General features: G+C 39.4%; 1 protein-coding gene across 1 annotated transcript; it reads left to right on the top strand.

Moving 5' to 3' along the window:
* Positions 1-45,665: 45,665 nt before the first annotated feature.
* On the top strand, positions 45,666-132,609 carry LOC114510257 (ubiquitin carboxyl-terminal hydrolase isozyme L5-like). The gene is given in 6 exon segments (XM_036013664.1): positions 45,666-45,695; positions 46,926-47,114; positions 58,511-58,728; positions 130,976-131,067; positions 131,182-131,855; positions 131,858-132,609. Coding segments are annotated over 6 exon segments (1,521 nt in total). The 3' UTR covers positions 132,176-132,609.
* Positions 132,610-144,179: the final 11,570 nt, after the last annotated feature.

Genomic DNA, 144,179 nt, shown 5'->3' with positions numbered 1-144,179 from the left:
AGTCCTTGCTTTTCATTACTGTGCATATTTTTTGCCTATCATTTCTGGCCTGAAATGTTTCTGTTGAGAAACCACCTGACAGTCTCATGGGAGCTCCGTAGTAAGTAACTGTCTTTCTCTTGCTCCTTTTGAGATGCTCTCTTTGTCTTTAACCTTTGCCATTTTAAGAAAATATGTCTAGATATGGCCTTCTTTGTGCTCATTTTCTTTGGGACTCTCTGCTCTTCTTGGACTTGTGTGCCTTTTCCCTTCTCCAGTTTAGGGAAATTTCAGTCATTATTTCTTCAAACAGATTCTCAAGCATTTGCTCTCTTTCTTTTCTCCTTTTGGTACCCCTATAATGCAGATCTTGTTTCACTTTATGTTGTCCCAAAGGCCCCTTAAACTATCCTCATTTTTTAAATTATTTTTTCTTTTTGCTGCTCTGATTAGATTTTTTTTGCTATCTTGTATTCCAAATCACTGCTTTGATCTTCTGCTTCATCCAACCTCCTGTTTATTTCTTCTAGTGTATTCTTCATATCACACATTGTATTTTTCATTTATGACTATTTTCATGGTTTTTATATTCTTAATCATGCTGTTATAGTTTTCACTAATTTCCTTGTAGTTTTCACTAAGTTCCCTATGCATCCTATCCATTTTTGAACTCTGTATCTGGTAAACTGTTTGCCTCTATTTCACTTAGGGGTTTTTTTTGAGGGGAGGGATTTCTCCTGTTCTTTCATTTAGTGCGTGTTTCTTTATCTCCCTATTCTGGCTGCCTCTTTGTGTTTGTTTATAAGTATTAGGTAGATATGTTATGGACTTCCAGTATTGGTATGGTAGCCTTATGTAGTAAGTGTCATGTTGAGGTCCAGTAGCATGCTATCCTTGATCACCTGATCTTGGTGCTCCAGGACTGCTCCTTGTGTGGTTTATGTGAGCCCTCTTGTAATTGAGCCTTGATTGCTATTGGCCTTCTAGGCATGGGTTTGACCCTCAGGCTGGCTGACTTTGAGGATCCACTCCAGCTGCAGTGTATAAGTTGTTGTGTAGGCCCTGGCCAAAATAAGCACAATTCACCTCAGCAGTGTCTTCTTCCTGTCAAGATTTTCCTTTGCATATGACATTTGTGAAACTGTTTTGTCCTGCTGTGATGTTGCTTGAAGCTGCCTGCTGTATGCATTTGTCCTGGACATTTTAGGAGGGACTTTGGTGCAAAACAATGTCAGATTCTGCCTGTTCCTGACTCTGGGCAGCCTGTTTGGAGCAAAAAGCAATCCACATTTTGTGGTTGTCTCTGCTAGGCTTGAGTGTATATGTGAATAACGAAGCTGTGCATTAAGGCCCACTTCCACCATCACTGAACCCAGAGGCACATCAGCAAAGGCCCAAAGTACCCAGAGACCATCTTTTCCTAGCTGTTCCTGCTAGCAACCTGGTAAGCTCAGTCACTGAAAAAGTCTCTTGTAGTACTTGAGTGAGTCACCAAGTAAAGGCAAGTGGTGTTCATTAGACTGAAACAGACCCAATTGCTGTTCTAGTGCTGGGTTTGAGGCCCCTCAGGAAAAATCCCAATGTATACAAAATTTAGCTGGCAACCCTTGAGTGCATGCAGGCATTTGTGATATAATTGGGGGTAAGTCTCAGGAAGTTGTCAGGGTGAGGGAAGAAGAATTTATCAGGCTGAAATAGACCAAGATTTGGCCATGTGAAAGGAGGCCTATATACAGATCAGGCATGTGAAAGAAGAATGGCCCCCATCCTAGAGACACACAACTCAGTCTGTCCCAGATTCTGCCCAGTTCCCAGGAGCCTAAGCTCAGCATAATGGGGCTGCCAGAGTAGGGATGTGTGGGGTGGATATCCCATGAGCAAGAGTGCCGTTTAGGTTTGAAGAAAAGAAGGAGGAGTGGTCCCTGCCTCAGAGCCACACAACTCAGTAAGTGACATCCCCTGAGACTTCCCAGACCTGTACATACCTGCTCAGACAGCTGATTCCTCAGCAGGATTAAACTTTGCCTGGTGACATGACAGGGAGTCTAGAGAGTGGGCCTATTGCATTTCCCCAGCCTGATACCATAAGGAGTGAAGTATTCCATCCAAGAAAGATGCAATCTTTACAGATTCAATATAATACCTATTAAAGTACCAATGGCATATTTCACTGACATAGAGCAAACATTTCAAAAATTTATATGGAACCATAAACGACCCCGAATAGCTGCTGCAATTTTGAGAAAGAAAAGCAAAGCAGGAGGGATCACAATACCTGATATCAAACTGTATTACAAGGCCACTGTAATCAAAACAGCCTGGTGCTGGCATAAAAACAGGCACATGGACCAATGGAACAGAACAGAGAGCCCAGAAATAAGCCCATGTCTCTATGGCCAATTAATATTTGACAAAGGGGGCAGAAACATAAAATGGAGTAAAAACAGTCTCTTCAACAAATGGTGTTGGGAGAACTGGACATCTAAGTGCAAAAAAATGAAACTCGAGCACCAACTTACATCATACACAAAAATAAATTCAAGGTGGATAAAAGACTTAAATATAAGCCATGCCACCATTAAAGTCCTAGAAGGGAACATACACAGGAAAATCTCGGATATTTCACACAGCAACATTTAACTGATACACCCCCCAGAGCAAGGGACATAAAGGAAAGAATAAACAAATGGGATCTCATCAAAATAAAAAGCTTCTGCACAGCTAAAGAAAACGGTATTAAAATAAAAAGAGAACCAACCGTATAGGAAAACATATTTGCCAATGATACCTCAGACAAGGGTTTAATCTCCAAAATATATGAAGAACTTACATGACTCCACTCTAAAAAGACAAGCAATCCAATTCAAAAATGGGCAAGGGACTTGAACAGACACTTCTCCAAGGAAGACATACAGAGGAGTCAGAGACACATGAAAAGATGCTCAATATCGCTAGCTATCAGAGAGATGCAAATTAAAACCACAGTGAGATACCACTTTACACCAGTCAGAATGGCCATCATAAACAAAGCAACAAACAAGTGTTGGAGAGGTTGTGGAGAAAAGGGGACCCTAGTGCACTGTTGGTGGGGTTGAAGACTGGTACAACCACTATGGAAAACAGTATGGAATTTTCTCAGAAAACTAAAAATGGATCTGCCTTTTGACCCACCAATTCCACTGCTAGGATTGTATGCTAAGAACCCTGAAACACCAATCAAAAAGAACCTATGCACCCCAATGTTCACAGTAGCACAATTTACAATAGCCAAGTGTTGGAAGCAACCTAGATGCCCATCAGTAAATGAATGGATCAAAAAACTATGGTACATTTACACAATGGAATTCTATGCAGCAGAAAGAAAGAAGGAGCTCCTACCCTTTGCAACAGCATGGATGCAACTGGAAAGCATTTTGCTAAGCAAAATAAGCCAGGCAGTGAAAGACAAATACCATATGATCTCACCTTTTACAGGAACCTAAGCAACAAAACAAAGAAACAAGCAAAATATAACCAAAGACACTGAAATAGAGAACAGTCTAACAGTGTTCAGAGGGGAGAGGAGAGGGAATTTCAGGGGAATTTCAGGGGAAAAGGGGAAGGGTTTACAGGAGGAAGTATAAAGGGCACATGGATAAAAACTAGGGGCGGGTGGAAATGGGAGGGAGGAGGGGAGGGCTGGGTGGGTAGGTTGGGATGAGAGTAAAAGATAGAAAATTGTACTGCAACAACAATTAAAATTTATATATATATATATATAAAGTTGCAATCTGTGATGTGGGGAAAGGACTCAGCACAAGAATCCTAGTGGCTGTCCCTTCAGCTTCGTCCCCAGAGCTACAAACTCCAGTCTCTTCACACAAGATTCTAGTGTACTCTTCCCTCTGTCTCCCAGGGACCAGGGTGACTGGCTTCAAAAAAATTTTTATGCACTGGCCCTTTAAGAAGACACTTATATCTCTAGCACACTCCCATTTGTTTCTGGCAGACAGAATCCATGCTGATTTTCACAACCAAGTGTTATGCGGGCACCTCTTCCCAGCTCTGGTGCTCTGGGATGGGAGGACTGGAAAGGGGTTGAGACTGCTACCCTTTATAGGGGGGATTTTGCAGCTGAGATATTCCTCCCAAATCTCAGTTGCCTCTTGTGGGAGTGAGGCCAGCCCCTTTTTGCATTTCCACCTTTCTTATCAGTTTCAATGTGGCTTCTTCTGTGATTCCTTGACTATGAGACATTTATTCAGCTAATCTTCAGTTGGTTATTCAGGTTGATTGTTCTATATTTTATCTGTAATTCCAGTTTGTTCCTGAGGGGTGTTAAGTGTACCTTACTTACACCTACTCTGCTGTCATCTTGGATCTGTAAACCTAATATATAAGTAACCAGAGTGGATTCTGCAGCCTGCCACTGTTACCTCCCTTTAGGACTTAGACACTCAGTATTTCAGCTACTAGGAGTAGTGATTTGTGCAATCTCACTGCTAAGTCCTTCTTGAAGAACTCCCCTTACCCAAAAGGAGTATTTTTACCTAAGGCTGTACTTATTCCCCAGGGAAACTCCATATAAATATCTGCAAAGATGCACAAATATCTAGCCCCTTTGTCTTAATCTAGGACAACTCAGAAGGTTGATGTCCAAGCTCCACATCTCCCCATAGGAATGTCTCAAACCTCTGTTAAAACTGCAATTCTGTTCAACTTCTCTTATGCTCTGTCTTCCTTCCCTCCCTACTTTACAGATGTTGCTTCTGAGAGTACTTCTCAATAAACTTCCTGTACACAAATTTCTATCTTAGAGTCTGTTCTCTCAGAACCTAATCTAACCAGGCAATATCAAGACTTGGCTAAATCCAGCTCTCACTTACGCCATGCCTGAACCATGGAACTGAAAATAGCTGGAAGAAAAAAACCAGCATGCCAACCAGTCTCATGTTACATTAATGTTCACTAAACCTCAAGTGGGTCCTTAACACTCCTAAGAAATCATTAGTTTCTTTCCTAATCTATTTTTTCATTCTCCAAGACAATGATTTTAGATTTTCTCCTCTAATTTTCAACAACTTCTTCTCCACCTCCATCTTCAGGTGCTTGAACTTATTTCCCACTGTAATGAAAGAGAATTTTCAAAAGCTCCAATATCAAATCTACCTATCTAACAGGATCAGAGTTAATATACTCTACTTTCTGTGTTATTATTGTGGGGAAACTTTCCATATTCCCAACAAGGCAAATCCCTCCACCTATGCACAAAATCTCAATTTTTCATTGCTTACTCAAAGACACTGCTGTTAAGTCTTCTCCCTTTCCTTATCTCTCCTGTATCATCAAACTTTCCCTTTCCATTACATCATTGCAACATCATAAAATATGCTGATATTTCTCTGATTTTAAGAAAAATATTCTTTCTCAATCTAATGTCCCTCTCTAACTACTGCCTTATTTTTCTCCTCTTACAGTATGACGTTTTGAAATAATTCTCTAGTAGGTCTTTCTAATATCTATCTTCTCATCTTCTTCTTTTTATAAATCTTTATTGAAATATAATTCACATACTATAAAGTTTATCCATTTAAAATATACAATTCAATGGTGTCAGCACTCACAATGTTGTGCAACAACTAGCACAATCTAATTTCAAAATATTTTTAATCACTCCAAAAAGCAACATCCTGGAAACTAGCAGTCATTCCCTATTCATCCCTGTCTCCTATCCTCCAGACCCAGGGAAACCATTAATCTACCTTGTGTCCCTATAGATTTAACTACTCCAGACTTTTTGTCTGACTTTAAACAGAAATCAATATTTGTCTTTTATGTGATCAGATTCTTTTACTTAACATGTTTTCAAGGTTCATCCACATTGTCATGTATGAGTAATTTGTTTTTTAGTTGCTAAAATAATGTCCCATTGAAAAGATGTACTACATTTTATGTATCCCCTCATCAGTTATGGTTATTTAGATTGCTTCCATTTTTTGACTATATGAATAATGCTGCTATATATATTTATATACAAGTTTTTGTGTGTGTGTATATATATATATATATATATATATATATATATATATATATATGCTTTATTTCTCTTGAGTACAAACTAGGAACAGAATTATTGGGTTATTTGGTAACACTTTTTTAACTTTTTGAGGAACTGCCAGACTGTTTCTCAAAGCACCAGCATCATTTTACATTCTCACCAGCACTATATGAGGGTTCAAAGTCTCTGAACCTTCTGCTTGCCAATTCATGTTATCTGTCTTTTTTACTGTAGCTTTCTTAATGGGTATACAGTGATGGATCATTGTGGTTTTAATGTACTTCCCTGATGACTAATGATACTGAGCACTGATTTTTATGTGCTTCCATTTTTTTCTGAAACACTTCAATAAAGTTTTTGTCCCCACTACTCCATTGAAAAATCTCTTCACAAGGCTACTGAATTACTTCCACATTGCTGTATCCAAAGGTCATTTTTCAGTCCTCATCTTTGTTTACTTATTAGTAGCTTTTTGTGTAAGTGAAAACTCCTTGAAACATGTCATATTCTTGCTTTCAGGACAACACAATATTCTGTGTATTACTGCTTCATTTCTGGCTGTACTTATGCATTTCTTTTTTCTGGTATGTCCTCATTTCTATGACTTCTAAACATTAGATTCCTTGAGGGGGAATATTCTAGAATGTCTTCTTTCTTATAATCTATACTTACTCCCTCTATAATTTCATGTATAATCTACATAATCTCTTCTAGATTTATGGCATCCAATATGGTACTGATGACTCTATATAGTTGGTGACTCTTAATATTGTATCTTTAGCCTGGACTCTCCCCACATATCCAAAATTGCCTATTGAACATCAAGAGTTGGATGTCCAAGAGGCAGCTCAGTTTAGTATGCCCAAAACTGAGCTCCTGTTGCTTTTCCCAGACCATTTCTTTTTTATCTCAATGTATGACAATTTTCTTAGCTTAAAAACTTGGAACTATTCTCCCGGCTGGCATAGCTCAGTGGATAGAGCGCGGGCTGTGAACCAAAGTGTCACAGGTTCGATTCCCAGTCAGGGTACATGCCTGGGTTGCAGGCCATGACCCCCAGCAACCACACATTGATGTTTCTCTCTCTCTATCTTCCTCCCTTCCCTCTCTAAAAATAAATAAATCAAATCTTAAAAAAATATATTTCTAAAAAAAAAAACCCAAAAAACCCTTGGAACTATTCTCAATTATGCCCTCTCTTACACCTCATATCCAAAGTACCATAAATTTCTGCGTCTCACTTTCATATTAAATCTAGAATTTGACCACTTTTTACCACCTCTATTGCCACCAATCTGGTTTCAGTCAATATCATGTCTCACCTGAATTATAAAATAGACTCTTAAGAGGTCCTCCTGAGTCTTTTCTTAACTCCTGAATTTATTACCAGCATAACAGCCAGAGTGGTTCTGTTAAAACCTATGTTAGTATGTATTTCTCCTCTGTTCACACTTCTCTAATGGCTCTTCATCCTGCTCAGAGTAAAAGCCAATGTCCTTATTGTGATCTACAAAGTACAAATAATCTGTGTTCTCCTTACCTCTCTGGTCTCACTTCTGACTAGTTCCCACTCAATCTTTTCATTCTTGTCATTCTGACTTACCTTCTATCTCTCAAAGTCTCCATGTCCATCCCTAGTTCAGATATTTACTCTTGCTTTTTATTCTTCTCAAAGCATTCTTATTCCTAATATCAATACAATTCATTTCCTTACTTCCTCAAACCTTTACTCATAATTCACTCTCTCAGAGAGGCTTTCTTCATCACCCCATGCAAAATACCAATCCTCTTTCCAATGTTGCATATCTCTCATGCCTGCTTTAGTCTTCTCTTCACCACTTCTGTAACTTACTCTATATTTTAATTATTAATCTTAATTACTTTCTGTCTCTTCAACTAGAATGTGAACTTCATGAGCATGAAATATTGTCTGTTCATTTACTGATATATCCTAGCAACTGAAAAAGAAGTTAGGCCATCATAGATGCCCAATAAGTAGTGGTTAAATGAATTTCTTTGCCACATCTTTCCTCCCTAGAATATTCTTTCTTCTCTTCTCTATCTGGAAAATATATTTACCCATTCACAGAAAGAAATAAAATATTACCTTCTTTCTTCAGCTTCCCCAATTTTTCTCACCTCTTTTCTCATCAAACTTAGTTGCTCTCACCTCTGTGTTCCAAGAGCATATTTTATTTAACCTCTGACATTGTACTCAAAATATTGTTTTGTGACTTTCAGTATGTTATTTTCCTGCAAGATAATGAGTTTCAGCAATATAGAATCATTAGATTATATTTCATCAGCCCTGATGTGTGACCCACAGTAAAATTCAATAAAAGTATGGAATGAATCACAATTCTCTTCTTTCTGTTCCTTCCCTCCCCTTTATACCACCTCTTACTACTGCCCAAAATGCCATTCCTCTGCTCCCAAATTACCCATCACTCCCATTTTGAACCAGACCTTACAGACAATTCCCATTTCTAATTCCCCAAATCTCCCACAGTACTGTTCTATCCCTGCTCAAATGGTCATTTTCTCAGGGTTTTGCTGAGTAAGATAATATGACAAACTAATTCGTATCAAGATTCCAGTAAGATTTAATGGATTGATATTGAATATTATATTTTAAAATTACCCCATATTTTCAATTCAGGCAACTACTCAACATGGTATTGTATAAAGAAAATCTGCAGGTAAGCTGCTTTTTTTTTTTTTTTTTGGCTGCCTGACTGTAATGCTTTTGAGGCTTTAGTCATTTACCCCTGTACTAATTAACTTATCAGGTTATTTCCTGAAAAAAGAAAAGTTATTTTTTCAGAAGAGAATAGAGAAAAAGATTAAGGCATGATGGATATGTGAGGAGAAAAGAGGGTAACTCCACCAGAGGAAGGAAATGGAAAGCTAGTGATGCTATCACCCAGCTAGACCTGGGTACATCTCTGGTTCCTGTTCAGTCACTCCATTTTGCTCAATCCCGGGGGGGAAACTATGGTCTGAAAAATTCAATATAGGAATGGCTCAATGAAAAATAGAGGAAGCACAAAATGAATCATGTGAACCTGCTTTGAAAACCAGAAATTATATTAATTTATCAACACATACTCATTGATCCCAGAAAGGTAAAATCATATCCAAATACATACTGGATATTGAGTGCTAGTTCTGTGAATGAATTATGCACAGAGTTATACAGGTGATGAAAACAAATCTGTAGTCTAAAGTAACTTAAAATCTAACAAAGAAAAATTTATTGTAAACTAGTAAGATAAGTACTGGACAATAGACATTAAAAAACACATATAGAGGTAACACTGAGTCCTGGTTAGGTAGCTCTAGTTAAATGAGAAACTATCACATAGAATACTTAAAGTGGGTCTTCTATGATAAATACAAGTTTTCTGAGCAAAAAAAGAGGGTGAGAGAAGAAACAGCATATAAAAGACATAAAATCATACAACAGCCTGGCTTAGGGGCAAAATATTACTAATATGATGGCTGGATCACAGGCTTTAGAAATTGTGTTGTGGTAGATGAAATTCAGGGATAGTAAGAGACTAGATTACAAAAGACTTTGAATGTCATACTAAGAAGTTTTGTAATTTTATCTTTTTAGACAATAATAAATAATTTAATATTCTTAAGCAAGGGACTCACATGTTCACAATTTCATTTTTGGAAGATGACAATGGACTAGAAAGTGAGGAAGACTCATAAAGGCCAATTTGTTGACAAAAAATTAAGATGGATGAGAGTCTGAGTTAGGCAATCAATGTAGAGGTGATAAGATACAAGATATATGTAGAAGATAGTCAAAAAGCTTCATGCCTAATTGGCTATAATGGCAAGGAGTTATGAACAGCATGGCCAATTGTTTTAAGTGATCTTTTAAATTTGCTGATATGGGCAATACAGAATATAGATAAATGTTTTCATGGTACCATCATATATTTGTGTTGAGGCATATTAACTTTGATGTTCCTATAAAACAATAAGGTAGAGGTTTGGAAGGCAAATGGAATATGGACAATCGGGATATAGATCTGATCTGAAGATGTAAACTTTGAAATCACATCAATATGTGTGTTATATGGAGATTATGCATGTAGATAAATTGTGCCAAGAAAGTATGTTAAGAGACGACCAAGTATAGTATGCCCAAATGTGAAGATTGGTTGAAAAAGGGTATAAGATTATCTAGAGAGAAAAGAGGAAAATATAGAATGTCCATGAACAGAAGGGAGGAAAGTTTCAATGAAGGATTATTGAACACACGGAGAGGCAAAGAAAGAAATTTTTAAAACCTGAAACCTTTCATTGAATTGAACAGTATAGAGATCTTTGTCTTCATTGGTGAGAACACACTTGGTGAAGGGATAGGGACCAGCTGAGAAAAGTAAGGCACCCATGAAGCAAAATTTAAGATGTCACTCACTCTCAAAGTTGTGCAAGAGCAAGGTCACCCCTGAAAGTCAGCACCACCTCAACTTTTCCACTCCAGGGGCTTCACTGGCCTTACACTACCCCTGTCCATGATGAAAAGTAAATGAAAAGGAGTGAAGTAGACCCAGCAGTGTGATCTTACTGCACTGTGTCAGGCTCTCCACCTTTTCCCCACAAATCTCCCTGAAAAGATACGCTTAAGCTACAAGGTTTTGTCTTATATGAACCCCAACCTAGGCCACATTTTACTGGCTCATGAATGAACATCTGATTTAGGAGCAGCTAATTCTAAACTCTCAGTATCCTAGGCCAATCATTTTTCTTTCCCAAGACTTTAAGCAAGGAAATACCATGAGAATTTATTATTACATAGTAGAAGAAAACTTATCTCTTTGAAGCCAAAATAGCCCTAATGGGCCACATCTATGCCAGGTTTATAGGAAGACTGAGTTCAAAGTAAGTTAAGGAATCCCTTAATAGAGAAACAATGGAATCTAATAAAAGGGAGAGGTAGAGTCACTGCAGGAGACAGAAGGAATTGCAAGTGTCTGCAGCACCCTCAGCCCCAGAGAGCTTTTTGTTTCCTGGGCAAACATTTATATGAAGCTCCTCTGTCCCTCAAATTAATTGGAGTGTCCCTCTTCCTTGCATCCAGTACAGCCTAACTAAAGTTTCCTTTCCCCCCCTTTTTTAAGGAGCTGAACGAAAAAGTTAAGGCAATAGCAGAATAAAAATTAGTTAAAACAAGAGCTATTTGAGCTATATATAATGGAATGGACTGAAAAATGTTAATAAGCTATTTTTTTTTTATTTTAGATAAAGGAAGGGAGGGAGAGAGAAAGACAGAAAGACAGAGAAAGAGAGACAAACTGCTTTCTTCTTCCACTTATTTATGTATTCATTGGTTGCATTTTATATGTGCCCAGGCTGGAGATTGAACTGACAACCTTGGCATATCAGGATAATGCTTTAACCAACTGAGCTACCCAGTCAGAGCTGTTAACAAGCTTCTTTAATTAACTTGACCAGCTTGTTTATCTTATTGATTTGTTCCTAAAGCAGACTGCATTGGGACAAAAAGGGACTAATGCTTGCCCAAGTCATTCAATTATTTAATAAGTTGGGTCTTAGTTTTCTCACCTATAAAGTGGACACGTAAATATCTACCTACTCATCTCATAGGATAAGTGGTTATATTGAAAGATTAGGTATATAGTGAATTGTGAGAATGTCAGGCACTAATAATAATTATAAATTATATCAATTATAGGAGCAATTGTTTACATTTTATTTCGGTAAGATCAGCCTAAAATTTACTGAAGAGTACTACAACCACCCCCTCTCACTTATCTTCCACTTGTCTCTACCTCTCATATCGTGCTTGAGGCCCTTTGCCTGCTCTGCTGTTGCCATCTTTTACTTCTGACTGAGCTTTAGTAATATCCAAGAACTAAATAATGAACAAATCTTACCTGAAAAAACTTTAAATGCTTGTTCACCCGCAAAAACTTTTTCCAACTAAAGTGGGCAAGAAGGCACCTGAGAAAAGGTAAATGTGAGGTGATGGTGATCATAGTAGTGTTACTAGTAAGTGTTGGTAATAGCAGTAGTGGTTGTCACCACATGTCTACACTACAGAAAATAATAGTTGGCAACCTTACATTAAGTTTAACTCTTACATTTTACACCTTACAAAGAACCCTATATTGGCCGTTTACCTTAGTTTTTTTAACCTTATTTTTTAAAATCAGAGTTTCAATGCCATTATGTCAATTTCATTATAATTTGGGAGTATCAGAAATCTACTTACTGGCCTGCAAATAAAAACAGTCTTGTTGTAACACAGTCTCATGAGCTGCACAGTTCCTCCTCCCTGCCCATGCAGCCAAGAGCTGGTTCAGAAGGAGGCTTGGGGCACTATGAAACCTTTGTAGCAGCAGCAAAATTTTTGGAGTTTGTGTATTAGAATGATGGATACATTTTTCCACTTAATATGGAAATGCACTGCATTATTCAAAAACTGAGAGCATTTTTTGGAACCTACCACATAGGCAGCACTGAAAGTCCATTTGCTGCTTCATGTTACTTGATAACATAGTCTGTGAAGCTGGTCCCATGCAAGCCAGGGATCTTTCTCCCCCAAACATTTTACACCACCTCTTGCTCAGTGTTTTTTGTTTTACAGTTGTAAATAAGACTGGAAATACAAATGAAAACAGAAGTGAACAATGACTAGAATTTACATTTGGTGGAAACTGCCAAAAGCACATCCGTTCCCAGGAGAGGGCAACAGGAATCAAGCCCCTTAAGGCAAAGTGAGCCATGGAGAATGGGACAGGGGAGGCAAGAAACTGGGAGCCTTAGAAACACATTGTATTGGCTTCACTCTCTTCCCATCTCTCTGTCTGAAAGGCTTCTTTGGGGGAAGACCTGGTGCCCCGTGAGTTGGCAGTCCTGCACCACCCCTGACACAGCTACCCCTGGCTTCAGTGACAAGGTCCTTCAATGGCTTTTGATCCCTATCCCTCTAATATATTAGACCATAATGCTGCTTAGCACAGAGGGGTTGCCATGACAATGACATCCATATTTCTGTAAAAAGCCAGCACTGAGACCCGGGGGCTCAGCACATGGTGAAAGGACAGCTTGCAAGGAATAATAGAGAGAGCTGACTGCAGATTCTTTTCATGCCTAATTACCCACGAGCACATGGCACAATGGCTTATTTAACTCTGCCTTGGCTACAAATGGAGACAGCTTCTAATCCAGTTGGAACGAATTCCAGCCCTGGCCCTTGCCTCCACTTCAGGGAAGAGAAGGAGAAGAAGAAAAGTGAGTAACTGAAAAGCATGAACGTGTCTTCTTAATTATTTTGCATTTAGTCATCTCTTCTCATCTCTTATTTCAAGCCAGGATAATTGTCCCACCCAAGTTTAGCTGTGAGCTGAATGCTGACAGACAGTGTTGAGAGTGATGATTTCCCATTCCTAGCTAGGGAGAGGGATTTCATTCTTTCTCAGAATAGACCCAGCCAGTCAGAGGGTGGAATGACTTATTAAATCCTTAGGATGGATAAGGTAACCTTTCAGGTTTCCTTCTCACTGCTCCAGGAACCCTAGAATGAATTCAGGCTCACCCTATGGAATTCCACAAACTGAGGAGATGCTGCCTTGCCAAGACCAGTCTGCAAGAAAGGTGAGTCAAGCCAGAAGAGCAGAGAACAAAGATGGAGTGATAGAGAGCCTCCTCTCTGTGTAGCCAGCAGCCTCGGGACAATGCCTGCTCCTACCTGTGGTGAGCTCACCACTTGCACAAGTGCTTGTTACTCATCAAAGGTGGTGGGAGGGCAAATGAGTCTATTTCTTTACAGAAATTAGAAGAATAAGTGTTTTTCAGAGATTCATCCTGCTGGTGTTCTGCTGACTTCTCTGCCATGTCAGCCAAGTACAAGAGGTAACTGACTACCAAGACTGCATCCAAGGCAACTGGGATAATGTTGCTTTAACCCTCGGTTTGTCCCTGCTCCAGCTCTGACCCTTATCACTTTTTTCCAGTGTGATTTACTATTATTATCCAGATTAGATAATGACAGCAGAGGGTCAAAGGCTCTCCAACTATTTCCCTGGCTCAGCAAAATCCACGGTGCCCATCTGTACTCCCTCTGCAAAGTTCTGTCTTACTACTGAATATACTAGAAAATAAGATCTTAGAACCCATCACTCTGGGAGGGCCCAGAGCACAGTCTCCTCATTAAGGTAATAATAAATGCACTGCTAAGGGGACCCCTGGCATCTTTGAGAAGGTCAGTGATGGCTGTCCTCTGAAGAACAAAGTTAATAGAAAATGTAGTCATGAAATTTGAACTTCTTGATATTCAGTGGAATGTTAAATGGAATCAAGAGTAAGACAAGGCTCAGCTGTAGGCCCAGTCTGTTGTTCACACTGTATGCCACCTTTGCCTAGGTCCAATGGTAGTAGAGGCATTGAGGTGGATACAGACATTCTGCAGAATTGCCCGACTAGGATAATGAGAGCACAGACCTGTGAATGTGGAAGAAGAGCATGTCTTCTGCCACAGAAAGTTATTGCCATTTGAAAAGAAGCTCGTGAGCAAATGGATGACAAAGAGCTACTGTCGAATAGGACAAGGGTCTCAAGGTCTCGGCCATTCTTACTAAATGCTTTTTCTGGTAAATGTTAAAATGCACAGTATTTTGTAGAATAATTGTAAACAGAAACACAAATGGATAAATGTAGCCAACTGCAAAGAAGAAATCAGAGTGTAATTAACCAAATATTTAGTATATATAAGCAATGTCTAAGCCTCCCTTCAGAGACACAGAGCTTTGGATGTAAATCCCCCATTTCCTTTGCTTGCTGCAGGTAAATAAACCTATATTGTGACAACCACCTCTGTTCTTGCATAAAACACCTCAAATGGCAGACCCCTTGAGTTTGGTAATAATACCTAGTGACTAGGTGACTAGGCCTGCACACCAATAAGCTGCCTATTATCTGACCTCCTGCTTCACAAGAGCAGGTGAGTGAGAAATAATTCCTGTGCAATAGAAATTTCATATCAGGCCTTTAGAGATCCAGAAAGCACAAGTAAATAAAATAAGCAACTAGCCTGGCTTCCATGCATCTTCCCCTGATGCTCCCTCAACTCATACATATGATTAAGGAAAAGTAGTTTAGACCTAGTTTTAAAATGGGGCTACACATATTTGGTGTTAGCAGTGATGGACTGCTGATACATTACAGCCACACTCATGAGTGACGAAGTGAATGAGGGAAAGTTCTCCCAGAGGTCCGAACTTTAAGAAATACACTGGGCCATTTATTTCTTGAGGAGAAAAAGTATGAGATCTAGATTTACACATAAACTTCTGAGAAATGACAAATTACTTGGCTGAAAAAACAAAACTATAATATGTGTATATTAGTCTTCTATAGCTGCTCTAACAAATTACTACAAACTGGATGGCTGAAAACAACAGGCATTTATTTTCTTAGTCTAGAGGCTAAAACTCTAAAATCAGTATAACCAGATTGAAACCCAGATGCTGGAGGCTTGAAGAGACAATCTATCCCTTGCTTCTCCCTCCCAGCATCAGGTGGCTGCTGGCACCCCTTGGCTTATGGACACATCACTTCAATCTCTGCATTCTCACATTCCATTTTCCTCATTTTTTTGTCAAACTTCCCTTTGCTTCTCTCATAGAAACACTTGTAGTTTTATTTAGGGCCTACCCAGATAATCCTGGATAATCTCCTAATCTTAAAATCCCTAATCTAATCACATACACAAAGACTATTTTTAAAAATAAAATTTGAAGATTCCATGAATTATGGCATGATACCTTTAGAGGACATTATCAGTCTACCACAAGTTGAAACTAGTAGATTTTGGAAAGAAATTTCTGGGAGAATTTATGGAAATAGGCACAAAAAGTGTGAGGATTTTTGTATTCCATATTACTAGCTGACAAAGTCTACTCACCACAGAAAATATTCTCAGTCCCCAGGGAGACAGCATGACTTCTTGTAGATGTCAGTGAGCCTCTCATTGACTTAGCACTGGCTCAGGGTCCAGGAATTGACAGACTCTGGTGGCAAAGATGGAATATTTTCTGGCCACAACAAAAGGAGGTCCTTCTCAGTAAGCTCCTGTTGCTGCCCAACCTGCCAGCAGCAGAGACTGACTGTAATCACTTGATATAGTACCACTCCCTTAGGATAGTGCTTCTCAATCCATCTGTGGTGAGTAACCAGGTTTATTTGTTTTTTAACTTCTAAAAACCATAAAAATATTTTAAAATAATACAATAAAATAAAGTACTAGAAAAACTGTGAGATGTTTGAATACTACAACAATGTCAAATTGCTAAAAAATGAGAAATTTCTAGATCATTACTTTCAGTTTCCATACTTATCACAGATCAGTACATATGGGCATAGGTCCGGGGACCATGTTTTGAGTAATACTGCCCTCTAAAATTACCCAGAACCTGTTGGCAGATCAATTACATTAGATCCCTTCTATTTATCCAAGGTTATACCTATTCAGAAAATGGGTTTTCCCTCTCTGCTCCTGCCCATGTTGCTTTCACCAGAACCACAGTACAAATGCCAAACCTACTGACATGGTATGATACTCAGTGTTGCCTCAGACAAAGGCAAATATTACAGCCAAGGAGGTGCAACACTGGACATATGACCCTGGGATCTGTTGTGTTATTACATGCCCCATCATACATAGACAATTAGCCAAACAACATGATGGAATGGTCCATGTCACCAAAAGCTGAGGTACATGAATCTGAGAACAAAAGGACAGCAGTAAGATTGAGTCACTCCCAGTGACCTACTGGTGAAATGCATGCTTTTCTTTCTTGCATCACTAGACTGTACCAGGTTAAAGCTGCTGGCTCTTTGGAAAGAATGCTTCTACCAGGAGTTTACAGAATTGAAAACAGAGGCAGCCAGCTAGCCACTTTCCACCTCTCATCCCCATGGACCACACATCAAAGAATAGAATTGCTGCACTGGTGGCAATTGAACCTTCTTACTATAAAAGTTAGGATTTCTGCTCTACAATGAGAATGGGAAGTCTGGGGGATTCCCCAGAAGGCAGGAAACCACTGAAGCTTCTCTTTGTGATCCAGCTTCTGATAATAAGAGCAAATGAGTAGTTGCAGCAACCCTAACTCAAAAGTTGAAGATAACAAATTGGAAACCCCTTGTGTAAAATCTAGATTTCTGCATTAGGTAAAGAACTCAGGTGAGCTAAACTGTTGGCTCATGGAAAGGAAAATCTAAGATGTGTGGGAAGAGGAGTGATGATCATTGTCAAAGATAGCCTTGGGGCCAGTGGTTGTTTGTTTTCATGACCCTCTTGCTGTAAGTCTTACCCTAGATTGTGGCTGGCCACTATCCTGAAGGATTCTCTAGGATTGCTTAAAGTATTTCCTTCTCTATAAAGAAACAAGTGAGAGCATGTTGTTCTCACAAAAATAGAGGCATCATGTTGTAATGGTGAGCCAGACATAACAGAAGAACCCAAATGGACTTGAAAAGTGCAAGTGTCACTCTGTTAGATCCTTATTTTGTACCACCCCAGATCTCAGCTTCAAAAGTTTTGGGGATGCTTGGCCACTTGTTCCACCGTAGTTGCTACTGCAATAACATGCTTTCTGTGGGTAACAGTTCACTTAATTGCAAGCAGTGGACACCTTGATAACTGTCAGCATGGCACATTCTTTTCATCTGACTCCTCTTTTCCCTCACTCCAACTTCCAAGATGGGATCATATGCCTTAATGAAGCATTAGCTCGTAAGCTTTTGTCTCAGCCTCTGTTTTCCTGAAAGACCCAGGCTGAGATATTAGCCACAGGTACTCTGCCAGCTACTTACTTGCACAGTGTGTGCTATTACTGCTATCCACCTATGGGGAGTCAGCAGTTCTTTATACTAATAATAGTGCATGTTCTTCCTGCAAAAAGTGATTATTAAAAGTACCTGGAATAGTTAGGTATTTAGGACATTTCCTGTACCTTTTACAGTTGTCTTTACATACTTAATTCAAGACCAAATATCTAGTGACTCTATTTTACAAAGTCTTTTCAAAACATTCTACTTAGTTTTTATAGAAACATTTTCTGTATATAATAACATGTAAAACTGGGAGAAACATACTTGGGAACAAACACTACTGACTCTTGGGTACTCAATTTATGGAAAAGTAAGCTGGTTACACTGTTAGATTTGCATAGATTTCACACAGAATGCGTTACAGAAAGAAAGAGGAGCCTTAATTAATCTGCCTAGTCAGTAATATCTATTTTTTAAGAAAACATTGAAATTAAAAACAATCTCAGAGCAACCAGAGGGGAAGTGGGAGGGGATAATGGGGGGAAAGGTGGAAGGATTTTCAGGAATATCTATAAACAACACATGGACAAAGCCAAAGGGGGCTAGGATCAAGGGTGGGAAGTGGGGATGGCTGGGGCTGAGGGGAGTAGTGAGGGGAAAATGGAGACAACAGTATTTGAGCAACAATAAAAGTGTAAAAAAATAAAAAAATAGAACCTCAAAAAAAGAGGAAAGAAAATTACCAAACATATTAGATATAAAAATAAAAACACCAAATCAATGAGGAAAAAGACAATTTTTTTTGCTGGTTTGGCCAATAGTGAAACTTGTCATCCTTCAAACTAAGTATGGATTTAGTCATGGAATGAAAAGACTCAGGTTAAACTACATCATTCTGTTGTGGAACCAAAAACTCAGCATGTATCTTTACAGGGTGAGTGAAGACACATGCTGAGCATTATATCGGGTTAGCATTGGCTCAGCTGCCCCTCTGAGCCAATTTTTCTTCCTTATACAGCCAGATTCTTGGTCCTAAACCAGCAGAAAAACATCATTAGCACAAGGCTCAACCTGGTAGCACCAAGATTTTTTCTCTTGCCTGCCACCCCCTGTGCTTTGGAGTTAGCACAACTACAGAAATAAGACATCTGACTATTAACCAGTCCCTTGATGGGTGTGTAGAGGAAAAGGAAGAAAACCTAATGGGATTAGAAAAGTGAAAAAGTAGCCTGGAGTCAAAGATGACACCAGGCTTCTGGGGAGACTGGGTGTAGGGGGGGGGGGCTCTGCCCGCAGGGCCTCCCCGCAACCTTCACCCCCACCCTGCCAGCAGCCAAGGATGAGAATGAGTCTACCAAGACAAGATATGCTTGGGGAGGAAAGGTGGCCAATCTCTCAAAGGAGAAAGGCCAAGAGCCTTTTCTTCAATGGGCTTTTTACTGGGTTCGTTTGCACAAGAATACAGATAAAGCTCATTAATTATTGTCAGGCAGTAAGGATTAAACAATAGATAACAAAGAACTCTGAGGGCCCATTTTGAGTCAGGGTCAGATAGCTAAAGAGCAATAAAACTTTTGAGGAACAAACTCACTTCTGGCTTGGACCCTTATTTAATTGAGAGCATTCTAAACAAAGCAGATTTCACAAGATTTTACATATTCTTTCTTAGGCCTGATTGCCCAGGAAACCCGCCCTTTCCATCACAGGGCCGTACCACCCTATCATTGTTTCAGGCTTAAAGCATTGTCTCAGGCCTAAGTCAGGCAGGCATAGTAAGGCAGCCAAGAGATTAGGAGACTTCTTGCAGACAGAATGCGGACTCAAGCTTTGTCAAAGCCTAGGGTTAAGGGTCCCTCACCCCCTTTTGCTGTACCCCCCAAGTCCTTCCAAGTCCTCTCACATGATTGTGCCTGTCTTAGGTAATCCCCCACTTGGGAAATCTTACCCATCATTGGCTAACTGACCAAATATTGGGGGCCAGTTATGGATGAAGTAAAAGGAGCAGAAGCAGCATTCCTGCCAGGGAGATAAGCTTTGTCTCCTTAGTGTCTTATGGTCTGAAGGTCGCTCCCTCAGCCTTAGCTATGGGGAAGTTACAGCTTCTGAAACCAGGCAGGGCAGTTCCCAACAACTGGGAGATAAAGGGTATGTCTTGTAAGAAAGGATCTTCTCGATGCAGGCTACCTTGAGAAGATCCATCGAGCATTGTGCTGAGGTCTTTGGCAAAGACTGTATGTGAAATTGAAAGAATCCCTTTCCATTAAATTGCTTCTTCACATTATCATTTGAGGAAAAAGAAACCCAGAAATGAGATTTTGCCAACTAACTGTCTGATTATGCAGCAGATACAGTGTTACCTGTTTTTCTGAGTCTGGCAATATCCATTGTGCCCTGGTTAAGCCCATCAGCAACAACCTGGCCCAGAATGTCTGTAAGAGGGTAAATAGATCAAAGTCCTCTTCCATTCTGGATGCCTTTAAATAATTTTATGAGATTAAAGATCTTATAAAAAATGAAACTGAATTTATTGGGTTCTTCTTACTGTTTTTCTAAAGCAACACTGACTGAATAGATCCATAAGCCCTAGGACAGGGACACATCACTTAATCCTGATTGGAAGGAAAATTCTTTTTATATGACTATTTTATTCTGTTAAAATCTTTCATACTCACTTTATAGCTGTTCCTGAAAGTCTCAGAACCTGACCAACATACTTGCCCATCATGAATGAGGAAATGTGGAACCAAGAGAGACATGCGTGTGGTAGAAGAGGATGAAAGGGGCAAATGTAATGTAATAGATAGCGTATCCCTTTCCTCACAATCTGCTTCTATCAGAATCCACAAATCTACAACCTCCACCACAAGTCCCCCAGTACACAAAAACCAGGTGAGCATTGGCTCAGCTGCCTCTCTGCCAGGACTTTTCAAAGCTATTGAGGACTTTTCTGATGTCCTTTAGTAAATGTTCACAATTGTCCCTTCACTTGGATTCATGGGACGTTCCTGTTTTCTGTGCCTTGTTGCCTTGGGGCTGGGGGTCATGAATTACAATTTATTTCATACTCCAGTGATTTCCGAACTTTAAAATAACCAGTTAAACTTTCCCTGACAATAAGCATATAAAAAGATAAAGGGGACTTCTCTGTCTGAGGCAGGAGAAAGGCACAAAACTCCCACCAGTTTACATTTCCTAGAAGCCTTTGGGGACACTTTACTGAGGAACCTGCCTTCTTAGAACACAAGATGAAATCACCTGACAACAAACTGCTTGGCAGATGTGTTGATGGATGAGCATTACAGGGTCTCCTTCCCAGCTCCCAGGGCACAAATATTGTGAAAAATAGCCTTCTAGAGACAATTAGGGTCAGCAGCTCAACAACTATTTGAAAATGTACAAAAACCTTATTGTGTTTTCACCCCAGGAACAAAACTTATGTTCAAGGCACTGCTCTGGGTATCACTAGATAGGAGAACCAGTTTCTAGAAACTTCTGAATTACAAATGAATTTGACATAGGAAAAAAAGTGTGCTGTCTCCAGAGCCAAAACAAATACACTTATAATAATAATCTGGATCAGAGCTTCCTGTTGGATATTCTTGGTTTTTGAAGAGCAGAGATAATAGCTCTCCAAGTACAGAGTAAAAGCTCTCCAGCCTTTTCAACAGCAGGTGAAAAATAATACAGCTTCCATGGGTAAAGGCAGGTAAAACCCTTAGCAAAACTCAGCAGTTTAAAGCCAATTCCTGTTCTAACCCTTCCTCCATAACCCATTCCATTAAGGGGTTGGGTAGTAGAGTGTCAGCCTTGTCAGGAAGTAGTGAAGGTTAAAGGAAGACCAGGAAGAATAGCCAATGATTAACACAGAGAAATACACAGCCAAACTCAAATTTGCTGAAAATGTGTGTGAAAGTTATAAATGACACCGTATAAACCCAAACTGTCCTTTTTTTCCTTTCTTCTAGGCTCATCAGAATACATACTTTTTAGAAGTGCAAGAGTGAAAATAATAAAAAGGTATTCCTTATATAATTCTTCTAATTTTCAGTGGGAACAGTTATCTGATTGTAAGGCATGCTTGTTTGATAATTTTCCACCTGGAAGTGTTGGCAGAATCCATGCCTCTGTGTGTGGAGAGGGACAAGGGTGGGCTATAGGGGAAAGCAGAAGTCACCTCACCCTTATAAAAAAGAGCTGAATGACTTCTGACATCCAATCTGCAGGGTCAGCTTTGGCTGAGAATGGTGTCTTGCCTCCCTGAGACAGCACACAATGAGAATGGCAGACTCCCACAATGCCCCAGAGATTTTAGTCTGTCCTTGTTCTGTAGCTGGAAAGAGCATTAGGTTGAAGCTAAGGGAAATATTTTTCTCAGCTTTCAAAAACAAAAACTTTCAAAAAATACTTCTATAGAGTTTGAAATCTATAGAGTTTGACACCCAGAAGTCATATGAAGCAAGGTAATTTAACTACTTTACTGCTTTACCTTTTCCTGTGTCCCCTTTCCATCCTTGCCTTCCATATAGGTCCCATATAAAGAAGGTAACTGATCTCCTTAGACTATACTCTGGGGATCACACAATATGAAACTAACCTATAAAAAGCATGATGATAATCATATCATTTGTGGGGATGCCTATTTTTTATGTACTTGCCCTACAATAAAAGTAAGCAACTACGGGTCTCCAGTAACATGTTAGCTTTGGTTTTACTTTTCTAATTTAATTGTTTCCTATTGTCATTAAAGGCAAGCAGGTTATTTTCCTCTTCATTTATCCTTATTTTTTAAATGAGTGTTTTGTTTGAAAAGTAGAACCAGCCCCTGGCTGGCGTAGCTCAGTGGATTGAGCGTGGGCTGTGAATCAAAGTGCTGCAGGTTCGATTCCCAGTCAGGGCACATGCCTGGGTTGTAGGCCATGACCCCCAGCAACCACACATTGATGTTTCTCTCTCTCTCTCCCTCCCTTCCTTCCCTCTATAATAAAAAATAGAAAGAAAGAAAAGAAAAGTAGAACCAAAAAAGTATTAATAATTATTACAAAAGACTAGATTGACAACACTTTTAAGTAGATAGGGAGAAATATACACACTGTAATATACATTCACAAGTACATAAACTCAGCACAAAATCCCTTTATACATTTAAGCATTTTGTATGCACATTCTTAACTATTGCAGACATTTATTAATCTATTCCAGATTTTCCCCATATTTATGTGGTAATTATCAAATGCACCCAAAGATTAAGTGCTGATGAATCTAAACACAATGGCATCCTTAACAACCCTCTCTAATACTAGATAGGATAAAACTTCCTTTTATTTTTAATTTTTTAACTTCTTTTTTCATTGTTGTTCAAGTACAGTTGTCTCCATTCCCCCCCACACCGATCCCCCTCACCCCAGCCACCCCCACTACTCACCCTCAATCCTACTCCCCTTTGGCTTTGTCCATGTGTCCTTTACACATGTTCCTGACAACCCTTCCCATGTTTGCTCCCACTATCCCCTCCCACTTCACCTCCGGTTACTGTCAGTCTATCCTTAATTTCAATGTCTCTGGTTTATACCCTAAGAACCCTGAAACTCCAATTCAAAAGGACTTGTGCACCCCAATGTTCATAGCAGCACAATTTACAATAGCCAAGTGCTGGAATAAACCTAAGTGCCCATCAGGAAATGAATGGATCAAAATACTGTGATACATTTACACAACGGAATACTACACAGCAGCAAGAAAAAAGGAGGTCTTACCCTTTGCAACAGCATGGATTGATCTGGAGTGCATTATGTTAAGTGAAATAAGCCAAGTGGTAAAAGACAAATACCATATGATCTCACCTATAAGTGGAACCTAATCAACAAAACAAACAAGCAAACAAAATAGAACCAGAGACATTGAAATAAAGAATAAACTGACAGTAGCCAGGGGGGAGGTGAAAGGGGATAATGGGGGTAACAAGGGAAGGGTTGTCAGAAACATGTGTAAAGAACACATGGACAAAGCCAAAGCGGGGTTGGATTGAGGGTCAGTAGTGGGGATAGCTGGGGTGAGGGAGAATGGTGGTGAAAAAATGGAGACAACTGTACTGAACAATAAAAAATTTTTTTAAAGAAAAAAGCCTCAAGCAGAAATGTGAAGTTAACACATCAGGAAAATGCATGCCCTAGCTGGTATAGTTCAGTGGATTGAGCACGGTCCTGCAAACCAAAGAGTTGCTGGTTTGATTCCCAGTCAGGGCACATGCCTCAGTTGCAGGCCAGGTCTCCAGTGAGGGCCATGTGAGAGGCAACCACACATTGATGTTTCTCTCCCTTTCTTTCTCCTTCCCTTTTCCTCTAAAAATTAATAAATGAAAATCTAAAAAAAAGATAAATCTGCACAAACATATTTTAAAAATCCTTAAAAAAAAAAAGACATCAGAAGAATGCATAAGAAGAACAGTCTTCTTGGGATTTTCCCTTCACAAGTATGAAGCATTTGGGCAGAAAAGTGGACCTCTACTTTAATTTCCATGAAAGATAATTGATGACTTTTACACCATTACATGATTACAATATTATGTAATATTTCTTGCCAAATCACCAGTGGCCCAACATACACAAATTCCATTTAACTGCCTTAATAAAACTCAGATACCTTAACAGCACCATTTCTCTTGGGGTTGTGGGCAGGGCAGAGCTGCCCCATGTCATTCTGGCTGGCCAGGATGGTTACAACTCCCCAAAAGCTCAGATAGGACACTATGTATTTGAATAGATGACTTTTTGTGATTTTCTTTAACTTTCTTCTTTATTTTTTTCCAACTTGATCAATAGAAATTCACTCTGAGCAGTGAAAAAGGAGGAACTTTCAGAGGAAATGATTCCATCTTTCTTTAAAATTATATTTACCAATGGAAAGCATAGTGCAAAGCTGTTTTCTTTGTGTAAACAGAATGTCTTCCATACATTTAAATTTCCCAGGTGAAGCTCAGGATGAGCAAATGTGAATTCACGCACTATCCCAGGCTTCCAAGTATGCACACTGGCATCAACAAATTAGTCTTAAAAAGCTAGAAGAAAAGGAATCAAGCCCAAACTCTTCTCTCCTCCCATTCAGAATTCTCTTAAATGGTGTCTTTGGAATATCATTGATTTTCTTAAAATAATAATTAGAGTACATAATTTTGAACTATATTTTATAGAATGTTTGAAGAATTAGAACCTTTCTTAAAAAAAAAAAAACTATGGATGAGAAAGCCCCTGTGTAAAATAAGTGACATGAAGACATGCTCTTGTGGGTCGGAGATGGGTAGAGGTGGGGTAGGGCATTGTGTTCACTCTTGAATACCTGCACAGAACCTATAGCACAATATGAAGTGCTTGTCATAGGTCTATGTTCACCTTATCTTTTTATAACTTAAAGACCCAGAGAAGTTCTGTATGATCCCAAGATCACACAGCTAAGTCAACGGTATTACCAAGACTAGAACTGAGGACTTCTGAATCCCAGGTTAGGTGCCACAGACTCATTCCTGGTAAGTTTTGCACTGGCCACACTTAACCTTATTACACTGAGCAGGTGGCATAATGTGAAAGCGTTACAGGGTACAGCCAAGAGTGGGGGCCCAAAAAGGGATTTGGAATGGGGTCCAGAACTCAAGGTGTCCAAGAAATATTAGGATGTCCTCACCCTTCCCCTGCACATGTGTGGGTTGGGGGAAGGGACAAATGGAGCAGGGCCATTGAGAGCTGTTTTGTACAGCCACAGCTTTGCAGCTAACCTCTAGTGTGGTCATTTAACATATCAAACCTTTAACTGGTTGCATAGATATGTTAAATAGCTATGGCCCTGCTCTGAGCCAGGGGGATGGAAGTAACTTCCCCCCAAGATGTAACTGGGAGGCAACTCCCCCTAGTTACAGCACCTGCATGAGAGCTTGGAGATGATTGGCTCCATGACATGGGGCCACGCCTGCCCAGACTCACAATGGCAGCCCAGTAAAGCTGGAAGGATATGAGAGTAATGGCAAGTGTAGCCTTGTGGGAGGAGTCAGAAATGAGGCTGCAGAGGAAGATTGGCATGGGGATTTAAGCCCAGACACGGCAGGCATTGGAGGGAGAATCACGTGGCTTTGCCAGAGTGGGGACTCCCACGGCCATTGTGCAGGGAGGACCACACAGCTGTGGCAGAGCAGAGAGAGGACCACTCGGCTGTGGCAATAGAAGGGAGAACCATGTGGTTTTGCCAGAATGGGGACCCCCACAGCTTTAGAATGGGGAAGCACCACCCAATTTTAGCAGAGATCCCAGCAACACAGCTGATGATGCTGGGAACTGAGGGAGGCCTACCGGCTGAGATGGATTGCTGGGAAGAACTGGGGGATGCCTGAGCCATGGACTTCTATTTCTTTTCCTGAGATATGATACCCCAGACTGGGCAAAGGGGGAAGGAAGGACTGTGTGTGTTTGTGGGTGTTTTAAGGGACTTTGGGATTTTGATGAAGATATTAGGTCACTACTTTAAGTCTGTATAGCATTAAATAAACATTTCCTTTCCTTTTCATGAATCTCTGGCATTGAGAGATGTCTTTTCTATAAGGCAGTGGACATAATGAACCTGGGGGGTTCCTTTCGGTAATAGTATATTGCCCTTAGACAACCCCCCTTGTGTTCTGTAACAACAGCAGTATATCACATGGCAGAAGCAGCTGACCATAGTGATCCTGAGGCAGGCAGCCCATGTATGCAGCATAGCACCTTCAGCTAGCCTAGAGGACAAGCCCAGGCATCACCACCACATCAGCATCACTCAAAGACATTGCTCTCCTAATATGGCTCTGAGACAATTTATACCTTTTAGCTCTAAAGACTCACTTCATTCTTTTTTTCCAAAACCTCATCTTGCAGAGTCCAGACTCTGTATTTGATTGTGTCCCCTGCTCAATAATAATACTTTTCCTGCCAAATGCTAAATCTTTGCCCTTTTAGTATTTTATTTCTCTTTAACACCACCCTACACACTATCACCCACATTCCTATGAGGTATTCAAGAGTGAACACAATGCTCTAGCCCACCCCCACCCAACTTTCATCCTACAAGAGCACTTCTGCATGTCACCTACTTTACATAGGGGCCTTCATATTCAGAGCATTTTAAAAGAAATGTTCTAGTTCTTCAAACATTCTACAACACTACCCTGTGCAGTATCACCCACATTCAAATGGATGTGCACCCAGGCTAGCTAAACTGAAGCAAGCACTGATAAGAGACTCAGTGGTCTAATCAGGGTAGATGATTATGCTCAAAATACATACCTTTCTAAATCTTCATCAGTATCCTAAGTTTCTTAAATTAAAAAAGTTAATTTAGAAAATTGCCAGAAATTTATGTTTTGTGACACTGTAGATGGACCTGAGGATTTTTGTGCTAAGTGAAATAAGCCAGTCAGAGATAGACATGTACCATATGATCTTACTTACATGTGGACTCTAATGAACAAAATAAACTAACAAATGAAATAGAAACAGAGGCATGAACACATGGAGGAGACTGACAGCTGTAAGAGAGTCTGAGAGAGGGGAGGACTGGATGAAAGAAGGTGAAGCATTTAGCAAAAAACATATATGCATAATCTACAGACACAGCCAACAGTCTGGGGATGGCCAGAGGGAAGAAGGGTTGGGGCTGGGTGAAAGTGGGCAAAGTGGGGGAAAATGGGGACATCTGTAATAGTGTCAACAATAAAAATAAAGAACAAAAAAGATAAACAAAAGAAAATTGCCCATATTTTCAGTTCAAATTTCCCATAAAATAGATGACCTATATATTCTTAGTTATAATAAATGTTCATAAATGAAGGCATGCTGAATCTAAAAGTAGATCCAGAAGAGCTTTTTACAAAACTTGGGAAAATTGAAAAGATCTCTGTTGGAGAGCTATTGAAAGACATTGAAAATTGGACTCAAAGTGGTTACCATAAAAATCATTGATTTGGGAAAAGCTGAAGATGATATAGAAGACATTAAACAACAAGAAAGTTGAACAACAAGAAAAAGTCTAAAGGACCAGTACAGCCCCTTTCATAAGGATTTTGAGTTTCGTAAATGTGCTGATTTGGTAATGTATTCTGTAGCCTTTCTTGTTCCTGGGCTTTAGCTCACCTACTTCTTGTAGGTGTATGCACCCTGTAGTCAAACATTGTAGTCATGAGACATGTGAGGCCACTGTGTCTTTCTCAGCAGCAGCAGTCAGTGCTGGCAGTGAGGGGCAGGGTTGACAGCCAATCACTGCCAAGTGTCTTTAAAATCAAACTGTCAACTAGAAACATTTAAGCCTGTAGAGAATTTTTATGAGTTTATTTGAGCCAAACTGATGAAAATTTCCAGGAAGGAAAATCTCAAAAGATTGAGAAAGTGCTTCAGAGAATGGCAAATTTGAACCCTATTTTGTATGTTACAATCAAAAGGGGAAGTGGAAGTGGGTTACATGAAATACACTGGTGATAGATTAGGAAGGCAGGAGAAAGCAAAGTGGGAAAATCTCTTGGATTGGATAAAAAGTAATGATAGACACATACTTCTTTTATATTTATAGGCATAAGATAGATAGCAGTTAACAATTGATATGATAGCAATAGCAATGAGGGTTTTGTGGTCTCTACTCTGGTGCAGTGAGTAGTCCAGAAAAAAAGGAAATTACCCTGGTATTCCAAAGGTATGTTATCCTACATGCATAAAGACAACATACAGGATTAGTTAAGGTATATATTGATTTTTTCAGGGAAGACACCAGACTAGGTCATGACTACCCATCATGACTCACTTTTAGTTAGAAAGTTTTCATTTCAGATCATCCTATGTGTTTAAGTCTCTGAATTTGTAAGGCTGCCATGTAGTCCTCCCCTGAGCTTGTTGGGTTTAGTCTGTGGCCCTTTTTTCTGTCTACAAAATAAGAACAAACCCTGAAACATACATTTGGGATTATGATAAGGTAATTTAGAAAATAAAACCTCAAATATCCTGCTTTAAATTGTAATTCCCCTCCTGGGGAAATGGAGAATCACTCTGGTAAACCAGTGTAGAGATTCGTATGTAGTGTCATTTTTATAGAAATATTTTTGCTGTACAAAAGCAATCATTGTGTACAAACTGGCTAAGTGCTTCTGCAGATAAGGCCAGTGGAGGACATATCTGACAGGACCCCTTACCTTTATTACATGTATATTTTGAATTGTGTGACAGTGATTTGGGTTATATTTTGTATTTGCAGTGTTTGCCATTAATAATAGTTAATACCCCTCTTAAGGAATGCTCCTGGTTGTACCTCAACAAATCCAAATTTTCCTCATTTGCCCTGCAACATCTTTGGTACACTTACAAGTTGATTTACTTTTTCATTGATGGTACTCTACCTTAGTGTTTTTAACAGGACCATATCTTGACTTATGAAGCTCTAAATTACTATTTTAAGGTTTTCTCCAATGAAATGCTCTCATCTAGCATTCGTTTGGAATTGTGCCACTGTCAATTCTGACCAGCTGCACCATAATTTTCTGGTATGATCTGTTGCATCTTATAGTGAAATCTGCATATCATCATTCCCACCTAAAAAAGTCTTCATGTTTACATGAATACATTTTATAACACTTAAAAACCTGCTGCTCTCTGTACCTTGATTTCTGTAAAAGTGAAATGGAAAGGTTGCTTTAAGGGACATCCTATGTTATATAGTTGTTTTTTTATGTCTTGGTCTCTTAATTGCTAACCTAATTCTTGGCCCATTAGAACATACATTGTACTCACCGAAGATTTCCATCTCCAAGAGAGAATGAATTAACACCTGTTGATAATCTACTGGATATGGTCAAGCAGTTTCCCTTTCTATAGTTAGACAAGTACAGGGAGTAAAAATAACATATAATTCCTCCTGTTTTTAAAGCAAACACCACAATTTCCTGTGATTCAAGATGGTTCACTAATTGTAAAACAGTTGACTGATTCAGTAAAGCTGCTCCAAGGAGAGGTCCACAAACCCAGTTCATTAACTAGAACAAAGCTGATGACAACACAACCTTTATTGCTCTCAAGGAAAGTAGTAAATACTCAAAGCACCATAACTTTTCAGATACTTCTGCTTCAAAACTCTGTGAGACATCATCTGAAAAATAGGCAATCATACTTTCAGAGAGGTCTGAAATCTTAAAACCCAGTGTGTGTATTAAACTTTTAGCCTCACTCCTGGATGAGAGAGAATGTGAGCACACTGGCTGGTGCATTACCAGCTGGGCAAGAGGGTGAAAGAGGCTTCCTCCTGGAGGCCATGGGCCACATGACTGCTAAGGCCACCTGGCCCACAGAGAAAACAGGCAAGCCTACCATACTACGGCAGGTCATAAGCAAGCAAGCCATGAACAAGAGTATGTTTTGGTTGTTTTTGTTTCCCTGGGGTTATATTAGCTTGGGTGTGGGACAGACTAGGTGCTTTCTGACCAATGACCAATCAAACTGCTTTCTGACCAATGACCAATCAAACTGCTAAATTTTTGCATGCTTCATGTGGGTCCACTTTCCAAACAATCCCTTCTTTCCCCAGGCTAGACTGACAGGGATTTTTGTTCCAGCAAGTCCCCCTGCACCGTTTTCACTTCTATGACACATGTGCCTGTCTTTCTTTGATCCCATGCCAATCTGGTACAGGAAAAGATGGGTAGGACTTTTTTTCTATCCAATTATCTTGTTAGGTTCTTTTAGAAGTATATTTTATTGATTATGCTATCCCAATTGTCCCATTTTTAGCCTTCCCTTTATTCCCCTCCATCTTGCAAACCCCTCCCAAAAGCATTCCCCCACCTTAGTTCATGTCCAGGGATGGTACATATAACTTCTTTGGCTTCTCCATTTCCTATACTATTCTTAAGCTACCCCTGTCTATTTTCTACCTACCATTTATGTTTCTTATTCCCTGTACCTTTTTCCCCATTTTCCCCTCTTTCTCTCCCTCCTGATAACCCCCATGTGATCTCCATTTCTGTGATTTGTTCCTGTTCTAGTTGTTTGCTTAGTTTGTTTTTCTTTTTCTTTTTGTTTTATTTTTAGGTTCAGTTGTTAATAGTTGTGAGTTTGTTGTCATTTTACTGTTCATATTTTTTATCTTCTTTTTCTTAGATAGATCACTTTAATAATTCATATAATAAGGGCTTGGTGATGATGAACTCCTTTAACTTGACCTTATCTGGGAAGCACTTTATCTACCCTTCCATTCTAAATGATAGCTTTGCTACATAGAGTAATCTTGGGTATAGGTCCTTGCCTTTCATGGCTTGGAATAATTCTTTCCAGCCCCTTCTTGCCTGCAAGGATTCTTTTGAGATATCAGCTGATAGTCTTATGGGAGCTCCTTTGTAAGCAACCCTCTCCTTTTCTCTTGCTGCTTTTAAGATTCTCTCTTCTTTAATTATGATGTGCCTTTGTGTCCTTCCTTGGGCCCAACTTCTTTGGGACTCTCTGGGATTCCTGGACTTCCTGGAAGTCTATTCTTTCACCAGATTGGGGAAGTTTTCCTTCATTATGTTTGCAAATAAGTTTTCCATTTCTTACTCTTCCTCTTCTCTTTCTGGCACCCCTATGATTCGGATGTTGGTACGTTTAATGTTGTCCCAGAGGTTCCTAAGTCTCTTCTCATTTTTTTTGAACTCTTGTTTCTTCATTCTGTTCTGCTCGAATGTTTATTTCTTCCTTCTGCTCCAAATCATTGATTTGAATCCCAGTTTCCTTCCCTTCACTATTGGTTCCCCATATATTTTCCTTTATTTCACTTTTCATAGCCTTCATCTTTTCCTCTATTTTGTGACCACATTCAACCATTTCTGTGAGCATCCTGATTACCAGTGTTTTGAACTCTGCATGTAATAGGTTGGCTATCTCTTTGTCACTTAGTTCTTTTTCTGGGGTTTTGACCTGGTCTTTCATTTGGGCTATCTTTCTTTGTCTCGGTGCACCAGTCTGGATGAATATTTCTTCTTTAATTCCTTGGTGTAGGACTTTTATACAGTTCAATTTTCTGGCAGTTCGGGTTGTTTTTTGGTTTTAAATTTGTTGTTGCCCTGCTTTTGGTTGTGCAAGGAGGCAAAGTATATCTACCTATGCCTCCATCTTGGCCAGAAGTCCTCTATCTTGCTAGGTTTACATGCTCAGGTTCTATCCATTGATAGCTGTAGCTTTCTGTGTGCTCAGTGTGAGAACTTTCCCCTGCTGCTATATTGTCCAATGGGAGAGACTCTTCAGCACAGTAGACAATTTACCAGTAGCAATATGACATTTTCATAGGTGCTGCTCAAATGATCACCACTAGGTGAAATGAATTTCACAAGGTGAAATTCCAACCTTTGAGTGTGGGATAAACCTAGTAATTTGATTCTAAGAAATAGGATACTGCAAAAAAAAAAAAAAACCCAGAATGTCATTTTTATTGTCAGATTACAAAAGACTGCTTTCTGTATTGCTATATTTTGACTTCTCTTGATGAAGCAACCTGCCAGGTTGGAGAGATTCACATGGCAAGAAACTGAGGGATGGTTGCCTCTAAACAACATTGAGTGAGGAACTAAAGCCCTCAGTCCAACAGCCCCTGAAGAACTTAATCCTATCAAGAGCCACGTGAGCTTGGATGTAGAACTTCCACACTGAGGCTTAAGATGAATGCAGCCCAGCAAAAGTTGTTACTGTACCCTATGAGATATCCTGAAGGAGAGAACTAGCCAAGATGTGTCTGAATTCTTTACTCACAAAAACTGTAAGATAAGTAAATGTGTGTTGCTTTAAACCACTAACTTTTGGGACAATTTTTATACAGCAATAGATACCTAGTAAATTATCACAGACAACACATATGCACATGCACACAATTTCTTTGACAATCAGTCATAATCATCTATATATACTAAGATGTTACATGTAAACACTTGACACTGTATTTCTTGAGCAAAACTAGATTGAAGCACTATGTACATTAGGAATTTTATATCATTCTTTCCAAACTGAGTTGGTCAAAAACAGATTTCTCCATAAACCTGGCCTCTTTTATTTAGAGTGAGTCTCAGATATTAGATTTCATAGATTTTCCCTCCCCCTGACATGTTTGTATAATTTCTTTAATTTTTATTTTAAAATTTGTATTGAATTTATTGGGCTGACATTGGTTAATATAATTATTTCAGGTATAAAATTATACAATACATCATTAGTATATTGTATTGTGTATTTACCACCTGAAGTCAATTTTCCTCCCTTCATGATTTATCCCACCCTTTACTCTCTTTCACCTCCCCTCACCAACCTTGTCCTCTGGTAATCATCATACTGTTGTTTAAGTATCTGAGTTTTTATTTTTTATTCAGTCTCTTCCTCTTTGTTACCTAGCTGCCCAATCCTCCTCTCTTCTGATAGTTGTCAGTCTGTTCTCTGAATCTGTGAGTCTGTTTCTATTTTGATTGTAATTTTATTATTTCCATTAGAAATTTATTATTTCCAATAAGAGTGATGTCATACAGCACTTATTTTTCTCTGAATGGCTTATGCCATTTAACATAATGCGCTCCAAGTCTATACATGCTGTAGGTAAAATTTTCTTCATTTTTATAACTGAATAGTATTCCATTGTGTAAATGTCCCATAGTTATTTTATCCATTCACCTACTGATGGGCACTTGGGCTGTTTCCATATCTTGGCTATTGTATAATAAACAACACTACAATGGACATAGAGGTGCATATATTTTTTCAGGTGAGTGTTTCTGGTCTCTTTGGATATATTTTCAGAAGTGGAATTGCAGGGTCAAAAGGCAGTTTAATTTTTAATTTTTTTGCGATAACTCTGTATTACTTTTCACAGTTACTGCACCAATCAGCATTCCCACTAACAGTGCATGAGGGTTTCCTTTTCTCCACACCTTCTCCAATACTTCTTTTTTGTTGATTTATTAATGACAGCCATTATGATAGGTATGAGGTGATATCTCACTGTGGTTTTAATTTGCACTTATCTGAGGATTGAATACCTTTTCATGTCTAATGGCCATCTGCATTTCCCCTTGAGAGGAGTGTCTATTCAAATCTTTGTCCATTTTTTAATTGGAGTATTTGTTCTTTTGGTGTTGAGTATCATAAGTTTATTATACTTTTTTAGATATTAACCTTTTATCACATTCACCATTGGCAAATATGTTCTACCATTCATTTGGGTGTCTTTTCACTTTGCTGATGGCTTCGTTTGATAAAGGACTTTTGTTTGCTGGGAGTTTTCTTGATGGCTACTTTGATTTAATTAGCTATAATTGGTCTATTTAGATTTTCTGATTCTTTCTGATTCAGTTGTTGAAGATGTTATGTTTCTAAGAATTTATCCATTTTGTACTGATTGTCCAATGTGCTGGTATATATTTGTTTGTAATGTTTTTTCTTAAAATCCTTTATATTTCTTTTGTGTCAGCTGTCACCATATCTGATATCTTTCATATCTGATTTTATTTATTTGGGTCCTCTCTCTCTCTCCCTCTCTTTGATGAGTCTCATTAAACTTTCCCTAATCATGATTATCTTTTCAAAGAATAAGTTCTTAGTTTCACTGTTGTTTTATGCTTTTTAGACTCTATCTCATTTATTTCTGCTCTGATCTTTATTATTTCTTTTCTTCCACTCACTTTGAACTTTGTGGTTGTTTTCTAGTTCCGTAAGTGTAAAGTTACATTATTTTGTTGTGATTTTTCTTGTTTTTTTTTTTTTTTTTTTTTTTGAGGTAGGGCCTATAACGCTATGAATTTTCTTCTCAGAACTGCTTTGGCTGTGTCCCTTAGATTTTGGGTTATTGTATTCTCATTTTCATTTTTTTCAAGGTATCTTTTGATTTCTACCTTGATCTCATAGTTAACCCATTCATTGTTGAGTAATATATTGTTTAGTCTTCATGCGTTTGGATGTTTTTATTCTTTTTATTGTAATTAACCTGATTTCCTACCATTACTTTCAGAGTAAATGCTTGATGTGATTTTAATTTTCTTGAGCTTATTAAGACTTATTTTGTGTCCTAACATGTGGTCTCTCTTTCAGAATGTCCCATGTGCACTTGAGATATTCTGTTGCTTTGGGATGAAATGTTCTATAAATCACAATTAAATCCATTTGACCTAGTGTGTTGTTTAAGGTCACTATTGTTGCCGTATTGATTTTTTGGTTGGAACATCTATTCATTGATGTCAGTGAACTGCTAAAATCCCCTACTACAACTGTATTACCATTGATCTCTCCCTTAAAGTCTGCCAAGATTTCATTTATGTATTTATGTGCTCCTAATTTGAGTGCATATATATTTACAAGGATTATATTCTCTTTTTGGATCAATCCCTTTAATATTGTGTGGTACCTTCTTTGTTTCTTGTATAGCCCTTGTTTTACAGTCTATTTTCCCTGATACAAGTATTGCTACTCCGGCTTTTTTTCATTTCCATTTGCATGGATATTTTTTTTCCATCCCTCACTGTATGTATCTTTTTTTCTTTTTTGGATACGGGTCTCTTGTAGATAGCACATATATGGGTCATGTTTTCATATCCATTCAGTTACCCTTAGTGTTTTGATTAGAGCACTCACTTATTCCATTTACATTTAAAGTTATTTTTGATACTTATTTATTGGCATTTTATTCTTTATATGTATTTCCTTTCTTTGTATATATTTTTCTTCTTCTGAAAGCATACCCTTTAACATTTCTTGCACTACTAGTTTAATGGTAATGAACACTTTTAGCTTTCTTTTCTGGGAAGTTCTCTATTTCACTTTAAATTTTCAGTGATAGCCTTACTGCGTAGAAGTCCTCGCTTTTTATCACTCTGAATACTTCATGCCAATTCCTTCTGGCCTGAAGTGTTTCTGTTGAGAAATCAGCTGACCGTCTTTGGGACTTCTCTTGTAGGTAATATTCTCTCTCTTGCCACTTTTAAGATTCCCTTTTTGCCTTTAACATTTGCCATTTTAATTACAATGTTTTTTTTTTTTTTTGGTGTGAACCTCTTTGGCTTTATCTTGACTGAGACTCTATGCTTCCTGAACTTGTGTGACCAGGTTAGGGAAATTTTCAGTCATTATTTCTTCAAATAGTTTCTTGATCCCTTGCTCAACCGCTTCTTCTTCTAGTACACTTATGATACAGATTTTGTTACATCTCATGTTGTCTCAAATGTCCCTTTCACTTTTCTAATATTTTAAATTCTCTTTTCTTCTTTGGCATTCTGCTAGGGTGCTTACTCTTAACTTGTCCTCTAAATCCCTGATTCAATTTTCTGCTTCATATAAACTTCTGTTGATTTCTTCTAGTTTATCCTTCACTTCAGATATTATATTCTTTCTTTCTGACTTTTTTATGCTTACTATGTCTTTTTTAATGCTTACTATTTCTTTAAGTTCTCATTGAGATCATGTATTCTTCCCCTGAGTTCCCTGTGCATCCTTATAACAATTGTTTTAATACCTGCATCTGATATCTTGGTTGCTTCCATTTCATTTAAGTTTTTCTGAGATTTCTCCTGTTCTTTCATCTGAAGCATATTTCTTTGGTTTTACATTTTCCCTTGTATGTTAGGTAGATCTGCTATTACTATTAAACTTGTTATGGTGTCTTCATGATGCAGGTGTCTTGTTGGGCTAAGTGATACAATCTTCCAGATGACCTGAGCTCACTGCTCTAGTAATGTTTCTTGTGGGTTAAATGCATTCTTCGGTTGTAATTGAGTCTTGAATGAATACTGTTGGCCATTTCATGGTGAAGTTAACACTTCTAGCTGACTGACCATAACAGTAAACCTCCATCATCACATCTGAGTTGTTGTGCAGGGCCTAAGGGAGAGTTGTTCCCAGCAGGGTCTGGTTCCTGCCAAAAATCTCAATTTGGGTATGCCACTTACATGGCTAGTTGTGGTGAGCTCTGCTGTGGTATGAAGCCCACCACTGGTTGTGTTGGTTCTGGGCCCACTTTGACAGGGTTCAGATACCAGTCAATGCCAGACATTTTTTGTAACCAGCCTTGGGCTACCTGTGTGGAGCTTTCACACTGTTCACTGTTTGTGGCTGTGTCTGCTGGACCTAGTGGTTTATGAGAGAGGCTATTTTGTGTGAAAGTGTCAGCTTCCTTCAGCTGATATCTGGTGGAAAGTCTATAAAAGGCCCAAGGTTCCCTGAGGTCTGCTTCCACATGTCTGCTACTTGGCATCCCCTCAAGGTTGCTTAGTCTTCCTGTAGAGCCTTCTGAAGAAAAATGTAGAGTGTGCCCAGGCTAGCTGTGACCCACATACCCTTCCACTGGTTTAGAGCTCAGTAGGGCAGGGTGATCAGGGTGGGGAGGATGTGGTTAGTAGGTCTCTTATTTGTGATCCATACAGTCAGACACTCAGAGTGGAAAGCAACTTCTACTTCAGAGGCAAACCACTCATCCTCTTCCAGATCCCCAACACTAGCTCCCTCAGGAAGATCATGTCACAGGTTCAGGGAGTATGCAGCTAGTCATCCTCTCTGCAGAAGCCAGTTCAGCAGGGTAAGGCAACTGGGGCTCAGGAGGAAAAATCAGAGTCTTTCTTTGGGGGTGGTGCTGGCTGAGCCCATAGGAGGAGACAAAATGTTTTGTCTCAGTCCCAGACAATAGCCTTCAGGACTGACACACTCTGAATGTCATACTCTGAATAGCACTATTTTCCCTCCTCAGACCTGAGCTAAACAGGATGGAGCCACCGAGATTTGGCAGGGCAGATCCAAACAGACTCTGACTGGGGGTTATGCCCACAAGTCCATAGTTGCGGGGAGCAGTCACTCCTTTTGCTTCCAGAGAAAAAGCATCTGAGGGAGACATGCACCAAAGGTTCTGACTTTGATAAGCTCTCAGATCCCCCTGGAGGACTGAGCTCAGTAGGCCAGGGTTCCCACTGCCTGAAAGACAGGTCAAATGAGTCTCCTGTTGTTAGATTAGCACTAGCTGAGTGTTCAGGGAAGATAGGAGTGGCTGCCCTATGATAGCCATACAACCCAGCAACTGCCCATCTGACTCCTGGACAAAAAGCTCCCTGGGAGACTACCCTGAATGGCATTTGGGGGCCCTGTGAGACTGAACTCATCAGCCGTGTGGGGTCACAGGAAGTAGAAGGGCAGGCCAAGTGAGGAAAGAAGTTGGGGGGATGCTGGCTATGCACTCAAGGTGGGGAAGAATGGTCCCCTTTCCAAAGCTACACAGTATAATCACTGTATGAGCCTCTGCCAAGAGCTTCTTCAGAAAAAAAGTGCCCCTAAGTTACCTGGTGGGTGCAGCCAGAGGACACCTCTACAGGCCTTAAGTACAGTGGAGTAGTGTCGCCAGTCATTAGAAGTAGATCCTCACTTTTCATCACTTCAAGTACTCTATGTCATTTGCTTATGACCAGAAATGTTTCTGTTGAGAGATCAGCTGGAATTCTTTATAGGAGCTCCCTTATAAGTAACTGTCTTTCTTTTGCTGTTTTTAGGATTTTCTCTTTATCTGTAACTTTCCTATTTTAATTATGATGTGTGTTGGTGTGGGCCTGTTTTGGTTCATTTTATATGGGACTCTCTCTACTTCTTGGACTTTTGTATCTTTTACTTTCACCAGATTAGAGAGAATTTTGGCATTTTTTTCAAATAGGTTCTCAGTCCATTGTTCTCTCTCTTCTCCTTTTGGTGCTCCTATGATTTAATGTCATTGCAATTGATGTTGACCCAAGGTTCCCTTAATTTTTTTTTGTTGTTGTTTCATTGGGTGTTTCTTTCTACCTTGTCTTCCAAACTGCTGATTCAATCCTCTGCTTCACCTATACTATTTATTCCTCCTAGTATATTCTTCATTTCAGATATTTTATTTTTTAATTTCTAACTGGTCCTTTTTTTGGTATTGCTGTCATTTTCATGTTGTTGAGCATCCTTATAACCATTTTTTGAACTTCATATCTGATAAATCACTTGCCTCCATTTCATTTAGCTCTTTCTGCTGCCCCCCCCACCCCCCTGCCCCGGAGATTTCTCCTGCTCTTTCATTTGGGGCATGTTTCTTTGTCATTCTATTTTGGCTGTCTCTTTGTTTCTATGTATTACCTAGATATACCATGGCTCCCTGTCTTGTGGGGTGGCCATATGTAGTAGGTATCTTGTTGGGTCCAGTGGTGCAGTCGTTTTTATGATCTGAGCTGGGTGCTCCAGGAATGTCCCTTGTAACGATTATGTGAACTTTTCTGTTGTAATTGATTTTTGTTTACTATTGGCCCATTTGTGCATGGAATCAACCCTCAGATTGGCTGACTGTGAGGCTCAACCCCAGCCATGGCACACGAGCTGCTACTCAGGTATTGACCACACAAAGTGGAATTCACCTCAGGGGGGTCTAGTACTGTTACAGAAAAGACGACTCAGACGGCCACGGAGTTTGCGAAATGGGGCTTATTCATGCATGCAGACCCAGAGGAGATAAATTCCAAATTCTGGGCCCGAGCTTAAGCTGGAGTTTACTTATATTCTTGTTACAAGGCAAAAAGGGGAGGTGGGGGAAAACAACTGCTAAAATCAAGCATACAGAAGCAGGAAGCGAAGGTTAGTGTATGACCTTGAGATAACTGTTTATCTGGGAAAGGCTGCTGTCTGGGAACAGCTGCTGGTCAGCTCCTACCTAAGAGTGGCTACTTCCCAGCTATGTCTTGTCACAATCCCCCCTTTGATGCTATAAGGTGCTTTTATCCCTTTAGCATCACGGTACGCCTGGCTATGCAGCCGTCGTCATGGGGAAAGTTGTAACTGTTGATACTAGTATTGGTACCACTGGAGGGGTAACACCTTGGCGGCCACCTTCTGAGTCACCATGGCCTCCAGGTGTTGGACCAAGGTTCAGAGGATGCAGGGCCCCAGAGTTATACCTAGGGGAATTATGAGGATGGGGCCCAGAACAGGCAATATCCACCTTAGCCACGTCTGTGGATTGAATGCAAAATTCCAATCCTCTAGCTCTTGGGCCCGAATTCTAATGTTCTCCTTTAATTCTTTTACCTTTTTTGCTACTATACCAGATTGGTTGACAAAATAGCAACATTCTTCTCCTAGGAACATACATGTTCCACCTTTCTCTGCAGTAATGAGGTCTAAGGCTCTCCGATTCTGAAGGGTTACCTCAGCCAAGGAGTTTATCTGCTGCTGCAGCGTAGTCAGGGAATCGTCTATTTGTCCATATCTTTGCTCAGCTGAGCTGACAGCTTGTAGTAAGTGGATGCAGACAATTCCATTGCCCCGACTCTTGCCCCGACCCCCACTGCAAGACTTGCCCCTATAGCTATGGTGGCCCATACTCCTCTCTTACACCGGGAGGCTTCCTTTACTTTAGGTTGCGGTAGTTGTCTCATCTCATTAGGGGCCTGGATGCTGACACTAAGGGCTAGGAAAACTTCCATGCAGATCCCGGTCCAGTTCTGGGGCAGGCACTTATAAGCTGCCTTCCCACAGAGAAGGAAGATTCCAGGTTCAGTACAAAAGCTGCTGTTGTTGGGAATATTACGCTGACCAGAGAAGAGCTGGGTTTGAGTGTTCCCACATCGTTCCTCAGCTCTGCAGTCCGGTTTGCCACCAAACAGGTTAAGTTCATTCCCCTAGTATCTAGGAAGACAATGGTAGCTATGGGTCCTTGGATCACGGTAGGACCTGTGTCTATGGGCTTACGAGCCCTGTTCCAGCTCAGGGGTACTGGAACACCTAGAAACCCTTTTTCTTCTATAGGCAAACATACCCAGCATTCTTTTATGGAGTTAGTAACATTCTGGTATGCTGTATACATGGCATGGACCATGTACTGAACTTGGACTGCTGGGCTCACCCTCCGCCTGGCCTCCTGAAAGGCCGTGAGGTTAGCCCCTTTGTAGATGACTGCTTCTTGGGCCAACCAGTTTGCTATTTCTTTTGCAGCCTCTTTCTTAGCCTGTTCAAACTCTGGCTAATTGTACTCAGCTGGCGATTCCAACATACTTGTTGGCTGGGGTATCCATGTCCCTGGCACTTTTGGGACAGGTATTCTACAGTTCCTTCCATTATTTCAGTCTGGTATAATTTCCCTCCCCAAGTACAGAGGAATTAGGGCTGTGGCCGAATGCAACCCAATGGCATGGAGGTGGAGGAGGTGAAAGCTATGGCTGGAAGGGGATAAGTCATCACTCCACCACTGAGCCTAATCCTACATGCAGGGGCACTACATTTATAGACTGGGGCTGAGATAGACCTCACATTTGTCAAACAAAGGATACGATATATCCACTTACGGAGACTAAACAGAGATAAACTACTCCTAGAGCAATTTGTTCCCCGGGACTCCATTCTGCCGGGGTCACAGTCACTAGTCCAATTCCCAATACTCCTGAGAAGATGCCAATTATAGTCAGGAACCCTGCAGAGCAATGGCCCATCCCCCGGTGTCTTCTCCCCTGGTTGGTGTCTTCTGGAGCCTCAGCATGGGTAGCCTGGGTGCAGGCTTGGTCTTTGGGCCCTTAAGATCTGCTGCTACTTTGGCCCGGCTGTAGTGGTTCCAAGGGGTGATTCCTGTAACTTTAAGGGCAGTCAGGGTAGTTAGTAACACCAAATGTGGCCCAGTCCATACAGGTTGAAGTGGTTCTTTTTTCCAGCCCTTTACCCATACATAACTTCCCAGTTTAAAGGAGTGTGCTGGCCCCCCTCAGGGTAGGGGTCTCTGGCCCAAACTGGCCCCATTTATCTTCCCTAAAGTTTCCCCTAGCTTCTGGAGATATTTTGTCTGCCCTAATTCACCTTGCAACCAGAGTCCCCCCTTTCGTATGCTGAGAACTGGGGGAGGTCTCCCAAAAACTAGTTCATATGGAGTATATCCTGAAGGGTTAGGGGCGTTTCTAACCCTAAGCAAAGCTAGGGGTAGCAAGTCTGTCCAGGGCAGTCCGGTTTCCTGGTGAAATTTAGCTAAGGTTTCTTTAAGAGTCCAGTTCATCCGCTCTACTTTCCCAGAGCTCTGGGGTCAATAGGCGGTGTGCAGCTTCCACATGATGTTCAGAAGTTTGACTGTTTCTTGGATTACTTGTGAGACAAAGGCCGGCCCGTTATCCCTTCCAATGGTTAGAAGCAATCCATACCTTGGGATGATTTTCCTCAGTAGTGCTCAGGTGACTTCCCGGCTTTTCTTTGTTTTAGTGGGGAAAGCCTCAACCCATCCAGAGAAGGTGCACATGATTACCAGGAGGTATTTAAACCTTCAGCTCAGCTTGACTTCAGTGAAATCTATTTGTAGATCCTCAAAGGGTTGTCTGCCTGTGTGTTGTATTCCTGGCCTCATCCCTGGGTGCCTGGCAGCGTTATTCTGAGCACATGTTATGCATTGTGCTGAGGCAGAAGCACAAAATGCTGCCAGGTTGGGGAAATAAAAATACCTCTTCAGCAGATTTTCTAGGGAGGTCTTGCCCATGTGCGTGAGAGCATGGCACTGCCTTACTAGATTGCTAGCTTGCCCCTGTGGTATGTAAATTTTCCCATCCGGCAGCTTCCACTCCCCTCTGGGGGTCTTTTTACACCCCACCTGGTGCGCCCACTCTACTTCTGTAGGAACATAGTCCTCTGGGCTGACTTGAATGTCCAGGAGGGGGTCTTATAGCAGAGCAGTTATTTTGCCAGATCTGCCCCAAGCGCTGCCGCTTTGGCAGCCTGGTCTGCTTTCTGATTTCCCAGGGTGACTGCGGTATTAGGCTTAGAGTAGCCTTTGCAGTGCATGAGGGCCACCTCGGTGGGTGCCCATACCACTTCTAGTAGCCAGAGTATTTCTTGCTTATTCTTTATCTCTTTTCCTTCTGCTGTCAACAACCCTCACTCTCGGCATATAGCACCATGAATGTGGAGGGTGGCAAAGGCATATTTAGAGTCTGTGTAAATGTTGACTTTCCAGCCTTGGCTCAACTCCAAAGCCCTTATTAGCCCCCACAGTTCAGCCCTCTGTGCTGACCATCCTGCTGGCAGTGCTTGGCCTCTATTATCCTGCAGTCATCCACGACCACGCACCCAGCAACTCTCCTGCCCCCAACCATATAGCTGCTCCCATCTGAGAAGTAGGTGACATCAGGTTGGGCCAGGGGCTTGTCCCAGAAGTCTGGCAGGCTGGTGTGGACCTCTTCGGTTACTTCGAGACAGTCATGGTCCAGCTCTCCAAGCTCTGCTGGTAAGTAGGTAGCCAGATTGACTTACTTCACAGTCCTAACTTGTACCCTCTGGTTCCCCTGGAGAATGCCCTGGTACTGAGTCAATCGAGGATTTGACAGCCATTTATGTCCCTGCCCAGCAAGGAGACTGATCACTGCATGTGGTACCTGAAGACTGATTTCTTGACCTAGAGTTAACTTGTCTGCCTCTTGCAAGAGAGTCATGGCAGCAGTGACTGCCCTCAGACAAGGCGGCCAGCCAGTGGTGACATTGTCCAATTGCTTAGATGGATAAGCCACCAGGTGTTGCCATGGTCCTACAGGCTGGGTCAGAACCCCAAGGGCTACCTTGTCTCTCTCGTGAGGATACAGATTAAACGGCTGCCCCGGATCTGGCAGTCCTAGGGCAGGAACATCACTGAGGTGCCCCTTGATATCTTGGAAGGTTTTTCATCATTTTCTCCTCATTCTAGGGGCTTGGTATCCAGACCCTTCAGGGCCTGGTAGAGGGGCCTTGCCATAGTGGCGAATCCTGGCATCCATATTCGGCAAAATCCAGCCACCCCAAGAAATTCCCGCAATTCCCGTCAAGTGTATGTGTGTGTGGGGGGGGGGGGGGGCGGGGGGGGATTGGGATATGACAATCTTCCTCTCAGTGCTCAGGGCCCTCTTTCTTCATGAGATGAGGAACCCTAAGTATTTTACTTCTTTCTGGCAGACCTGTGCCTTCTTCCAGGACACCCCAATACCCTAATTCAGCCAGGCGCTTCAGCAGCGTGCATGTTCCCTCCCAGCACCATTCCCGGGATGGGGCTACCAGGAGGAGATCACATATTGCAGAATTGTCAGGTTCAGCTCCCCTTTGGCGAAAGGCTTCAGGTCTCTTGCTAGGGCCTCCCCAAATAAAGTTGGGGAGTTCTTAAACCCCTGAGGCAGTCTAGTCCAGGTCAATTGAATCTTGACTGCAGAGTCGGGTCCTCCCACTCAAAAGCAAAAATGGGTTGGCTGAAAGGTGCCACAGGAATGCAAAAAAAGGCATCCTTCAGATCAAGGCAGGTAAACCATGTTGCGATTGTGGGGGGCTGGCTCAGGAGGGTGTATGGATTCCGGATGACCGGGTGGAGGGTTTACAGCTGTGTCTCTGATGGCCCGCAGATCCTGGATGGGCCGGTACCCGCTCCTGTCTGGCTTCTTGACCGGCAGAAAAGGGGTGTTCCACTGGGACTGACAGGGGACTAGTATTCCATCCTGTAGGTGTCTGTGGATGACCTCGGAAATCCCCAGACGAGCCTCTCAGGACAGGGGTTACTGCTGCAGGTGCCGGGGCTTAATCCCCAGCTTGAGTTCTATGACTACGAGGGTCTGGGTTTTAGCTCGTCGGGGTGGGTTGCCTTCAGCCCAGACCTTAGGGTATTCTTCTCATAGTTGGGCCTTCAGTCCCAGCCCCAATTCCATCTCACTTGGGTTCCCTGCATCCTCCAAGCGAAGCCGGTACTTTTCCTCCCTCGGGAGGACTACAGCAAGGATACTAGGGGTCTGTACCTGCAGGTGGGCTTCCCCAGAAGACTGGAAGATGACCCGTGTTCCAAGCTTTGTGAGTAGATCGCGTCCCAATAACGGAACGGGGCACTCGGGTAGATAGCGAAATTCGTGCCTGGTGGTATGTCCCCCTAGCTTTTACAGTGAGGGCTTGGCAAAATCTTTTAGGGCTACTGGGGTGTCCAGTGGCCCCTATAATGGTGATTTCTCACCCCGATGGTGGAGCCACCAGGGTTGTTACAACTGAGTGTTCTGCGCTGGTATCTACCATGAACGGTAGGCTGTGGCCCCCCACTTTTATTTTGACCATAGGCTAGCGGGGGCCTAGATTCAGAGAGCCCGGTCTTACTCAGTCTGAGTCCAGCCCTGCCAAGTGGAGGACAGAGGGAGCTACTCCCTTTTCTTTTTGCTTGGGGAGTTTCTTCTTCTGATTCGGGTACTCCCTTTTCTAATTCCCTCTCTCCTCACAGTAAGCACACTGGTCTCGCTCTACTCTCCAGTGCCCTGCTCCCTCCCTTCTTCTTTCACCTTCCTTGTCCGGTGGAGGGCGCCCAAGGGCCGAGGGCCGTAGCCAGAAGGGCCGCCTTCTTTTCCATTCTCTTGTGTGTATCCCTCCGGAAACGTCGTCCCTATTGTTGTAAACCTTATTAGCAACCTCGACTAGCTGGCTTATATTCATCCCAGCAAAACCCTCAAGTTTCTGCAGTTTCTTTTGGATGTCTGAGGCTGACTGTGACACGTAGGCCGTATTGACCATCCTCTGGTTGTCGGGGCTCTCTGGATCAAAAGGAGTGTAGATGTGGCAGGCTTCATACAGCCACTCAAGAAAATCGCCTGAACACTCGTCCGGCCTTTGAGTGATGTTTGCCACCTTGGACATATTGGTGGGTCTCCAGTCCCCCAGCACAGATTCCACGGAGTAATGCATCACAGTAAGGGACCAGGGCCGCTCGTCCTTCCTCTGTGCTGTGGTCCCAGTCTGGCTGAGTCTCAGGGGCTGCTAGTTGGTCCCACTGGATAGGGTCTAGGGTCCCCACAGGGGCATTCGCCTCCAGGTAACGGTGTGCCTCTTCTATAATGCGTCGGCGCTCCTCCGTGTTGAACAGGGTAAGTAGGAGCTGCCGACAATCATACTAAGTTGGGCGGTGAGTCTGCATGATAGACTCCATAAGGTCAACCAGAGCCTGCGGTTTTTCGGAATAGGAGGGAGTATGATGTTTCCAATTAAGGAGATCAGTTGTGGTAAATGGCTGATAATAAACCACAGTTCGACCTGGTTGCTCCGCACCATCCAAGCCCATGTATGGCGGAGCCTGAGTCTCCCTGAGCGGTAGTTGCAGCCCCAGATGGCTGTGCAATCGATTGGCAACCAGAGAGGCTGAGGACACACCTGGTTCTGCCAGAGGCACTGAAGGAGGCAGGGTGTCTAAGGCTTGGGGGGGTTCCCGTGCTCGGAGAGCTTACAGGGGTGGAAGGGTCACTGGGACCTCTTCCTCCAGATCTCCCTTAAAAATAGGAAGTCAGTGTGCCTGGGTTCCGAGCACTCGGGCTGGGGTTGTGCTTTGAGAGCCTCGGGCACAGAGTGGCCCACCCGCCTGTCGTGGGTCTCCTGCGTTGCCAGATGCCTTGAGTGAATGCTTCACACAGCGCTGCAGACACCCTGGCATGTCCTGCGCTAATTCCTGCCAGCGGTTGATGTAAACAAATTTGTCGGGGTGACCTGGCCTGCTTGTAACTATGAGATGGACCGCCCGTATGATGCCTAGATTTAGGGTGCCTTCAGGGGCCCAGCCTACCCCAAAAGTTGGCCACTCAGATGAACAAAAAGTCTCTAATTGACCCGCATCCATGCTCAGGTCCTGGCCCCTAAACCAATCAAAATTCTGTAACATACAGTCCAGAACTGTGGAAGACCCCTCCTCCGCCCGCCCCAAGACGATTCCTCTGATCGGCGCTGACAGACAAGGGAAGGGACCCTCATGTCGCCTGCCTGGCCTCTCCCCTCTCGGGGTACTTAGGTCCATCGTAGCTAAGGCTGCCCGTATAGAATCTAGGTTAAACTCCCAGCCGTTATGCTGTAAGACAGACCGAGGAACCGCAGGTTAGGGCTCACTCTCGCTCCGTAGGCTTCCATCCGTGAAGCAACAAACACAGTCATTCACACAAACACATGAGTTCATTACGTTCCCACCTGCCCGAACTGTGGGAACCCTGCCTGGGCCTCCCGAAGTGTGGGAGCCCTGCCTGGGCCTTCCAGTCTGAGGGGTGATCAGTCCCTCCTTCCACTACAAGAGTGGGCCTGGTTTTCAAGCTCCTGGCCCCACTGGCACTTACCAGATTGGCACCTTCCCAGATTCCACCAGTTCACACCCCGCCAGCCCAGGTCAAAGAGTGGTCCGGGGGCCAAGCCTACAGAGCCCGGGATGTTCAAGACCTGAAATCACCAGGGTGCATGCCTCCTTATCACTGCCAGACCCCACCAGCCACCCCGAGGCCGCCTTCACTGGAGGCAATCAGCCTGCTCGCGTGAGTCGTTTCTGGTCAGGGAACCAAAATGTTACAGAAAAGATGACTCAGACGGCCTCGGAGTTTTTGAAGTGGGGCTTATTCACACATGCAGACCCAGAGGAGATAAATTCCAAATTCTGGGCCCTGAGCTTAAGCTGGAGTTTGCTTATATTCTTGTTACAAGGCAAAAAGTGTGGGGGAACAACTGCTAAAAGCAAGCATACAGAAGCAGAAAGCGAAGGTTAGTGTATGACCTTGAAATAACTGCTTATCTGGGAAAGGCTACTGTCTGGGAACAGCTGCTGGTCCGCTCCTACCTAAGAATGGCTACTGTTCAACTATGTCCTGTCATAGTACCTGCCAAGATCTCCCTTTGGATATGCCATTACTGAAGCTTATTGGATCCTTCACTGATGTAGGTTGAAACTGGCCATTGGGTATTTTGGTTCTGGGTCTTTTGGAAGGAAATCAAGTCTGCACTTGATTTCAGACAGTGTCTGAAAATCAATGTCAGCCACTGTCTGTGACTGGCCCTAGTCAACCTGTTTGGAGCTACAACTGCTTCACAGTCCATTACTGCCCATGCTGGGCCTGAGTACACATGGGAAGGATCAAGCTGTGCACCAAGGCCTGTTTTTCCAGCAGTGGGTGCAGGCACAGGTCAGCAAGTCTCAAGCAACTCTGAGGTTGATCTCCACCTGCCTCTATCTGCTGGCTGATTGCTAGGCTCAATCACTGAAAGAGCCTCTGGCAGTACACAACTTACATGAGGTAGCTTCTCAGCGGGTCACCTGGTAAGGGCAAGTGGTATTCACCATATTGATACAGTTCAAACTTGGTGCCAGTGCTGGGTCTGATGACACTCAGCAAATTTCCCCAGGTATACCAGGTATAGTTGCCATCCACTGGGTGTTCACACACCTTTGTGTTAGGGTGAGGCCATCAGAGTTTATCAGGCACAAATTAAGATTTGGCCATATGAATGGAGGACTCTGTTACACTTGGACATGCCAGGGGGAAATGGTCCTTATTCTAGAGCCATATAACTCAGTCTGTCCCAGATTCTGCTCAGAAAGAGATGGAGCTCAGCAGGGTGGGGCTGCCAGCAGTTGGGAGGATGGGGCTAGTGGGTCTCCCATGAGGGGAAGATGCTAGTCATGCTTCAAGGAAGGTGTTGGTGTAGCCCCTATTCCAGAGCCACACAACTCAGTCTTTCCGTATTTTTGCCCAGACCTCAGTAGGGTAAAGCCACTCAAGAGTCAGAAGTGTGGGGCCACAGGAGCCTGGAGTTTGGGTCTTCTGGAAGTCTGGAGGGTGGCTGCAACAGATCTCCTGTAAGGGGGAAGTGCCAGTCAGGTTCATGCAAAAGTGAGGGGAATGTCCCCTCTCCCAGAGTCACACAATTCAGTCATTGATACTCCCTTGAGTCTGCCTAGATCTGCACAGCGTGACCAAGGCAGCTGACCCTTCAACAGCTGGTCACTGGTTGTGCACTGGTTGGTGCAAGAGGGACTCCAGAGTGTAGGGTATTGCTTTTCCTGAGGCTAGTGCTTCATAGATGGTTGTGCTCCACCCAAGAAAGATGGCATCCACAGTATGGGAGAGGAACCCAGGAAAAAGATCCTGGCAGCTGTCCCTTCAGCTCTTCCCCTGGAACCACAAACCTTATACTCTCCTAATAGAACTCCAGTGTGTTTTGCCTTACCTCTGCTGGAGCCCAGAGTGAGTGGCTGTAAAGAAATTTTGTGCATTACCCTTAAAGAAGGCATCTGTATCTCTAATGTACTACTGCCTCTCCTTGACAGACTCCCTGCTGCTTTTCACAGACATGTTATGTGGGTGCCTCTTCTTGGTTCTGATGCTCTGTTCTATGGAGACCAGCTTGGGGTTAAGACCCCATATTTCTTAGGGAGATGCTCCCACAGCTGAGATATCCCTCCTGAACCTCAGCCTCTGCTTGTGGGTGTGGGGCTAGCCCTTTTTGTGTCTCCACCTTTTCTGCCAGTCTCAATGTGTCTTCCCCTGTAAGCTTTTGGTTATAAGTCTTCTCTTCAACTAGTCTTCAGTTGGTTATTCAAGATGATTGTTTTATAATTTAGTTGTAATTCCAGTTTGGTCCTAAGAGGAAGTGAGTTTAGCTTCTACCTACTCCACCACCATCTCAGATTCTTTGTATAATTTTTTAGATAATAATTCTTTACTACTTATCTAACACCCAAAATAGTGGAACACTCACACTAAACATTGACCACACTGCTATGCCTAATCTCTGCCTGTCCCTTCTCCAACGGAGCCAAAACGGACCTCTGCCCGCTGTGATACGACCTGCTCAAATCATACCTCAACCTACAATCAAAGGACTGCTAACCTATCTAATGTTCAGGATAGAAAAGAGTTTTTAAGTATGTTTTTTTTATTCTTGGAAGAAATTTTTTTATTATCTTGTTAATGTAAATAACATCCAAACCTGTAAGGAGTTTTTATGAGCTCATTTGAGCCAACCTGATGACAATTGCCAGGAAGCAAAATCTCAATGGATTGAGAAACTGCTCCTGAAAATGGCACTTCTGCCTCTTACTTTATACATCAGACCCAAAGGGGAAGATGTAAGGAAGTTACATGAAATTCATTGGTAATGGATTAGGGATGCAGGACAAAGCAAAGTAGTAAAATCTCTGTGAATGGATAAAAACTAAAATGGATAGACATATACTTTTATATTTGTGGGCATAGGAAAGGTAACAGCCGACAATTAACACAATAACAGTGAAGGGATTTGTGGTCTCCACTCTGGTGTCTGGTGGTGTGTTTGTGTCCTGAGGTGTCTAGAAAAAAAAAGGAAATTATCCTGAAATTCTAAGGGTATGTTATTCTAGATGCAAAAAGACAATAGATAATGTCAATGTAAGAAACATCCAAACCCGTAAAAATTTTTATGAGTTTATTTGAGCCAAACTGTCAATTGCCAGGAAGCAAAATTTCAACAGATTGAGAAAATGTTCCAGAGAATGGCAGTTTTGCAACTTATTTTATACATTACTATTAAAGGAGGAGACATAAGGGAGCCACATCAAATTTATTTGTGGTGGATTAGGGAGACAGGGGAAAGCAAAACATGAAATCTCTGGGAATGGATAAAAAGTAAGAGGAATAGATATTCCTTTCACATTTGTGGGTATAGGATAATTAACAATCAACAACTAACATAATAATAACAATGAGATTTGTGGTCTTTGGTGTAGTGGTTGTGTTTTGAGGGGTCTGAAAAAAAGGAAATTACTTTGATATTCGAAAGGTATGTTATCACAGATGCAAAGAAGACAACAGGAATTCTCATTAAGGTAATGATTGACCTTTGTTAGAAAAAAATACCAGCCTAGGACAGGACTATCTGCCATGACCTACTTTTACTTAGAAAATTTTAATTTCAGACCATCCTATGTGGTTGCTGTAGGTTTCTGAGCTTGTAAGTCCAACATGCAGGCCTCCTTTGAGCTTGTCAGATTTAATATGTGGCCTCTTTTTCATCCACAATACTAACCTTCCAAAAAACCACCAAAAAATTCTATGGATCAAGCAAAGTTAGGTTTATGGGGCTTCCTGAGGTAAAATAGAACAAAAGTGTCTGAAATGGAGTTATTAAGGGAAAATATTTACAGAGTTTACAAGCCTGAATTGCATGATTTTAAGACAGATTTTAGAAGGCATGAAACTGGCTGAAACTGAGCAAAGTTTATGACACAGTAGCTTTGGAGTGGTAGTCACAGCAAGTCAAAGGTTTTCAAGTGAGCTTGAAGAACAGCCTGTTAGTTTTGTTTTGGGAGTTTTTTTAGGTGAAATTCACATAACATTAATTGACCATTTTAAAATAAATAATCCTGTAGATATAGTCATAATATTGTACAATCACCACCTCTACTAATTCCAAAACAAAAAGAAAACCCACATTTGACTCTGGATTTAACTTTTCTGGCTAAATGGAATAATATATAGGAGCTAAATATATATATATATATATATATATATATATATATATATATTAATTTTGACAGTAGTGAGAATGGTATTAGGTGTTAGACTGGTGAAATCAGACTAGGCCTCAGTTCAGCAACCTTGGTACTTGAGCTCTGGCTGGGAAAGGATTTGAAGCCAAGACTCAAAACTATAAAAGAAAGTTTATTAAGAAAGTCACAGAGGTAGAAAAAGTGGTAGAAGAAATTGGCTAAGAAACAAGATACAGAGGCAAAAGATGGGCCCTCTGGAGCTTAGAAAAGAGAAAGATGAGGTAATGCACCTTCGGGGAGAGGGTGTGGTTGGGAAGAAGAAACGCAGGCAGGGTGTGCTTCTGGTTAGAAGACTGCATTGGGTCCACTGTCCTATGGGCTTTGAAGAGTGGAGATTATAGGGGAGAGGTCCCAAAGGAGGATCTCAATAGAGTATAATGTAATTTTACACTCTCTTGAGAGTACAAAGGGCTGAATGTAATTTTAGGACTGTATAAATGTAACTACTCCTTAACTAGGGGCAAGGAGCTCTACATTCAGCTCTTTGAAGGCAACCTCAAGGCTGATGTGGAACCTTGGTGAAAATGAGTTTGACCTCCCTCCAATAGATGATGCATTGCTTTCCAGGTGTGTCCTTTCAGGGTTGTGGCCTCTACTGGTTGGTCAGCACTAGGACAAGTGTTCATTAGTCAAAGCAGCTGTTCCTGAGGTCACCTGTGGCATCGCTGATCTGGTTTTGCTGATTTTCTGGGCTTGGAGCTGAAATGCAACTGAGGCCCAGATGTATTTAATGCAGGTCAGAACCCCATTGTCCTGCAGGCTTAATGCTTAGTGCCCTCTTGTTTGTCCCCCTGTAAGGAGTTCTAACCTGCATGACTAGTATCATGTCAGGGAAAGAAAGGTCAGAGGAGGGTTCAAACAACATGACCATCAATAGGAAAGGTCAGAGGGTCTGAGCCAAATGACCAACAATACACTAGGGTAGGAAAGGTCTCCCTTGGGGTGAGGTCCTTGTTTTCTTAGTTTTGCTCATTCCTAGGCCTCTGGGGCTTTCTACCCTGGTGACATTCTGTGCCTGCCCCATCCTCATTGCTCTGCTCAAGCCAGTCTAACTGCCTACCATATTAACTCACTTCCTCTCACCTTCTAGGTTCCTCTGGCTGGGTTAATAATAGAAACAGATAAATAGGAGAAAGTCAAAGTTTAATATATGCACGTGGGGAATTCACATGGACATAATAAATCCATAAAAATTTTCAAAGACAGTGAGGCAACATTAGGTATATGAGACATATTGTACAAAGGAGGAACAGGGGTAATAAGGTACTAGATTTCAGAAGAATGGGCAATGTGTAGGTAGTTGAGAAAGAGGGGAACACATGGCAGTAAAGTCCTGACCAGGTGACTCAGAAACAGTGGACACAGTGAGGCTTCCCAAGGCTTCATGGACTTATCTTGAGCCCACCCTCTAACCAATCCATTTCCTAGATTTTCCAGGATTTTATGTGCCTTACCCAATCAAATCCTTTTTCCAGGTCAGACTGACAGACCTCTATGGTTACGATCTTGGCTGCTACTACACATGTGCTCACCTTTCCCTTTACTGTTCTATCCCCTCCCTGCAGTGATCTGTGGGGAACAGACCAGTGGCTCCCTGGGGATGTAACAGGGTGCAGCCAAGAGGGGGGCCCCAAATAGGTATTTGGAATGGGGTCCAGAACTCAAGGTGTTCAGGAAATATTAGAAAGATATATAGGATGTCCTCACCCCTTCCCCCCACAGGTGTGAGTTGGGGGAAGGGATACATGGGGCAGGAACAAGCAGAGCTGTTTTGCATAGCAACAGTTTCCCCGCCCCCCACCTCTGGCATGGTTGTTTAACATATCTATAACCTTTAACTGGTTGCAAAAATATGTTAAATAGCTGTGGCCATGCTTTGAGGCAGGGGGATGGAAGTGACTTCCACCTAAGATGTAACTGGGGGGCAGGTCCCCCTGGTTACAGTGCCTGAATGAGAGCTTGGAGAAGATTGGCTCCATGACATGGGAACACACCTGCCAAGGCTCATGATGGCTACCCAGTAAACTTGGAATAATACAGGAATGCTGGGAGGTGTAACTGATTGTAGGAGGAGTCAGAAATGGGGGTACAGAGGTAGATTGGCATGGGGATTTAAAACCCAGATATGAGAGCCATGTGAGGGAGAACCACAGGGTTTGGGCAGAGTTGGGATCCTCGTGTGGCAGAAAAAGAAAACCTCCATGATAAGCTTCTGTGCTCTGCAGCTCCCATAATAAGCTTCTGTGCTCTGTAGCTTCTGCAAATTCCTCCTGCATTTTGTTCCTTTGTTTCCCATATAAGGTAGCTAGACCTAACTTCCGCATTTAGCTTCTGTAACCTCACTTCACCATGTAGGTAGGAAGCCCAGGGTTATTTAAACCCCGGGAGGTCAAAGTTCAGGGCTCAGAATTTGGGGTTTCTCCTCTGGGCCCGCGTGCATAAAAGGATTGTGCTTCGCCATCTGTCCGGCGTGTGAGTTATTTTCCACAACACTCGCAGCTTTGCCAAGAGAACCGTGCAGCTTTGGCCAGAGCGGGGACCCCTGCAGCTATGTAAGGGAGAATCACCACTCGGCTTTAGCAGAGAACTGCCACGCAGCAGCTTTGGTAGAAGAGAACCACACAGCTTTGGCCAGAGTGGGGACCTCCACAGCTTTTCAAGAATGAGGACAACGTGGCTTTGGGGTGCTCCCTTTGGCCATGTGGCTTATGAAACAGGAGAGACTTTACCTGGAAGAAAACCGGTGAGAGGACTTTTGTTGGTGGGCCATGAGAAGGTGCCAAATTGTTACAGGGTGCAGCCAAGAGGGGGGACCCCAAATGGGCATTTGAAATGGGGTCCAGAACTTAAGGTGTGCAGGAGATTTTTGGATGTCCTCACTCCCTCTCCCCAGGTATGGGTTGGGGGAAGGGACAAATGGAGCAGGGCCTTTGAGAGATGTTTTGCATAGCAACAGCCTTGTAGCTAACCTCTGGAGTGGTCATTTAACATATCTATAGCCTTTGGCTGGTCGCTTAGATATGTTAAATAGCTGTGGCCATGCTCAGGGCCAAGGGAATGGAAGTAACTTCCCCACCAAGACGTAACTGGGGGGCAGGTCCCCGGAGTTACAGAGCCTGCGTGGGAGCTTGGAGAAGATTGGCTCCAGGACATGGGGCCACACCTGCCCAGACTCATGATGGCAGCCCAGTAAAGCTGGAAGGGTATGAGTTCTCGCATGTGAAGCCGAGTGTAGGAGGAGTCGGAAATGGGGCTGCAGAGGAAGATTGGCGCGGGGATTTAAACCCAGACACAGAAGCCATAGGGGGAGAACCATGCAGCTGTGGAAGTGCAGAGAGGATCACAGCTATTGAAGAGGGAGAGAACCACACAGCTTTAGCAGAGTGAAGACTCCCACAGCCCTGAGAGGGAGAACCATGTGGCTTTGGCAGAGTGGGGACTCCCGTGGCCTGGGGAGAGAGGACCACATACCTTTGCCAGAGTGGGGACCCCCACAGCTTTAGGGGGAGTCACCACCTGGTTTTAGCAGAGATCCTGGCGACTCAGCTGAGGGTGCCGGGAACCCAGGGAGGTCTCCCAGTCAAGATGGAGTACTAACTGGGAATAACCAGAGGACTGCCTGAGCCATGGACTTCTATTTCCTTTCCTGAGATACGGTACTCTGGACTGGGCAAAGGGGGAAGGAAGGAAGGATGGTGTCTGTTTGTGGGTGTTTAAAGGGACTTTGGGATTTTGATGAAGACATTAGGTCACTACTTTAAGTCTGTATAGCATTAAATAAACATTTCCTTTCCTTTTCACAAATCTCTGGCATTGAGAGACGTCTTTCCCCTGGCGGCGGACATAATGGACCTGGGGGCTTTTTTTCAATAATAGTATATCATCCCAGCCCCCCCCCCCTCCCTTGTTTGTTCTATAACAACATGGCTTTGGATTAATTGGAAATCCTGACAGCTGATGGTGCCGGGAGCCTGAATCATGGACTGCAACTTTTCCTGAGATACAGTACCCCAGATAAGGGCAGAGGGAGAAGAAAGGACCGTGTGGGTCTGTGGGTATCTTAAAAGACTGTAATATTTTAATGAAGACATTAGGTCACTACTTTAAGTCTGTATAGCTTTAAATAAACATTTCCTTTCCTTTTCACAAATCTCTGGCATTGACAGACATCTTTCCTCTGGCAGAGGGCATAACGAACCTAGTGGGGGGTCCTTTTGGTAATAGTATATCATTACCCGCCTTGGCCCTATTCTGCAACAGGGAGTGTGTGAAACTGTAACTTCCTAGGGAAGCAAATGTGTTTATTCTCCCTAGTTGCTTATGCTTAATGATGTCTGGTTTCTTTTGCTCCCTTCCTTTATTAATATCTAGCTACCCATGCTAACAGGATTTGTTGCAACTTTCTTAAGACAGTCTCTGTGAAAGAATGAATCTTAATGTCTGAAAAGCAACCACTGTATATAATGAATCATTGTCTCTCCATGCATCTAGAATGGTTGTAGTATCCTTGGGACCATTGAAAAAATAGTCAACTGTAATCTTTTTATATATTATATAGTCCAGATAAAATCAGGGATCAGGTGAGAAAGGTCTCAGGGCTATGAAGACTCAACAGAATATAGACATAACATAAATAATCAGCATAATAAATGGTACAAAGAAAGTGTTCAGTTATATTAGTTCCTTGCCCTCTCTGCAGCAGGTTAGAAAGAACCTGAGCTGAGGCTCTCATTAAAGATGAGATTCTCAAGGCCAGTTTTTCAGTATGTGTTTCCTCCAGAATTGCAATTCTTTTCCTAATAAGGAAAAGAATTTCCTAATTTCCTAATAGGAGAGGGATATTGACCAGTGGAGAGAGAGGAAAGCATTCCATCAGGCATTTCACAGTTATGGCTCTTAGTTAAGGAACTAATGGAGATCACACTGGTGGTTATAATGGAGCTGCCAGAACCCAACAGTTACTTCTTTTCCCTGGAATTTGTTCACTTGTTTCTTTCCATTTGTCTGTAAGTTTCTGGAGGGAGTGGGTTGGTTATTTGTTTGTTTGTTTTAATAACCTTGTATCTATAGAGCCTAGCACAGAGGCAATATTCAAGATGTCTGTGATTACTTAGGGAATTGATGTTCTCCAATGGAAACCAGAACGTTTGAAACTAGAAGACTGGAGCAGACCCCATGCCCTCAGTGGAACTTTCAGTCCTGAGGCCCTTTAGAAAGAGAAATTCTTCCCAGATCTGGGGGATGAGTTCCTTGCCCCTCCAAGCCCAGTGCACGCCTTGTTTATGTTTCCTAGGGCAAAAGAGAGGAAAGGTGACAGAATAGATGCATAATAGGTCCAGTCAGATTATATGCAAGCTATCTGCAACTGCTACAAGGCACAGGGCATCTTTGTATGTTGTAGCATCTCACAAGCCTTTGGACAAATTCTCTAATCTCAGATTCCCAGTGACTTGAGTCCATTTTTCTCTTTTCACATCTCATCTAGTCAAGCTTGGATAAAAATACCCTGGGAACCACCCAAGTAAACCCATCTTTGTCTTTCCAAATGGTGTCCTTGAGAGTCAAAGGGCACACCCCCACCCCCCCACACACACTGACTGAAGATCGCTAGCAGTGTCTCTTTAAAGAAGAGGGCTTTTATTGCACAAGGCAGCACACGACAATAGAGCCTTTTCTAAGCAAGGTTCAGAGCTGTTGCCATGGCAACTCCTGCGCCCTCCTCTGAGAATCTAAACAGTTGTTCTTTTTCCAGAGAGAGAAAGAGAAACAGAGTATCAATGATATCAATTAGATTTGCCATGGCGTCATTTGGAGTTCTGGAGTAGTAAATTAATTTTCTAAAACAACAAAGCAATAAAGCCTCTGGAAAAAACCCCGGCTCCTCAAAGGAAGAGATATAGACTAGGAGAGAACCTCACCGACCTCTCAACAGGAGCTCTGGCTGCAGAAGGAGCTCCTAGCTGCAAATGCAGGGAAGAGAGAGAGATACAGCTGGCGGCAGCCGACCCCCCATTCTGGCAGGGAACCCTCTCTGCGCAAGGGGGGACGCTTTACCTGCCCCTACTTCCCAGCCGCGTCCAACCACGGAGGGTCTCTGGTTAAACAGAGAGAATGTGTGCCTTTGAAAAGATCTTTTCCTTTGTGTAGGTTACATGGGGAAAATTCATTGCAGGACATGGCACAGTGAAAACCCGCTGCAGCATTTGTCTTTAAATTGAGATGCCCTCCTCTTCTTCCCCTCCCCTTCCCCCTCCTCAGACCCACCCAGCCCGCCACCTCCCCGCTCCACACACACACACACACACACACACACACACACACACACACAGTTATTATCAGTTGAATCACGTCTTGTGCTAAGCAAAAGGTCATTTCAGGTCGTCTTATAGATAAAAGGACAGGGCAATGTGTGTGGAGGAAGGTGCTGGGATTGTGAATGGGAGAGAGAGAGAGAGAGAGAGAGAGAGGACAAATATGAATATGAGAAGCTCCAGCATTCCAGTGAGAGCATAGTTATGACAGAAAGACAAGAAATGTTTCAAAGCATGACAGTGCTACTTTATCTGTAGCGAATGCCTTATAAAAATAAGGGTGTGGCTTCTACTGTGAGCTGTCTGGAGATTAATTAGAGTTTGGAATCATTCTCACTCAGAATCTCCTATTTAACCATTCCTGGAGGGAGAAACGTGGCACATTGCAGAAGTCCGTGTTCCAGACACCAGCGCGGGGTAACTGGGCTCCAGAAGTGTTCGGCCCTGGCAGAGGATCGGGACTCTGCGCCAGCCGGAGGGGCCTGCGGGGGCGCAGGATGCTGACCGTGGCCTTGAAGTTCTGAGAGGTGTTTAGAATCAGCAGGATATGTGGCCTGTATATTTTGCCTTGTTTCCTTATCAAACACAGATCTCTGAAAATGAGAAGGCGTAAACAAGAAGACACATTGCATACATATTTTTTTACCATGTTACTGGGTAGTAATGGCCTGCTTCTTTTTTAAAAGCAAATAACTGTGTAATATATTTACCAACAATTTGAGGCACACATGAATGAACAGTAATATTTGGAGGATGATCCTGCCTGAAAAACATTTCAATGTATGCAAGTCCAGTAAGAATACTATGGCACCATATAGCATATATATACTTCTAGTAATATAATTTTTTCTATCTCGTGTATGATTGAACATATTTTAAAATTAACAGTCACAATTGAACAAACAATTGTCTATTTTTCTAAAAGTGACTAAGCTGCTGAATCTCAAGTCCTCAACAAATGTTCATCTTACTATATTTATTGAAAAATAAGACCTTCTATTTTGATTATTCCTGGTAAATAGCAGTTTTTTTTCTCCAGTGGCTTCATTTGCTACTCAGCCACGGCAGACAGTTGGCTGGTGGCTACTGCTTTCAGGGGACTCTGTCAGATGAGTCCGCATTTCCAGAGCAGCAGCTGTTAGCCATCTTCCATGGAAAGTCCATCCACCAGGACCTCTCCATGGCGCTGGCAGAGGAGTCCTGCTTTAGCCACCAGGGCTTCATTTTGCGGAATGTGATGTTCCTGAAATCTCATGGGTATTCTCTACAACATTTTAAAATATTTCTGTATAAAATATTCCGAACCGGTGGCTCTTCCAGTTACTTCTGTTGTTAATTCTTTAACACAGTCCAGAAGCAGGTTTCCGTAAGTTTTTTACAGTTTCCAAGAAATTTCTTAAATTGCTTTATCTGATCAGAATCTGGCATTTGTGCAGCTGTTAGTGTAGGGAGCTGGCTAGGTATTAACAGAAGAGAAAGGGGAAAACTGCTGACCTGATTTCATTGGGAAACGACAGTCTCAGACACTCCTGGGCATAATAGAATCACTCCATCAAGTGAATTAACATCCAAGTGGGCAGGAAAGACCAGCTTTCCAGTCGCCCCAAGGAACAACAACCCCTTCCCCCAGATTAATGGAATTAAGGAGAAATGGTGAGGGGAAATGGTCCTTCTACTGAGTGCATGTGCACTAGCAGCAAAAATGGCCACCATACAGGGGAGCAGATAAACCTAGGGCAGAGAATGGATAGGAAAAGGGTTAGGGAGAGGCACCAGCATAGCTCCAGGAAGATCCAGGAAAGAGATTGCATAGTTTGAAAGAAAGCCTGCTTTCTCTCAAGACCAAGGAAATATAGGGAAGCTTGACAAAAACCTCAGGTTCTTTTCAGCAGAGGTGTGGGCCAGAGCATAACTGGGGAACAGAGACTGTGCCAAGTAATAGCATGGCACTGTGGGCCCTGGTCCTCCTGGTTCTGGTGGACAAGGTGCAGGCCTGTGGCCCCAGAAGCTGGGCTTCTCCCACAGCAAGACAAAGCTGAAGCACCTGGTCATGGATGAGACATCGGGCGTGGTGAATTTGGGGGCAGATGGACAACATCAACAAGCTTCTGCTGCTAGATCAACTGGAAAGTGCTGGGTCAAACATGGCAGCCTTTTCAAGAACACTAAAAAATCTTGCTGCCATCACTCAAATCCTCCTACACATGTGTCCATGAAATTCCTTTCCATCAACACTGAGGAAAAACCTATTTCCAGACTGGTGTTCTTCCAGTAACACAACCATATTCTTTTTGTATGATTATTAATCACCTTTTCTGAAGCATGAGTTTCCCTTCTGTTCTGGAAAAGTACTGACAAGCCTTTGATTGCTTGTCTCCAGTGAAGCCTTATTTCTCATTTAGGCACACACTGTCCCTTCTGATAACAGTATAGGCTGGGGGTTGTGCTGCCAGTCAAGTCTAGAGAGAAGGGTCAGCATCATGCAGGTGCCATAGTGGCTGCATGGAAGCTGTTTTGTTGTGTTGTTGTTGTTGTTGTTGTTGTTGTGTATAATCTCTCTACCAAAGAAGATGCCACTGTCTCATTTGAGTTTTTAATTCAATGTCATTCCAGTAAAGACAATTTTTGTCTCTGAATTCTTGCCAAGTATATTTTACCTTCTTTTCTTTCCCACTGCTGTAATGAATGTCCTGTATTTGTCTCACTATTTTTCCTAAGAAATAAGGATTTTTAAATTTCTTTTATTATCTATTTATTTTTGCAATAACATTGTTGCCAACTGTGATCCATCAAGGGAGTGGGAGGTTGAGCAATAAATTGTTTCCAGATTTGCAAAGTCTCTTATATGGAAATTCCCAACCCTACTCCATCTCCCATGACCTCTGCTCTGCCTCCTCTTTTTCTAGTAAATTATTTAGCATCTTCTATTCCTGACACAGCCACAGAAATTCAAATGGGGAGGCATTTGAATAAAGGCAAGTAGGTAAAGTCAACTGCCATAGTAGTGGCAGAGTTTGGTGAGAGCCATCCATTCACTAACCCATCCTGGCTTTGTAACACTATCGCCTCAGTGTGATAAACCTGTTAGAAACACCTGCCTCCACTGGCCTCATCCCCAACTCACACCATTATAAAAACATACTCACTGACATTCTAGCAGTTCCCTCATTACTAGAGCTATGTGTTTCCAAAGAAATACAAGTAGTTTTTGTTGTAGTTTTTAATTTCAGGAGATTAATTTTCTTGGCATTTGAAGAAAATGGACTACCATTGATCTATTTGGGGTGGAAAGTAGAGAACAGAAGGAGGAAGAAATAATGTCATTTATAGGGTTGAGAAAGAAATCTTGATTTAGACAAAGTCAGTTACTGCCTTATATGTAAATGAACTACTTCTAATAAATGGATGAGGATTAGCTAATTCTTGTACCAATCAGAAAATGTGGACACCCACAAATAACCAGTGAGTGCTCTTTAAGCATTAATCATTTCTAATAGGCTAAATGCACCATGCTGGGTCCTCATTGGATGGCTCAGGCGGTTAAGTGTCATCCCAATACACCTAGACTGAGGGTTTGATCCCTGGTCAGGGCACATACAAAAAAACAAACAAACAATGAATGCATACATAAGTTGAACAAAAGGATGTTTCTCTCTCTCATCCTATCTCTCTCATTAGTAAATAAAAATAATAAATAAAAATAATAAATGCTCCATGATGAAAGACCCTCAAGGCAAATCTGAGAGCAGGGGCTGGGGCATGCACATGTCACATAAATAAAATGCAATTTCCTCTAATAACCTTGCTGTTGAGCAGCATTGAATCATGCAAATGAGCAAAGCAATAATATCCCTCCATGTTCATATCTTCCTAGGTCTCCTATAGTCTAACAAGAGCCTTCAGGTTGACTAGAAGTTTTAACAGATTTAAAATACACTTGGGGGGGGTCTAAGATGGCGGCTTTACTCTAGGCAGCATTTTTCTCGGCTTCTGTGAAGAGGAGAGAAACTCGTGGATCAGTGGAGAAACAGCAAGTGGACTAGGTTACCGAATCACTTTTGAAAGCAGGACATCAAAAATTATTGCACTCACTGGAAAACCAGACAGTAAGAAGTCTGCTACAGGACAGAGGGGGCCTAGGGATCAGCACGGGGTCTAGGGGTGTGCAGACCCAAGGTCCACCCGGGGTGCTCCGGGGTCTGCCCCAGGGTGCCCGGGAGAGAGAAGTCGCTGTTCCCTCCCCGGAATACTGGGGGTGAGCAACTCCAGGGGAGAACGTTGCTAAAAGGAACAGATTGGACAGTTGGACTGGGAAAAAATAGCCCAGGGACGGTGAACACCCGCCCAGAGGCCTGGGAGGAGTGAGGGACACTAGCCGACAGGACCCGGGGCAGCCTGGAAGGGCGCCTGTAACCCTAGCCTGGTGGAAGTGCAGATTGGTGGAGAGCACAGAGCCGGGCAGCGCTCCGCTCCGCTCGCACCCCATAGGGAGGCCTGAATCTCGTGCTGCGATCCCGGGAGGGACGTGGCACTTGGTGCGTTTCTACAGTAGTGGCTCAGAGATTTCCAGCCAGCCCGACCCCGGGAGCAGGAAAAGGCGCCCACACCTGGGCGCAGTGTGGTTCAGCAGGGAACACAGACCTGGAAATGGCTTGGCGCGTGCCCCAACAGGATGACTGACTCTCGTGCGCTTTGATGCTGGAAGGGATGTGGCGAGGCACTTAGGGCGATCCTAGACCCCAAATCTCAAAAGTTTGGGGGAGGGGCGCGCCCTTTTATGATCCCCAGGGACGGTGCAATGAATCCAAAAACGTTGCGGGTGCCTCCTGGGATCATAGAGCTGGAAACATGCAGGACCTCGGAGTCTGGAAGAACGTGGGAGTGAGATCCAGAGAGCCGGTGTGTGCGGCAGCGCCCAGGCTTCCTGACAAACCAGCTGAGGTCTGGCTGGGAGAGAGAGAAGGATTTCAAAGGTCCCTCAGCCAATTGAAGCCAGCAAGATCAGAAAAACTGGTCTGGCCACTTAGAAACCAACAAGAGGTTTTTTGTTTTTGTTTTTGTTTGTTTCTTTGTCTGTTTTTTTTTTATTTTTTTTTTGGCTTTGTTAGGTTTCTCTGGCTATTGTTGGTTGATTGATTTTATCTTGTGTTTCACGTGACATTTTATTTTTCAATTCCTATTACTTTTATCTCGCAATCCCTTATATTTCTCTTCCATTCATCCTAATATTATTCTTTCCACTCCAAATTTATCTCTCCTGCACTACATCTTCTGCTTCTCTTTCCTTTTTTTTTTTTTAATCTTGCAAGTTACTGTAAACTTGTATTATCCTTTTCTCACTCTTCCAACATTTTTTATTTTAATAATATTTTGGTATTCTTTTTCTTTCTGTATAATCTTCTTTGCTTGGCTGGTTATACTGTCATTTGATAGGTTCCCCCTGGTATCTCAGTCACATGGTGTTGAGAAGTTACTGTCCTTCATCTGTGTTCCTTTAATACACCTCTCAAGGTTCTATACTCTTTATTCTTGTTATCTAGACCTCATCGAATCTGCCACAAGACTGTCACTTTACTATTACTACTAGTAAGACCTAGTCTATACAATTGTAATTGCTTCTCAATACCCCTACCTGATCTCAGCCCACTTTGCAATTTTCGGAACTATACTATTGTGGGGGTTGTCTCTATTCTTTTACTCACGACTCATATATACTAATCTTTAGTCCAATCCTACCTTAGAATCTGACCTCCGACAGCCTCACAGCTTTCTAGATCCAACTAACAATCCTCTCGTCCCCAATAAGAGTCTCACCTTCTTTCCATCCTTTCTAAAACGTGGATAGTGGGGTGGAGGAACACGGTTAACACTATAAGGAGCCAAAGGATAACCCATCTCTTCTCTACTGGCTGCTAAAGTAAATATCATAGTATGCTGTCTTGCTGTTTTAAACCATTTTGCCTTACTCCTCCAACTGATCACAAAAAAGAATAGGGGGAAGCTGTGAGCACCAGGATACATGAAGGAGATTGCACCACTGAATCTCACAAATATTCTACCATAGAAGTTCACACCATAATTAAAGGGAATTAAAACAGATCAAATTAACAAACAAGAAGAAAAAAAGAAGAAACCCACGAACAATGAGAAAACAAAGAAACAACCCCCAATTGAAGGGAAAGGAGGAAGCCTCAGGAAAAATGCTAAATGAAATAGAGGCAACTCAACTATCAGATAGTGAGTTCAAAACAACGATTACCAGGAAGTTCAATGAACTCACAATGAGCTTTCAGAAATTAGAAGGAAACTACATCAATCTCACTGAAAACTATATAAACATGAAAAAGGAAATAGAAACTCTCAACAAAGGTCAAGAGGAAATGAAGAATACAATTTCTGAACTGAAGAACACAGTACAAGGAATGAAAAGCAGGCTTGATGAAGCAGAAGATCGGATTAGCGAGCTGGAGGACAAAGTAGAAAACAGCATCCAGAAAGAGCAAGAAAAGGAAAAGAGGCTCAGAAAGAATGAAGAGGGATTAAGAGAAATGCAAGACAATATGAAACGTAATAATATCCATATAATAGGGATACCAGAAGGAGAAGAAGAAAAACAAGGGATCAAAAACCTAGTTGAACAAGTAATGAAGGAGAACTTCCCTAATTTGATGAGAGAAAAAGTCACACAAATCCAGGAAACACAGAGAGTCCCAATCAAGAGGAACCCAAAGAGGCCCACCTCAAGACACATCATAATTAAAATGGCAAAATTTCAAGATAAAGAGAGAATCTTAAAGGCAGCAAGGGAGAAAAAGGAAGTAACATACAAGGGTGCCCCAATAAGGCTAACAGCTGACTTCTCAATGGAAACACTTCAAGACAGAAGAGAATGGCAAGAAATACTCCAGGTAATGAGAACCAAAGGGCTGCAACCAAGGCTACTATATCCAGCAAGGCTCTCGATCAAGACAGAAGGCCAAATAAGAAGCTTCCCAGACAAAAGAAGTCTAAAAGAATACACCTCCACCAAACCAGCTCTGCAAGAGATTCTAAAAGGACTGCTTTAAGGAAGGGAGGGAAAAGAGAGAGAGAGAGAGAGAGAGAGGAACTCACGTACATAAAAGACAATGAATAAGTACCTATCAATAATAACCTTAAACGTAAATGGATTAAATGCTCCAATCAAAAGACATAGAATAGCTGTTTGGATAAGAAAAAATGACCCACATATCTTCTGTCTACAAGACACCCACCTCAGGATAAAAGACCTACACAGGCTGAAAGTGAAGGGCTGGAAACAAATCTTCCAAGCAAATGGACAGGAAAAAAAAAGCTGGGGTAGCAATACTCATATCAGACAAAATAGATTTCCAAAAAAAGTCCATAAAGAGAGACCCAGAAGGTCACTTCATAATACTCAAGGGAAGAATACATCAAGAAGACATAAATACTGTAAATATATATGCACCCAACATAGGAGCGCCGAAATACATAAAGAAAATCTTAGAGGACTTCAAGAAAGAAATGGACAGCAACACAATTATAGTGGGAGATTTTAACACCCCACTATCAAAAATGGACAGATCTTCCAAACAAAATATCAACAAAGATATTGTGGCATTGAACAATACCCTTGATGAACTGGACTTTACTGATATACACAGAGCCCTCCATCCAAAGAAGCTAAATATACATTCTTTTCAAATGTACACGGGACATTCTCAAAGATAGACCACATGATAGGTCACAAAACAAGCCTCAAGAATTTCAAGAAAATTGAAATCATACCAAGCATTTTCTCAGACCACAAGGGACTGAAGCTAGAAACCAACCCGAAGGAAATAAAAACAAAAACACTCAAAATCATGGAGATTAAATAGCATGCTATTAAACAATGAATGGGTCAAGAATGATATTAGGGAAGAAATCAAAAGGTTTCTGGAAACAAAGGAAAACGAACTCACAACAACCCAAAACTTATGGGACACAGCCAAGGCACTCCTGAGAGGGAAGTTCATAGCGATACAGGCCCACCTAAAAAGGTTAGAAATATTCCAAACAAACAACCTAACCCTACGTCTACAAGAAGTCGAGGAACAGCAACAAAGGCAACCCAGAGCAAGCAGAAGGAAGGAAATAACCAAGATCAGAGCAGAATTAAATGACAAAGAGACTAAAAGCACAATTCTAAGGATCAATGAATCCAAGAGCTGGTTCTTTGAAAAGATAAACAAAATTGACAAGCCTTTAAGCAGACTCATCAAGAAAAAAAGAGAGAAAACCCAAATAAACACAATCAGAAATGAAAGAGGAGAGATTACAACAGATACCACAGAAATACAAAGGATTGTATGAAATTACTACAAAGAACTGTATGCCAAGAAATTTGAAAACCTAGGTGAAATGGACAACTTTCTAGAAAAAGATAATCTTCCAAAACTCAATGAAAAAGAAGCAGAAAGCCTGAACAGACCAATAACAACAAAAGAAATTGAAGCAGTAATCAAAAAAACTCCCAACACACAAAAGCCCGGGACCAGATGGTTTCACAGGAGAATTCTACAAAGCATTTAAGGAAGAGCTAACCCCTATCCTTCACAGACTATTACAAAAAATCCAAAAAGATGGAAGACTCCCAAAGTCTTTTTATGAGGCCAACATCATCCTAATTCCAAAACCAGATAAAGACACAACAAAGAAAGAAAACTTCAGGCCAATATCACTGATGAACATTGACGCTAAAATCCTCAACAAAATACTGGCAAACCGCATCCAACAATACATTAAAAAGATCATGCACCATGCCCAAGTGGGATTCATTCCAGGGATGCAAGGATGGTTTAATATTTGCAAGTCAGTAAATGTAATACATCACATAAACAAAAGCAAAGACAAAAACCACATGATCATATCAATTGATGCAGAAAAAGCATTTGACAAGGTACAGCACCCATTCATGATAAAAACACTCAGCAAAGTGGGAATAGAGGGAGCATTCCTCAACATCATAAAGGCCATATATGAGAGACCTACAGCCAGCATCATACTCAACAGGCAAAAATTAAAATCTTTTCCACTTAGATCAGGAACAAGACAAGGCTGTCCATTTTCACCACTTCTGTTTGATATAGTACTGGAAGTTTTAGCCACAGCAATCAGACAAGAAAAAGAAATAAAAGGCATTCAAATCGGAAAGGAGGAAACAAAACTGTCACTGTTTGCAGATGACATGATAGTATACATAGAAAATCCTATAGACTCTACCAAAAAACTGCTTGACCTAATAAATGAATTTGGCAAAACAGCGGGATACAAAGTCAATATCCAGAAATCAAAGGCATTTCTGTACACCAACAATGAAACAGCAGAAACAGAGATCAAGGAAAAAATCCCATTCGAAATAGCAAAAAGAAAAATAAAATATCTAGGAATAAACCTAACCAAAGAGGTAAAAGACCTGTATTCAGAAAACTACACAACACTGAAGAAAGAAATCAAGGAAGACACAAACAAATGGAAACATATACCGTATTCATGGATTGGAAGAATTAATATCATTAAAATGTCCATACTACCCAAAGCAATTTACACATTCAATGCAATTCCTATTAAAGTACCAATGGCATATTTCACAGACATAGAACAAACACTTCAAAAATTTATATGGAATTATAAACGACCCTGAATAGCTGCTGCAATTTTGAGAAAGAAGAGTAAAGTAGGAGGGATTACAATACCCGACACTAAACTATACTACAAGGCCACTGTAATCAAAACAGCCTGGTACTGGCATAAAAACAGGCACATAGACCAATGGAACAGAATAGAGAGCCCAGAAATAACCCCAAGTCTCTATGGTCAATTAATATTTGACAAAGGAGGCGGCAACATTAAATGGGATAAAAATAGCCTCTTCAACAAATGGTGTTGGGAGAACTGGACAGCCACGTGCAATAAAATGAAACTTGAGCACCAACTTACACTATATACAAAAATAAATTCAAGGTGGATAAAAGACTTAAATATAAAACGTGACACCATTAAAGTCCTAGAGGAGAACGTAGGTAGGAAAATCTCAGATATTTCACCAAGAAACTTTTTTACTGACGTGTCCCCTAGAGCAAGGGACATAAAGGAAAGAATAAACAAATGGGACCTCATCAAAATTAAAAGCTTCCGCACAGCTAAAGAAAACACTATCAAAATTAAAAGAGAACCAACTGTATGGGAAAACATATTTGCCAATGATACCTCAGACAAGGGTTTAATCTCCAAAATATATAAAGAACTTACACGACTGCACTCTAAGAAGACAAGGAATCCAATTAAAAAGTGGGCAAAGGACTTGAACAGACACTTCTCCAAGGAGGACATACAGAAAATCCAAAGACACATGAAACGATGTTCAATATCACTAGCTATCAGAGAGATGCAAATTAAAACCACAATGAGGTACCACTTCACACCAGTCAGAATGGCCATCATAAACAAAGCAACAAACAACAAGTGTTGGAGAGGTTGTGGAGAAAAGGGGACCCTAGTGTACTGCTGGTGGGACTGCAGACTGGTACAACCACTATGGAAAGCAGTATGGAACTTCCTCAGAAAAATAAAAATGGATCTGCCTTTTGACCCAGCAATTCCACTGCTGGGACTCTATCCTAAGAATACTAAAACACCAATTCAAAAGAACCTATGCATCCCAATGTTCACAGCAGCACAATTTACAATAGCTAGATGCTGGAAGCAACCAAGATGCCCATCAGTAAATGAATGGATCAAAAAACTATGGTACATTTACACAATGGAATTCTATGCAGCAGAAAGAAAGAAGGAGCTCCTACCCTTTGCAACAGCGTGGATGGAGCTGGAAAACATTATGCATAGCGAAACAAGCCAGGCAGTGAAAGACAAATACCTTGTGATCTCACCTTTAACAGGAACCTAAATAACAAAACAAAGAAGCAAGCAAAATATAACCAAAGACACTGAAATAGAGGACAAGCTCACGGTGACCAGAGGGGAGAGAAGAGGGAATTTAAGGGGTCAGTGGGAAGGAGTCACAGGAACAAACTTAAAGGGCACATGGTCATAAACTAAGGGGAGGGTGGTAATGGGAGGGAAGTGGGGAGGGTGGGAGGGGGGAATGGATTGGGATTAAAAAGGAGAAAACTGTATTTGAACAATGATTAAAATATAATAAAAAAAAGAAAAAAACAAAAAAAGAAAATTGTACTCGAACAATAATTAAAATAAAATTATTTTAAAAATAAATAAAATAAAAATATTACAAAAAAATAAAATAACAACCAAAAAAAATAAATAAAATAAAATACAGTTAGGCATTTCCCAGTGCCTTACTGGGAAGAATAAAAGGAAGTAATCTAATATTTTCTAAATAACTGTGTACTTTACATGAATATAACTAATTTAGTTCACACAACAACCCTGTGGATACGTATTATTTTTCCCAATGAGGAAACTGACACTCAATCAACATAAGTACCTTATAGAACACCATTCATCTAACAAAAGAAGGGAAGTTCACATTTATTTAGGCTGCCCTGTTTGAGAAACCATGATTAGCTTACTACACACAACTTTTAAATAACCTTGTGCTTTGCCTAATACTGTCTCCCCTTATAAATGAAGAAACTGAGATTTGAGGAACTTAAGTAGCTTGCCCAAAGTCACAAAGCTAGTAAATGAAGGAACCAGAATTCAAACTCAACACCAGTCTTACTCCCATAGCCCACAGTCTTTCATTACAATTGATGCCTCTAATATTAGGCTGAGATGGAAGAGAGAAAATTTAGTTCTAAGCCTCATTCCCAATGTAATGCCACACAAAATATCTCCTGTCCCTAAGGGGCAGAAAAACTTTCATTGGCACATGTATAGACACTGCCCCTGGGAGGGCATCACTACAAAGTCCCAGAGGTCTAGAGGAAAGCATTTCAGACAGTTTCATGAGGATGACAAAGAAATACCTCTAAGCCCAATTCTAAGCTGAAATCTCATGAGTGACATTGGTTTATTGGATATTCTAAAATAAAAGATGAGCTTACAAATCATTCTAGATTTTTACTATTGAGATCATTTCTAAATGTAGCCACCAAACCTATACAGCTTCTGATACCAGGAAGGGCAGTTCCCAACACAAAAGCATGTGGAGAAGAAGCAGAATATGATAGAAAACTTAGGAACAATGTAAATGCAGTGGATGTGAGGAATATCAAGGAAATGTATAAAAGAAATAAGAAAAGGGAAAGCTGAAAGAGAGAAAGGAGTCTCTGCATTACTACAGGAAAAGATTACATTAACTAGGAACAGAGCTGGAAAGAGCAGTTTGGGCAGGTTTTCTTAACGTATACCATGGGGATGAAGTATCTAATTTGGAAACTAGAGAAAACACGTTTGCCAAGTTTCTTCAATCATAATTAACGGAAACAAATTGGAGGTATCTTTTTTAAAAAGTAGGGTCGTCAGTCTTTGTTAAAGAATGATGTTGTATTAATAGACTTTGAAGAACAGGATAGAGCTGGGTCTAGGAAGGGGTTGGAAGCATGGACTGGAAAGCTATTAGGACCCTGGGCTGGACTCAGCATCTCTGTTTCTCTGTTCTCTGTTGTCTGCCTTTGCTCACCAGCTTTCTCTGCTTTTCAGACTACCTGCTAGGATTTGAGTACACAACAATTTACATACTGGACTTAATGCTCCCCCCAATGTTTAATACATTGTTTTTGAAACCAGATTCTAAATTAGAAGGCAAGAAAATGCAGCAGGAGCAGTTTGAATCAGCTGTCCACCTGGGGCACAATCACATGGTTGTGAGACAGGATACATGTAGGGTAGGGTAGAAATGGGACAAGGGGGTAGCTTGTTAATTTGACATATATGAGGGGGCCCCTCAAATTGAATTTATTTATAAAAAATAGTGTATTTATTCTTATATATTTAAACTTTAGTCACTTTCGGAGTACTCTCCATTTGATGCAATACACCTATTGAGATTTTTTTTCCACTACTCAAAACAGTTTTTGGACTCAATTTTGATGCCTTTGGTGTTTCTGCTATTTTTGTTTCACCTCTTCCACATCAGCAAATAGTTCCCCTTTGAGGACTTTTTTCATTCAGGAAAACAAAAATAGTTGCTGGGGATGAGATGGAGTGAATAAGGAAGGTGGGACATGCGGGTCATGCCATTTTTGGTCAAAAACTGTTGAATGCTCAGTGTGATATGGGCAGATGCTCTTGTAAATCACTCATCATGAAATGGGCAAAGAGCTCTGAAAGAGTCTTTAAAAAATTACCGAAGCTGAATGCAGCCTCTGAAAACAACAACGCCAGCTGGTGAACTGATACAAATGGGGTCCTAGTACACTCACTTAGTGGGAGAAGCTTTTAGTTCAAGGGGACTGCCCTTCAGAAGGTAATTCTGGGGTTTTTGAAGTCCCCCCTTTTGTAATCTTAAGGCATCCCAAAGACTTTGCTGATGTAGCTTTGAACTGAAATCAGGTTTGCGCATGAAACCCATCAAAATAGACAGTTTCCTTCCAGAACAGAACACTAAGAAACAACTGAACTACAGGATTCAATCGGGTGAATATAGAAAGAGAAAACAAACATGTATTATGTTCAGCAAAGTTGGTCCCTGAAACCAAAGTAGGCACCTATAACTGGTCGAGCTGTAATCATTTACATTGGGGAAGACTAGTTTATTGTGATCTAAACCTCGGGGCCAGAATTAAAGTGACATAAATGAGGCAGGGTCATGTGAGTACATGGTAGTGTTACAGGACAAAAAAGGGGGGGGGGCTGGGACAATAGATGATTATTGAAAAAAAAGGCCCCAGGTCCGTTATGTCCACCGCCAGAGGAAAGACGTCTCTCAATGCTAGAGATTCGTGAAAAGGAAAGGAAATGTTTATTTAATGCTATACAGACTTAAAGTAGTGACCTAATGTCTTCATCAAAAAATCCTAAAGTCCCTTAAAACACCCACAAACAGACACCATCCTTCCTTCCTTCCCCCTTTGCCCAGTCCAGAGTACCATATCTCAGGAAAGGAAATAGAAGTCCATGGCTCAGGCAGTCCTCTGGTTATTCCCAGTTAGTACTCCATCTTGACTGGGAGACCTCCCTGGGTTCCCGGCACCCTCAGCTGAGTCGCCAGGATCTTTGCTAAAACCAGGTGGTGGTTCCCCCTTCTAAAGCTGCGGGGGTCCGCACTCTGCCAAAGCCACAAGGTCCTCTCTCCCAGGGCCATGGGAGTCCCCACTCAGTCAAGGCCGCATGGTTCTCTCTCCAATGGCTGTGATCCTCTCCGCACTTCCACAGCCACATGGTTCTCCCCCCAATGGCTGCTGCATGTCAGTTTAAATCCCCACGCCAATCTTCCTCTGCAGCCCCATTTCCGACTCCTTCCACACTCGTGGCCTCACATGCCAGAACTCATACCCTTCCAGCTTTACTGGACTGCCATCATGAGTCTGGGCAGGTGTGGCCCCATGTCCTGGAGCCAATCTTCTCCAAGCTCCCACTCAGGCTCTGTAGCTCGGGGGACCTGGCCCCAGTCACATCTTGGTGGGGAAGTTACTTCCATTCCCCTGGCTCAGAGCATGGCCACAGCTATTTAACATATTTAAGCGACCAGCCAAAGGCTATAGATATGTTAAATGACCACTCCAGAGGTTAGCTACAAGGCTGTTGCTATGCAAAACAGCTCTCATTTGTCCCTTCCCCCAACCCACACCCGGGGGGGGGGGGGGTGGTGAAGACATCCTAAAATCTCCTAGACACCTTGAGTTCTGGACCCCATTTCAAATGCCCATTTGGGGTCCCCCTCTTGGTTGAACCCTGTAACAGTAGTATCTTATCTTTGTTTAAAATTTGGATATTTTGGCCCTGACTGGTATAGCTCAGTGGATTGAGTGCGGGCCTGCAAACCAAAGGGCTGCCAGGTCGATTCCCAGTCAGGGCACATGCCTGGGTTGCAGGCCAAGTCCCCAGTTGGGGGCATATTAGGAGCAACCACACACTGATGTTTCTCTCCCTCTCTTTCTCCTTCCCTTCCCCTCTCTCTAAAAAATAAATAAATAAAATTTTAAAAAAATTTAAAAAAATAAAATGTGGATATTTTTTTCATTGTTGATTTTAGTGTCAATTTTTATTAAAAACATCACATCAAGATATTTATCTTGATTACTGAGATTTTTGGTGCCTTCTTAAATTTTGCAACTGAAGCAGGTGCCACATTCGCCTCATCTTAGCTCCTTATTCTGCTAAACAGTTGGAAAAACATGTGATAATTTGAATAATGCCTTGTGTGAAGAGAATCTTAAAAAATAACCTCAGGGTTATTTGTCAAGATTACAACCAACAGAAACAATTTAAAGGTGTGGGGGCGGGGGCTGGGGTGGGGGTGCTGAATCCCATGGCGACTGCACCAAAGCAGTGGTTAACATAAAGGACTTTTGTTTGGATGTGTCTCTGATGTTTTATCAAAAGTAAATGGACTTAACATCTATATAGAAAACACAAAAGAGTTTACAAAAAAAGAGGTAGTGGAACTAGTAAGTAAATTTAGCAAGAGTGCAGGACACAATGTATTGTGGGTTGGATTCTGTCTCCTAAAAATATATGTTTTGTAGCTGTGAATGTGACCTTATTTGGAAATAGTGTTTTTCAGATGTAATCGAGTTCAGATGAGAACATCTGAGATTAGGTTGAGTCCTAAATCCAGTAATTGGTGTCCTTAAAAAGGTGGAGAAATTTGGACACAGAGACTCACAGAAAGGAAGAAATCAAGGTGACAGTGTAAACAGAAATTTTAGTAATGCAGCTATAGCCAAGGAATGCCAAGGATTGCAGGCAACCACCATAAACTGGAGAGAAGCATGGCACACATTCTCCTCAGAGCCTCTGGAAGGGAACAGTCCTGCCAGCACTTTGATTTGGACTTTCAGCCTTCAGAAATGTGAGAGACCAAATTTCTATTCTATGAAGTCATCCAGCTTGTGGTAGTTCATTACTGCAGCCCTAGGTAACTAACACACAAGGGTCAATGTACAAAAATTATTTGAGTTTCTGAATGGTAGCAATAATCAGCTGGAAATTGAAATCTTTTTAAACTATTTAAAATAGTTTCAAAATATGAAATATTCAGGAATAAATCTACCAAACTATGTGTGAAATTTATACACTGAAAACTATAAAACATTGCTAAGAGATGGTAAAGATGACTGGAGTCAATGAAGAGCTATCCTGTGAACACGGGTCAGAAGGCCCAGTGTTATTAAAATGACATTTCTCTCCAAACTGACCTATAGACTTAACACAATCACATGCAAAATTCCAGAGAGAATTCAGAACTTTATAAGCTGGCTCTAAAATCTATATGAAAATGCAAAATATGTAAAATAGACTAAACAATTTTTAAAATACAAATAGTTTAGAGATATTACAATTTGTGATTTCAAAATCTATTCCAAAGTTATAACAATCAGGCAGTATGGTGTTGGCATAAGGATAGTCACAGAGATCAATAGAACAGAATTAGACCTGCACATATATTATCAATTGATTTTCATTGATGAGACCAAGATATTTCTATGGGGATAAGCCTGTTAAGTGGAAATAGCCTTTTAGAGTCAAAAAGTGATAGAAAATTTAGCAAAGAAAAAAAGTAACTTGCACTGTATACAAAAATTAGCTTGAAGTGTATTAGAGACAAAAAATGTAATGACTAAGACTATTAAATGTCTAAAATAAAACAATACAAAATCTTTTTGATCTTAAATTAGGCATATAGGACCAAAAAAAAATAACCACACACAAACCATAAAGAAGAAAAATTGATAGTGTGAAATTTTTCAGAAGTTAAAACTTCTGCCTTTAAAAAAATACTAAGAAAATTAATAGACATACTACATATTGGAAGAAATATTTGCAAAACTTACATCTGATAGATGAATTACATTCATAATATATAAAGAAGTCTTAAAATTCAAAATTAAGAAGACAAATAATCTGCTATTTTAAAAGGTAAAATACTAGAATGCATATTTCACCAAAAAAATATACATGTTAAATAAGCACATGAGAAGAAGCTCAAGAGTATTTTGAATCACTAAAGAAAGGCAAATTAAAGTCATAGTGATATATAATTATACATCACGAAATGGCTAAAATTCAAAACACAATATCAAGTAGTGGCAAGGAAGCAGAACAATTGGAATTCTCATAATTTGCTCATGGGAATACAAAATGGCACAGCCACTTTGGAAAACAGTTTGGCAGTTTTTATAAAATTAAACATACTTACCATGTGATCTAGCAAAGTCACCCTAGAAAACAAAAATTTACAGGGGGGTCTGTCCATAAAGTATCTAGCCATGCACTATGAAAAGTAGATACATTTACTGAAGAAGATAGAAGATACAAGAAACATCGTGCATAGGACAATGACACCTCAGTCCCCTTCAAAGTAGTCACCTTGGGACCTCACACAGTTCTCCTAGCATCTCTTCCACTGTTGAAAACATTTGGCAAAATCCTTTGTTGGAATCTCCATCAGCTTCCCTGTTGTATTTTCCTGAATCTCATCAACAGTCTGAAATCTCTTCCCTTTTAAAGGTGATTTTAGATTTGGGAAAAGCCAGAAGTCACAGGATACCATATCTGGTTTATTGGTAGTGTTTTGAATCAAGTTGTTGACAATTGCAGCGCAATGTTCCTTCCGCTCTAGTAGCAGAAACTATGGAACCAATTTTGCCATGACACATTTCATGCCAATATCCTGCATTGAAATTTCAAACATAGTAGTTTTTGGAATCCCCAGATCAGCTTCCAGTTCTTGCACTGTCAGTTGCCAATCTTTGTTGATAGCAACCTCTACATTCAACATTCTCAGCTGTTCCACTTATTGCACACCATCCAGAATGTGAATCACTTTTAACAGATACTTGACCATCTTTGAAGCATTTGTACCCCACTTTTATTTGTACTGCACTCAATGCATCATCCCCAAAAGCCTTCCAAAATCATCCATATAGTTTCCATGGAGGAATGTTCAAGTTCAATGCAAAATTAGATACAGATTTGTTGCTCTACTCACACAGTCACTTTCAATGAGATGACCACACAGTACACATGCTCACTCAATAGCGTCTACCACCCCCACTGACTAGTACAGTGAGGTTGTCATTGTTTACACATGTGCATTCTAGTTCACTCTCCTTAGCTTTCAAGTTACATGGATGTCACGCAAACAATTCTCATTATATTAACAATGGCTGTGCTTTTTCTGGACAGACCTCTATGTAAAGATCTTTATGGAAATGTTTATAGCAACTTTCTTCTTAACTAGCAAATTCTGGAAACAACCCACATGCTCATCAATTAGTGAATTAATAAATTAGTTTACTTCCATACAAAATAATACCATTCAGGAAAAAAAAACACAAATTACTGATATATAAAATAACATGGATAAATCTCAAAATCATTAGATTAAGTGAAAAATGCAAGAGTCAACTTACATAATATTCTAGAAAAGATAAAACTAAAGTTATAGAGATCAGACCACTGCTTGGAGATAAAAATGGAAGCAGGAAATTTCCTGCAAAGGATAATAAGGGAGCTTTATGGGTTGTAGAAATGTTTTACATGGTCATTATGACAATGGTTACATGATCAAATATTTGTCAAAACTCATTGAACTATAGAGTTAAAAAGAATAAATTTTATTTCATGTAAATTATTCTTCAATAAAATGACTTAAAAATAAAGAAAACTGCCTGGCTGGGTAGCTCAGTTGGTTAGAGTATCCTCCCAATATGCCAAGGTTGTGGGTTCAATCCCCAGTGAGGGCACATGCAAGTATCAACCATCAAACAATGAATGAATAAAGTGGAACAAAATCTCAGTCTCTCTCTCTCTCTCTGTCTCTGTCTCTCTCTCTCTCTCTCTCTCTCTCAGTAAATAATTTCTTTTTAAATAAAAAATACAGAAAACTGACTGAAGTGACCAAGGAATGAACTGAATATGTATTTAAGCCAAATACAAACTTAAATACTGTTAAAGGCCTATTTTTTTACTCTATAATCACAAAATAAGTGCAGGTATTAAGAGCAGCCTCACACATTTTTCATAATGTGTTGCAACTTTTTTCATTTTATATTAATCTATGTAGTAGGCATATCTGTGAATTAACTAAAACCTTTTCATTCTCTTCTATCAGTGCTCTGACCTCCTCCTGCTGCCTAGGCTATGGGATTCAAGAACACAGATGCTGACTCACGGCTAACCCATTTGGAGCTATATTGCTTCTCCTCTTTCCAGACCTGGTCATCATCTTAGGAACAGTACCTATGGAAGAGAGTAGAACAAAGATGGATTGGTTTTCTTTCCATTAAATGCACTAATTTCTTCTGAAGAGTGGCTGATGTGACCCTTACTGGTACAGTTTCTCAGCACTATCTTAAAAATTTCAGCATCACTCTCAGCAGTCATTCTTGTAGTTCAGAATAGAGAATGATTTTCCTTTCATGGACCACTGACCCAAATTAAAAATCAGTTACAGACCAGACACCAAATAGTTGTCTTTGTGGAGATGAACCTTGAGCCAGTTTCTGAAGGCAGATTGGAACATGACTTGGCAAAGAGAAAAGGGAAAGTGATTCCACCCCAAGCAAGGAACAAAGAAGAGAATAGCGAACAGGTCTGCCTGACTGTTCAATAGAATCTTCTGGAGAAGGCAACAGTGTTTCACAGAGTCTAATATCCATGAAAAGCAGGATTTTCTGTGTCTCCTGTCTTCTCTCTTTTCAAACATTTCAATGTGGTCAAGCTGCTTTCCCTAAAAATACTTGTGCATTTTTCTTTCCTACAAAAAATAAATCACTCCCCTACAGGATAAGGCTGAACCATTCATCTGACATGTAACAATGTTTAAATGTGTTCCCAACCTGCCTCTCCACCCAAATCTTTCAATACTATTACTCTACATAAGCCCATCCCTTTAGCCAAACTTCATAACATGTCATTTTAGGAAGCTGCTAAATAAATCATTTCCCTGTTTTTACTTACTCACACATCCCATAGGGAAAATGCTGCCTTTCTTATCTATAGTCTTTGTGTTCTAACCTTCCTTTTAGCAAGTCCACCAGGAAAAGTCACTAATCAGGGTGCTAGACATCTGCTATCTCATCCAATATTGACATCTATAAGATGTGTAAGAATATTATTACTATCTACTTAAAAATAAATCACGTAGTTGAATCACTTGCTTAAGAATAGACAGCTAGAAAGACACAGATTAAGGATTAAGTATCAAATTTTATTTATATCAAAGTCATGCTATGATGTATAGTGTTCTGTGTCTCTTCCTGGATTCTCAGCTCATGTACATTACCATGTGGTGATATGTGTGTGTTTGTACAATTTTACAAATTGGGCAGAGACCTTATTTTTAGTGGCATTACCTTTGATATTTAAGGATGGCATTACCAACATACACAATCCTTCTGGTACATTGTATAGGGATATACTTGATGAACAGTCTCCCTTTACTCCCTTAAAAATCATGAATTCTTTCTGCAGAATGTTCATCACTAAAACACATACAGATTCAGCACTGATACAATATCGTCTTCTAAAGGATTTCTGAAACTAATTTTCTATAAGAGATCCTGTGTTTATATATAAGAATTCTAATAACAGATTTGCTTATAATAGTCAAAACTTCACAATAATTATCCATCAACAGTAGAAGAGATTAAAAAATAAAACTGTGGGATATTTATACAATGGAATATAACAGAGTCATTTTAAAAGACACCAATATGTACAATAATAAAAATGAATCTCACACACAATATTGAGTGAAAGAAATCATACCTAAAGAATATATAAATAAAGATCATGATGAAAAAAAAAGATCATGATGGAGGGATAGAGACTAAATTTACCCTCCCACCTTAAATAACTACATAAGTGATTAGTGATCACTGAGAGAAGAATAACAAACAAGGCAAACCCCATAATTGCCCCTGCTAATTATCTGGGGAGACAGTTTCCAGGCTGCAGCTGACTTAACTGAGAAGACAGAGTTCAGAATCTGAGGACACCATATAGCTAGAATTTGTGAAACAAAATTAGTAGAGAGTAGAAAAGACTTCAAAGATCTGCAGAAGGGTACAGTCAAGTCTTTGAGTACTGGTCTGCAAGTATGAAGAAGAACACTGCCTCAGACCAATTAAAGAATAACCAGAAATCTCTAGGCAGAACAATTATTGAGTTTGCTCAGAATTAGGCATAGTTTGTTTTCTAAACAGATCAAGTGAAAAGACCTCCAATTACATGGAGCATCATGGAGAGTCTTCAAAAGGGGTAGCCTCAGAACTAGGGTCAAATTAGCCCTAAACATAACACTGCTTAGAATGTTCCCTAACAAAACTTAAAATTAATTCTCAAATATGATCAAACTATTCTGAATCTTTAAAGGAATACAACAAAATCCATCATACAACAAGGTAAAATTTGTAATGTCTGGCATTTAATCCAGAATTACCAGAAATGCATTGACTACTCATGTGAACAGCAACATTGTTCACAATAGCTGAAGATGGAAGCAACCTAATTATCCACCATTGGTATGAATGGATAATTGTAGAAAATGTAGTATAGACACCCATGGGAATTTTATTCAGCCTTAAAAAGGAAGAGTATTCTGCAACATGAATGAACTTTGAAGACATTATACTAAGTGAAATAAATCAGTCACAGAAGGTCAATTTATATTTATATGTCACACTTAGAGTAGTCAAGTTCATGAAAATAGAGAGTAAAATAATGATTGCCACTGGCTGGGGAGGAGCAAAGGGGAAGTTATTCTTAATAGGTATGAAGTTTAAATTTTAAAAAGTAAAAAGAGTTCCAGAGATTATTTATACAACAGTGTGAATATACTTAACAGTACTGAACTATACGCTTTTTAAAAAAGATTTTATTTACTTATTTTTTAGAGATAAGGGAAGGGAGAGAGAAAGAGAGGCAGAAACATCAATATGTGGTTGCCTCTTATGTGCCCCTACACATACAGATTCAGCACTGATACAATATCATCTTCTAAAGGATTTCTGAAACTAATTTTCTATAAGAGATCCTGTGTTTATATATAAGAATTCTAGGGGCCTGGCTCACAACCCAGGCATGTGTCCTGACTGGGAATTGAACCAGCAACCCTTTGGTTCACCAGTCAGTACTCAGTCTACTGAGTCACACCAGCCAGGGCTGAACTACACACTTGATGGTTAAAATGATAAATATTATTTTATATGTATTTACCATGATTTAATTTTTTTCTTTTTAAATATGGCTGGCATGCAAAAAAATAAAAAAATACACCTATAACCTAAGATCAGTCAATAAAAACAGGCCCAAATGACACAGACAATAGAATTAGCAAACACATTAAAACAGCTATTATAAGTATTATACATATACTACAAATGTTCAAGAGGCTTGAGGAAACAAGATCATAATAAGAAGAAAAATAGAAGATATTAAAAAGACCTAAATTAAATTTTTAGAGTTGAAAATAAAATATCTGAAATGAAAAACACATGGGATGAGAATAATAGCAATTAGACACTGCAGAAGAAAAGATTAGTGAACATAAAGACTTAGCAGCAGAAATGGTTATAAGACACAGAAAGAAAAAAGACTGAAAAAATGAATAGTTCATCAGTCTACTTTGGAACAACATCATATGTCTAACATATGTTTAATTGATGTCCTAGGAAAAAAAGGGTGTGGGAGAAAGATAATGCACATAAAAATTATTTGAAGATCTAATGGTAGATAATTTCCAGATTTGATTAAAACTACAAACTCATAAATAAAAAAGCTTAAAAATGTTTAAGTAGGTGGAAATGAATAAAACCATTCCAAGATATATCACATTGAAATTCTTGAAAACCAATGATAGAGAGAAAATCTTAAAGGCAGCCAGACTCATAAGGCATACAGAGAACCAAAGATAAAATTGACAACAGATTTCTTAACATAAACCATGCAGAAGAGTAGATGTTGCAAAAGCATCTTAAAATAATTAATGACAGAGTTGTTGGTCTAAAATTTTATACCCAGTAAAACTATCTTACATAAAGGAAGACAAAATAAGTTTTTGAAAAAATAAAACTGAGTAAATTCACTGTTAGCTGACCTGAATTACAGGAGATATTGAAGAAAATTCTTCAGGCAGAAGGAAAATAATACCAGACACAAATTTTGCCTTACATGGAGGAATAAAGGGCACTGAATATGGTTAGTGTGTGTGAATATAATTTTTTAAAAACCTTTGGAAATTATTTTCTAAATTTATTTAAAGAATAATTTACTCTTTAGAGTAAAAATAATGTGTTATATTGCATTTTCACAAGTAAAATGTATAAACACTAATAGTACAAATAACAGGAGTAGAAATAGAAATATACTGTTCTAAAGGTCTTTCATTATACATGAAGTAGTTTAATAAACTCTGGTGAAACTACTAGAAAAGGGAGTATGGATAGTAAATGAATAATAAAGATAAAGTGTAAAATTTAATAAAAATAAACTTAATCAGAAAAGAAGACAGTGTAAGAGAAATAAAATATCAAAGAAGAGATGGAATGAACAGAAAACAAAAGCAACATAATAGATTTAAACCTTAAAGTGTATACATTATAGTAAAATGCTGGTAGTGGGAACTGTGGTGTAAAATATGTGGATGTACAGTCCAATGTTCCATCAATGCAAAAATATATTTAAATAATATCAATGCAATAAGACAATTTACTAAACAAGTTGTTTAATTAATAGTAATAGTTTTTCTGGAGGGAAACTGCAGCAGTTTTCTTTGGCATGCATGCCTAATTGCATGTTTTCATTTCTTGGTTTTGGCCTGTGATTACTTAAAAACAATTATCAAGCAAATCTAAATGGTTAACTGCAATTTCAAGGTTATGTCTTTTGCATCTTATTGTGTGTAAAATTTAGTATAAAAGAAAATAAATAAAATAATGACAAATATATATTAATATATATGGTGTACACTGTAAAATTATTTCTACTTTGGCATATGTTTAAAATTTTTCCATAACAAAATGTTGGAAAATGCATTTCAACCAAAAGAAAAAAATATGTGTATGTATAATTCAATTGATATAAATCTAAAACAGGCAAAAATAGTCTATGTGAATGGTGATCAAAACAGCGCTCATCCTTGAAGATATGGTCTAGGTGAAAGCTTTCTCAGAGGGTGCCTTTGGGGGTTCAACACACATTCCATATCTTGGTTTTGGGAGTCTTCACGTGAGTATGTGAGTACATGAGCACGTGTGTGTAAAAATTCATCACTATAGAGATCACATGGAGGGTTATCAGTGGAGGGGTGGGGGAGAGAGTAGGTGGAAATGGTACAGGGAAGAAGAAGCATAAATGGTAGACACAAAATAGAAAGGAATAGGTTAAGAACAGTATGGGAAGTGGAGAAGCCAAAGAATTTATATGTAGGGTCCATGGACATGAACTAAGGTGGGGGAACGATGGTGGGAGAGGGCGTACAGGGCAGAGGGGAAAAGGGAAAGAAAAAAATGGGACAACTGTAATAGCATAATCAATAAAATATATTTTAAAAGAGAAAAAATTCATCACTAGATTTTTTACGTGTAAACAGTGCATGAATTGTTCCTCACTTTTAAAAAGTTAGCCAGGTGATTACTATCAGTTTGTTCTTTATTTCAGTGTCTCTGGTTCTATTTTGCTTGCTTGTTTGTTTTGTTGATTAGGTTCCACTTACAGGTGAGATCATATGGCATTTGTCTTTCACCACCTGGCTTATTTCACTTAACATAATACTCTCCAGTTCCATCCATGCTGTTGTGAAAGGTAGGAGCTCCTTCTGACAGTAGGCAGAGGGGAGGTGGGAAGGGGACAATGGGGGGGGAGGGGAAGGGTCTTCAAGGAACATGTATAAAGGACCCATGGATAAAGCCTAAGGGGGGCAGGATTGAGGGTGGGAGGTGGGGGAAAGTGGTGGCAGGAAAATGGAAACTTTACTTGAACAACAATAAAAAAAGAAATGGAAAAAATTAAAAATTAAAAAATAAAAAGTTAACCAGATAAGTTCAGAGGTTACTAATAATTTTAGAAAACCATTATTCTTCTTTACTTATAAAAATACATGGGATAGAAGATTCTTTCTCTAGTTTATTATGACAGGATTATCAAGTCTGAATAATTAGTGACAGGTTGAATTTTATATTTTAGAGTGTTTGGGATCTAAATTATTCAGAATCTCTTAGTTTCACATTTTCAAACTTATACATGAGAGTTTCAGCACCATCAGAATTCCTATTTTAATAGTTGCCCTTTTAAATTTATTTTACTCCTGGACACCTCTACTTGTATACTTCACCAACACATCAAAAATCTTAAGACTAGAAGCAAGTATATTATCTCAGACTACCTTCCTATCCCCCACAACTCAGTCACCTTATTTTTTATTTTTGTCATATTACCACTAATCTTATTAAAAATCTTACCTACTTGAAAAATCATCTTTGAGTTTTCCCTTTGTCTAATTCACAAAATTTTATATCCCGTTTAATATCTTTGATATGTGTTCTCTCAACCATCATCCTATGAGGTTTTTGGAATAAATCCCTACTAGCCTTCTGACTCCAGGCTTTCTCCTTGCTATCACAGTACCATCAGATAACTCTTCCCTCTGTGTTCATGGCACTTCCCTGCTGTCAAGGATAAAATTCAAACTCACTAACACAATATTCAAAGTCTTTTGTGTTTTCCCAATTTACTTTTCAAACCTAATCCCCCAGTAGTCCCCAAAATGTCCCCAACACTTTGCTAGTACCAATTATTCATTAAATGCATTCTTCCTATCCCTTTCTAAAACTTTGCTCGTGTTTTGATCCTTGCCTAGAATGTCCCTCCTTCTTATATCCAAATATCACACATCTTTAAAGACAAAAATAGACATTCATTATCTCCTTGAGATATATATGAAAAAACTTTTTTAAAAGATTTTATTTTTAGAGAGAAGTTAAGGGAGGGAGAAAGGGAGAGAAGCATTGATGTGAGAGAGAAACATTGATCAAGTGCTTCTCAGTGCCTCTTCTGGGACTGAACCCACAACTCAGGCCTGTGCTCTGACCCAGAATCAAACTGCTGACTTTTCACTTGGGTGATGATGCCCAACCAACTGAGCCACAAGGTCAGGGCAGAAAAATAAATAAAAACTTTCTCTTTGAAATGCTTTTGGAGTTCTATGTATCACTCACCTGGCAGTAATTCTAGACCACATTTCAATTTTTTAATCTTTTTTATGTGTTCACATTTTGTGTCTTCAAATCTGGAGAAAGTTCTTTAACAAGAACTATGTTAAGATTTTGAGTGTTTATGAGATAAACTTGAGGATATTTTTTCAAGGAAGATGGTTCACATGCGGCACTTCAACTATAAAATGACAGAATGGTTGTGAAATAATTTGTTCAGACTCAGAAAAGCTTGATTCACATAGTGTATCCCCAAACTACATTTCTAAAACCATTATGTCTGTTCATTTAATGCTAGGACGTAAAGACCGCCAGTTGTTGTTATTCAGAGGCATTCAGGAGCCAGGGTATTTTGACTCAATTGAAAGTTAGGAGTGGGAAGATTTGGGTGACAGTCTTACTTCTGTTGCTAACTGGCTGTATAACCCTGGATCAGTCCTCTCAATCTCATCTCCTACGTCAGCAAAAAAAGAAATTTGGATAGGATGGGCTTTAGCTTTCCTCTAATCCTAAAATTATATTAGTATCTGTCTTCTACTTATAAACTTTGTATTACTCTCACCCTGGCAAGAATTATGTTTAGGCAAGGAAGCTTACATTTATTGAACATCTATATAATCTTGATTAATTCTTCTCATTGTTCTCTGAAGTAACTATTCTTATACTGGCTCTGAGGATTTGAGTAATTTGTCCAACTTCCTAGAGCTAGCAAAAGACAGATAAGAGTTGATTCTTAGAATTTCCAAATTGATTAACTCTCAAGTCAGTCCTTTTTCTACTACTCAAGTGGCATGGCTCCATTATGATCTGTTTTAAAAATGAATTAATAAATGAGTAAATCAGGAATATTTACCAGGAATAAATGTTGACATATATTTTTACACTGCATTTAAATAACACTCTTTTTAAAATATATTTTATTGATTATGCTGTTACAATTGTCCCATTATTTCTATTGTTATGTAATGATTTTTAGGATTCTTGCCAATGTTAGAATTACAACATTTTACATTTGTTTAACCTTTTATGATCCACCTACATTACCTCATGATTCTCACACCCTTCAAGTGGGAGCAATAGGCATTATTATCACCAGCACATAAGAGATGGCATCAAGATCTGGAGAAGTTACGCAACTCCCCCTTAACCCTAAGTAGCTGATGTAAAGATAGCATGGTAGAGTGGGTATAGCTTTGGGCTTTCAAATTCTACAGTCCTGAGTTCAGATGATAATCCCCTCACTTATTTCTGTAACACCAAGTGAGTTACTTAATGTCTTATCTAGGAAATGAAGTTGCAGAGTACCTACCTCATAGAATTTTTAAGAAGATTAAATGAGAAAATGTACAGCACTTCCATTTTGTCTATTATATCTATCATACTCTAATAAATATTAACTATTATCAATGGCAGAACTCCCACATCTAAATCATAGTTGTATGTTGTTTCTACTTCCAAACATCCCTGTATGTCTCACTATATCTCATGCAATTTGATACTTCTAACAATATCCTTTGGGAAAAGAAATTAACACATAGCTTTATACTCAATTCAGTGATATAGTAGGGTATATTATAGCTAAGGAAAGGGAACATTAATGACCTACCCTCAATCAAAGGCTTACTTTAGAGTTGTTTTCTGGGAGTGTTGGTAGTTAATTTGCCTTGAACCATTTGTAAACTCTTGTCCAGCTCCCAAATGATCAAATACTGCACCTGCAAGATGACTCTGCTAATAGAAATGTGTTTCTATTTGTGGATCATATTCTTTCTCCTAGTGAAGATAAATAACTTATAAGGGGACAACAACCAGGAGTCTAGCTAGCCTCATCAGCACCAAAGCCTAAACAACTGATTTAATCATAGCAGGTTCATATCAGTATTTATTCACATATACCAATGTTAATTTTTTTGTCATTAATGAATATGCTCAGTCCCAATGAAGAATGAGTTGGGCTCTATTTTTGTTATGTTTCATAATAAAAGCTAGAACAAAATTTTAGAATGAGGGTATCATTTTTTTTTCTTTTCTGTTTTATTCTTTATATCCATCCACTTTTAAAATATCTGTAGTTTCAAAATGAGAGTGTTTAATAGTAACTCTTAATCATTATGGGCATGTTGTCAGTGCATCAAAATCCCACCCAAGATTTGCAGTCATGATTTTATTTGGTTTTAATTATCATTAGTTAGAACCAGAAAATACATAGTCTAGATAAACAATGTGAGGTTGGCTTTACAAGGAAATTAAATATTTTTCAGGGAAGGAAGGCGGGGGGGAATTAAGGGAGACTCCACTTTCTTCTAGCCCCCACTTCTCCATTGTAGCTGCCGCAATAGGCAACTCACATTGTCAGGATGATGTCTATATTCATGACTCAGAGAAACCCTCTATCTATGTAGTGTTATCAGAGGACAGAAAGTTATATATCCCTGATTGCCTGCCTACACACTAGTATTCTATATTTTCTAGCATTGGGTCCCTGCCTCACATATGAAGATCCTTTCCCTCTGAGTTCCTCGGGTCTGTAATCCAGAAGCCACTGTGAAATTCTTTCTTTGCCTTCTTTTCCTGTATCCTTACCTCTAGGCCCCAGTTATCTGGTTAACAAGAAACTATAATGAAAGGCATAGTGGCATGATGAACTGTTTTAACAGCTCTTATTTTAAAATATGTTTTTATTGTTGTTCAAGTACACTTGTCTCCATTTTCCCCCCACCAATCCCCCCAACCCCAGCCATCCCCACTCCCCACCCTTGATCCTACACCTCTTTGGTTTTGTCCATGTGTCCTTTATAGATGTTCCTGAAAACCCATCCCCCTTTTACCCCTATTATCCCCTCCTACCTCCCATCTTGTTACTGTCAGTTTGTTCTTAATTTCAATGTCTCTGGTTTATATCTTAAGAACCCTGAAATTCCAATTTAAAAGGACCTGTGTACCCCAATGTTTATAGCAGCACAATTTACAATAGCCAAGTGCTGGAAGAAACCTAAGTGCCCATCAGGAAATGAATGGATCAAAAAACTATGGTACATTTACATGATGGAATACTACACAGCAGAAAGAAAGAAGGAGCTCCTACCCTTTGCAACAGCATGAATGGAACTGGAGAGCATTATGCTAAGTGAAATAAGCCAGGCAATGAAAGACAAATACCATGTGATCTTAACAGCTCCTTTTAAAAAATATGTGTGTTTATCAACATTTTATTAATAAAGATGTGTAGTATACAATTCACAAATAATGATATAATACATAATACTCCATCATAAATCTCTTGCAAATAATTGATTCTCAGTATATTTCCATTCACAGACTTCTACTGAACTTCAGTATCCATAGCTCTCAGGAGAGGCAATGCATGGTAAGCTCCAAACATCCCTGCATGTCCTCCCTGGGTATACTAAGTTGCATAACCTAATCATTCCCTGACACTGAGCCATTTTTGTAACTAGTCACCTAGGAAATTACCTAGATGAAGGTGACTAAAGTGTGACAATGGGAGGCTTATATAGCCTCCATGTGGGCCCATTACATTGCCTTTGGGCCTACAGTGACCAATTTCAAGCTATCAATGCAATGTCATTGAATGCAGGGTTAGGAAGAGATAAGTATCATGCTATTATACATTATTCCATAATGCAGATAGAATAGATATAAATAACCTTATAGGCATAGATGATAGCAAAATGTAGTAAATAATTAGGAAGTGACGAGTGATGAGTATGTATTAGTATTGTTTTTAATATAATCAATTTAATTTAATTAATGTTATTAATCAAGTTTACATAATTTAATTTTCAAGACTATCCACATTTAACAACCAAAAAGCAAAATTCCTGAAAATGTAAGTCACCTCTTGTGAGCCAGTATGAGACAACCCAATACATTTCTGACTATATCTCAGCTTGGTGGCCACAGTGATCACCCACTTTTCAATGACACTCTTGATCATTAGGAACTATGAAACTGAGATTCTGAGAAGATGTCCCAAGAACTGAAGGAGCTAGCCTTCCCCTTTCTATAAACCATTTGCCCTTTCCAAATGCCTTTTTGAAGTCACATTTTTTGTACTGGATCTCATGTAGATAAAGCTTCCAGTATCAATGTTTCATACATTGTTGAGATCACTGAATCAAAAACTGAACACAGCTTAGATCAAAACAGATAAATAATAGTCAAATTTCCAATCTTGGAATGAAGGAAGGAATACGCCACTGGTTTCTCAGCCTAAACTGTTCTCTAGGCTTGAGCAAATTTGGGTCCTACCCATGGTTTCCAGGACTTCTTGGACAAGACCAGTGACTTTTTGGCTTGCTTACCTCAATTTATCAGTTAGCCTGACCCTTGTGAAACATGATTCAAGTTTGTCTTTTAGAGTCTTATGCCTATTTTGGGTTATTTGTCTTTGAAAAAAGGAAACCCGGAATACTAATTAGTGATGATCAGATAATATTCACCCACATGCTCTCCAGCAAAACTCCATAAACCCTGCCTTTTAATCAGATACCAATACTCAGGCCTCCTCCCCTGGAGTCAGATACCAGGACTGCACCAGATGCCGCCTCACACCACTGACATCATATTGAAGAAGAAGAAGAAGAAAAAAAGAAACAACATACAAACCAAAACATTTGCAATTTAAACTTACTGGTTTTGAAAAGTAGTAACATAATGTCTTCATTGGAATTCATGATCAAATATGAAATACATATCATATATGTATCTGGGTGTAGCTATGTAATTAATATAGATATGTAGTATGTCCATACATTTTTGTTTATTCAGTTTCATAAATTGTCTGTAGTATATTTTTAAGCCAAAATGCCTTTTTTCTGATCATGTGGCTAAATGAGGTCAGAGTGCATTTTTAGCTATGGAAGTCTCAACTGAGTTGTAAATGTGTAGAAACATATTTTAAAGCACTTAAGCCAAGCTAATCTACATCAATGGTTCTAAGAACATTAAACTCACATGAAGAAATTTTAAAAATTCTGATGCCCAGCCACAGCCCAGTCTAATTAAACCTCTGTACCTTTTAAGGTTTTCCAGATGATTCCAATGGGAAGCCACAATTGAGAACCACCACCCTATCTAACAAATCATTGTTAATTCAGTGTGTGTCCTCTTTCACCCTTTACTCAGTGTTCATACAATCATATAAAAGAAATATATTCAAATATATAGAGTTTGACCAATTAAAAAATAAAATATTGCTATACACAGTACTGTGCAACTTGCTGTTTTAATCTAATGATTTATCATGGAAATCCCTCCATTAATACACACAGTTCTAACTCAGAAGAATTTTGTTAGAGGAATGGTATACTAAACATACTATTTTGATACTAATAATCTGGTGGTATTCCATAGGAAGAATTGGTAGGGAAAATGGTCTTAGTTCTCTTAATAGAAGTCTAACAAATAGTCCAGGAATGAGAACGAAGGTCTCCAACTACAGAGTAGCAGTAAAAACATTATCAGGAAGAAAAATCCATCCACCTTAATAAGTGACTGGTATAGGAGACAGAGAAGTGGGAAAAACCAAGAACAGTTTCAGGAATTAAGCTTAGAAATATAATTCAGAGGAAAAGTGATTATAAGGGTAAAGTAAATAAGAAATGAATGGTTAGCTAAATTTTATACAATCTTCACAGCCTGCCTATTGATTTCAGACTTACCTAGCTACTAACCTCCACAATCACATAAGCCAAGTCCCTGCAATAAATTTCTTACTATATACCTTCTGCTGGTTCCAGTCCTCTGGTTGAACTGACTGGGATGGTGGCCTCCATTTATATGAAAACTAGGAGGCAGGAAAGGAAAGGGAGAAGGAGAGATGAAAGAGAAAGAAAAAGAATGAGGGACTGAGGAACTGAGAGGAAAGCGATAATTTGGGACACCCACTTGGAGAGTCCTCAATAAATAAAAAATAAGCTTTGTGTTAATCTCATCTCTCCAATAATATTTTATCATTAGGGGTTAAACCTACGTATTCTGTATTTCTTTTGAAATCTATTATACCTGGCACATTGTCCCTGGATTGGTATATATTTGTTACTTTACTGATCCTTTTCTTGTAAACCTATGAATATGTTTCCTTACTTCTGCTCTCCTAAATCAGCTTGTAAATAAGGAATAGATGAAAAATTTAATGAGACCAGTTACATGTTTTGATTATAACAGACAAGTGGGATCCTATGGTTTTCTCCACTTGTTTCAGAACACAGGCAAAAGATAAAACAGATTGGGTATTTTTACTGAGCTTACCAACAATAAGATGCACAGGAACTCTGTGAACATGTTTCGTAGTCTCCTCACTACATGTTTTCTGCACGTGCAACAATATACTCAAGGCCCTGTCCAGAACAGATCTGTCAGTGCATTAGTCTCCATCTGCCATTGTTTTATGTGAATAATGAGGGAATTCTTATTTGTAATTAAATAAAAAACAAAAATTTTAGTGGACAACTATTGATCTTGTTTTCCCAATACTCTCATTTATCTCTTCTAGTCACATCAGTTCACAGAGGTAGAGGAGATAAGACTTCAGCTAAGTCATAAACATCTTTTCCCTTGGCCTGAGGAGAGGGCCCAGAACCAAAGCCAACAAATCAGAATTTCTGAAAATATTAATTCTGGAGCCCAGAAAGAGATAACTCTCTATATACTCATTCTACACAGTGGTGAGGCTTGGAACCTAGAGCTACAGGCTGCCATGCAGCATCCATGTGAGGAAGTCTGCCTACAAGAGGGGTAAATTAGCCAACTTGGCAAGAAAATCTGACCAGGAATGGAGGAAGAATACCAACAGTGTTGCATCCTGTTTTAATTGCCTGAGCTGCACCTTGTCCTTCCTAGTTCTATATCATCCAATACAAGCCTTAAACAAAAGTTATGAGAGCTACATCATGTTGACCTTCTGTGGCTTGCATCTTCTGTGAATCTTAACTAATGCAAATCTCAGTCAAGGAGAGAATCCCAAAGATTAGAGCTGCATAAAAGCAACTACATATAAAATTTTAGCATGAAACCAAGGCTGTAAACAGGAAACAAATCTGCAGTCAGGGGCCAAGGACACTAGGAAAAGATTCAGGATCAGTGTACAAGGCATGCTGTGCTGGCTTTTAAGCTATTGTCTCTTATCTCCAAACCTACCCTTCTGGATCTTGTTTCTCGATACTAGGGCAAGGATTTAGAAAAATTCACTTGTCCGTTGTCATTCTGATCCCTGTTGAGCTCTGTCAATAGACCATAAGTCCAGAGAAGAGAGAATGGGGCCTTTTTCTTCCTGTTTATTTGCTGCTTCTGTAAATGTTGCTCAGCAAGGTTTTTATCTCAGCTGTGACAGTTCAGTAACAATTGCTTTAATATCCAAGTTTTTCATGCCCCCTTATCATAGGGTATCCTCAGAGACACCAGCCCCCCTCTTCAGATGTCTGAGGCCCAGCTCAGCGGGGTCCCCAGACTGAGCAGCTGAGGCACCAGCAAGGTCAGGACTCCCTCTCTTCAGTCCCAGCTTCGTGGATTCATTCCTCTAGGCTTTGGATTCTAGCAGTCCAAAACTCTGTGTGTTCTCCAGGGGAACAAGCCAAGGGATGGTGGTTGCTTCCTGCAGCTCCTATTTCCATGTTACCTTGCTGTTTCTTTTTTGCTTTTACATTCTTCCAATGTTTGCTTAAAAAATTCCTAACATTAAATTTCCTGTGTTTAAAAATGCACGTGGTTTCTGTTTTCCAGATTGAAGCCTGTTTAGGATTGTGTTTATGAATAAAAGTGGTTATCAGCAATATTAGCTTAGAATCCAGGTGCCCGCCTGTCCAGGAATCTAAGAGGAAATAGAGTGGAATGAATATTTGAGAGAAAAAGGTAGACTTCTATGGGTTAACACTCCCTTGGTATTATTTGGAAGAAGGGCTGTTATTATTTTTCTCAGTTCTTACTATGTTTGAAGAACATTACATACATCATCTTAGTTGATCTTACAAAATATCTCCTTTCATCATTTCTCAGATTAGGAGATAGAGTCTGAAAGAGATTAGGTAATTTCCCAAGTGTTCCCAGCTAGTCAGTGGCAGAGCTGGGATCAGAATCCAAGTCAGTCATATACCAAAACTCATACTATCTGCATCTGGAAACTCTCTACTCATCGCCATGACTTCAGCTACAGAGCAACTAAACTCCATCTTGATACCACCTTTAGCACATGTGTCTTGGAATGAAGATCTCTCAACATCTGACTGTACATTTACTCAGCTGCCCTATTCAAGTCCCGACTACCCATTTAGGGCATGCAGGGGTCCACTTCACTAAAGTGATAGTTCACACAGGGAGCTGGGATTGTTAGGCCACTCTGAAGGGTAAAGTTGGTCTGATTGAAGCACCCCAGAAGTGTGGGTAAGGAGATAAAATAGAAAGTAGGAACAATTAGAACCATATTAGTAAAACAAGCCAGTATACAACTGTACTACAACCTAATACTCAATAAGGAAGAAATCAACTTGTTTAAATGTTAGCATATGCCTCACCATTACTCAGTGTCTGCCCCCAGCAAGCAAAATTTGTGCCCTAGTCTGAACTTCCATTCAGATCTATTTATGATTCAGAACCTTTCATTTTGTTTAACACATTCTACACAAAGGTGACCTTTTCTTGGACCCTTTGACTGTCTGGTCTCTGTGGTTCACCCTTTTCTTCATGAGTTATCTGTGGTCAGTGCTGATGTAAAACGGGGGCTTCAGAGCTGGAATTCCTGGGAGGGAGACCAACTCTACCACTTACAGTATAATCATCTCTCTGCTCCTCCAAAGTGGGATAATAATAACCATCATTTGTTTGTTTTCTATTGTTTTCAATAACTATTTTCTAGGAACTTTGCTAATATTTCATGTATTTCTTCAAAATAATCTTCAAAAAGTTCTATTACTATCCCTGTTTAACAGGTGGGGAAACTGATGCTTGGAGAAGCTAATCACTAGCTGAAAGTCCACAACAAGTAAGTGCAGAGTCAGAAATAAAAAACAAGAGTGTCTGACTCAAATACCCATGCTTCAGGCTTTCACACATGAAAGACTAACTGGCATAAGACTTGCTCTCTCTGTAAAAATCTAGAAACTAAACACAATACTTGAAACAACTATTTTCTGAAATTGGACTACAAGAAGCACAGGACTGCAATCTATGAGAGAAAGGAAATAGTAAGGTGAGCTCTGTGATGCCCCATCTTTCTTTCTGGAGGCAAAGCCCAGGCTGCTGCACAGGAGTGGGAACCCAGGCATAGGCCCAGGGTTTCACTGAGCTGATGAGTCAAAAATAAAAGTTCAGATACAATAAGAAAAATAGGACTTGTGGAAGAGTATGGGAAAGAAAGAAGCTATGCAAATAAAGAGATCCAGAAATCTACAGATACCATATAATTTCATTCATATGGAGAACTAATGAATAAACTGAACTAACAAGCAAAATATGGACAAATTCATAGATAGAGGGCAGGATGACAGTGCTGTGGGGGTGGTTGATGATGGGGGTGGAGGGGTTGAGAAAAAAGGAAAAAGAAAAGAAAGAAAATATGGACGCAGAGAACAGTGTATTGGGATGGGGGAGAGGAACGAGGGGAGGTGAAAGAGGATAGAGGGAGGATAAATGGTGATGGAAAATAAAATAAATAAAATAAAATAGAAATTGGGAGGGATACCTTGGTTTTGAAAGTTCTCCCTTAAAAGCCAGGAATCCCAGCCCCACACCAGAACCATCAGCCCAGAGTTCCAGTGTAAGGAGAGAACCCCCCCCCCCATAATTTATGGCTATAAATCCCAGCAAGAATTGTGGTTGAGTGAGATGGAGGACAATTGGAGTCCCAGGGGTTCCTCTTAAAGGGTCCATGCACTGACATACTTAGATTTACTCATTTTGAGCTACAGACCTGGGGCAGCAGTTCAAAAGGCACCGGGGATATATGGGAAGGAATTGAAATGCCTGGTTTTGGGAAAAGGACTGAAAAGTCAGCTTTCTCCCAGATAAAAGTGCTGGCAAAGGCCATTGCTCTCTTGCTGAGCCTTTCACCCACAGAGCTGGCAGGTGGGTGTCATACAAGAGTCTCCATCAACCTGGCTAACATGGTTTGCCTAATACCTTGGAAATTCCCTGAGACTCCATCACACCCAAATTGTGGGCCCATACAAGCCATATTCAGTGGACGTTCCATACAAATGGCCTCTCTTGGTTCATGCTTTTTGCTTTCCTTAAAATTTCCCAAACAAGCAACAGCTGGCCTTTCTGTACCCTATAACTGTTGCTAAATGGCCCTGGTCCTAGTACTAAAGGCCACCAGCCTTGGTTTGCAGCTTGGCCTTTCCCTGACATGTCCAAAACCAGTGCACGTAGAAACCATCTGCAGATCACTTTGTAATTCATGCCAGCTGACCCCAGGCAGGACACAGGCAGTAGCTGACCTTGGCCAGTACTTCCCAGAAGGCTTCAGAGCCAGTGCCTCCAGTGGACAGCTTCAGACTATACCTGATTATAACACAACCATCTCCACAAACAAACAAACAAACAAACAAATACTCAAGGGACATACTTCGTAGGCACCAAAGTGCCACTGAAGCTCTTTCACAGCAGCTCCTTTACTGTAAATACAGCTGGTCTTTCCAGTTGATTGACCTAAAGGGAAATTTCTTCCAGTGGCATGCCAACAGCAATCAAGGCTCAACTGCAACAGGTACCTACACACAGCCCACAAGGATGGTGCACATGGAGCACCTGGCTCAGGTTACTGGAAAGACTGTGCCACTGCAACTTATAGTACACCTACTACATAAGGCCATTCTACCAAGAACAGAAGATGTGGCACCAATTCCTAATACATAGAAACAAACAAAAGGAAGCAGCCAAAATGAGAAGACAAAGAAACAGGTCCAAAACAAAAGAACAGGAAAAATCTCCAGGAAAAAAACTATTAAATGGAGGCAAGCAAATTACCAGATACAGAGTTCCAAACAATGGTTATAAGGCTGCTCAAAGACTTGATGAGAATATCAACAAAGTAAAAATGGACATAGAAACTATAAGAAGGAACCAGTCAGAAATGAAGAATACACTAACTGAAATAGAATGCATTACAGGGAACCAGCAGTAGAGTATATGATGCAAAGGATGATATCAGTGATTTAAAAGATATAGTAGCCAAACATACCTAGTCAGAACAGAAAAAAGAAAAACGAATCTAAAAAAACTGAGGATAGTGTAAGGAGCCTTTGGGACAACCTCAAGCATATCAACATTTACATCATGGTGGTCCTGGAAAAAGAAGAGAAAGAGCAAGATATTAAAAACCTATTTGAAAAGATAATGACAGAAAACTTCCCTAACCTAATGAAGGAAATAGACATATAAGACCAGGAAGCACAGAGGGTCCCACACAAGATTAACCCAAAGAAGCTCACACAAGTCATGTTATATTTAAAATGTCAAAAGTTAGTCTGGCCAAGATGGAGGTATAGGCAGAAATGCTTCACTTCCTCACGCAACCAAAAGAAGGATAACAACCAATTTAGAAACAAAATACAACCAGAAGTGCCAGGAAATCAAACTTCATGGAAGTCTGACAACCACAGAGTTAAGGAAACATACATCCAGACTAGTAAAAGGGGCAGAGATGGAGACAGAGAAGATGACAAGGCAAGGTAAGGTGACAGATGGAGGTGGGGGAGCAAGGAGGATCCCACATTTGTGTGCAGATAAGGTGGGCTGAACAAATGAGACAGACCACTGAAACTTTCAGCATCGGAAACTAGAGGCTCAAAAACTCTGGCTATAAAAATCTGTGGCCATTGCAGTCTCAGTCCAGTCTCATTAAAGTGGGGCGAGAGCTGAGCAAGTGGCATTGTTCCCTCTCAGACCTCTCCCCCACAGAGAGAATCACAATGCAGGGAAGAGGGTTGCCCTGCTCTGGCAAATCCCTAAGGTTCCACCCCATACAACTTAACAGGTGTGCTGAGATAAAGAAATATGGCCCAAATGAAAGAACAGATCAAAACTCCAGATAAAGAACTAAGCAATGAGGAGATAGACAAACTATCTGATGCAAAGTTCAAAACACTGGTAATCAGGATGCTCACAGAATTGATTTAGCTCAGTTGCAAAATGGAGGAGGAAATGAAGGCTATACAACATGAAATAAAGGAAAATATACAGAGAACCAATAGTGAAGAGAAAGAAACTGGGACTCAAATCAACAATTTGGAACAGAATGAAGAAAAAGATATCCAGAGTTAAGAATCAGGAATTTGATAAAATGAAGAGAGGCTTAGGAACCTCTGGGACACCTTTAAACTTTCCAACATCCAAATCACAGGGGTGACAGAAGGAGAAGAGGAAGAAATGGAAAACTTATTTGAAAACATAATGAAGGAGAACTTCTCCAATCTAGCAAAGGAAATAGACTTCCAAGAAGTCTAGGAAGCCCAGAGAGTCCCAAAGAAATTGGACCCAAGGAGGAACATACCAAGACACATCATAATTAAGTTACCCAAGATTAAAGATAAGAAGAGAATCTTAAAAGCAGCAAAAGAAAAGGAGAGTTGTCTACAAAGGAATTCCCATAAAGCTATCAGCTAATTTCTCAAAAGAAATCTTGCAGGCAAGGAGGGGCTGGAAAGAAGTATTTCAAGTCATGAAAGGCAAAGACCTACATCCAAGATTACTCTATCAAGCAAAGTTATCATTTAGAATGGAAGGGCCAAAAAAGTGCTTCCCAGATAAGGTCAAGTTAAAGGAGTTCATCATCACCAACTCCTTACTATATGAAAAGTTAAAGGAACTTATCTAAGAAATAGAAGAAGATAAAAAATTATGAAACAGTAAAATGACAACAAACTCACAACAATCAACAACAACTTAAAGAACATAAGTAAAAATTGGGCAAATAACTAGAACAGGAACAGAATCATAGAAATGGAGATCATGTGCAGGGCTATCAATATGGAGGGGGGGCAGAGAATGGAGGGAAAGGTACAGGAAATAAGAAGCATAATAGGTAGGCACAAAATAGACAGGGGTAGGTTAAGAATAGTACGGGAAATAGAGAAGCCTAAGAACTTATATATAAAACCCATACACATGAACTAAGTGGGGAGAATGGTAGTGGGTGATGAGTTGGGGGTGGAGGAGGATAAAGGGAAGAAAAAATGGGACAACTGTAATAGCATAATCAATAAAATATACTTTAAAAATAGATAAATAAAATGTTGAAGGTTAAAAATGAACTGAGAATCTTAGAGCAACAAGAGAAAAGCTGTTAGTCACTTACAAGAAAGCTCTCATAAGACTGTCAGTTGATTTTTCAACAGCAATTTTGCAGGCCAGAGAAAATTAACACAAAATATTCAAAGTGATACAAAGCAATGGCTTACAATCAAGATTACACAGCAAAACTATCATTTAGAATCAAAGGACATATAAAGTGCTTCTCAGACAAGAAAAAGCTAAAGGAGTTCATTACCACTAAACCAGCATTATAAGAAATGTTAAAGGGTCTTCTTTAAGAAGACAAAAAAAAAGATTAAAATATGAATAATAAAATGGCAATAAATAGATATATATCGATTACTTTAAATGCAAATGGATTAAATGCTCCTATCAGAAGACATACAGTGAATGAATATATTTTAAAAAACAAGACCAGTACATATGCTGTCTACAAGAGACTATCTCAGGACAAAAGTCAATCATAGACTAAAAGTAAAAGGATGAAAAAATATTTTATAAAAATGGAAACAAAAAATTGTGGTAGCTATGCCTATATGAGACAAAATAGATTTTAAAACAAAGACTATAATAAACGACAAAGAAGCATCCATAAACTCCAGTTCTGGGTATTTATCTGAAGAAGCTCAAAACACTAAATTGATCAAACATGTACAGTCACATGTTAAGTGCAATATTATTTACAATAGCCAAGATACGGAAGCAAGTGAAGTGTCCACAATAGATGAATGGATTAAAAAAGCAGTGCATATATGCAATGGAATATGATTTAGACATAGAAAAGAATGAAATCTTCCCATCTGCAATAACATGGATGGACCTGAAGGATACTATGCTAAGTGAAATAAGACAGAGAAGGACTAATGCCACAAGATCTCACTTATATAAGGAGTATAAAGCACAAAGTAAACCAACAAGCAGAAAAGAAAAAGACATACAGATACAGAAAACATTTTGATGGCTACCAGAGGGGAGGGGAGTTGGAGAGATGGATAAAAATGGATAACAGAGGTATAAGTACAATTTGGTAGTTATAGAATAGTCACAGGGATATAAAGTACAGCATAGGTAATACAGCCAATAATATTGTAATAACTATATATGGCGTCAGATGAATGATAGATTTATGATCAGTTTGAAAATTATATAAATAACTAATCACAAGGTTTTACCCCTGAAACTAATGTAATAATGTATGACAACTGTTCATTTAAAATGTTTTCAAAATAAGTAAATATGTTTTAAAAAAGCAAACACAGAAAGACAGCCAAATGAAAAGACTAAAAAACAGTCTTTGATTTGGGATTTGTCCCAAATCAAAGAGCAGGATAAAACTCCAAAACAGAATTGAACAAAATGGAGACAAGCAGAGTTCAAAACACTGGTTAAAAGCATGCTCAATGAACTTAGGGGTAGAATAGATCAACTCAGTGAGAACTTCAAAATAATCAGAGACATTGAAATTAAGAACAAACTGGCAGTAACCAGAGGGGAGGTGGGAGGGAATAATGGGAGTAAAAGGAGGAAGGGTTTTCAGGAACATGTGTAAAGGACACATGGATAAAACCAAAGGGGGTAGGATCAAGGGTGGGAATTGGGGATGGCTGGGGTGAGGGCAGTGGTGGGGGAAAATGGAGACAACTGTACCTGAACAACAATAAAAAAAGTTTAAAAAGAACAAAACAAAAATGAGAACATAAAAAAGAACATAGATACCATAATGAAGAAAACAATAACTGAAATAAAGAGTATATTAGAAGGAATCAGCATCAGATTAGATAAAGAAGAAAATCAAATCAGAGATTTTGAAAACAGGGTCATGGTAAACATCCAAACTAAAAAGCTAAATAAATGTAAATAAATAGTTTCAAAACAGGATAAATTAAGAGACTGCTAGGTCAACATGATGGGTACCAAAGGAGACAAGAGAGAGAGCAAAAAATTGAAAAACCTAGTTGATAAAATAATGACTGAAAACTTCCCTAACCTGACAAAGAAAATAGACACACAAATCTAAAAAGCACAGAATCCCAGAAAAGAAAGACCCAAAGAGGCCCACAATGACACACATCATAGTTAAAATGCAAAAGATTAACAACAATGACAGAAACTTAAATCAGCAACAGAAAAACAGTTACCTACAAAGGAGCTCCCACAAGACCAGTCAGCTGATTTTTCAGCAGAAACTTTGCAAGACAGAAGTGATTGGCATAAAATATTTAAAATGATGAAAAGCAAGGACTTTCAACCAAGATTACTCTACCCAGCAAATCTATCATTTAAAAATCAAGGGAGAGATAAAGAGCTTTCCATACAAGAAAAAGCTAAAGAAATTTATTAGGATTAAAAGAGTATTACAAAAAAATGTTAAAGAGACTTCTATAAAGGAAGGAAATAAAAGAACATAAATATAAATAACAAAATGGAGTTAACTACAAACTTACCAATAATTACTTTAAATGTAAATGGATTAAGTGTTCCAGTCAAAAGACACTGGGGAGCTGAATGGGCCAGAAAACATTATATATATAATGGTCTCAAGAAGCTCACTTCAGATCAAAAGACACACACAGAGACTGAAAATAAGGGATGGTGAAAGATAGTTTGTACAAAACAAAGTGAAAATAAAACTGGGGCAGCAATACTATTATCAGACTAAATACACTTTAAAATAAAGGCTATAACAAGAGACAAAGAAAAATGCTACATAATAATAAAGGGATCAATCCAAAAAAAGATGTAACCCTTGTTAATATTTACAAACCCAGATAGGCGTACCTAAATTTATAAAGCGAATGTTGATAACCATCAAGGTAAAAATAGAAATACAATAAGAGTAGGGAACCTTAACACCTGACTGATATCAATAGATAACCATACAGAGAAGCAACAAAGAACCAGCAACCATAAATAAAATATTAGACCAGATGGACTTAACTGATATTTTTAGACCATTTCACCACAAAACTATAGAACATATATTCTTTTCAAGTGCATACAAGACATTTTTCAAGATAGACATGTTAGGCACAAAATAATTCTCCATAAATTTAGAAGATGAAAATTATATCAACCATTTTTTCCAACCACAATAGTATGAAATTAGAAATCAATTAGAAGAAAAAAACTGAAAAACACACAAAACCATGGAGGCTAAATAACATGTTACTAAACAATAAAAGGTTTAAAAATGAGATCAATAGAAGAAATTTAAAACTGCCTTAAGACAAATGAAAATGAAAACACAATGACCCAAAACCTATGGAATGCAACAAAAGCAGTTCTAAAAAAGAAATTCATAGCAGTACAGGCCTAACTCAAGAAATAAGAAAAATCACAAATAAACAATTCAACCTTATCTCATATCTAAAGAAACTAGAAAAAAATAAGAACAAGAAAAAGCCCAAAGTGACTAGAAGAAAAATAAAATAAAGATTAGAGTGTGGAATAAAAATAAAATTAAAGATTAGAGATACACAAATTGGAGTCTAAAAAAATACAAAATATCAATGGAAGTTTGAGTAGGTTCTTTCAAGACTTACAGACACTAACAACAGTATGGTGATTACCAGATGGAAATAGAGTGTGAGTAGTAACGGGTAAAGGTAGTCAAGTATATGGTGATGTAAAGAGATTTTATGTTGGATGGTAAGCACACAATGCAACATACAATGACATACTATATAGAATTGTGCACTTGAAACCTATACAATTTTATAAACCAATGTGACCCTAATAAATTTAATTTTAAAACATCAAAAAAGATAAACCTTTAACCAGACTCATCAAGAAAAAAAAGAGAGTGGACCCAAATAAATAAATTCAAAAGTAAAAAAGAAGTGCCAGTTGTCATCACAGAAATACAAAGAATTATAAGAAAATACTACAGTTATATGTCACAAAATGACAGCCAGGAATAAATAAACTAATTCCTAGAAAAAGTCAATCTTCCAGAACTGAATTAAGAAGAAACATAAAATCTAAGCAGACTGATAACTACCAGCAAAATTGAGTCAGTAATCAAAAAACTTTCAACGAAAAAATGTCCTGGACCAGATGGCTTCACAGATGACTTTTACCAAACATTCAAACAATTAATATCCATTCTTCTCAAACTAATTAACAAATTTGGAAAGAGGGAAGGCTCCCCAGCTCATTTTGTGAGTCCAGCATCATTCTGATTCCAAAACCAGACAAACACACTACAAAAAAAGAAAAAATTATAGACCAATATCCCTGGTAAACACAGATGCAAAAATCCTCAACAAAATGATAGCCAACCAAATTCAGCAACACATTAAAAAGAACAAATACCAACATCAAGTGATATTTATTCCTGTAATGAAAGTTTGCATCAATATCTGCAAGTCAACTAACTGATATACCACATAAACAATATGGAAGTTAAAAAATCTTATGTTCATATCAATAGATGTAGAAAAAGCATTAAAACAGCATTTATTTATGATAAAACCTCTCAGCACAGTGGAGAAAGAAGAAATACACATGAACATAGTAATATATGACAAACCCCCACTTAACATTATACTCAATAAAGAAAATCTACCTGGCTGGTGTAGCTCAGTGGATTGAGCTTGGGCTGCAAACCAAACCATCGCAGGTTCGATTCCCAGTCAGAGCACATTCCTGGGTTGCAGGCCATGGCCCCCAGCAACCACACATTGATGGTTCTCTCTCTCTCTTTTTCCCTCCCTTCCCTCTCTAAAAATAAATAAGGAAAATCTTTAAAAAAAAAGAAAATCTGAACTTGTTATAAAGACTAAGACATCCACTTTTACCACTTTTATTTAACATAGTGCTCAAATTTCCAGTACTATGAATAAAAGTCAGTAATCAGACAAGAATAAAATATAAAAGACATGAAAACTGAAAAGGAAGAAATAAAACTGTCATTATTTGCAGATAATATGATACTACTTATAAGACGCCCCAAAGATTTCGCCAAAAAGTACTAGAACAGACAAATGTATTCAATAAAACAGTAAGACACAGAATTAATATTCAGAAAACAGCTAAATTTTATATACCATAATAAACTATCAGAAAAAGAAACTAATAATCTCATTTACAATTGCACCAAAAATATAAAATACTAAAAATAAATTTAACCAAGAAAGCAAAACACCTGTAGAGGAATATCCTAAAAAAGTAAACTGAGCCCTGGCTGGTGTGGTTCAGTGGATTGAGTGTGGGCCTGCCAACCAAAGGTCTCTGGTTCCATTCCTAGTCAGGGCACATGCCTGGGTTGCAGGCAATATCTCCATTATGGGCTGTGTTAGAGGCAACCACACATTGATGTTTCTCTTCCTCTTTCACTCTCCCTTCCCCTCTCTCTAAAAATAAATAAATAAAATCTTAGAAAAGAATAAAGTACATCTGAAGGGAAATTAAACAAAGATTTTTTTAAAGAAATAAGTTAAAAATTAAAGAAGATAAAATTAAAAGGAAGCATATAACGTGCTCATGGAAAGAAAGATTTAACATCGTTAAAGTTCCCATACTACTCAATGCAATTTATAGACTCAATGCAATCCTTATTAAAATATCAATGGCATTTTTCATAGAACTAGAACAAATAATTCCAAAATTTATGAAGAATCACAAAAGACCCTTAATAGCCAGAGCAATCTTAAGGGGAAAAAACAAAGATTGAAGATATCATGCTAACTGATATCGAACTAAACTGTCATTAAAAACAGACACATTGGTATATGGAACAGAATATGCATCCCAGAAATAAATCCAACCTGTATGGGCATTTAATCTATGACAAAGGAGTCAAGAATATGCAATGTGGTAAAGACAGTGTATCTGATAACTGGTCTTGGGAACCTTCTGACATCAAATACAAGAATAAACTCAACATGAATTAAAGACTAAAATGTAAAGATCTGAAGCCATAGATCTATTAAAACAAAGAGCAGTGAACTCTGTCATTGCTCTTGGTAATATTTTTTTTAGATATCTCCTTGGGTAAGGGTAACAAAAGGAAAAATAAATAACACTACATCAAACTAAAGTTTTACTACAGCAAAGGAAACACTCAAGAAACCAAAAAGACATCCTACTGAATGGCAAAACATATTAATCAATTATATATCCTATAAGGAGTTAATATCCAAATTTGATTAGAACTTGTACAACACTGAAAAATAAATAAATAATCCAATTTTAAAAATTATCAGAGAACATGAATAGATATTTCTCCAAAGAGGACCTACAGATGACCAATAGACATATGAAAAGATGCTCTGTGTCACTAATCATCAGAGAAATGCAAATTAAACCCTCAATAGGACATCACCTCACACCTGTCAGAATGGCTATCATCAATAAATTAACCAACAAGTGTCACCGAGACTGTGGAGGAAAGAGAATCCTTGTGCATTGTTGGTGGAATTGCAGATTGGTGGAGCCACTGTGGAAAAGATTGTGTAAGTTCCTCAAAAAATCAGAAATAGAGCTACTTGATGACCCAGACATCCACTTCTGGATATTTATCTGAAGAATTTTTAAATGCTAATTTAAAAAGATGTATGCACCCCAACTATATTCACTGCAACATTATTTACGAGAGCCAAGGTATGTAAACTAGCCACATGTCCTTTGACAGATGATTGGAAAAGTATATGTGGTACATATATGCAATGAAATATATATACATATATACAATATACTTGCCATAAAAAAGAAGAAAAGCTTAACATTGATGGACTTAGAGGCAATTTTACTAAGTAAAATAAGTGTAACACAGAAAGACAAATACCATATGACTTTACTTATACATGGATTATAAAAACTAAATAAACAAGCAAAACAGAAACAAACTCATAGATACAGAGGACAAAGTGATGATTGCCAGATGGGAGGGTGAAGTTGGGTGCTGGAAGAAAAAGCAACAGGCATGTGAAGGAGAGCATAAGGAATATAGTTAATAATATTGTCATAACTAGGTATGATCCCAGGTGGTACTACACTTATCAGAGGGGACCACTATGTAAATTATATCATTGTCTAAACACTATGCTATACAACTGAAAGTAATACACATAATATTAATATAGAATTTTTAAATAAATGAGAAAAGAGAAACATGTAAATGAATGAAAATATAAAATAATATATAAATAAACATCACAAATGATTCTCCTAGAAATGAAAACTACAATATCTGAAGTGAAAATTTATTGGGTTACAGCATATTAGAAGCAATATTAGTAAATTTGAAAACATAGCAACAAAAACTACCCAAACAGAAGTATAACAGGGAAAAGAATTGGAAATTAAATAAACAGTCTAGGTGACCAATGAAACAACTTGAAGCAGTTTACTATATGTGTGGTTTGAGTCCCAGAAGGAGAGACAGCAGGCAGAAAAAGTATTTAACAAATAATGGCCAAAATTTTTTCCAAATTTGAATTTTATGAAATGTTAATTCACATCATAATCAAATTACAAAAAAAAGTGATAAAAAGTTTTAAAATATACAGAAAAACATATATTACATTACTTAAAGGGGAAAAATCATAACTTGTACACTTCCTACCAAAAGTAATGCAAGTCAGAAGACCATAGAACTATACTTGCAAAGTGCTAAAAAAGCATTTTTTTATCTCTACACACTTCTGTTTCTCGATGAGGATAGTAAAAGCCCCATCACACATCATTTACATAAAGACTTATTAAAATAACACCTTATTTTAAAGACTCTGAATATAAAGTTATAAACTATAACTTTAATCTTAATATACTATTATTAGTATTGCTGTTATTATTATTATTATTATTACTACTACTACTACTATTACTATTTAAGCATTATGCAATCATATTTTTTACATCTATACTACCGAAGCCCAAACATCCAGCAAGCTTATCTGCCCTAAAAGATCTTTCATTTCAACTCCCACTTTTCCCATAACACATTTGCCTATTGGATTATTCCTTGTTTTCTAATACAGTTTTCTCCTTTCCAAGTCTTTGTGCATACTGTGCCTACCCATTTTTAAGAGCCCATTACATGCCAACTTCTCTTAAAATCTTCCTTCCAAAGGAAGTTCTTTGTCTTCTATGTTCCCATAACACATTATTTATACCAGTACTTCTGAGACATTACTGTGCATGTGAGCCACCTAGAGTGAAACTGAGAGTTGTGTTTTCAAGACTTCCTAAGTGCTGTTGATGCTGCTGGTCTGAGAGGACTTTACTTTTTAGTATCAAGGTCTTATATTTCTTTCATCTCATGAACTAGAGAAATAACTATTTGAAGAAGAAAAGTGAGTTACAACTCACCTTTGTAATAACCATAGCACCTAATAGAGGGCAAAGCAGCTACTTGATCTTAGCCAGCTAGATACATAAGAGGTAGAGAGAGAGGTATAAATAGATATTGTTCTAGTCAACCTTCTTCTTAGTCAAACTCTGACTTCTTACTCTCTGACACTTATAGATATGTATGTAATTTTTAAGTGTTTAGGAATAGTAAAACCTAAGTGTCCTTTAAGCCTTCATACCCAGGAAGAATCCACTACTCTGTGACAGCTCTATTAGCTACATAATTTTATGAGAAATTCATTAAAATGATACTGCCAATAAAACATTCATTTATTTTCCTAAATTTTAAAATTTAGATTTATTTTAAAATGTAGATTTATTTTTAAAAATTTTTGCACAAACACTGTAAGTACATGCTCTCTCTGAGGTAAAAAAAAAGTGTATATATGCTATGTTGAGTTCTGAGGAGGAAGATCATTATTCTAACTAAAAACATAAAAGCATTCCTTTCAGACTCCCATAAAGTAAATGGAGTCTCTACATTTAAAAATCTTCAGGGACTTTTATTCCTTCCGCTCCCCCATACCCCATGCTCTAAGGGCCCTGGGTAGCCTTGCCTAACCCATGCTGTCTGCTATCCTATGACTGACAGCACGGCTCTCAGCACCTCAGTATTGTTTTGTACTGCAGGACTCAACATGTGTTTCCCCTTTGCAAAAATTACATCATGTCTCAGGAAGTCTCTTTTCTCCAACAGAACTAGTGGATATGCTCCACCAATGCTTAAAAAATAAAAAAAGAAGATAAATTAATCCTTGTACAGTTATTTAAAGTGCATGTGTTGCTGAAAAATCTTTGTTTCATCATCCAGGCTCCACCCATTCACATACGCAGTATGTCTCAAATGTCTAGCTCCCCAGTAAAATGAACAAGGGCAAGGAATAGAGTTTGTACTTGTCACCTGTGCATTTCTTTACATAAAGTGCAATTGTTTTTCATACTGGCCTTTGCCCAGAAGTTACTTTAACTTCCACTCTGACAAATGCTTTAATCTGTTGCCAGGAGTGGGAACTGAAAAATCCTGAAAATTCCATTTCTTTCATGATGTCTTCTTCAGGTTTGCAGAGGAAAGCTGACAGAATCCTTTGTATAGCCTAGTTTGAAATTAAAATTAGATGTGACTACTTTCATTACTTTTTAACCAAAGCATATTTATTTGCCCTTGTTTCTGATCTAAAATGCATTTCCCTTATCTGTACATTGTGTAAAAACTCTTCTTATCTCTTTTTAAAAGATTAGATTTGTGTCCCACTGTACTTAAGCCCAACCGTGTGAGGCAAAAGTAGGTTTACAGTTGTTCATATGGAAAATAATACAGTAATTAACAAATATAATACAAGAACTGTTTTGTGTACTAATAACTGTAAACCTACTTTTGCCCTATCCTGTACATATTTTTAATAATATTTTATTGTTTATGCTATTACAGTTGTCCCAATTTTTCTCCCTTTACCCCCTCTAGGGGGTTTTCCCTCTCACTCCCTCAGGCAATCCCCACACTGTTGCTCATGTCCATTGGTCATAAGTATGTGTTTCATTACCCTATTCCCTATGCTGTACTTTACATCCCCATGACTATTCTGTAACTACCAATTTGAACTTCTTAATCCCTTCACCTTTTTCCACCATCCTTCCTGACCCCACACCATCAGGCACATATCAGAATGTTCTCTGTATCTATAATTCTGTTTCTGTTCTGCTTGTTCATTTATTTTGTTTTTAGATTCAGTGTTAACAGATATGTATTTATTGTCATTTGTTGTTAATATTCTTGATCATCTTCTTCTTCTTCTTTTTAAAGAAGACCCTTTAACATTTAATATGATACTGGTTTGGTGGTGATGAACTCCTTTAGCTTTCTGTTGTATGGGAAGCTCTTTATCTGCATTTCAATACTAAATGGTAGCTTCACTGGGTACAGTAATCTTGGTTAAAGTTCTTTCCTCTTCATTACTTTGAATATTTCTTGCCAATCCCTTCTAGCCTGCAAAGTTTCTTTTAATAAATCAGCTGACAGTCTTATGCAAGCTACCTTGTAGATAACTAACTGCTTTTTCTTGCTGCTTTTAAGATTCTCCCTTTGTTTTCAATGTTTGGCATTTTAATTATGATGTGCCTTACTGTGAGCTTTTGGGAGTTCATCTTGTTTGGGATTCTCTGTACTTCCTGTACTTGTGTGTCTATTTCCTTCACCAAGTTAAGGAAGTTGTCCATCATTATTTTTTCAAATAGGTTTCCAATTTCTTGTTCTCTCTCTTTTCCTTCTAGCACCCGCATAAGGCAAATGTTTGCACCTCTGAAGTTGTCCCAGAGGCTCCTTACACTATCCTCATTATTTAGGATTCTTTTTTCTTCTTGCTGTTGTGATTGGTTGTTTTTTGCTTCCTTATAGTCCAAATTGCTAATGTGATCCTCAGCTTTATCCACTCTATCGTTGATTCCCTCTAAGTTGTTCTTTACTTCAATTAGCATACTCTTTGTTTCCAACTGGTTCTTTTTTATGCTGTTAAGGTTCTCACTAAGTTCATTGAACATCCTTATAACCAGTATCTTGAATTTTCATCCAGCAGATTGCTTGTGTCTATTTTGTTTAGTTCTTTTTCTGGAGTTTCGGGCCATGTTTCTTTGTCTCTTCACTTTGGCACCCTCCCTGTGTTTGTTTCTATGTATTAGGTAGGGCTGCTACATCTCTTAGGCTTCCTTGGTAGAGTGGCCTAATGTAGTAGGTGTCTTATAAGGCCCAGGGGCACAGCCTCTCCTATTACCCAAGCTGGGTACTCAAGTGGCACCCACGGTGTGGGCTGTGCACACCCTCCTATGGTAGTTAAGCCTTGTTTGCTGTTGGCACATCTAAGTTCAGTCACCACCTGTGTTCTCTCGGGTCATAAGGCAAAATCTACAAAGAGATCTGCAGATAGCTGCTGCTGCCTATGTTTGGCTTGGAGATGCCCAGATAAGGCCAAGCTGCACCAAGGTTAACTGCTAGTGGTGCTTGGCCTGGGGAGACTTAGCAAGAGGTACATGGTGCACTGAAGTGAGGTGCTGCTTGGTTGAGAGACTTTAGGAAAATCTGAAGCATGGGCTAAGACAAGCCATTCATATAGATAAGCCACTGGAAATAGCTTGGGTGGGCCTGAAATGTGGATGAAGAATGGCCTTAGGTAATCACCAGGATGGGGTAAACAGTGTGAGGCAGATTGATAGAGTCTCAGGTATGGCTCCTGTCTGCCAGCTCTGTGGCTCTTTTGGGGGCAGGGCTCAGAAAAGGAACAGTGGCCTCTGCCAGCACTTCTATCTGGGAGAAAGTGGTCCCCTAACTCTTACCATGATGCAGGACACTCAGTCCCTGTATGCCACTGATGCCTAAATCTGCTGCCTCTGTGCTGGGACTCTGAGGGAATGAGTCCAAGTAAGTCTGAATGTGGGCCCTTTAAGAGGAACTGACTGGGACCCCAGTAGTTTTTGTCTTTCTCAGCCTCAGTCCCCACTGGCTTTTATAGCCAGAAGTTATGGAGACTAATCTTCCTGGTACTGGACCCTGGGTCTGGACCCTGGACCTAGTGTAGGATTGGGACACCTCACTCCTGAGGTATATCTCCTGATTTTTATCCACCATGCCTGAGTGTGGGACCAACCCATTCCATGTCTCTGCCCCTTCTACCAGTCTTGTTGTGGTTTCTCCTTTAATTCCACAGTTTTAGGACTTCCATTCAACTACATTTCTGATGCTTTCTGAATGATGTTTTTTATGTAGTTTGGTTGTAATTCTGATGTGGTTGTGCAAGGAGACAAACCAACTGACCAGATGTCAGCACCCTGTATATTTCAATTATTGTTTGCCAAAGGTTGTGAGCAAGCAAACGTCAGAGACAGAGATCACAAGGCATCATTTGTGAACAGCAAGTAAAGCACCACAGATAATTTAGAGCTTATTCAATTATGATGACATCCTAATGATCCCTTAAATTTTTGTAATACAAGTTTAACATAGTTACTTGGTTATGATATCATCATATCACTCATTATTTATTAAACAAATACATATTCAATATCAATTCATGACAGACAGCATGCAAAGTGTTCACAGGGGTTACTATGGTAGAAAAGAGAAATGAAGTCTCTGCCCTCATTTAATTTACACTAACTGGATGCTTATTTTATTCCATAGGTTTTTGGTACTCTGTGCTGGTGAAACATTTAAAGGATATGATTTTTATTTTATTTTATAGGTCAGAAACCTAGAAACCAAAAGGGTTAAGTGACTTTCCTCAGTTTGCAGAGTTATCTGTGGATACAAAGGATATAGCAAACAATAGGTACTGTGTCAGAGATCGGAATGAGTTCAGCTAGCCAGAGAAAGCTTCATATCAATGATAGCTAGCTTCCAAATAAAGGTAATCATTAAGTTATGATGCCCCTCATCCTGGAAAGAACATCTAACAAGCAATAAGAATTTGGATGTTGGTCTTATTTTACTATTTTCTAATGCATTAAATAAGGTTAATAGTTTTTAAAGTGTTACTCAGAGTCCTAGGGATCTAAGGGAATGACCTAGAAGTTTTTTTTTATTGTTGTTCAAGTACAATTGTCTCCATTTTTTACCCCACCATGCCTCCCCTGCCCCACTGATCCCCAGCTCCAACCCTCAGACCTACCCCCTTTGGTTTTGTCCATGTGTCCTCTATACATGCTCTTTGGTGGCCCTCCCCCTATTATCCCTCTCCCCCCTCATCTCTGGTCACTGTCAGTTTGTTCTTTATTTCAATGTCTCTGGTGCTATTTTGTTCACTTGTTTGTTTTGTTGATCAGGTTCCACTTCTAGGTGAGATCATAAGGCATTTCTCTTTCACCACCTGGCTTATTTCACTTAGCATAATGTTCTCCAGTTCCATCCAAGCTGTTGCAAAGGGTAGGAGCTCCTTCTTTCTTTCTGCTGCATAGTATTCCATTGTGTAAAAGTACCACAGTTTTTTTATCCACTCATTTGCTGATGGGCACTTAGGTTGCTTCCAGCACTGGGCTATTGTAAATTGTGCTGCTATGAACATTGGGGGTGCATAGGTTCTCTGAATCGGTGTTTCAAGATACTTAGGGTATGACCCCAACAGTGGTATTACTGGGTCAAAAGGCAGTTCCATTTTTACTTTTCTCAGGAAATTCCATACTGTTCTTCCACAGTGGCTATATCAGTCTGCATTCCCACCAATAGGGCACTAGGGTTCCCCTTTCTACACAACCTCTCCAACATTTGTTGTTTGTTGATTTGTTTATGTTGGCCATTCTCACTGGTGTGAAGTGGTATCTCATTGTGGTTTTAATTTGCATCTCTCTGATAACTAGTGATGCTGAGCATCTTTTCATATTTCTCTGGGACCCCTGTATGTCCTCCTTGGAGAAGTATCTGTTCAGAGCCTCTGCCCATTTTTTAACTGGGTTGTTTGTCTTCCTGGAATGTGAGTTCTTTATATATTTTGGAGATCAAACCTTTGCCCAAGGTATCATTGGCAAATATGTTTTGCCATATAGTTGGTTCTATTTCACTTTAATGTTGTTTTCTTTACCATACAGAACCTTTTTATTTTGATGAGGTCCCATTTATTTATTCCTTCCTTTATGTCCCTTGTTCTAGGGGAAATATCAGTGAAAATATTGCTGTATGGAATATCTGACATTTTCCTGACTATGTTCTCCTCTAGTATTTTTATGATGTCACAACTTGTATTTAAGTCTTTTATCCACATTGAATTTATTTTTGTGTGTGGTGTAAGTTGATAATCGAGTTTCATTTTTTTGCATGTAGCTGTCCAGAGCTCCCAACACCATTTGTCGAAGAGGCTATTTTTATTCCATTTTATGTTTCTGTCCCCTTTGTTGAATAGTTTAATTGACCACAGAGATTTGGGTTTATTTCTGGGTTCTCTATTCTGTTCCCTTGGTCTTTGTGCCTGTTCTTATGCCAGTACCATACTGTTTTCATTGTATTGGCTTTATAATACAGTTTGATATCAGGTGTTGTGATCCTTCCTACTTTGTTCTTCTTTCCTAAAATTTCCATGGTTATTCAGAGTTGTTTATAGTTCCATATAAATTTTTGAAATCTTTGTTGTATATCTGTGAATTATGTCATTGATATTTTAATAGGGATTGAATTGAATCTATAAATTGCTTTGGGTAGTATGGCTATTTTGATGATGTTAATTCTTCCAATCCATGAGCATGGTACACACTTCCATTTGTTTCTGTCTTCCTTAATTTCTTTCTTCAGTGATGTGTAGTTTTCTGAGTACGGGCCTTTCATCTCCTTGGTAAGGTTTATTCCTAGGTAACTTGTTTTTCTTGTGGCTATATCAAATGGGATTCTTATCTTGATTTCTGATTCTGACGTTTCATTGTTAGTATATAAAAATGCCTTTGATTTCTGAATATTGACTTTGAACCCTGCTGTTTTGCCAAATTCACTTATTAGGTCGAGTAGTTTTTTTGGTGACGTCTATAGGGTTTTCTATGTATGCTATCGTATCATCTGCAAACAGTGACAGTTTTACTCCCTCCTTTCAAATTTGGATGGCTTTCATTGCGCTTTATTGTCTAACCTAGAATTTTTGAGGAGAGCCATGACAATAAGAATTGGCTCCACACTCTCTGTTCAGACTTAATAAAAGCATCAAATCTTTTAACTGTTTTATATATTGAGATTCTACATACAATTTTGCTTTTTTAAAAGAGGAATAAATTAGAACTAAACACAAAAACAAAAAAAATGCAATTAACTGAATTACCATTAAGATTTTTCTAGCTCTAATCATCTATAATTCAGTAATCTTATCATTATGGGCTAAGAATCTATTTATCTTCTACATAGGGTTCAATTCCCAAAAGAGTGATCAGTACTGCAGATTCTAGAGTTTTTCTACTTAACATGTGATTTGTTTATCAGCAGGACCAATACTGCCAGTAATCTGGTTAGAAATAAAGAATCTCAGATGCCAGAACTCCTGAATCAGAATCTGAGTCTTTCCAAACTTTTAGTCAAGATGGAGGCATAGGTAGACATACTTTACCTCCTTGTGCAACCACAGAGAGAATTACAACTAAATCTCAAAACAAATAACATCCAGAACTGTCAGAAAATGAACTGTATGAAGTCCAAGAACCAAGAATTTAGAGAAGCCAAATTCATCCACACAGGAAAGAGGGGCAAAGACATAGAGGTGAACAGAGAGGTGAGAAGATGAACTGTGGTATGGAGAGGTAGCATAGGCAGTGGAATAGGAGGTCCTACATTTGACTGTGGTGAACAAAAATTGGGAGGGATACCTTAGGAGTGAGTGATTCCAGCCCCAGGGTTCCAGCATCAGGAAGATAAATCCACATAAATTTTCATTGTAAAAACCAGTAGAGGTTGGAGCAATGGAAGAAACTGCTGGATTTTTAAAAACATTCCACTTAAAGTAGCCACACAGTCTTACACTGTATGCAAACCCACACACACTGTTATTCAATACCAGGGCAACAGCTGAAAGTGTCCATTTGCATACAGAGAGTTGGTGAAGTAATTGTAAATGGGGTGAGTGCTGGGAAAACCTCCAGAAGCCAAGCAGCAGCACTGTACACTCTCCAAGTGTTCTTGCCACACAGAGCCACAAAGCAGTGAGGCAGGTTGCCCCACCCTGGAAATTACCTATGGCTGTACCCCATACAATTTATAGGTGCCTTTTCTACAATAGGCCAGGCTACTAGACATGGAATCAAAGCAGCTCTACCTAATACACAGAAAAAAAAAGAGAGTGAGGCTACCAAATTGAGGAGATAAAGAAATATGGCCCAAATGAAACAGATCAAAACTCCAGAAAACCGATGAAACAAAACAGAGAAAACCAACATGTTAGATGCAGAGTTCAAAACACTGGTGATCAGGATGCTCAAAGAACTCTTTGAGTACAGCAACAACATAAAGGAAGAAATGAAGATTACACGAAGTGAAATAAAGAAAAACCTACAGGAATGAACAGTGAAGGGGAGAAAGCTAGGATTAAAATAAACAATTTGGAGCATAAAGAAGAAATAAGCATTCAACCAGAACAACAAGAAGGAACAAGAATTCAAAAAATCAAAGATAGTATAAGAAGCCTCTGGGAAATCTCCCAACATACCAACATCCAAATCATAGGGAAGCCAGAAGAAGAAGAGAAAGAACAAGATGTTGAAAACTTATTTGAAAAAATAATGAAGGAAACTCCCACAATCTGGCAAGGGAAAAAGACATACTAATCCAGGAAGCAAAGAGAGTCCCAAACAAGTTCAACCCCAAAAGAACAACACCAAGACACATAATAATTAAAGTTGCAAAGGTTAAAGATAAGGAAAGAATCTTAAAAGCAACAAGAGAAAAACAGAGTTACCTGGAAAGGAGTTCCCATAAGACTGTCAGCTGATTTCTCAAAAGAAATCTTACAGGCAAAAAGGAGCTGGAAAGAAGCAGCCAAAGTCATGAGATGCATGGACCTACATCCAAGATTATTCTATCTAGAAAAGCTATCATTTGTAATGGAAGGGCAGATAAAGTGCTTCCCAGATAAGGTCAGGTTAAAGGAGTTCATCATCCCTAAGCCCTTACTATATAAAGTGTTAAAGGTACTTATCTAAGAAAAAGAAGATCAAAACTAGGAGTAGTAAAATGACAACAAACTCACAATTATCAACAACTGAACCTAAAAACAAAAACAATAGCAAACTAAGCAAACAACTAGAACAGGAACAGAATCACAGAAATGGAGATCACAGGGAGGGTTATCAGTGGGGAGGAGGAGAGGAGAGAATGGAGGAAAAGGTACAGGGAATAAGAAGCATAAATTGTAGGTACGAAATAGACAGGGGAGACTAAGAATAGTATAGAACACAGGTGGCAAACACAAGGCCCAGTGGCCAAATCCAGCTCTCTACCTTATTTTATTTGGCCCAGCACCATATTTCTACCCAGTGGCAACACCAAGCTCTATATTCGGCACTTTAAAGGCAACCACAAAGCTGATGTGGCCCCCAGTGAAAATGAGTTTGACATCCCCAGTATAGGAAATGGAAAAGCCAAAGAACTTATATGTACAATCCATGGACATGAGGTAAGGTGGGGGAAATGCTGGTGGGAGGGGTGTTGCAGGGCAGAGGGGAATAAAGGGGAGGAAAAATGGGACAACTGTAATAACATAATTGATAAAATATATTTTTAAAAAATGGACAAAGGACCTGAACAGATACTTCTCCAAGGAGGACATACAGAGGACCCAGAGACATATGAAAAGATGCTCAGCACCACTAGCCAGCAGAGAGATGCAAATTAAAACCACAATGAGATGGCACTTTGCACCAGTGAGAATGGCCATCATAAGCAAATCAACAAACAACAAGTGCTGACAAAGTTGTGTAGAAAGGGGAACCCTAGTGCCCTATTGGTGGGAATGCAGGCTGGTATAGCCACTGTGGAAAAACAGTATGGAATTTCCTCAGAAAAGTAAAAATTGAACTGCCTTTTGACCTGGAAACTCCACTGTTGGGATTATACCCTAAGAATCCTGAAATTCCAATTCAAAAGAACCTATACTTCCCAATGTTCATAGCAGCACAATTTACAATAGCCCAGTGCTGGAAGCAACCTAAGTGCCCATCAGTAAATGAGTGGGTAAAAGAACTGTGGTGCATTTACACAATGGAATACTACAGAGCAGAAAGAAAGAAGGAGCTCCTACCCTTTGCAACAGCTTGGATGGAACTAGAGAGCATTATGCTAAGTGAAATAAGTCAGGCAGTGAAAGAGAAATGCCTTATGATCTCACTGAGGAATGGAACCTAATCAACAAAACAAAGAAGCAAGCAAAATAGAACCAGAGATACTGAAATAAAGAACAAACTTATAGTGACCAGAGGGGAAGAGGGAGGGTGATAACAGGGGGAAGAAGGGAAAGTATTGTCAAAGAACATGTATAAAGCACCCATGAACAAAGACAACAGTAGGGGAAGGAAGATTGAATGTAGGAGGTGGGGGTGGTTAGGGTGGGAGAGAGTAATGGAGGGAAAATGGGGACAACTGTAATTGAACAACAACAACAACAAAAAAGATGCTTTACTTGGAGAGTTTTTATAAGATATTTCTAGCCAGATCCTATTACTTCTGAGTTGTAGTCCAAAGGCAATTTTTTTCATTAGCATTTCTCTTCCCAAAAGGAAAACAACCCACAAATAAATTCAAGTGAACTAGATGACTACCATTCATAGCATCATTTCAGGCTTGCTGTTATTCGTGGGTTTAATTGAGTCCTATTTAATCTGCTCAAGTTCCATGCTTAATATTTTTTAAAATGTCAAGAAACAAAGAAAAGCTTCATCTCATTTCCAGAGGCACTCACCTATGTTTTGGAATGATCATAGGGCAGTTAATTTATCAGCTTCTTACAGGCTCAGTCCTTTCTGACAATGTTCAATCTGACTGTAGTTATTCTTTGAACAAAGATTAATTAAGTGTCTACCAGGCACTGGAGCTTGCACTAGGGAAAAGGTGGTTTTTCTTTTTTCTTTTTTTTAATCAAGTAACTGATAGCTTACCTATAAAGACAAAAAATATAAATAGCTATTAAATCATAAAGTCCATATCTTAATGATGGTTTGAACAAGATAATATAGGAATATAGACTTGTAAGCAAAGGAGACTGAAACAAGGGTAAGACTATCCTTACTTTCAAGGAGATTTTAATCCAGGTTATAAAACAAGAAAAATACACCTAGCACTGGTAGGTAGTTACTGCTAAGTGCCAAATGCACTGTTGTGCAAAACACATCTGGGACTAAATGTTGATGGTGAATTAGGTGTTGCATCTACATAGCCATTAAGAGCTATCATGGTTGACTTTGCTATGCAGGGGTGTCCAACCCATGGCCCACCAACTACACACAGCCCAGGATAGATATAAATGTGACCCAAAACAAGACTGTGAATTTACTTAAAACCTTCTTTTTTTGCTCATCAGTTTTCATTAGTGTTTGTGTATTTAATATGTGGCCCAAAACAACTCTTCTTCTTGCATGTGGCCCAAAGACACCAAAAAGTTGAACACCCCTGGATTAAGAATGAATAGAGGAATAAATTTGAACTGATACAAAAAATGTGAGGAATTTCTATTCTATTACAGAAAAAAAAAGAATGTGGGTATCTGAGCAAGATAACAAATGTGAACAAAGGTATGTAAGTAGGAAAAAATCTCATCTCCCCACCTTGGAGCAACAATGAAGCTCTCAGTCTGCTTGGAACAGAGGCTTTATAAATAAACTATACTCAGTTAAATTTGGAAAAACAGGTTATGACCATGGTGTGGAGCCCTAAATTGCATATGTAGAAATGTGGGCTTTATTTCACAAGCAATGAAGATCTCAAATGCATTTTTGATCAAGTAAATGAAAGGAAATTAGTAAGAAAATTAAATTTAAAGTAGTTTGTAAGGTTAGTTGCAGTAGGAAAGTGCTGGTGAAAAATGGTAAAATTTGGAAGCAATTGCTAAAAACAGAATCCCATGCTTAAATTTAAAAATCTCTAATTAGCAGTCCTTGCTTGTATGAGGGAAGAGAGTATTCCTGAAGGGGAATCTAGGGGAAATAGCCTCACTGTTTCTGAGGAGTATTCTTTGTGCAAAATGTAGTCAAGGATCCTAAATGTGAACCAAAACACCAGCTCTAGGCCATTTCCTCCATTTAAATTGGTCAAATCCAAGAGCAAGTGTGGTAGTGGACATTAAGGAGGTACCATCTGGAATCTTAGAATACAGAGAATATTTGAGTAGCAGGGAGCTTTAGAGGCTATTTTATTCAATGATCTCATTTGGGGTATTTGCAGAGTCCCCTAATGGTAAGAGTCAACCTTGGAATTAAAACACAGGTGCCTAATTCCAGATCCAATGCATTTTCTACTACACACAACTCTTTCATAAGTAAAGGCAATATGCCTCCCTTCAAAGAGCATACATGTATTTTTAAAAACCCAAACATTGTTTTTCATGCAAGAAAGATATAAAAGTGTGTGCTCATCCTACTGTGAGAAAAATGGGGTAATTTTTCCTGAAGAATGATATAAAACAAGTCTTCTGCCCATGATGAGAATAAAATATTCTCCAGGCTTGGTTTCCAGATAATAAAGAGACACATTTCTCCCTGACTTTCAGTTTCCAATGACAAAGATTAACCCAGGAAATAAAGGAGAAAAGATCTCTTTCTAGTTGAAAGGAAATTTTCACTTTATTGGCCTTGTGCCACCTCCTTTCTAAATGTTGCTCCCCCCCCCAAAAAAAATATACCGAAGGATTTTCAATTTTGGGTCATAAATACAATATTAAGGATCAAATTATTTTAAATAAGTCCAAAAATCAACGTTTTAGTTCAGAGACCCCAAAGAAATGTATTCATGAATTCTCAAACAATTAATTTCCTTTGTTAAATCCTTCATAAGAAACTAAAGACAGATATTTGGGGTATAGAGGTAACATAAGAGAATAATAATTTCTACTATCTCACCTCAACCATGAATATTAATGCCTCTTTTGGCCCAGCTATCATAATATGCAAAGATATTGGAAAAGAAAGGTAGAGGGGCTTGACTCAAAAGATTTCTAAGGCAAATTGGAATATATATTGTTTTATTTAGACTAGGTTTTGTACCTGAGGCTCCTTACAGAGATAAATGCTTCCCCTTTGAAACATTTTCCAAAACCACTGATTATGCCTCATAACATGATTTTACAATTGAAATGCATTTGTTTTATAAAATATAAAATGTGAATCAAAGTTATGGAATATTATGGTGTATTGCAATGTTACATGATGTGAAGTTCAACCCTCTATTGGCTGCCTAAATCCCTACTATGGTACCTTATCAAGTGGCTATTCCAGCCTCTGCTTGAACACTGTCAATGAGACAAATTCTACTCCTTTCCAAAATACATTTAATGCATTACTGCCCAATAAAAGGCAAAATCTGCATTCTGTAGATTTGTGGGTTTGCATTTTGAAGATAACAAAGACCAAATCTGTTTTTTCTGCTGTATGACATTCAAGTCAGCAGACATTTCTTGACTGTGTTCCAGAAATGGTGCCAAGGTACTAAATGGATAGATGGGAGGAAGGAAGGAAGGAAGGAAGGAAGGAAGGAAGGAAGGAAGGAAGGAAGGAAGGAAGGAAGGAAGGAAGGAAGGAATGGAGGAGGCATGGTGCTTACTTTAGAGATACATTGTAATAATGAGACAGATGTGTACTAGTATATTCAGTGTTCAGATGTATAAAGAGTGACATTTAATTCAGTTTTGGGGAGTTAGAGGAAAATTAAGTGGATTTTAAGAGATAAAATTCACTTCTTTTAATTTAAAAAATATTTTTAAATTACAGTTTATGTTAATATTTTATATTAAATTCAGGTATACAGCATAGCAGTTAGACAACATATAATTTAGAAAATATTCCCACTAATATTTAGAGCATCCAACTGGCACCATATATAGTTATTACAGCATTGATGACTATGTTCCCTATGCTAGGCTTCACATCCTCATGACTATTTTGTACCTACCAACTTTATTTCTCAATCCCCTCACCTTTTCCACCCAGTTTCCCTAACCTCTCCCCAGTGATCATCAGTCTGTTCTCTGTACTCATGAGTCTGTTTCTGTTTTATTTGTTCATTTACATTGTTCTTTAGATTCCATATAAAAACAGAATCATGTGGAATTTGTCTATCTCTTACTAATTTAACTTTGCATAATATCCTCCAGGCCAATCTATGCTGTAGCAAATAATAATATTTTATTTCTTAATAGCCAATTAATATTCCATTGTATATATGTACCACTACTTTGTTATTCACTCCTCTCTTGGGGGGCACTTGAGTTGCTTTTATAGCTGGCAACTGTAAATATTCACCTAGGGTGAATATAAGTACACATATATTCTTTTGAATTAGTAATTTGTGTTCCTTTGGATACACAGAAAGGGGATTTGCTGGCTTAAAAGTCAGGTCCATGTTTAATTTTTTGAGGACACTCCAAACTGTTTTCCACAGTGGTTCCACCAATCTGCATTTCCACCAACAGGGCATGAGGATCCTTTTTTCTACACATCCTCACCAACTGTTGCTTTTTGATTTATTGATGATAGCCATTCTGACAGGTGTGAGGTGATATCTTATTGTGATTTAAATTTGCATTATTCTGACAATTACTGATGTTAAGCACTTTTACATATGTCTATTGACCATCTGTATGTCCTCTTTGGTGAAGTGTATATTTAGGTCCTTTGTCCATTTTTAATTGCATTGCCAGTTGTGGGTCTTGGGGTTTTTTTTTTGTTTTTTTTTGTTTTTGTATTTGCTTTTTTGGTGTTGAGTTGTATAAATTCCTTACAAATTTGGGACATTAACCCCTTAGCATATATATCATTGGTGTATTGGGAGCCATCTTGCCTAGTTTCAGGAGCTGTAACCCCCACATGGCTAAGGCTGAGGGAGCAACCTTTGGACCATAAGCCACTAAGGATACAAAGCTTATCTCCCTGGCAGGAGTGCCACTTCTGCTCCTTTTACTTCATCCATAACTGGCCCCCAATGCTTGATCAGTTAGCCAATAACAGGTAAGATTCTCCAAAGGGGGAATGACCTAAGATGGGCATGATCATGTGGAGGTTCCAGGGAAGGACTTGGGGGGCTACAGCAAGAGGGGGTAATGGACTCCCACCTCTCAGCTTTGACAAAGCCTGAGTCCTCATTCTGTCTTGGAGAAGTCTCCTAATCTTTTGGCTGTCTTGCCTCCTCTGCTTGACTTAATCCTGAAATAATGACAGAGGGTGGTGCAGCCCTGTGCTGGAAAGGGCAGGTTCCTTAGATAATCAGGCCTCAGAAAGAATACATAAACTCCTGTGAAACTTGCTTTGCTAAGAATACTCTTAATTAAATGATAAAGGTCCGAGTAGGAAATGAGTTTGTTTCCCAAAGTTGTGTAGCCCTTTAGCTAACAGACCTAGACTCAGAATAAGTCCTAATAGTTCTTTGTATGCTATCTATTGTTTGGTCCTTACTGCCTGACAATGATTAATAAGCTGTACCTGTATTCTTGTGCAAAATAAAACCCAATAAAAGCCTGTCTACAAAAGACCCCCTAAGGGGTGCATGGCGCTTTCCCCTGGAGAGAGTGGCCAGGCCACTCTGAGGCACCATCCCCTTGAGAGGTAGCCATTCCATCCCTTTTCCTCCACAGGACTTGGTAGTCCATGTGAATTTGTCTCGTATCTCATCCATAATGCCATGGACACTGTGGGCCACTGTCTGCAACATTAATGAATGTGTCCTCCCATTTAGTGGGTTGTCATTTTGTTTTGTCAGTAGTTTTCTGTTAAAAACTTTTAGTTTGATGTAGTTCCACTTGCTTATTTTTTTTTGTTTCTTGCCCAAAAACATATATCAGGAAAAAAATATTTCATAGAGACACACCCAAGATTTTACTGCCTATATTTTCTTCTAGAAGTTTACATTTAAGCCTTTAATCCATTTTGAATTTATTCTTCTGTATGGTGTAAGAAAGTGGTCTAGTCTCATTTATTTTTGCAAGTTTCTGTCCCATTTTCCAAACACCATTTATTGAAGAGACTGTCTTTACCCCATTGTATGGTCTTGGCTCCTTTGTCAAATATTAATTAACCATAGACTTGTGGGTTTATTTACGGGTTCTCTATTCTATTCTATTGGTATAAATGTCTGTTTTTATGCCAGTACCATGCTGCTTTGACTACTATGGCCTTATACTATAGTTTGATATCAGGTAGCATGATTCCTCCAACTTCTTTCTTTTTCAAAATTGTTCTGTCTTTTGGGGGTCTTTTGTAGTTCCATATAATTTTTTGAATTATTTGCTCTAGTATTGTGAAATATTCCACTGATATTTTTATAGGAATTGTGTTGACTCTATTGATGGCTTTGGATAGTATGGACATTTCCATGGTGTCAAGTCTTTCTACTCATGAACATAGCATATATTTTCACTTACTTATATCTTCTCCAATTTATTATTTTCAGAGTCTTAAAACTTTCTAATTACAGATATTGTACTTTCTTGGTTAAAATTATTACAAGGTATTATTTTTTGATACAATTGTAAATGGAATTTACTTTTAGTTTTCCTTTTTCATGGTTCAGTATTGATGTATAAAAATATAACTGAATTCTGGGCATTTATTTTGTATTCTGCTACTTTACTAAATTCAGTTCCAGTAGTTTTTTGGTATAATCTTTAGGATTTTTTGTATACAGTATCATGTCATCTACAAATAATGACAGTGTTACTTCTTCCTTTCTAATTGGGGTGCTTTTTATTTCTTCTTCATGTCTGATTGCTGGAGCTAAAAACACCACATAATTATGGCCAGAGAAGATGTTGTTATGATTTCAATCATCTTAAATTTATCAAGACTTGTTTTATGTCCTAACATGTGGTCCATCCTAGAAATTGTTCTATGTGCACTTGGAAAGAATGTATATTCTGCAGCTTTGGGTTAAAGTGCTCTGAAGATATCATACCTTACTGTGTGATGTTGAATAGAAGTGGTAAAAGTGGACAATCCTGTCTTGTTCCTATTCATAAGGAAAATACTTTTAGCTTTTCCCAATTGAGTATGACATTAGTTGTGCCTTTCCTTGTAGCATCTGTATCTGGTTTTGGAATTAAAATAATGCTGTCCTCAAAAAATGAACTTGGAAGTCTCCCTTCCTCTTGAATTTTTTGGAATAGTTTGAGAAGGATAGATGTTGATTCTTTGAAAAAAATGGTAAAATTCACCTGTGAATCCATCTAGTTCAGGACTTTTGTTGGTTTAAAGTGCTTTGGATAGTACTTTGATTTCAGTAGCTGTAATTATTCTGTTCAAATTATGTTTCTTCCTGACTCAGTTTAGGAGAGCGTATGTTCTTTTGGCCTCTATGTATTTGTGTGTTTTTCAGGTTTTTTTCTTGTTACTGATTTCTAGTTTCATATCTCTATGGTAAGAGAAGATGTTTAATATGATTTCAATCTTCTTAAATTTATTGAGACGTTTTGTATCCTAACATGTGACCCATCCTAGAAACTGTTCTATGTGTACTTGAAAAGAATCTATATTCTGCAGCTTTGGGTTAAAGGGCTCTTAAGATATCAGTTGAACCCATCTGATCTAGTTCATCATTTTAGTATGTTATTTTCTTGTTTATATTATGTCTGGAAGAAATAGCCATTGATGGAGGGGAGGCAAGATGGCAAAGGAGTTTATGGAAACCACACGGCTCTCCTCCCAGGACCAATCTGGAATTACAGCAAAATCATGGATAAATCACCTGGAACAAGCAACTGAACAACAGCAAGGAAAAAACCCTTATAACCTTGGACAGACAGAAAAATCATCTTCATTAACTGACTGATAAGTAGTTCAGTGGAGATTCGAGAATGCTGCTGGGTGCCCATAGGCAGAAACACTGGAGGGATAGTTAAGTAGCTGGTTGGATCCCCCTGAGAAGAATGGGGTCTAAATCCTAAGCTGGGATTCCCAGCATACAGGACCAGAGCCCAAAAAGTGCACAAGTAACAACAAGCAGTGAAAAACAGTAGAGTTGTTCTCTGACAGAGACAGATGGCTAGAGACAGGAAGAGCCACTTAAAGGGCCAACACACAAATTTTAATTTGTAGCCACTTAACCAGGGCTCTGGCAAAGGCAGGGGCAGAGTGGGCTAGAGACACCTGGGGAGAAATAGTGGACACAGGCTTTGGGGAGGGAGCTGAGAGAATAAACGCTGGATTCCCAGTGCTGAGTCATCCCCCATACTGCAGCAGCCATCCTGCTCAGGCAGACCACTCCCCTCAGAGGAGCAGCAGCAACCTGAGGGGAAACAATAGCCCTGGCCCCAGGAGAGACTCTGCCCCAGATCTGTGGTGCTTATGCCTGACTGTTCAGTTGAGAATGACTAGGTTAACAACTGAACGAGACAGCCAGAGACAGTAGATCCCTGGAAAAGAGGGGGGCAAAGGGGAATAGAGACATTTGAGGAGAAGCTGCAGAAGGAGACTTTGGGGAGAGAACTGAGAGATAGGCTGCCAGGATCCTGGTGCTGAGTCATTACCCCTAGGCAGCAGACATGCTGCTCAGGCAAACCACTCCCCTCCAATCAGCAGCAGCCTGAGAGGACACAACAGCTCTGCCCACAGGAGGGATTCTTCCCCACCCTATGAAGCTTAAGCACCTCCATGATTAGCTCACTGCTGAGTGTGGAGTGACTAGATTAACAACTGAAGGAGACAGCCACAGCCACTAGATCCCTGGCAGTCTCAGAGCAGACTGCCTAGGGTCAGATGAGAGCAACATCTGACACAACCAGAGGTGGATCCAGAAAGAAAGCTGGTAAATACTAGAGGCTACCAAGACAAAAATCCATTCTGGTCTTCTCCATGATTAGTGATATTTTCTTTCCTACATAGCTTTTTAACATTCATTTCTTGTCCAGCAAGTTTATACATGTTAAGTCACTAGAATGTATACTATAGTTTATTTCTCTCCTTTCTTGTAATAGTCTTAATCCCTATACACCCTTCTTAATTGGTTCATTTGCTGTTAATAGTGGAACTGTGGAGGGGATATATTTTGCAGATGTGGGTTTGTTCCCTGGGCTTTGTGGTTTTACTCTGGCAGTACCTGCAAAACAGTATATAAGATGTGGTTGGCAGAGTGATCCTCAGTCAAACAGCTATATGGAAGGACCCACCAAAGAATGACCCAACAACAATTAAAACCCAATTATATCCAGAGAGCCCATATAAACAACATAAAGGACATTCCAAGAACATCAAGCTCAGGAGATCAAGGAAACTGCACCACTGAATCACACACATTTCCTACCATAGAAGTTCACACCACAAACTCAGGGAGTCAAGATAGATCAATTTAATATGAAGCAGAGGCAGACAAGAAGAGTCTCACAAACAATGAGAAGACAAACAAACAACTCCCAAATTAAAGGAAAGGAGGAATCCTCAGAAAGAATGCTAAATGAAACAGAGGAAAATTGACTATCAGATATTGAGTTCAAAACAATGGTTATAAGGAAGGTCAATGAGCTCACTGAGAATTACCAAAAACTATAGGGAAACTACAAGGAACTTACTGCAAACTATATCAACATGAAAAAGGACATAGAAACTATCATCAAGAGCCAAGAAGAAAGGAAGAACACAATTTCTGAATTGAAAAACACAGTAGAAGGAATCAAAAGCAAGCAAGATAAAACAGAGGATTGAATCAGCAAGCTGGAGGACAAGGCAGAAAAAAACTCCCAGAAAGAGCAAGAAAAGGAAAAAAGACTCAAAAACAATGAAGAACAAAGAGGGGTTAAGAGATATGCAGGACAACATGAAATGTAATAATATCCATATAATAGCCCTACACTCTGGACATTCTGTCAACCCACCCTGTGGAGCTTCTGCCCTGCTGCAAAGTCAGCTGTCTTGGCTAGGATGTAGGGGTCTGGGAAGATTCAGGGGATGTCAGTGACTGAGCTCTGTGGTTCTAGGGTAGAAGCCATTCCTCCCACTTTCCTGTGAACCTGACTGGTGTCTCTCACTCAGGAGAGATCTGTGAGCCCCAGTCTCTGGGCACCCAGTGACCCAACCCTCTGTAGTCCTGGTGGCAATCACCCTTCCAAGATCTAAATAGAATCCAGAACAGACTGAGGGGTGTGGGTTTGGAGCACTTAGTTTTTCCTTTGCATGAACAACTGGTGCAGAGCCTCTCTTTCACATGACCAAATCTTGGTGTGTTTAGACAAATTAACTCTGAAGCCTTCACCCAAACAAATTCTGGAGATCATGCCCTACCACAAAGGTTTGTGAGAACCCAGAAGGTAGAAGCTATACTTGATATACTCTGGGACATTTGCTCAGTGACCTCAGACCTAGCAATGTGACCAAATTTGAAGCTGTATAGATCAGGTGAACACCTCTTGCTCCTCCTGGTGATCAACTGAGAACCTATCACATGTAACTTGGATACCACCAGAGGCCCTTTCACTGACTGAGCCTAACAGGAAGTTGGCAGGTGGAGGCAAGCAAAGGCAAACCTTGAGATGACCAGGAAATTTGCTGACCTTCCCCCAGGCCCATTGCTGGTAAAATCCAGTCTTAGAGTGAAGCTTGATCTTCCTGTACATACTCAGGTGCAGCATAGGCAACCACAAACTATGGATTGCTTTGTAGCTCCAAACAGGTTGCCCAGGTCCATTTCACAGGCACCATCTCACATTAGCCTGCATCAGAGTACCTACCAACAGGCCCCAGAATCAACACACCCTGTGACCAGTTTCAGACAATGTAAGGGCAGGATCCAATGAGCTTCATTAGTGGCATATCCAAGGGAGATCTCAGCAGTACAAGACCTTGATGAAACAAATACTACTCTGTGTGGTCAGCGTCTTCCAATAGCTTGTACACTATGGTCAGGGTTAATTCTCAAAATCAGTCATCCTAAGAATCAAACCCACACATGAATGGGCCAACAGCAATGAAGTCTTGTATAAAAAAGTACACAAATAACCCATACAAGAGACATTCAAGGAGCACCCAAGAACAGGTAACTAAGAACAGGGACTATGCCACAGGGTCCCACAAGACATCTACTATATTAGGCTACTCTGTAAGACTGGGAGTCATAGAAAATTGATCAAATACATAGAAATAGACATAAATAGGAAGCAAACAGGGAGACAAAGGAACATGCCCCAAATGAAATAACAGAAGAAATCTTAAGAAAAAGAGCTAAATGAAATGGAGGCAATTTATCAAATACTGAATAGAAAAAAAAATGGTTATAAGGATGCTTAAGGAACTTAGTGAGAATAACAACAACATGAAAAAGAACAGAAACCATTATGAAAAGAACGAGTCAGAAATGAAGAATACAATACTTGAAATTAAGAATACATTATAAGGAATAAATAATAGGTTGGATGAAGCAGAGGATCAAATTAATAATTTGGAAGACAAGGTAGCAAAAAAAAGACACCCAATAAGAAGAGAAAAAAGAAAAAATAATTCTTTTAAATGAGGATAGTAAGAGATAACATGAAGCATTACGATATCCTCCTTATAGGGGTACCAAGAGCAGAAAGAGAGAGCAAGGAATCAAGAAACTATTTGAAGAAATTATGACTAAATTTTTTTCTAACCTGGTAAAAAAAAAGACACACAATTCCAGGAAGCACAGAGAGTCCCCAAAAAGATGAACATAAAAAAGGACCATACCAAGACAAAGCATACTAAAAAGCCAAAGGTTAAGACAAAGTGAGGATCTTGAAAGCAGCAAGAGAGCTCCCATAAGACTGTCAGCTGATTTATCAACAGAAACATTTTAGATCATATGAGATTAATATAAAATATTCAAAGTGATGAAAAGCAAGAATCTACAACCAAGACTACTTTACCCAGCAGAGGTATAATTTAAAGTTGAAGGAGAAATGAAGAGTTTTACAGCCAAGGAAACACTAAAGGAGCTTGTTACCACCAAACCAATATTACAAGAAAAGTTTAAGGGACTTCTTGATGAATGACAAGAAGATAAAGTGAGAAGGAGGAGGAGAAAGAGGAGAGGAAGAGGAAGGAGAAGAAAGAAAAAGAAAAAAGAAGAAGAAGAAAAGAAAGAGAAGAAACAGGGACATAGTTAAAAGAATAAAATGACAATAAATATGTACTTATCAATAATCACTTTAAATGCAAATGCCTTAAATGGTCCAATCAAAAGATGTAGTGTAGCTGAATGGATAAGAAAACAAGACACGTATATATGCTGTCTACAAGAGACCCACCTCAAAAAGAAAGATACACAGAGACTAGATGTAAAGGGATGGGGAAAGATATTTCATGCAAATGGAAAGGAAAAAGAGCTGGGGTAAAAATACTTATTTAAGTGGGGGACCCAGAAAAAAAATAGAATAATCTTTTTCAGAGAAGACGCTTTATAGTACAGGCTTCATTGGCTGAGTGTTCTAGGAACCTATCTGTATCAGTGTTCCAGTTGGCATTGTTGTGAGAGGCTGCATATTTGCTTCAGTGAATATTTTCGTGAAGGCTCTTTCAACAGGTTTGCTAATTTCATGACATGTGATTTATGAGCACATCTGCCCACACCACACAGAGCATTCAACAATTATTTACTGAAATTGGCATGACCCCCATGCCCTACCCACCCTTTTTTCCTGATCTCACCCCAAGTGACTTTTATTTTGTTTCTGCGGAAGAAAAAAATTCCCAAAGGGAAATGTTTTGCTGATGGGGAAGAGGTGAAACAAACAAACAAAAAAATGGCAGAAGCAGTAAAAGGCATCAAAATTGACAAGTTCAAAAGCTGTTTCTGAGCAGTAAAAATGTCTCGATAGGTATAATGTGTCAAATGGAGAGTGCTCTGAAGTTTAAACACACAAGATTAAATACACAATTTTTATAAATAAATTTCAGGCTTTTTGGGTCCCCCCTCATATCTTACTAAATAAACTTTAAAACAAAGACAATAATAAGAGACAAGTAAGGACTACATAACAATGAAGGAAGCAATCATACCGGAGGATATAACCATTATAAGCATTTATGAACCCAACAAAGGGACACTAAATATGTAAAGCAAATCTTGATGTACATAAAGGGAGAGATGCTTTTAATAGTAAGGGACCTTAACACCCAATTGACATCAATGGATAGATCTTCCAGACAAAATATCAACAAGGAAACAGCCGTCTTAAGTAATACACTTGATCAGATGGATTTAATTGATATCTTCAGAGCATTTCACCCCAAAGCAGCAGAAGAAACATTCTTTCCATGTGCACATAGATCATTTTCTAGGATAGACCATGTGTTAAGACAGAAAAACAAATCTGTAAGTTTAAGAAGATTCAAATCATAAAAAGAATATTATCTGATCATAGTGGTATAAAACAAGATATCAATCACAAGAAAAAATGAAAAACACACAGACATGGAATAAGCTAAATAAGATGTTACTAAACAATGAATGGGTTAACAATGAGATCAATGAAGAAATCAAAAGATATCTTGAAGCAAACAAAAAGGAAAACAAAACAACCCAAACTCTATGGGACACAGCAAAAGATCCTAAAAGGAAAATTCATAACATTACAGGTCTACCTCAAGAAACAAGAATAGATCCCATTATGGCTTCAAAGTAGATGAAAGCTGTGTCTACTGTCCCTTGCCTCCAAAATCAAATTTACAGCTGAATTGCCAAGCAATCAACCCAAACAATGCACCAAAACCTAGCTTATATGAAATACTGTACCCAAAGAGTACAGAAGATGCTACATAGAGACTGTTAAGAGGGGTTGAGGTGCAGCTGAGAAGCCAGATAGATATAATACCTGCAGAACTCTCTCCATCTGGGAGTAAGGCATCTCAACCCTACACAGACATCCCTGATGCACAGCAACAGAAAAGAGAAGCAGAATCTGGGTAACACCTGGCAGTGGGGATTTCAGGGGAACTCAGAGTGAACCCTCCTAACATAGAGCACTCCTACTGTTACAGCAGCAGCCTGGAGAGTTCACGGCACATGCTCTTACTGCAGGAAAGATCACACTGCCACAATTGGGTCTTGTGGAAGGGTCTTCTGACTACAGCCAGCAATGACTTTAAGGAGTCTTCTATTTTCTGGGGATGCCTTAGGCAGAGACCCCAATAGTGACTTAACTGAGTGACTTCCACCCCTCCGTCAGCCCTCCACCTGTTCAGCTATCCCTGCTGCTCAGTTTTGAGGCATAGAGAAACAGAATTTTGGCCCATCCTGATGTATTTGATGTTGCACTATGCCAAGCTGGGACTTCTGGTCTTGCTCTGCTTAGACCAGCTGCACAGAGAGATCAGAGTGCAGTGCAGGGCTAGGAATTTGGGCCCCACCCTGCTTGGTTTGGCAGTGAGCACAGTGCCACACAGAGCTTATATTTTTAAATTATCTCCTGGGGAGAGTTCTGTATGGGTGCCAAGCAGGTGGTGCTGGACTGCTTAGCTACATTGCACGGAGGCAAACCCAGTCTCAGTCTATGCTACCAAGGTAAGAAAAATGGCCCACTCCCCCCCCCATAGGTTTGCAGGCACCACTCCCAATGGGAAACTGTTTAGATTAGTTCTGCCAAGTCCCACATATCCACACTGGGTGCATTTCTAAAGCAAGAAGGAAGAGCAGCTCAGAACAAGGATTTTCAAAGTGTGAGACCCTTAGAGGTTATTGTCTGGGAACAGGACAGAGAGCTTAGTCTTCTCCTGTGGCTGGGCCAGCATCAGCCCCAACAAAAGACTCTTTTGATCTATCCTTTAGAGTCCAGAGCTGCTGAGCTGCCTCCTGCAAAGGGGATAGCTGGTTGTAACCAACATGAATCTTCAGCAGACCCACTTGAGGGAACTACTGTTGGAGATTCTGGCAGAGATTGAGGGCTTTGGCTTTGAAGCAGTGGGTACTTTCCTCTCATTAACTGCCTGCTGACTTCATGACACCCCAAGTAGAGGAGCCACTGTCCCTATCTCAGCTAGCCTGTGCTTATCCTACAGTCTCTCAACAAAAGGCTAAGGAGGAAAACCAGGATACCTCAGGTAGGGACAGAGTAGCCAAAAGATGCAGATGAACTTCAGGAATCCTTGGTCCATTTACAGATCTGCATCTAACTTTAAGTATGAAGAAGCCAACTCTTTTATACAGACTGGACCTTCACATGCACATACAGGCACAGTAGACATGGACACAAACAATGGACAGTGTGGTAACTACAGACAAATAACCCAAGGCTGGTTACACACAATGTCTGACAACAATCTCTATTTGAACCTCAAACAAGTGGACCCAGAACCAACAAAACCACTGTGGGTTTCACATCATCCCAGAGCTCAACCCAACTAACACACAACTGGTACAACCAGAGAGGGATTCCAGCAGTCACCAGAGCTGCTGAGAAAAATGCCACCTCAAAGGGCAGCCTCTTTAGAGCATCTCACACAAGATGGTTGAGGTTTACCTTTACAGTCTCACAGTCTGAAGAGTTATCTATACCCACAAAAGGGCTAACAGCATTCAAGACTCAACTACAACCATGGGTGCATATAACCCACGATATGCTTCTAGAGCATGGAACTCAGGTGGTATAGAAGATTGTGCCACTGAGCTCAATAAGACACTTTCTTTCATCATAGCAAATCAACCTAATGCACAGAGAATAAATGGGGAGACAAAGAAAAATACCCCAAACAAAAGAATAACAAAAATCCCCAGAAAAAAAAAAAAAGAATTGAAAGAAATAGCTGAAATGGAAACATACCAAGTACCAGATGCAAAGTTTAAAATAATGGTTATAAGGATGCCCAAGGACCTTAGTAGGGGAATGGATAGTCTCAGTGAGAGCTAAAGCAAAGAGTCAGTAAGTGTTAGAGAGAACATAGAAACGCCTTCCCAGCCCCAAGCGGTCGCGTTTCCGCAGCGATTTTGAGAGTCACACCACGAGGGCAGGGACCTTGTGTTTCTGCACTGCCGCATCCTCAGGATCAGGTTCCCAATTACTTACTTGGCTTAATTGAAATGAGTCACCCCCACTCCCCAACGCCTTAAGCACCCCCACCGCTTCTCCACCGAGCACTTCCCATCCCTGGCAGGTGCGCCCAGGTTGCCGAGGTGCCCAAGTAGAAGAAATATGGAGTTTAGAGCCTGAGAATTTTGAAAAATTGAAGCCTGTTCATGGATTGCTTTTCTTTTTCAAGTGGCAGCCAGGAGAAGAACCAGCAGGCTCTGTGGTTCAGGACTCCAGACTCGACACAATATTTTTCTCCAAGCAGGTAATTAATAATGCTTGTGCTACACAAGCCATAGTAAGTGTGCTGTTGAACTGTACTCATCAAGATGTTCATTTAGGAGAGACATTATCAGAATTTAAAGAATTTTCACAAAGTTTTGATGCAGCTATGAAAGGTTTGGCACTGAGCAATTCAGATGTCATCCGACAAGTACACAACAGCTTCGCCAGACAGCAGATGTTTGAATTTGATGCGAAGACATCAGCCAAAGAAGAAGATGCTTTTCACTTTGTCAGTTACGTTCCCGTTAACGGAAGACTGTATGAGTTAGACAGACTGCGGGAAGGACCGATTGACTTAGGTGCGTGCAATCAGGATGACTGGATCAGCACCGTGAGGCCCATCATCGAGAAAAGTATACAAAAGTACAGCGAAGGTGAAATTTGATTTAACTTAATGGCCATTGTGTCAGACAGAAAAATGATCTATGAACAGAAGATAGCTGAGCTACAGAGACAGCTTGCCGAGGTTTGTGGCCGTGTTTTTAGGAGGAACCCATCGATACGGATCAGGGTAACATGTTGAGTGCTATTCAGTCAGAGGTGGCCAAAAACCAGATGCTTATTGAGGAAGAAGTACAGAAATTGAAAAAATATAAGATTGAAAATATCAGAAGGAAGCACAATTACCTGCCTCTCATTATGGAATTGTTAAAGACGTTAGTAGAACACCAGCAGTTGATACCACTGGTAGAAAAGGCAAAAGAAAAACAGAACGCAAAGAAAGCACAGGAAACCAAATGCAGAAGATGCTTTGGGATGTGCACACATTTCTGCTTCTGCATTTATTTCCATGGGAACCATTAAGTGTAAAGAACGTTGAGCAATACCCTGAGTGACTCTGCACGTTTGGCAATAGTACCGGTCTGTTTTGTCTTTAATGCATGGACCCACACACGTTTCCCTACCTGCATCATGTGCATGGAGTGCCTGTTAAACACAAATGATGCTGAGAGTGCTTGCCCAAACCCCATTATTTGACATTGGATCTGAGAACTTCCGTGATTCCCTGCATATATAGCTACTGTAATGGACCTAGAAAATGAACAAATGGTATTCTCTACCTGTAATTGATAAGTTAATCCTTTGATCTTTTAGCTCTGTCAAATACTTAAAATTTATAAATGTCAGATCTTGATTGAACTTGATCTCTTGTTCCTTCTCATCATTAATGGGAAAAAATCAGTATTTCTGTCTTGGATAATTAAATATTTTGAGGATTTTAAAACTGAAAAAAAAAAGAAAGAATATAGAAACCATAAACAAGAATCAGTCAGAAATGAAGATTATGATACAGTGAAACTTTGGTTCTCAAACTTAATTTATTCCAGAAGGCTGTTCAAGAAGTAATTTTTTTTGAAAACTGAATCATACTCTTACTCGTACATTCTCTCCTTTGTTTGTTGCCTGGGAAATACATGACTGTTCATACAGGTATTGACATGAAATGGTTGTCAGGTCAGGAACTGAAATTTTGTATAATAACAGACATTTTCTATGAACAATTTTGTCAAGAAACAAATTGCTGGAGATGGGAAACATTTGAGAATGGGGATTTGACTTTATCTGAAATGAAAAATTCACTAGAAAGAATCAACAGAGGTTTAGATGAAGCAGAGGGTAGAATCAGCAAATCAGTAAAAAAGATAACAGAGAAATGGAAAAGAAAAGAGACTTAAGAGAAATAAGGAAAGTTTAAAGGACCTGTGAGACAACATGTAGTATAATAACATCCAAATAATAAAGGTACCAGAAGGAGAAGAGAGTAAGCAAGGGACAGAGAAAGTGTTTGAAAAAGTAATGGCAAAAGAACTCCCTAATGTGGTGAAAGAAAAAGGTCACACAAGTTCAGGAAGTACAGAGAGTCCCAATCAAGTTGAACCCAAAGAAACCCACATCAAGATACACCATAATTAAACTGGCAAAGGGTAAAGACAAAGAGAAAATCTTAAAGGCAGAAAGAGAGAGTTAGTTACCTACAAGGGACTTCCCATAAGACTGTCAGCTGATTTCTCAACAGAGGTACTTCAGGCCAGAAAGGGATTGGCATGAAGTATTCAAAGTAATAAAATATAAGGACATGAAATGAAAATTACTCTATTCCACCAAGACTTTCATTTAAAAGTGAAGGAGAAATAAAGAACTTCCAAAACAAAACAAAACAAAAAAGAATTGCTAGGAGGTAGGTGGAGTTAGAAGGGTGTAGAAGGGGGATAAATTGTAACAGAAAATATATAATAAAAATAAACTATTATAACAAAGAATAAATTAAAAGAGGGAACATCGAAATAAGAACAAATGGCAATAAATAAGTACCTATACGTAATAACTTTAAATATAAATTGATTAAATGTTCCAATCAAAAGATATAGGGCAGCTAAATGGATAAGAAAACATGACTGACCCTTCTATATGCTGTCTACAGGAGACCCAAAGCAGAATAAAAGATTTACACAGGCTAAAAGTGAAGGGATGAAGAAAAATGTTCCATATAAATGGAAACTAAAAATTATCTGGGGCAGCAATACTTACATCTGACAAAATAGGCTTCAAAACAAATGCCATAACAGAGATAAAGAAAGTAACTATATAACACTATAGGGATGAATCCAACAAGAGGCTATAACCTTGTAAAACATATGTGCCTAATATAGAAGAACTTACATATATCAAGAAAACATTGGTGGACTTTAAGGAAAAGATTGACAGCAATATATTCATTGTGGGGATTTTAACACCCTACAGTCATCAATGAATAGATGTTTCAGACAAAAAAAAAAATCAACAAGAAAACAACAACATTAAATTACAAACTTGATCAAATAGATTTAATTAACATTTACAGAACACTCCACCAAAGCAGCAGAATATAAATTTTTATCAAGTGTACACAAATCATTATCAAAGATAGACCACATGTTAAGACACAAAATATGTCTTAACAAATTTAAGAAGACTGAAATCATGCCAAACATTTTATCAAATCACATGAGACATGGCATGAAACTAAAATTATCAACCATGAACATATTCAAACACATTCAAGTACATGGAGGCTAAATAGCATGTTATTAAATAATGAATGGATTATCAATATGATCAGAGAAGAAATCAATAATTACTTACAAATAAATGAAAATGTACAAATAACCCCAAATCTATGGGACACAGCAAAAGCATTCCTGAGGGGGGAATGGATAGCACTATAGGCTTATCTCAAGAAATGAGAAAATCTCAAATAAATAAGCCAACCCTAAAAGAACTAGAAAAATAACACAAAACAACTCAGAGTAGGGAGAACAGAAGAAATAATTAAGATTAGAGCAGAAGTAAGTGACATAGAAACTAAAAAAAAAATGTTCAAAAGATTAATGAGACCAGGAACTTCCCATCAGTAAATGAGTGGATAAAAAAACTATGGTACATTTGCACAATGGAATACTATGCAACAGAAAGAAAGAACTCCTACCTTTCACTACAGCACAGGTGGAACTGGAAAGCATTATGCTAAGTGAAATAAGATAGGTGGTGAAAGACAAATACCATATGATCTCACCTATAAGTGGAACCTAGTCAACAAATCAAATGAATGAGAAAATAGAATCAGAGACTTGGAAATAAAGAACAAACTGACAGTGACCAGAGGGGAGGAAGGGGATAATAGGGGAAAGAAGGGGAAGGGGCAAGCAAAGGAACATAAATAGAAGACTCATGGGCACAGACAATGGCAGGTATTGACTGTGGTAGTTGGGGGATATGGGGTGGGGGAGAGCAATGGGGAAAAAGGTGGGGCAGCTGTAACTGAACAATAAATTTTTTTAAAAAAAGAAACCAGGTGCTGGATCTTAAAGTGATAAATAACACTAATGAAGCATAAATTGGTAGGTACAAAATAGTCGAGGAGATATTAAGAATAGTATAGGAACTGGAGAAGCCAAAGAACTTATATGCATGACCCATGGACATGAACAAAAGCAGGGGGGATGCTGGAGGGAATGAGGGAATGAGGAAGGAATGACGGGGGCAGGTGGAGGGAGGCAAAGGGGAAAAATGAGAAAACTATAATAGCATACTCAATCAAATATATTTTTTAAAAAGACAGAGGACCCAAATTAGTAAAATCAGAAATGAAAGAAAAATAACAACTGACTCCACAGAAATACAAGAGATTGTGAGAAAATGTCATGAATAACTTATATGCTAACAAATTGAACAGTCTGGACAAAATAAATTCCTAGAAACATAAAATTTCCCAAAATGGAATCAGGAACAACTGGAATATCTGAATAAACAGATTACAGCTAATGAAGTTAAAGTGGTAAAAGAAAAAAACCTCTCAATAAACTAAAGTCCTGGACCAGATGGCTTCGCAAGGAAATTTTAGTAATCATTCAAAGAAGAACTAATACTAATTCTTCTCAAACTACTCCCAAAACATTCAAAAGGAGGGAAGATTTCTAAGCTTTTTATGAATCCAGTATTATCCTAATTCCAAAACCAGATAAAGCCACAACAAAGAAAGTAAATTATAGGCCAATATTCCTGAGAAACAAACATGTTAAAATCCTAAAATACATGTGTGTGTGTGTGTGTTTCTGTGTGTGTATGGCAAACCAGATCCAGTAATACATTAAAAGATCATATACCATGATAACATGATTAAGTAGGATTATTCCCAGGAATGCAAGGTTGGTACAACATTTGCAAATCAATAAACATGGTATATCATATAAACAAAATGAAAGATAAAAATCACATGATAATATCAATAGATAAAGAAAAAACATTGGATAAACTCCAGCATCCATTTATGATAAAAACTATCAGCAAAGTAAAAACAGAGGGATCATACTTCAACATAATAAATGCCATATATGAAATACAGCCAACATCATATTCAATGAGCAAAAACTTAAAAGCATTTCCCTTAAAATCAAGAACAAGATAGGGTATCAGCTTTTACCCCTCTTATTCAACATAGTACTGGAAGTTCTAGCCACAGTGGTCAGAAAAAAAATGCATCCAAATTTGAAAGGATAATGTATAACTGCCATTTTTCAGACAACATAGTATTGTACATAGAAAATCCTAATGACTTGGCCAAAAAAAAAAAAAAAAAACTACTTGACCTAATCAGTGAAGGCAGCAAAGTAGCAGGATACAAAAACAATACTCAGAATCTAATGGCAATGTTTATACACCAATAATGAAATATTAGAAAGAAAAACTAAAAACCAATTCCATTTACCATTGCAACAGCAAAAAAATAAGATAGCTAGGAATAAAATTAACCAAGAAGGTAAAAGATGTATACTCTGAAAACAGAATACTGGAGAGAGAAATTAAGGAAGATATAACTAAGACTAAGCATATACTGTGTTTATAATCAGAAGAATTAACATCATTAAAATGTTCATACTATACAATGCAGTATATAGGTTCAATGCAATCTCCATTAAAATACCAACAGCATAATTCACAGATCTAGAACAAATATTCCAAAACTGTGTAGAGAACAACAACAACAAAAAAGAACCCAAACAGCCTCAGTGGGGTGGGGAGCTCCACCCACAGCCGCCCCCCCCGCCCCCCCCCGCTCCCAGCCACCACAGATGAGAATAAGTCTACCAAGACATGATCTGCTTGGGGAGGAAAGGTAGCCAATATCTCAAAGGAGAGGGACCAAGAGCCTTTTCCTCAGTGGGCTTTTATTAGGTTCGTTTTGCAGAGGAATAGGGGTAAAGCTCATTAATCATTGTCAGGCAATAAGGATCAAACAATAGATAACATACAAAGAGCTCTGAGGGCCTATTCTGAGTCAGGGTCTATTAGCTAAAGGGCTATAAAACTTTAGGAAACAAACTCATTTCCTGCTTGGACACTTATCATTTAATTAAGAATATTCTTAGCAAAGCAGGTTTCGTAGGATTTTATATTTTCTTTCTCAGGCCTCATCACCCAGGGAGCCCACCCTTTCCAGCACAGGGCTGCACTGCCCTCTGTCATTGTTTCAGGCTTAAGTTAGGCAGGGGAAGTAAGGCAGCCAAAAGATTAGGAGATTTCTTGCAGACATAATGAGGACTCAGGCTTTGTCAAAGCTGAGGGGTGAGGGTCCATTGCCCGCTTTTGCTGTAGCCCTCCAAGTCCTTCCTCAGGGGCCTCCCATGTGATCATGCCTGTCTTAGATCATTCCCCCCTTGGGGAATCTTACCCATCATTGTCTAACCAACCAAGCATTGGGGGCCAGTTATGGATGAAGTAAAAGGAGCAGAAGTGGCGCTCCTGCCAGGGAGATAAGCTTTGTCTCCTTAGTGGCTTATGGTCCAAAGGTCACTCCCTCAGCCTTAGCCACGGGGGCGTTACAGCTTCTGAAACCAGGCAGTGCAGTTCCCAACACCTCAGCATCTTGAGGAAGAAGAACAAAGTCAGAAAAATCACATTACCTAATATCAAACTATACTATTAAGATGACCCTAATCAAAATAGTCTGGTACTGGCATAAGAACACACACATATATCAATGAAACAGAACAGAGAGTGCAGAAATAAACATGCATCTCTATGGTCAATTAATATTTGACACAGGAAACAAGAGCATACAGTGGAGCACAGATAGTCTCTTCAATAAATGGTGTTGAGAAAACTGGACTAGTACATACAAAAAAATAAAACTACACCACCAACTTACAGCATACAAAAGAAAAAATAGATAAAAGACTTAAATGTAAGTAGTGAAACCATAAACATTCTAGAAAAAAAATAAGAATGTAGCAATATTTTTGCCTATATATTTCCTACGGCAAGGGAAACAAAGGAAAAAATAAACAAATGGGAGTACATCAAATTAAAAGGCTTCTGCACAGCCAAAGAAACCATCAACAAAATGAAAAGGAAATCCAATATATGGGAGAACACATTTATCAATAATGCAACTGATAAGGAGTTAATTTCCAAAATATATAAAGAATTTGTACAACTCAACTCCAGGAAGACAATTCAATTAATAAATGGACAAAGCACCTGAACAGATACTTCTCCAAGGAGGACATACAGATGGCACATAGACATATAAAAAAAAAAGCTCAACATAACTAATCATTAGTGAAATGCGAATAAAAACCACAATGAGACATCGCCTGACAATTGTCAAAATGGCTACCATCAATAAATAAACAAACAAGTGCTAATGAGGATGTGGAAATAGTGCACTGTTGGTGCAGCCATTCTGGAAAGCAGTATCGAGTTTTCTCAAAAAATTAAAACTGGAACTGCCTTTTGACTCAGCAATTCAACTTCTGGCACTATGTCCTAAGAATCCAGAAACACCAATTGAAAAGAATATATGCACCCCTAAGTTTATAGCAGTATTATTCACAATATCCAAGATCTAGAAACAGCCTAAGTGCCCATCAGTAAGTGAATAGATAAAAAATCTCCAGTACACTTACATAGAGGAATACTATACAGCAGTAAAAAGGAAGGAACTCTTACCTTTTGTGACAGCATCAATAGACCTGGAGACTATTTTGCTAGTAATCTAGTCAGTGAAAGACAAATAACATATGATCTCACTTATAGATGGAATCTAATGAACAAAATAAATTAATGAACAAAATAGAAACAAGCATACATACATGGAACAGACTGACAGATGTCAGAGAAAAGGTGGGGGGACTGGATAAAAAAGGTGAAGAGAACATATCACCTTCTTCAGTCTCTGAGATGAATCAGAGAATATATATACTTGACCCATGGACATAGACAATGGTAGGGGGACTGCCTGGGGGATTTGTGGGCTGGGTAGAGGTGAGAAAGGGGGAAAAAAGTGAGGGAAACTGCAACAGCATAAACAATAAAATATAATAAAAATTAATATAATAAAAAGAAGAAACAAGTGGTATAACTTCATATTTAAAAGAACTAGAAAAAGATCAACAAACAAAGCCTAATGTGGATAGGATAAGAAAATATAAAGATCAGAGCAGAAATAAACAAAATACAGTCTAAAAATACAATACAAAAGAACAATGAAATCAAGAGTTGCTTCTCTGAAAAGATAAAAGAGATTAACAAACCTTTAACCAGACTCATTAAGTAAAAAAGAGAGAGGATTCACATAGATAAAAGCAGAAATAAAAAAGAAGTAACAACTGGCTCTACAGAAATAACAAGGTATTGTAAGAAAATATTACAAACAACAATATGCCAACAAAGTGGACAATCTGAACAAAATGTGTAAATTCCTAGAAATATACCATCACCTAAAACTGTATCCGGATCAATAAGAAAATCTGAATAAACAGATTACAACTAATGAAATTGAAGCCATAATAAAAAAAAATTCCCAGACTTCTGGCCAAGAGGGAGGCATAGGCAGACACACTGTGCCTCCTCACACAACCAAAAGAAGGACAACAACAAATTAAAAAAAAAAAAAAAAACCAGAACTGACAGAAAATTGAACTCTATGGAAAGCCGAAAACCAAGGGGTTAAAGAAGAAACATTCATCCAGATGGGTAGGAGGGTCAGAGACAGGCAGTCAGGCAGAGAGGACTTGAGGCAAGGCAGTGGCTGGCAGACTTGGCAAGGCAGTGGATTTTGGACTGCGTGGTCCCACATTCGAGTGCAGATAAACTAGGAGGAACAACTGGGGAGTGAGACAGACAGTGCAACTCAGGGTTCCAGAGCGGGGGAAATAAAGCCACAAACCTCTGAATGGAAACACCTGTGGGGGTTGAGGCGGCAGTGGGAGAAACTCCCAGCCTTACAGGTGAGTTCACTGGAGAGACCCACAGGGTCCTAGAATGTACACAAGCCTACTCACCTGGGAATCAGTACCAGAAGGATCCAATTCGATTGTGTATGTCGGGAGAAGTGACTGAAACCTGGCAGAGAGCAGAGCAAGCAGCATCATTTCCTCCTAGACCCTTCCCCTACATACAGTGTTACAGTGCAGTGATGCATGTTGCCCCACCCTGGTGAACACCTAAGGCTCTGCCCCTTACTACAAAAAAAAAAAAATGGTCCAAATAAAATAATAGATCAAAGCTCCAGAAAAAAATGCAACTAAGCAATGAAGAGATAGACACCTATCAGATGCACAGTTCAAAACACTGGTAATCAGGATGCTCACAGAATTGTTTGAATATGGTCACAACTTAGATGAAAAAAATGAAGGCTATGAAAAGTGAAATAAAGGAAAATGTACAGGGAACCAACAGTGAAGGGAAGGAAACTGGGACTCAAATCAATGCAGTGGACCAGAAGGAAGAAAGAAACATTCAGCCAGAACAGAATGAAGAAACAAGAATTCAAAAAATGAGAATAGGCTTAGGAACCTCCAGGACAACTTTAAATGTTCCAACATCTGAATTATAGGGGTACCGGAAGGAGAAGAGGAAGAGCAAGAAATTAAAAACTTATTTGAAAATATGAAGGAGAACCTCCCCAATCTCACAAAGGAAATAGTTTTCCAGGATTTCCAGGAAGCCCAGAGACCCAAAGAAGTTGGACCTAAGGAGGAACACACCAAGAAACATCATAATTACGTCACCCAAGATTAAAGATGAGAAAATCTTAAAAACAGCAAGAGAAAAGGAGACAATTATCAACAAAGGAGTGCCCATAAGACTGTCAGCTGAGTTCTCAAAAGAAATATTGCAGGCAAGAAGGGGATGGAAAGAAGTATTCAAAGTCATGAAAAGCAAGGATCTACATCCAAGATTGCTCTATCCAGCAAAGCTTTCATTTAGAATGGAATGGCAGATAAAGTGTTTCCCAGATAAGGTCAAGTTAAAGGAGTTCATCATCACTGAACCCTTATTATATGAAATGTTAAAGGGACTTATCTAAGAAAAAGAAGATAAAAAACATGAACAGTAAAATGACAACAAACTCATAGTTATTAACAACCACACATAAAACAAAAACAAAAACAAACTAAGCAAACAACTAAAACAGGAACAGAATCATGGAAATGGAGATCATGTGGAGGGTTATCAGTGGGGGAGTGGGAGGAGGAGAGAGGGGGGGAAAGGTACAGAGAAGTGGCATAGATGGTAGGTAGAAAATAGACAGGGGGAGGTTAAGAATAGTATAGGAAATGTAGAAGCCAAAGAACTTATTATATCTATGACCCATGGGCATGAACTAAAAAGGGGAATGTGGTTGGGAGGGGATATGCAGGGTAGAGGGGAATAAAGAAGGGGGGTAATGGAACAACTGTAGTTGTCCTATTATATATCATATATATGTGTGTGATTATATATCAATACATTATCAATCACATATATATATGTGATTATATATCAATACATTATATTTAAAAAGTTTCCAACAAACTAAAGATCTGGATGGGGGTGCTTCACAAGAGAATCTCTCTTTCTTGAACCAAACATTCAAGAAAGATCTATCACCTATCCATGTCAAATTATTGCAAAAAATTCAAGAATAAGAAAGACTCTCAAGCTCACTTACAAGGCCAGCATTATCCTAATTCCAGAAACAGAAAAAGACACTACAAGGAAAAAAATTATAGACTAATATCCCTGATGAACATAGATGCTAAAATTCTCAACAAAATATTAGCAAACTGGGTCCAGCAATGTATTTAAAAGGTCATACACCATAATCAAGTCAAATTTATTATTGGGATACAAAGTTAATACAATATCCTCAAATCAATTAACCCAATGCATCACACAAAATGAAGAATAAAAATCACACAATCATATCAATAGATGCAGTGAAAACATTTGCTAAAATCCAGCATCTATTTATTATTAAAACTCTTAGCAGAGTGCAAATAGAGTGTACATAGTTCAACATAACAAAGGCCACATATGACAGACCCATAAACAACATCACACTCAATGGGCAAACATTAAAAGCACTTTCTTTAAAATCGAGAACAAGACAAGGGTGTCTGATTTCACCACTCTTATTCAATATACTACTGAAAGTCCTAGCCATACCAATCAGACAAGAAGAAATAAAAGGCATCCAAATAAGAAAGAAGAAAACTGTCATTATTTGCAGATGACATGATCATGTATATAGAAAACCCTAAATATTCCACAAAAATCTAGAACTTATAAATGAATTCAGTAAAGTAAAGGAATATAAAATAAATATACAGAAATCAAGTGTATTTCCATACATCAATAATGAACTATCAGAAGGAAAAATTAAAAAACAAAAAATTCCATTTACAATAGCATCAAAAATAAAATAGATTACTGAGGACAATGGGAGTGGGAATGAGGACATTGCAGCTGATTTGAACTTATTTAAAATGTTTGGAAGATACTTAAAGAGTATTGGAGAGGAGCGGCAAGATAGTGGTAGAGTAGAAGAATTTATCTCACACTGCCTCCCAGAACCAAGCGGAAAATAAAAATAAAGAAGGGAATATCCATCTGAAATAGACAACTAAGGACCACCTGAGGAGCTACTTAACCAAGGATGGGCAGAAACCACCTTGTGACCAGCAGAAAGGGCAGGGACATGAAAGGAGCCTGCACTACTTTCATAGGGGGAAGCCAGCACCAGTTTCACAAGCGGTGGCTGACACAGCCACGCAGTGAGGGAGCTTCTTCTGGAGAAGAGTGAGACCTGGACCTCAGACCCAGCTCCGAAGCATGAAGCACCAGTGTTGGGATTGCCTGCCCAGTCAACATCCAGCAGTGAAAGGCTGCGGGGTTTCTTTGCCCACCAGAAAAGGGTGGAGCCATCTGGAGACAAAGACAACTTTTTTCTCTGTTTCTTTTGTTCTAAGGTGCCAGCACACAGGTTTTGCATTCCCAGCTACTCATCTTCAGCAAGTGAGGGCTGAACGATCTCCAGTCATGCATGCAGAGGCCTGGGGGAGAGGCCTTGGGGAGAGCTGCTGGGTTTTGCTGCTGAAACATAACACCATGCTGCCCCATCCATTTTTCCTGAGAAAATCAAGCCGCCTTCCCCCAGGGTGGGGAACTATGACCCCAAACTGTGGGAAATTGGCTCACCCCAGGCCCTGAAAACCTTCTAGCCCCATCCTCTGGAACCTTGCTTGCCACACCCAGCACCTTTCTTACCTTCCCCCAATGTCCGTCTCATCCCATGCCAAGGAGACAGCAACATGGGTGGACCCAGGGGTGTTTGAGACTGGCTTTAGAACACTGACACTCCATGCGCTTTCCTAGGGACAAGACTGGCTCTTCCTCCTCACAGGAAAGCCTAGGAATGCTGTCAGACCCAAGCTCTAAGCTCTGAAGGCCTCACCTGCTACCCTACTAGGAGCTTCACCCTGATGAGTTCAGGGAAATCAGCTGAGTGACTCAGACACATAAACATACCTACCATCATCCCTGTAGTCTGAACAGCACCACCCACAGATCTTGTGGTCCCATCCCTCATAATTCCACCAGAAACCCTCTCAGAAAAGGATAGGTCAGTGGCTAGATTAACAGCAGGGCCTTAGGTAGAGGCAGATGGAAGTGGTACCTGAAGTGTTTTTGGTCATTAGTTAACCCCAGGGCTTTGTGCTGATAAAAAGTCAGCAATGAAGAGCAGGGAGGACCATCCCAAATGCAGCCAAGCCTAAAAAATACAGCCACAGACTATGGATAACTTGTAGCTTCAAATAGACTGCCTAGAGCTAGACGTGGACAGCACCTGACACTGGCTTACACCAGCTGCAGATCACCAGACGCACATGCAAAAGGAGAAGCCAGTAGGAAAGAAATAAACTGCTGAGACTAATTCTACCTCTATCTTTTCTACTGTTTGCATTATTTTTTTCTTTCCCATAGCTTTTTAACATTTTTTTCT

The sequence above is a fragment of the Phyllostomus discolor genome, chromosome 13, assembly GCF_004126475.2.
Source record: "Phyllostomus discolor isolate MPI-MPIP mPhyDis1 chromosome 13, mPhyDis1.pri.v3, whole genome shotgun sequence".
NCBI classification, from domain to species: domain Eukaryota; kingdom Metazoa; phylum Chordata; class Mammalia; order Chiroptera; family Phyllostomidae; genus Phyllostomus; species Phyllostomus discolor.
This window is presented reverse-complemented; position numbering and strand designations above follow the sequence as displayed.